Raw genomic sequence first — 133,780 nt, 5'->3', positions numbered from 1 at the left:
TATAAGTTATTAATCTAAAGGAGGAGCGCGCGAAGTAGCTTAATAAGCGGCTATAATAGTAAATTAATAATCCCTCCTAAGGACTTCGCTTTATATAACTTAATATAAGCACTTTTAAACTAATAATATTTACGGACTCGTCCTTTACTAATAACTATAACCTCTCTTCTTAGATTGGCTTTATTATTATACTTATAAATAAGGATAATAGGGCTAATATCCTCTATTAGTTATCTATTAAATATAAGTAAGTTATATAAAGTGTCTTAGTATCTAAATTATATAAAATAGCCTACGGATTTAATACCGGAGCTACAATTAAAGCAACTATTAAGATCCTATAACTTAAATAACTGCCGCTTATCCTTTATACTAATTTAAAATCTTTATATAACTGCTTAGTTAAACTTAAAATAATATAAGAGAAACGACTTATGGTTAACCTAATGTGTTTATAATAATTATATAAGAGAAGAAAGATAGTAGAGATTAAATAGATTAATAGGGGTAGTAACCCTATAGACGCTATAATAAAATTAAAGCCTTACTAGGCGTTAAAGGACCTAATTAATATAAATATAATTAAGCTATAAGTTACTAAGTAGGTAAAGAGAGAAAAAGACGTTAAAGTAGGAATAGAGAGCGTAAAGATATAAGGCTAGCCGCTAAGGCGCTAGTACTAAGCGAGCTAATAGTAATTTTCCATCCCGGGAATAGAAAATTATAATTAGTTACTTTAATCACCTAGTAAAATTTAGTAGAATCTAAGTAGAATGTAGCAGAATTTGGCAGAACTTAATAGAATTTAGTAAATATAGCGGAATTTAATAGAACTTAATGGAATTTAGTAAAATATAGCAGAATTTAGTAAAACTTAATAGGACCTAGCAGAACTTAGCAGAATTTGGTAGAAGGCGTGCTTAAGTACTATTAAAAACTAAATACTCCTAGTGTCTAAATAAGGTTATTTATAACTAATTAGGTTAGTTATATAAGCTAAGCAAGCTTAGGAAATCCACTAAACTCTACCTATAAAATAGGAGAATTAATAAGCATTAATTAAATCGGTTACTACCCCTATACTATTATAATAGCAATATGTATTACCGGAAGTAATACCAATACTTAATTTTAGTAACTTTATAATAAAGTCCTATAATATAACCTCCTATAGTCTCTTTAGTATTTTAATAGATTATATATTACGGAATAGGGGTAATGGCTATAAAGCGTATATACTCGGGGAGTCTATAAAACGTTGCGCGATCGATCGTAAGGGTCGAGGGCGTAAGGAGGTGATATACCCTCGCGTAGCTGACATAAGCTATACGTAAGGTGTATGTGAAAGCACGGGGTTCTCCTATAGAGGCCCCTGCGGTTGGGTTCTATAACACTACCCCCCCTCCTATTAAGGTGGAGCTTTGGTGACGCTATGGTTACTATATATATATAGGGGGAAATACTTAGGGTATTTAGAAGAAGAAATATTGTTATAGGTATAATAGGCTTATATAGGTGCTTCTAACTTAAAGCTTATAGGTTACTACTATATAAAGGTACTAGGCTATTAGGGACTTAGTAAGGTGCGAGGGTATTACTAAGGCGCTAGTAGTAAGTAAGCTAATAGCAATTTTCTATCCCGGGGATAGAAAATTCTAATTAGCTAGCTTCTCCTTAGCGTTTAGAATCTAACTAATTAAATAACTTTAACAGGCGGTTAAAGTTTCTTAATATCTTATCGGAGTAGTTATGTAACGGTAATGTATAACAATTTAGCTATAACGGCTCCTATAGGGGATTAGGTATGAAATCTCTGCTTAGGCCTAGTTTCTATAGGTTTATATAGTGGAAATTACTAATTAAATCTTTTACGTTTTTAAAATCTTTTTATAGTTGCTATTCCGGCTAATCTATATTAAATCCTATATAAGTAGCTTTATAGTAGAGCCGCCGTCCTCTACCTTTACCAAAGTATTTAGAGTTAATAATTCGTTTAATGGTCTACTCCTTATGGTTCTTATCTTTGTTCTTATTTTAGATTAATACTAGTAGGGGTTTAGGCTATATTTATCCTAGTAAAAGGTTAGGCTGGTAAAGGTATAGTAGCTATAGGTAAAACACGGGCTATATCCTACGGGTAGCTAATATAGGTAGGAGCTCTAGTTTGTATACAGCTCCTCTATTAATAACTTATTTAATTTAGTAGGGGCTAAGGTTCTTATAACTAAGTAACTTTATAGGTCTCTATATAGAGATATTACGTGCATCTAACTATACCTAGTTACTAACACGTATCTTAGGTAGCGGTGTTCTGTAATAGTTAGCGAAGTAAGCTTATTTTGCTTGGGCCCAGGCCATCTCTCTTTTATAGTAGTTAAGTAGGTCTTTTATATGGTCTATATATTAATTAGTAAGTAGCATCTTAAGGCGTTTTCTATATAGTAGTTTCTTATTAATAGGCTCTAGTAGCTCTATACTAGATTATAGGTAATATCCTTTATTTGTAAAGAATAGGGTAAGTCCTATAGTGGCTAAGATATAATTATTTGCTATAAATTTACCTAGCGGAAGGTAGTCTACCTAGTTATTCTAACTATAGGTAACTACCTATTATAAGTACGCCTTTATACTAGCGTTAGTGTTTTCTAGTTATCCTATAGTTTTATAGTAAAAGGATATAGATATCTTAACGGAGATACTAAGGCGTTAGTAGATCCGCCTCTATATATTAAAGTTAAATTACGTGCCTTAGTTAGACATAATAGAGTTAGGTAACCTATATAGTTAGTAAACTTTACGGAAAAAGGTGTTAGCAATGTCGCTTATAGCTACGCCTTTGGTTAGAACGTAGTGGCGTTCTTTTATAAGTCGGCATATTATTATAAGGATGTTCTTATAGGTTTAGCTATATCGTTTATAAGGCGGTAGATTAATAACGAAATCTATAGTAATATCTGCCTATCGTTATATAGGTACTGGTAGAGGGTATAGCAGTCCTTAGTACTTTATATAAAATACTTTAGCACGTTTACAGCTATAGTAGGCGCTTATAAAGCGTTTAACTAAGTCTATTATTTTAGGCTAAAAGTAGTATTAGCTAAGAAGCTTATAGGTTCCTTCTTTGCCTAGGTAGCCGCTTAATTAGAGGTTATAGGCCATTTAGATTAGTTGCCGTTATAGNTNTTNTAAGTNNGGGATAAATAGNCNGCCTNTATAATAGANCCTNTTCTCTTTTACTTTTAAGGCTGCTATATTAATCTAGCCTAAGCTTTAGAGGTTAGTAAGTAGTATACAGGTGCTAGCAATCTTTGCGGTAATTAGTTAATATAGTAATAGATTAATAGAGGTATTATATGCTGCGGTAATAAGTTTATTAATTTTAGGGGGTAACTCTAGTTCTATAGTATAAAGCTAAGGGGGGGTTGGTTCTATCTTAGGTAATATACCTAGGGCTAAGTTTCGTGCTTTTAGGATTGTTTATTACTAGAATTAATTATAAGGGTTATCTTCTAACTAAGGAAGGTCTTGCGAACGGCGTATTAGGCTATTAGGCTTAGTACCTTATACTCCTAGCCTATATATAATTTTAAAGTTAAAACTAGAGAGGAACTCATTCTAACGTACTTAGCGTTAGTTTAGTTATTTTATAGTTGTAAAGTACTTAAGGTTATAATAATCCGTAAGGACCTTAGTTGGCTAGTTAGGTTCTGCTAAGGAGAGTTCTAGTTAGAATTCCTTTAACGCTTATATAATTGCGAGGAGTTCCTTATTATAGATCTTATAGTTACATTCTTATAGTATAAGCTTAGACGAGTAGAATACGACTAGGTAGAGGAGACTATTATTACCTATCTAAGAAAAAACGCCCGCGTTAACGTGGTCTAAGAAGTTAGTCTTAAAATAGAGTTATTGTCCTAGTATAAAGTAAGCTAGGATAGGTGCTTTAGTAAACGCATCTTTTAAGTCTTAGAATGCCTTTTTGCATTTAGGTGTCTAGATAAAACGTAGATATATTTTTCTTTTTTTTACGAAAAGGCCCTTTGTTCGCATTATTGCTATAAGTAGTACTATAACACCTAAGAAGTTGTATATAAATTTCTAATAGAAGTTAGCAAAACTAAGAAAGGCTTATACGTCCTTAATGTAGGTAGGGGTTTGCTATTTAGTAATTATATATACTTTTTTAGGGTCTATACGGACACCCTTAGTAGTAATAATTAGTTTAAAGTATTTTACTTTTATAACTAAGAATTTGCACTTCTTTAAATTAATATAAAGTCCTACGTCTTTAAGGCGCTATAGGACCTTTTAAACGTGCTTAATATACTTAAAAGGGTTGTTGCTATAAATAAGTATATTATCTAGGTACGCGGAGCAGAAGTTGTTAAGGTAGTCCCGTAAGGCGTTATTAATATAGCTTTAGAAGCTGCCTAGGCCGTTATATACGCCAAAAGGTATAATAGTGTATTTAAATTGGCTAAAGCGTAATATAAATGCGGTTTTCTATTTATTATCTTTCCGTATTTAAAGGCGGTTAAAGGCGGCGATAATATTAAGCTTAGTATAGATTTTAGCTTGGCTAAGCCGTTTAAGGGTCTCGCGTATAAGCGGTATAGGGTATTAGTTTTTAATTATAATAGCATTAAGTTCTCTATAGTTAACGCAGAATTAAATACCTCCTCTTAGCTTTTTAGTAAGGAGGATAGGGGCGGCTACTAGGGATATGCTAGGGCGAATAAACCCTTTATTAATGTTGGTGTCACAGGGTAACTCACCAATGCTACTCGAGTAGACACAGTGAATGTTAGTTGCAAAGCTTATTGTTTAGAATCAGGGGGTGGGTGAGGAACCTAAGGTTCCTCACCACGCTAGTGCCGCGGCGACACATGACGACACGTGACGACCGCTTGCCTCATTCCCGACAATTAAGCTGCTTGTTAATATACTTTTTAATAACTAAGAGTTCGTCTTTTAATATTAAGTAGGGTTTCTTATAGGGCGGCGTTTTTCCTTATTTAATATTAATGGTATGGTTGTTAGGTTAATATAGGGGGAGTATATTTACGCTCTTTTATAAGTATACGTTAATAAAGTTATAGTATCTCTTAGGGAGGAGCTTACAGAGTTCCTTGTTAGTAAGTCCTTTTTTAAGCTTTATAAACTTTTTAAAGTCTAAAAGTAAAAGTCCGTAGAGTTTTATAGGGGCATTATTTTTTAAAAGGTTAACTATATCTATTCTATTACTATAGAGGACGTAGTCCTAATCTTTATTAAGCTTATATAGTTATAATTAAGAGGCTGCGGCAACGGTCTAGCCTTTCCTACGTGCTATACGGTAGAAGGCTGCGGCGCTTATATAGTGGTAGTTAGTTATAGGTAGAGTAATAAGGGTTTTCTTAGGTTAATATTCTAGGGAGTAGATAGAGGTAGCTAGGCTATACCTTAGGCAAGTCTCTCTACAGTATTTAAAGTTAAAGGTTACTTTTCTCTTTTACTAGTTAATGGCGGGGTTGTATTATTTAAGCTAGTTTATTCTAAGGATAATAAAGTAGTTTATAAGTAGTATAATATAGGCTTAAAGCTCCTCCTAGTATCCGTTTATATTTAGGTAGAGTTATGCTATATAGGTAATCTTTTATATAGTACAACTACTGTTAGCGAGTTATAGGGCGCGGGCTTTAGTAAGGGGTAAAGTAGGTAGGTTATAAATTTATTAGTAGCTCTGCAGTTAATTATAAAACGGGTTTTATATTATTTCTTAGCGGTAGTTCCTTCTATAGGTAAGACTATTTGCTTTTATTCTTCTATTCTTACTAAGCTATTTATTAAGTAAGCTAATATATAGATCTCTTTATTATTGGAGTATCCTAACCTACGACTTAGGGCTAGGACTTTGCGTTTTCCGCTTTCGCGTCTAATTCTATTACTATTACTATATCTTTGTCTTATACGGTAGCGGTATATAGTAACATATTTAGTGTCCAGGGTATAGGGTTAGGTATTTAATAGTAGCTGCTAAACTTAGCCATTGGGCAGTTTGGGCTATAGCTATAATAGCCTTTTTAACGGCATCTATAGCAACGCCTTAGCTTCTAAAGTAGCTCGCACTCTCCATCTAGTAACTTTTTTAGAAAGGCTAGTATAGAGAGGTCGATATTAAAACTAGTGGTGTTGTTTAGGGTAGTAGGCGTTAGTAGTTTAGTAAGTCCGGAGGGCTTCTATAGGGAGGTCTTTAGGCGGGGGTTTATAGTAGTAATCTAGTTTAGCCGTCGTTTAATCTTCTATAGGGCTGCTACTATATTATAAACGTTGTTATAGTTATAGCTAGCGGCTGCGTAACTAAGGTAATAAGTAACTTTTTTAAGGAGATCTTTCTAGTCTTTAACATTGTCTTAGGTAAGGACTTTAGTATATTTCTAGAATTTAATATAGAACTCGTTAAATAATTTAGTAGGACTTATCTTTAGGGCGCGTAGTTTAGCTTAACTAGTGGCCACTAGGTTATAGTTGCGGTATATTTAGTTAAGGTCGTTAAAGACTTCCTAATAGAACTACTACTTTTAGGGACTGCTAGTCTTCTATTAAGTAAAAAGCCTATTAAACGGGATACTTTTTATTTGTCTAATAATATAGCTAATATTAGTATCTTTTATAGGGAAAAGGCAGGCGCTCTAGGTTAGTTTCTTACAGATTTATATCTTTTAGTAGCTGTATTTCTTGCGGTTACCCTTAAAGATTAGGGGATTAAGGTAGCGTATATTGGACCCTATAGTAGTAGTTTAGGTTTAATTATTATAGCTTTCGTTATTGCCGCTACTATAGTAGGGGTTTCTATTAGGTAAAGTTGCTTAGCGCTAACCTTCTATTAAGTGTTAAGTAGGTAAGGATACCGGGGGTATAAAGACTTAGGTGGCGTTATATACCGTAAAGAGGTATCTAGTATCGTTATAAATATGCTTATTAAGCTAAGATTATAGGTATTTAATTATACCCTCTTTTTCAGTAACTATAGCAATAAGTATAATCTCGGCCTTTTTTAATTATTAGACGTTGCGTTTAGACGCACAGAGGTTATCTTTAATCTCTTAGCGTGTATTATTAGCGAGCGCCTTATAAGCTTATAGGTCTTAGATAATATTATAATCTTAGGTAGTACGTATCTTAGCTTATATAAGCTTTAGATAGTAGTTTTATAAAAGGCGGTAGTATTTATTAGGTTCTCGTGCTACCATTTTTATAAATATCTCGGCGTCTTATATCTCGATCTTAATAGGTAGTAGCCCTTTAGCTTATTTATCCGTGGTTATATAGTTAATAAAGGATAAGATATTGTTAATGTCCCCCTTATAGTCGTTATAGTCTTTTAAGCCACTAGGCTTCTCTTTAGGGGTTAAGGCTAAGGTAGATAAATTAAATCCTCCTAGGACTAATTAGTGTCGTGGTTTTAATATAGGTATTAGGCTATTCTTTAAGTTTAATATAATAGCTAGTAAGAAATTTTGTCTTACTATTATTAATTCTTTAAAGGTATAAAGTAAGGTAACTTATAGATATGCTACTTCTAGTAGCGTCTATAGTATTATAAAGACGTAAAATTTATAACGGAATCCCCCGAGAGGTATATATCCAATAAGACGGTAGGAGGTTTTATCTATATCCTATCTATGTTTTAGAAGACACAGTTAGATAGGAGGTTTCATCTATGTCCTATTTATATTCTAGAAGACACAGTTAAATAGGTTAGGGGCGAAAGGTTTTACTAGCGTCTTAAAAGAAATATATAGGAGGCTGGTTCCCCTTTAGAGAAGAACTAGCAATTAGTCTCTAAATAGAAGTAGTTAGAAGCATTTATCCTTCAATATATAAAACTTATTCTACCTTTAACTTACCTTTAACTTACCTTTAACTTACCTTCTACTTACCAGTAACACTATTAATTAGATAATTATACGTTCTAGTTAGGTTAGCCTCTTATAATTCTAATTACTTACAATCCGTTAGGAATATACGGCTATTAATTAATAATAACAAACCATACTCCTATACCCTACGAAGCAACGCCCTTACTGTAAGAGGCTCAAAGAGTCTCCCCAGAGGAGCGCATTCCCTCTTTCTATAAAGAAGCTATGGCTAGTCCGTCTAACCTTATAAAACCCTTAGGAACGATTACCGCTGGGGAGTTATTAGAGCGGTCGCTATATAAGACCCTATAAAAAACAAAGGAGTTAGAGATATAATTAAAATAAGTATATTAAGACTACCAAGAATAATTGTAAGGATAATTAGGGGAAGTATAGACACCCTAGACACGAAGCGGACTTAAAGGGGTAACGCCATACTATGCTATAATGTTAGAAAAACCTAAATTCCGTATAAAGGAACCTAATAAGTACTATAGTAATAGTCTTTGGAACTATAATCGTTTTATCCAATAATACGAAACTAAGTTTCGGCTAGATCTAAAACGTTACTCTAATAAGTATAATTAGACACTAATTGCTTCTACCTTCCTATATAGCACCGTTAAAAGTTTATGGACACGCTATAAGAAGAAACTTACTACACCCCTTAAATTTAGCAAACTTAGGACTTAGTTGGTTAATTAGGTCCAAGACCCTACTAATTAAAGGATAAACTATAACCAGTGATACCACAACGCCAAATAATGGGATGGTTAGACTGTAGTCCAGTTTATAAACTACTTAGAAGAACTAGAAGATAATATACCCTACTTAAATTAGTGGGATAACGCTATATAACTTCACCAGCTACTTACTAAGCTACGACCTAAGATTTAACAGGCTATATAAGAAAAGAGCGAAATTCCTACCTCTTAAGAAAAGCTTATCTCTAAAGCTACTTAGATTAAGAGTGCTAAAAGAGACCATTTAGGTAAGTAAAAGAAACGAGACGCTAATGATAAAGAGCGTAGGACTAGACCTAGCTTTAATAATAGGGGCAGATTCTAACCTAACTACTTTATAGAAGGACAATGTAAGCAGGCCTTACAGCCCTAGAGTAACGCTGGTTAACCCTAAAATAATAATAGGTAGAGACCTAATCTATAGAAGGGGAACTAGGAAACATGCACCTGTTATAACTATAGTAAGAAGGGCCACATAAGCCGCTTCTGCCGGCAAAAGAAGTAAGAGTTGGCCTAATTAGGAAAAGAGACAGCTTAATAGATCTTTACTCCCTTATACTAGGCTAGCAAGAGAAGGAGGGAGTAAACTACCGCATGGTTATTCCTGTCTCTATTTAAGTTAATAATAAATAGGTAATATAAGACTGCCTTATAAACAGCGGCGCGAGTATAGGGTTCATTTCTTAATTACTAGTAAAAGAATTAGATTTAGACCTTAGCGGCTTATAGGTGCGCACCGTTTAAAGCATTAAAGGCTACCAAATTCTATGCTATAGGGAATAGGCTTTTTTCGTAGCTAGCTAGGACCGCGATAATCTATAGGATACGTAGGAGATACGCTTCTATGCCGCAGAAATTAAGGGGTACAACCTTATTTTGGGATACCTATAGCTTCGCCAAGTTAATCCGGATATTAATTGGCCTTCGGCCTCGTATTAATATTGGAAGTCTTAACCGCGTATTATAGTTAAAGATTAAAAGACTTTCTTAAACTATATATAAGAAGAAGGGTAGGTATATGCTATATATACCACTCTTAACACCAAGAACGGGGATATAGGATATTTATTTTTGGATATCCGGCTATACGCAGTTAAGAAACTAGAGATTCTACAGGAATATATAGACTTAGAGAATATTTCTAGTAAAGAGGCTATATAAACCTTACCCAACCCTATATTAGTTAAGTACGAGATAGACATAGGGGACAAATAACCTCCTTTTGGACTACTATATAACCTATTAGAAAATAAGCTAGCGGTACTACGTTAATATATAGTAGACAATCTTTAGAGAGGATGGATTTAGCCCTCTATAAGCCTAGCAGGGGCACTAATTATGTTTATACCCAAGAAAAACGGGACCTTTTACCTCTGTGTTAACTATCGGGTGCTAAATAAGATTACTATAAAGAATTGCTACCTATTACCCTTAATAGGGGAGCTTATTAATAGGCTATTGGGCGCAAAGATGTTTATATAATTGGATTTAAAAGATGTATACCATTAAATCCGGATTAAAGCCGGCGATAAGTGGAAAACGGTGTTTTAAATACGGTACGGCCACTTTAAGTACCTAGTGATGCTATTTAGGCTTACTAACGCACCAGTGATATTTCAGGCCTATATTAATAAGGCATTATTAGGCCTATTAAATACAATATATATGGTCTACCTTAATAACATTATAGTCTACTTTAATAACTACGAAGTATATACGCACCACGTATAAATAGCACTAGAAAGACTGCGGAAATACAAGCTCTATATAAACTTAAAAAAGTGCACATTCCATACTACTAGCATTAATTTTTTAGGCTTTATTATTAGTGTTAACGGAGTATTAATAAAGAAAAGTTGGGTGGACGCTATTAGGGAATAGCCCTACCCTATAACATTTAGAGAAGTATAGGTTTTCTTAGGTACGGCGAACTTCTACTAAACGTTTATTATTTACTATTTATAAGTAATACTCCTAATTACTAATCTACTAAAAGGATCTAAGAATGGCAAGAAGTTAGGACCCTTTATATTTAGGGAAGCTGCTAAGCAGGCTATAGACCGGTTAAAGGATTTATTTATATTAGCGCCTATCCTAATACACTTCTACTAGGAGCTATATATATACCTTAAAACGGATATATCTGGCTTTGCCCTAAGGGTAATTATATCTTAATTAAAAGACGGAAAATAGCATCCTATAGCGTTTTAGTTAAGGAAAATAACCCCTATAGAGTAGCGTTATATAATATATAACTAAAAGCTACTCGCGATAATCGCAGTAATAAGGCACTGGCGACATTATTATATAGAAAGCAATTATCCTATTAAAGTCCTTATAGACTATAACAACCTAAAATACTTTATAACTATAAAGGTGTTAAGCGGTTAATAAGCAAGATAGGCAGAGGCATTATTATAGTATAACTTTAAAATTATATACCGCCCAGGGAAGACAAATCCTGCTAATAGGTTGTTAAGACATTTAGATTACGAAATAGGGAGGATCTAGGACAGTACAGGGGAAATAATCCCCATATTGCAAAATTTACTTAGAAAGAAAGAAGACTCTTTCCCTAGAACTATAGAATTTTGCAGTAAGGCAGAGATCCTGGCAATACAGCTGTAAAGCAATATAATTATAGAGCCGTAGGATATAGTTATAGACTAGGTTATAGACTAAGCAGATATTATAAAGTTAGCGTACCCTAGAATTAGCGAGAATTCTGCGGGATATACTAGAGGTATTACGGCACCTTTGACTTAACGGCGTATTAGCTACAAGTTTTTAGATCTAAGGGGGATAGGCGAGATACCTATCCGCAGTATGGTACACTATATAACGGTAGGAGAATCTACTAGCACTAATAGTTTAAAACGTCTCGTGCCACGCCTTAAGTCTATAATAGCGGTAGGCGAAATAGAAGTAAGCGATTTATATAAAACCTTTCTAGATCTTCTTCTTTAAGCTTAATAAAGGGACGCCTTTGCCTTTAGAAAGAGGTAGAAAGATATAGTAGAGACTAACTTAGCTGGAGTTACTAAGAAGCTATAACAGCAAGACTAAAAGGGTTTATTGCGCTTTAAGGGTGCTATATATATTCTAAAGGACCAAGCGATTTAAGATAAAATTCTAAAGGTCTTCTATAACGACCCTCTTAGGGGTTACTACGGTGCCAATAGAACCCTTAAGGCTGTTTAAAGGAAATACTTTTGGGATAGAATATTTAAAGAGGTTAAGGACTATATATTAAGGTATAATACGTGCTAAAGAATACAGATATTTAGGCATCGCCTATATAGCGAGTTATTAGTACTTCCTATTCCGTAGGGACCTATATTAGAATTAATAATAGATTTTGTTATAGGCTTACCCCCTACTAAGATAAGAACTGGAGAGGTTACTAACGCTATCCTAGTAATTGTTAACAGGTATATAAAGTTTTTAGGATACTTTGCTATTACAACAACGATTACGGCAGCAGAACTAGCAGACCTGTTTTTAGAATAGTGGCTCTTATTTGGCACGCTAAGGGGAATTATGTTTAATAGAGGTATTATATTTAACAGTGCATTCTAGTCTTTATTCTGTCTCTTATTAAAAATACGGTAAAGAATAAGCACTACCTTCTACCCGTAAATAAATGGGTAAATAAAGCGTCTAAATACGTTATTAGAACACTACCTCCGCTGCTATATTAATTATTAATAGGATGATTGGATATTGTGGTTAGCTCTAGCGCAGCACATATATAACACAAGTATCTATAGTAGCATAAAAATAACCCCTCATAAAGCATTGTTTAGGGTAAAAGTAAATAACCCCTAGAACGTTAAGGATATTGTTCCTAAAAGAGAGGCACCGGCGGCGTCTAAAAGAATTAAGCAAATAAGAATTCGCAGAGAGAAACTTAAAAAGCACTTGCTAGACACCTAGGCCGTGTAAAAAAGGTACTATAACGAAAAATATATACTAAAAGAATTTAAGATAGGAGACGAAGTCTTACTATTTATAAAAAATATCTAAACAAAACGCATTAAGAAGAAGCTGGATCACTAATAGCTCAAACCCTTTAAGATAGTTAAGAAAACTAAAGGAAACTAAGCCTATAAATTGGAATTACCGAAATCTTATCTAATACATCCTATATTTTATATTTCCTTACTAGAGCTATATTAGAGAAGAGATAGTATAGAACCGCCCCTACCTAGTAAAATTAATAGGGAACTAGAATAGAATGTAGAAGATATTCTAGACCAAAGATGGCGCTAGAAGAAGCGCGAATTTTTAGTTTATTAGGAAGAATACTCCTAGGCGTATAATAGTTGGGAACCTAAAGAGTACCTTCGGCTGGGATATAACACCATAATTAAAACCTTCCTAAGAACTAAAGGTAAAGACTTAAAAATGGTTCCGGATATACCACAGGTAAAGTAATAGGGAAGACCCCGTAAATTAAAACTATAGAATTAAGTACAGGCATTAAGAACGGAAACGTTTCGCTATTATAATAGAAATCCTAAAATCCTATAAAAGGAAGCCTATAGGGATCTATAGGAGAACTACTAGGGATACTATTTAAAGAAAACGCTATATAAGAAGGAGTAGTAGTACTATAAGAAGTGGCCTTAGGGATTTAGAAAAATCCCCTAGGGATAAAAGGAGAGTATCTAGCCTGGCACTGGAGATACGTAGTAGAGTTAATAGTACGAAGAGGAGCAAAAGGACAGCCTATAAAAAATTAGAAATTTTAAGGAATTATAAGGCACTTATAGGAATACCACCCGTTTATCACATATAGGGATTATAGTAGTACACTGCGTTTATATAGATTGTTACCAAAGCTTAGAATAAAGGCATCCCTAAAGTATAAAGTTAATTCCTAATAATAGGGCATCTTAGAGGCACCTAAGAGGTATTATATAAAGCTATTTTATAAGAAGAAGGAAAGAGCTAGATAATAACTTAAACACCAGCAGTAGTAACAGGAGCCTCCTCTTCCATCTTAACGTTATTATTAACAGTATTATCGGCTCCTCTATCCCTAGAAGCATTAGCACTTCCACTAATATTCTTCTTAGAATAACGGGTACTAGAAGGACCAGTATAGGCAGGAGACTGGCAAGGAGAACGTTTATCTTAACCTTTGTCGCTATCCTTAGTATCCCTAAGTTCTAAATTGGCGTCTAAGCAGGGATTAAAGAGATATTAGCTAAAGGAGTTAACACAGTTCCTAAGCAAGTTACTAGAGAAACTTACCTAGCTAAAGTAGCTCGCGTAAAAGTACGAATATTATTATTAATAAGGACGAGCTGTTTATATATACGCTCCTAAACACTATATATCTAAAAACATTGCGTCTCTATAGCAGTAAAAACCCTTATAGAATTAAAGAGTCTATAAGCGAGGGAAGACACCTTCTATCCCCGCCTATTACTATTAGGATATTAGCAGAAATCTTAGATAGCGCGTTAGAGCCTATAAGTCTTATACGTATGGATAGCGGGGATCTAGTACAATTAGCGAAATCTAGAATAGGATAGAATGGGAAATACTAGGACGCAGGTCTTTTTCCTGCTGCAATAATAGGAGTACTTAGATTTGTTTTTGCTGGAGCAAGGCATCTTATAGACGTAAGAAGGATCCTGCGTAAGAGCATAAATGTAGCAATAATAGTATTTTAGGGAAACTGCTATAAAAGTAATAGACGCTGTCTAGGGCGTTACTGGAAGATTAATAATACTACCGCCAGTCTAGGGACGCGCAGAAGGACTATAAGCCATTATAAGAGAATACTCTAAGAAGTTAGCATCGTTATAAGAGATAAGGTGGGGATCCTATTACTTATAAACGCGTTAAGAAAAGATAATAAGGTAGTAATAGAAGTACGGCTAGAGATATAGAAGCTAAAAGGCGAAATATAATAAAAACAGCCTATTTAAGAACGAGACGAATGGTGTTATTAATGGAAGGATAAGAAAGAGACAACGACTTATAAACAGAAAGAAATTAAAATAAAAGACGTTATTATTAAGGCCTATTTAGGTGAATGGGAATAGTAGTTAGTTAACGCGTCGCACTAGATAACCTCTAGATCTATTTACAATAAACTTCCAAAATCGGAGAGGTAAATCCCACCAAATTTTCATTACTATTATTAAAATCCTATTATAAAAACACTATAAGAAGCTAGGGTAGGAGAAGAGCAAAGGAATAAAAGATAAAGTAAAGTTCCGCGCTAGTAAAGAGCTAGCGATAAGTCGCATCATAAAGTACCTTTCCACTAAGGGTTTCCCTAGTAGTTTTAGCCGGAACTCTATAAAAGCTTAGTAGAGGTAAAGTCTTAGAGGACTAAGACCTTAAAAGGGGAGGCAATTGTAATAGAATCCCCTAAGAGGTATATATCTAATAAAACAGTAGGAGGTTTTATTTATGTCCTATCTATATTTTAGAAGACATAGTTAGACAAAAGGTTTCATCTATGTCCTATTTATATTCTAGAAGATATAGTCAGATAGGTTAGGGGTAAAAGGTTTTACTAGCGTCTTAGAAGAAATATATAGGAGGCTGGTTCCCCTCTAGAGAAGAACTAGCAATTAGTCTCTAAATAGAAGTGGTTAGAAGTATTTATCCTTTAATACATAAAACTTATTCTACCTTTAACTTACCTTTAACTTACCTTTAACTTACCTTCTACTTACTAGTAATACTGTTAATTAGATAATTATACGTTCCAATTAAGCTAGCCTTTTACAGAATTAGTTATAGGCCAAGCGTTAGTAAAGAAAAAGGCGTAACGTAATATTATAGAACGGGGGCAATGGCTATAAAGCGTATGTATTTAGGGAGTCTATAAGACGTTGCGCGATCAATCGTAAGGGTTAAGGGCGTAAGGAGGTAATATACCCTCGCGTAGCTAATATAAGCTATACGCGAGGTGTATATAAGGGCACGGGGTTCTCCTATAGAGGCCCCTACGGTTAGGTTCCGTGATATTATAGCTCTCTATATAGCTTATACCTTATTAGTTTATTTTTTTAGTAATCTAGATATTCCTTTATAACTTATCTTACTAGTCCCTAAATTCTATTAATAATATATTCCTTTTAAAGTCTTAATACTAAGCCCGTAGCTCTGTTATATCTTTAAGTTAGTCCCCTATAGAATAACTTAATAAATTCTCTTATAATGTTTCTTAGCACGTATGTTACTTTTTAGTTTTTATACTACTTTAAGTCTAAATCCTCTACCTATATGTCTTAGATCTTTTATAATTAATTACTCTCTAGTAATTTATAGGTCTAACTAATTTCTCTTATTGCTGCGATTTTCGGATAATTATATTTAATTAATCCGTCTGTGTCTTTTTGTAATAAAGCCCCTAATAGCTTTTTATTATTTTATAGTTTAGCCTTTTTACTTAAAGCATCTGCTTATGTATTATCTATACCCTTAGTATACTAAATCTTAAAATAGTATTCTATAAGTATCTCTACCTATTTAACCTACCTTTAATTAAGTTCTTTTATTATTAGGAACCCTATTAGGTTCTTATAATCTATTTTAACTATAAATAGCTTTTCTATGCCTTATAAGAATGCTCTTTATTTCTAAAGTACTGTAACTATACCTAATAACTCTTTATTATAGATATTATAGTTTAGTTCTAGTAGTGTTATTTTTTAATTATAGTATACTACTAGGTGCTATCTATTTTTATATTTCTATAGGAAGTACGCCCTTAGTGTAAAGTCTAATACATCTATTTCAACTACTGTCTCTAGCTTTAATTAGTAGATTTTAAGGATTGGGTCCTAAGTGAATAACTCCTTAACCTCCTTAAATAGTTTCCTTTACTCTTCTCCCTATACCTAAGGTTCTTCTTTCTTTATTAACCTTATAAATGGCTTAATATTCTTTAACTATTAAGCTATAAATCTTCTGCAGTAATTATAAAACCCTAAAAACGACCTTAACTATATAACGTTCTCTAGTTCTTACCAATTTATTATAGCCTTAATCTTCTTTAGATCTATACTAAGTTGGCCTAATTTAATAATAAATTTAATAAAATCTATCTTTCTGGTAAAGAACTCGCATTTCTTAATTACTACTAGCATCTACTCTTCCTATAGTCTCCTTAAGACCTATTTAATGTGTTCTCCGTGCTCTTTCTTACTTATTAAGTAGATAATAATATTATTAAGGTATACTATAACAAATTTATCTAAGTGTTCTCTTAATATATTGTTAATACGCTTTTAGAACGTTGCTAGTACGTTTATAAGCCCGAATTATATAACTAATAGTTTATATAGTCCTTCCTTTAACCTAAAGGCTGCCTTTTATTTATTACCTTCCTTAATTCTAATCTAATGGTATGCCCATCTTAGATCTATCTTTATAAAGATTTACGCATTACTAATCCTATTTTAGATTTCGCTAATTAAGGGTAAAGGATACCTATCCTTCCTAGTAATGCTGTTTAACTATTTATAGTTAATGCATAGCCTAAGTTTTCTGTTTTTCTTTAGTATAAATAGTACTAAATAACCTACTAATAACTATAATAGTCTAATATATCCCTTTTATAAGTTCTCCTAGATAAACTCTTTTAATACTCTCCCTTCTTCTTTAATAAGCTTATAGATTGGAAAAAACCTTAGACTTATTCCTAGTTCTAATTCCATTTTATAGTCCTATACTATATACTCTAATAGCTTCTTACTTTTTAGTAACTATAGTTTCTTGCTATACTTATAGTATCTCTTTAGTATATAACNTAGTCCTTTATCTATTTCCTTATAAGTCGCCCCTACTTAGTACTATACTATCTTAGCTTATTATTACATTTTATAGCGTTAAGTATCTCTAATATTAACCTAACCTATAACCTAATTAATCTTTAAATTATATTTCTATAACTAAGGCATTCCTAGTACTACCTTACCATTCCCTAATAGTAATATATTAAAAGATATCTTAATTTATTTCCCTTTAATAGTTATCTAAATAGGTTCTATTTTAAGATTAATAATGCTTTCTATATAGGCTATTAGATCTCCTAAAATTATAACTAATAAGTAAGAGTACTCCTTTTATCTATATAGTAGCCCTATCCTTTTAACTACTACTAGTAAGATATGGTTCCTTATTGCTTTACTATCTACTAATACTTTAAACTACTAATCTTGCCATTTAACTTATAGATTTAGGTGTTATCCTTAAATTCCTTTAAGGGTTTAAGGCTTTACTACTAGCTCCCTCTAGTTTTATAGGCCTTTACTTTTCCTAACTATTAGCTGCTAAATCTTTATATACTTAACTTACTTTTTAGCCAATACTTTATTTGCTTTTTTTCTTTAATATACTATAGATATATATTCTCTAGATATTCCCACTACTATTATCCGTTTAAGCATTCTTCCGTAAGGAATCTTTTTAGTTAAAGTATTAAGTTTTCTAACTCCTAAACTTCTACTAGATGCTAGCCGTGCATATACTTAACATTCCTATACTATTGCTTATTTAGCGCTTAATATATCCTTATAGAGTATTTCTAGTTTTTCTCTTTTAGATTTTTGTGTATGTTATATATATTATCTATATATATAATCTATGCTAATATATAATACGCTAGGTGCTTTAGGTTAACTCTTAACTTATCTTTATTCTTAAGTTTAAACCTCTATTATATTAATCTAAACGTTGCGACTTTATTTATAGGTATAAAGATATATCTTTTACTTCTCTAATCCTCTAATTGTTCCTTTAGATCCTTTAATATTATAATTAAGGCTCCCTTAATATAATTTATTGCTTTTTCTGTAATTAGGTAGTCCTAGATAACTCTCTCATTTAACTATATATAGAAATCTTCCTACTTATTATTATATCTTTACCTATACTACCTTTAGTATAGCTATTAGAGTATATATAGCCTATCCATAAGGAAGTATCTTCTTATTACTGCGTCGTAATAGCCTTTTATATGCCGTTCCTTAAACCTAGTTAGTGTTACGGCGCTGGTGGAAAACGGTGGATTATAGTAGACGTTATGGTAGACATAGGGTCACGTAAGCTCACGTGACTCGAGGATTGTATAAAACTTCTAGCGGCGTTACCCTTCTTCTCCTTTCCTTTCTCTAGCTTTGGATCTTTGTTTATAGACAATCCAATTGTATAGGCTTACGCGTCTCTCTTACCGTGTCCGTGCCTTAATTAACTAAGTCGCTAACATTATCTAAAGCTCCTCTACTCTTCTTCCTAAGAAGGAACTTAAATATATCTATCTACTAGACTATAGAATAGGACCCTAAGGACAGGATAGAACTAAAAGAACATAAATAGAACGCGAAACCTAAGAATAGGACATATATGGACTAGAACCCCTAGAAAATAAATAAATAACCAGAAATTACCTAATACCCCTACTACTATGCCAAGAAACACAGCAGCTGGCAAAGCCGCTGCAGGACCCGTAAATACCTCCAATAGTAAAATAGTTGCCGTCTTAACCCCCTAGAAAGAGCTTACAGTAGCTAATACCGAAATTAAACGGCTCTAAGAGTTGCTTAAAACTAAAGACACTAACACCTCTACGCCTAGTAATAAGTTATTAGATACCTAGAGACTTGCTATAGTCCTTAAGGCCCTAGCCTAGCGTACAGCATTTATATTATCGCGGTTAGTAAAGGTTGCGGACCCCCTATTGCTTATAGATGGAACTAACCCTATATTTAATAACTAGAAGCTTTAACTATAGGATAAGCTTAAAGTTAATGCGGACTACTTCCCTACTACTTAAGCTAAGATGGCCTACGTCTTTAGCCGTACTGGTAGAGATATATAGACGCACCTACGTCCGCGATATGCCCTAGACTTAGTAGATCCCTTTCTTTCTAGAGACGAGATAATTAACTACTTATTGTCTATTTATAAGGACCCCTTTAAGGTATAGAACGCCCGCCTTAATTATAAAGGTCTAAATATAAAAATAACCAAACCCTTTTTAACCTTTTAGACCCGCTTCCTATACCTAGCTAGCTAGGCCTAAATTCCCTAGGAAGATCTACTGCTAGACCTATTTAATAAGCTTACCCTAGACCTGTAATAAGCAGTACTGCTAGTCTTTATTACTATAAAGACGCTAAAGGAACTTGCGGACTAGTGCTTAGCTATTAACTAAGGTCTTTAGCGAATTAAGGTATATGCTAAAAGGTATAAAGCTAGAAACCCTTCTAACTAGACTATAAGCACTACAAGAACAACACGTAGTGCCCCAGTACAATTGGCCACCCCTATAGTACCGGTTATATAGCCCGCCGTTAACCTAGTAGCTAGCCGCGTATTTAGTCCCGCTATAGGTCTAAAGCATACCCGGCTAATATATAGTAACCCCTATAAACAGGCCCTTAGTAATTAAGGAGCTTGCTTCTTATATAGCTAGAAGGACTACTTTACTAAGAATTACCTAATAAACGTAAAAGCGGGCGAGGTCCTATTAATCTAGGAGAATAGTATAAAGTTGGAAAAAGAGGAACCCTAGAAAAAGACTTCTCTCTAGGGTTAAAAGGAATTAATATGTTATATGTTAATCCGGGTTAGCTAGTTAGTAAAAGAAGCTGCATTATCCCTTATACTTTATTCCGTAATAGATATTAAGTTTTAACCTCTACGTTAGCTAACTCTAGAGTAAATGCCTTTACCCTAATAGACACCCAGTGTACTATAAAGCTAGCTAACTTTTTAAATATACCCCTTAAAGAACTGCCCAAACTAATTCCTATTCGTGGGTATAACGGACGGATAGGGCTACCTATTAAGACTATCTTATGGGTTTACCTCCGCGTTAACGGACGAAGGTAGTATAACATCCCCTTTCTTATTACGGACTTAGGAAGCCACAATATAATCTTAGGGAGAAAATGGCTAGCCTATTTAGGCTTATAGCTTAATATACGGAATAAACGGCTTATCTGGCCTAAAACCCTACCCCTAACCCCTTCCTTTATAAAAGAAATTAGCATTATAATAGAAAACCTTATACGGCCCTAAATTAATACCATTTATTAGGCTAATGCTATGCGCAGAGACTAGGCCTTTAAGAAGAATATATAGCTTAACCCGCAACGGATCCGTATACTACGCCACCCCTAGACTACCTATATCACGCCACCCGTACTAAAGACCTAGGAAATTAGTAGTAACCTAGCTAAGCCCCCTATAGAGAATCCTATAAAGCTATAAAGGAAAGCTAGGGATATTAGACGCCATACTAAACTAATAAATAGGAAAAATAACTTATAGAAAATGGAACGTGAGCTAAGGAAGACTATAAACCCTATACCGCAAAATACGGTCTAACGAATGTTAGTAAAGAAACCTACAAACCTCCTACCAGTTAATATCTACTGCATTAGCGCTATAGGGTTTTATTAGAACTTGGTTTAGCCTAATACCGCTACCTTTATAACTAGCCTTTACGAAATTAATTAAATAATTAAGGAAAAGGAAAGCAAGCTTAGCGGACAAAAAAGTAAGCTTACGGATAAGGAACTAGTAGATTAAAAACTGCCCTATTAATACCGGAAATTTAAGGACGTATTGTCCAAGGCAGCGTCTAATATACTTCCGCCTTACTAATTATACGACTATAAGATCGAGATCGAGCCAGATAAGGAAAACACCCTCAGCTATAGCCCCCTTCGTCAGCAGTCTACTGCCGAATTGCAGGCTATAAAGTAGTACCTTATTAATAACCTAGGTAAGGGCTTTATCGAGCCTAGCTAAGCCCCTTTTAACTCGCCTATTCTCTTTATTAAAAAACTAAATAAAGGACTCCGCTTCTGCATCGACTACTATAAGCTAAATAATATAACCCGCAAGGACCGCTATCCGCTACCCCTACTTAATAAAACTCTAGCCCAAATAAGTAGAGCTAAGATCTTTATAAAGCTGGATATCCGCTAGGCCTTCTACTAGATTAGAATGGACCCTAGATTAAAAGATCTTACTATATTTTAGACCCGTTACGGAATATATAAATATAAAGTACTTCCTTTTAGACTGACTAACGGACTAGCTACGTACTAGCGATATATAAATAATATACTCTTTAACTACCTTAACGACTTCTATACGGCCTACCTGGATAATATTATAATCTACTCTAAGAATAAATTAGAATACGAGGAGTATATCTATAAAGTCCTATAACGGCTCCGCAAGGCCGGCCTCTAGGCTAATATTAGGAAATTAAAATTTAGTGTTAAGCGTATAAAGTACCTAGGTTTTATTATTAGTACGGACAGAATTAAGGCCGACTTAGAGAAAACGGCCGTAATTAACTAATAGACACCCCCACGGACTATAAAGGGGGTGTAATTATTTTTAGGTTTCTGTAACTTCTACTAACGCTTTATTAAGAACTATAGTAGGATTACCCAGCCTCTTAACCACCTTACTAGAAAAGACCAGCTATTTTACTTTAACGCTATATATATACAGGCCTTTAATAAACTTAAAAAATGGCTGGTATCGGCTCCCCTACTTACCTACTTTAACCTAGAACGGCCCTTAATGCTAGAAACGGATGCCTTAGATAGCGCGATAGCTAGTATTTTCTCCTAGAAGTAACCGGACGGAGAATAGTACCCTATTATATACTATTTAAAGACTATAATAGATGCTAAGCTAAACTACTACATCTATAATAAAGAAATGCTAGCTATTATCTCTAGCTTTTAGCACTAGCGTATACAGCTAGAGGGGACCCCTAAGCCTATTAAGGTAGTTTCGGATTATAAGGCCCTAGAATACTTTATAATAATTAAGGCCCTTACAGCCCGGTAAGTACGCTAGGCAGATATCCTATCTTAGTTTAACTTCTTAATTATATATAGACTAGGCGCTATAAACCGTGCGGATGCTCTTATAAGGCGTAAATAGGACTTAGGTAACTAGGCAACTATAAAGATCTTATTACAGACCCAGATACTACTATAACTAGAGCACCTTAACCCCTAGATATAGGCAGAACTAAGTATAGACTCCTTGGGTGCCGAGATATATCCTATTAACCCCTTAGGATTTAACTTTATTAATGAATTACTGCAGGCAAACCGTACAGCCTCTTCCCTATAGGAGTACCGTAAAAAGGCAAAGAATGTTACCAGCCTATAGTCCCTTAAAAATGGATTACTTAAGCATTAGGAACGGTTAGTAGTAGTAGAGAAATAGAACCTATGGACTTGGCTTATTGCCAAAGCATATACCTAGGTCTCTACGGCCTACCCTAAAAAAAATAAGACCTGCAGAATTATTAGCAACCGCTACTACTGGCCTGGAATAGTTATAGATATTAACCGCTATATACAGAACTGCGACAACTACTATAGGTCTATAATTCTACAAGATAAGACCCTAGGGCTATTAAAGCCACTCCCGATACTAGAACGCCCTTAGTAGTATAACTTTATAGACTTCTATAAGTTACCTACGGACCGCGACGGATATAATATAGTTATAATTCTAGTTAACCGCTTTAGTAAGCACCCGTTCTTAATTCCCTATTATAAGAATATTAATGCTAAAGAGGCGGCCTAACTATATATCTACTACGTCTACCAAATTTACGGACTACTAGATACTATTATATCTAACCATAGGCCGCAGTTTATATTAGCCTTCTGGAATAAGTTTACCCAAATTCTAGGTATTAGGCTAAAGCTCTCTATAGTATACTACCCCTAAATAAACGGTTAGACGGAGATTATAAATTAATACTTAGACTAGAGACTCCGGCCCTTTGTTAACTACTTTTAGGATAACTAGGGCAAACTACTACCTATAATAGACTACGCCCAGGCAACCCTACCCTATAACTCTACGGGGTTTGCACCTATTTAGCTAGAAATGGGATACTTACCCTATATAAGCTTTAACTAGGAGAGACCAGAAGGACCACAAACCGTACGCGAAAAACTATCTTATAAAGAATCACAGCAGTATACTAGACGCTTGGAAGAAGTATAGGCGGTAGCCTATAAGAACCTAGAAAAGGCTTAGAAATTAATAAAATAGCAGGCAAATAAGTATAGGCGCGAGCCTAACTTTACCGTAGGTGATAAGGTCTAGGTTATAACAAAGAACTAAAAGATAGAATAGCCTAGCCGTAAGCTAGACTATAAGATAGTAGGACCGTATAAGATCCTTAATAAAGAAGGTAACTTATACAAGGTTAAACTCCTAGACTTAATTAAAGTCCACCCTATTTTCTTACTAGATAAGCTACGGAAAGCTGTAAATAACCTACTACCTAGACAAAAGAATAAGCCTCTACTACCGATTTAAGTTAATAGCGACGATAAATAGGAAGTTAATAAAATACTAGCCTATAAACTAGTACGAGGAACGCTAAAATACCGTGTCTAATAAAAAGGTTATAATTTAGACCTAACCTAGTACCCTACCTAGAACTTTATAGATTACCCCTAGAAGCTTAAAAAGTTTTATAACTAATACCCTAATAAGCCAAGACCCCTAAAGTATTTAGATGAGTAGATAAAGTGCTAGTATAGTAAAGATAATAAACTACCTGCCGAGTATATAGATAAGAACACCCTATAAACATAATATGGATATACAAAGCCTAAGGGCAGGCTTTTTCGGAGGGGGGGTAATGTTACGGCGCTGGTGGAAAACGGTGGATTATAGTAGACGTTATGGTAGACGCAGGGTCACGTGAGCTCACGTGACTTAAGGATTGTATAAAACTTCTAGCGGCGTTGCCCTTCTTCTCCTTTCCTTTCTCTAGCTTTAGATCCTCGTTTATAGACAATCCAATCGTACAGGCTTACGCGTCTCTCTTACCGTATCCGTGCCTCAATTGACCAAGTCGCTAACAGTTAGAATTTCTAAATCCTCTTTATTTTCTAGTTTGGTAAGCTACTTAGCTCTTAGCGTGCCTACTTTTAGCCTATTAGTAATTCTTTATACTAGTGCTCTATTTTATATACAATATAATATACTAAAACTCTAGTCTAGTTTCTGTTCTTCCTATATAAGGATTCTTGCTCTAAATTTATCTATAGTTTCTTATTATTTACGTCTTATAATTAAATCCTTAAAGTTTTCTTACTTCTTAATTGTAATATTAACTTTTTAATCTTTAGGCTAAATACTATATTCCCCTAGTAAGTCTTCTAGGTTTATATACCTATCTCCCAATCTAACTACTATTTATACTATAGATTCTCTAATCTATAGCGAAGTCTCTTATTTCTTACTTATAGGTATCCTTATTTATACTCCAAATTCTTAGTCCCTTAGATTCTTTAATCCTAAACTTACTTCTTTCTTAAGCTATACTCTAGCCTTAGTCTAACTAGGCTTTACTAGTATTCTTATCTTATCTTAAAAGTCTTAAATCTTACTTATCTTACTTTAAGAATCTTATACCTTTAGGAAACTTCATCCTAAGCTTATTTATATATTACTAAACTAAGCCGTTACTCTACTTTATTAGTTATCGTCCGTTATAGGTCCCTAAGCATACCTTATCTCGTCTTAAAAATCTTAGTTATCTTTTATCTTATCTTAAGAATCTTAAGCCTTTAGCCTCTTGCCTTTATTAAGTAGTAAGCTAGTACTAGCAATTATCTACTTACTTAATTACCTTTAAATATTACTCCTTCCGTCTTATAAAGCGATGGATATTATATCTAATGGTGTTATAATACCTATTACTAAACCTTGCTCTATAGCGGTTTTAGTCTCTACTTTTATTACGTTATTAGGGTTTAGATACCTTTAGCTAGTTCCTTTTTCTACCCTATCGCTATTAATTAATAAGTACTTTAACTCTATTATTATTGTTACTAATCTTTATCTATATATTGCTATAATATCTTAATTTAGCTTATAGAGTTAATTTTATTCTTTATTTAACTCTCTAGTTCCTTTAAGTTTTTTTTAACTCTAGCTCTTATAGCTAATAGCTTATACTATACTTAGCGTCTTTATAAATTTAGTATATGTTATTATAATAAAACGCAAAACTTCTAATTAAATATTCTTTTATTTCTTGTAGTATACTATTAGTCTAGTTCCCTTTACTATATAGTAACTCTAACTACTTCTATAGTCTCTAGTGAAATAACCCTATTTTCCGTAATTTATATAAGCTCCGTCTTTAAACTATTACTTTTGCTATAGAGTCCGCTTAAACGTCTTCTACTAATAAGATCCTTAGTTTAGCCTATACTCCTTAGTCCTATAATTACTTAATCCTTAACTTCTAGGTTTTTATAGTTGTTTTCTCTATTTTTTATAGGTTTCTTTAGTACTACTTAGGTCTATTAGCTCTACGCTATACTATAATTTCTAATTTAGCTTTAGTTATTGCATACTTTACGCCTTATATAACTATAGAACTCTATCTTAGCCTCTCTTAGCCTATTCCCTTTAGAAGATCCTATTATTAATCTTAATTGCTTAATCTATTAATTCCCTAAGGGTATCCGCATCTTCTATTAGAATAATTACATCCTAGACTTTTACCTTAAGTCCCTATTTATACTGTGCTATAAGCGCCCTATTATTCTATTTAACCTATATAGCTAACGTCTAAAACTACGTTATATATTTAATTGCTAAGGTTCGCTATATTAGGTTCTAAAGCTTTCTTTTTACTATAGTTATTGCTTTTAGGTCCCTAAATATTTATATTAATTATTCTACAAATTTAGTCTAGCTTATAAATATATATTATACCTTTTAATTAGTGGTTATTATACCATTATCCTATATTTCCGTAAGGTAGGGTTTAAACTATTTAAGCGCCCTTCCCGTTAAGAATAATTCTATATACACTACTTAATCTATAGGTGTCGCTAACTTTACTCCTTCCTATATAACCTTAAAGTGCATTTATATAAGGAATCCTTTAAGCTTTAATCTCTCTCCTAAGAATTGTTTAATTAAAGGTAACTTAACCTTAGCTACTCCTATTCCGTTAACCCTATTTTTAAGTACCGTATTATTATCTATTAACTAATTAACTATTACCTATAACTATTTGACTATAACTAGTTACAAGTTAGTATCTACTATACTAGTGTTATTACCTAACCCTAAAGTCGTTGCTGCCGTTAATAGTGTTATTATAGCTGCTTTTAGTAGCATATTATTTAACTTCTAATACTATAACTAGGTAGTGATTATATAACGGAGCCTTATAGCAAGAACTACGGTGGACTTATTAATAGGCTAGGTGTATAGGTAATATAGAAAGTTAACAACGTAATAATAACTAGTAGAGTGGTTGCCTAACAGATTAATTCTAATTATATTCTAAGAATTACTATAAAGAAGGAACTATCTAGGTAGGGATTGTAGTCCTTTAAATAAATATCCGTACTCCTAAGAAAGTCGTTACTCTATCTGCTCCATCTACTCTGTTCGCTTTATAATAGATCTTTTAGATTATATAGATTACACAAATTATATTACATAACTCTACTTACTATTTCTCATTATATAGTTTTACCGGATCTATCCTAGACCGTGCCTATATTAACTAACTAGCTTCTTCTAACTCTTCTCTAAGTAGTTATAATATTGTACTTAAAGCGTCCGTAATAATTAATAAACTACTATAGGTAAACCGTACAGCCCCTTCTCTATAGGAGTACCGTAAAAAGATAAAGGACGCTATAAGCCTATAGTCCCTTAATAACGGACTTCTTAAGTACCGCGAACAGCTAGCGGTAGTAAAGGAATAGAACTTACGGACTCGGCTTATTACGGAAGCGCATACCTAGGTCTCTACGGCCTACTCTAGAAAAAATAAGACCTATAAAATTATCGGCAACTGTTACTACTAGCCTAGAATAGTTATAGATATTAATTGCTATATACAAAACTATAACAACTACCGTAGGTCTATAATTCCACAAGATAAGACCCTAGGACTATTAAAACCACTCCTAATACTAGAGCGCCCCTAATAGTATATCTTTATAAATTTTTACAAGCTACCTACGGACTGTAACGGATACAATATAGCTATAGTTATAGTCGACCGCTTTAGCAAGCGCCCGTTCTTAATCCCTTATTATAAGAATATTAATACTAAAGAGGTGGCCTAGCTATATATCTACTATGTCTACTAAATTTATAGACTACTAGATACCATCATATCTAATTATAAGCTATAGTTTATATCGGCTTTCTAGAACGAGTTTACCCGGATCCTAGGTATTAAGCTAAAGCTTTCTATAGTATACTACCCCTAAATAGACGGCTAGACGGAGATTATAAACTAGTACTTAGACCAGAAACTCTAACCCTTTATTAACTACTTTTAGGATAATTAGGCCGAACTGCTACCTCTAATAAACTACGCCCAGGCTACCCTACCCTATAACTCTATAGGATTTGCACCTATTTAGCTAGAAATAGGATACTTACCTTATATAAGCTTTAACTGGGAAAGACCAAAAGGGCCACAAACCGTACGCGAAAAATTATCTTATAAGAAAGCACGGCATTACGCTAAACGCTTAGAAGAAGCCTAGAAAGTAGCCTATATAAACCTAAAAAAGGCCTAAAAATTAATAAAATAGTAGGCAAATAAGTATAGGCGTAAGCCTAACTTTACCGTAGGCGATAAGGTTTAGGTTATAATAAAGAACTAAAAAATAGAACGGCCTAGCCGTAAGCTAGACTATTAAATAGCAGGACTATATAAGGTCCTTAAGAAGAAAGGCAACTTATACTAAGTAAAGCTCCTAAATTTAATTAAGGTCTACCCTATTTTCTCGCTAAATAAGCTATAGAGAGCTATAAATAACCTATTACCTAGATAAAAGAATAAACCGCCCCTACTAATTTAAGTTAATAGCGACAGTGAATAGAAAATTAAAGAAATACTAGCCTATAAACTTGTAAGGGGAACACTAAAGTACCGCGTAAGTTAAAAAGGATATAATCTGGACCCTACCTAGTACCCCATATAGAATTTTATAGGTAGTCCCTATAAGTTATAAAAGTTTTATAGCTATTACCCTAATAAACCCGGACCGCTAAAGTACTTAAATAAGTAGATAGAATGCTAGTATAGTAAGGATAATAGGTTACCTATAGAGCATAAAGACAAGAACGCCCTATAGGTATAATACGGATATATAAAGCCTAAGGGCAGGCTTTTTCGGAGGGGGGGGTAATATTACGGTACTGGCACATTACCCGTATATTGCCGCACATTACCGTCACGTGACGGCACTTTGCCATCACGTGACCGGAGAATTGTATATAACTTTAAGCGGTGCTCCCGTTCTTCCCCTTTCCTTTCTCTAGCTTTAGATCCTCGTTTATAGACAATCCAATCGTATAGGCTTACGCGACCCTCTTACCGTACTCGTGCCTCGATTAACTAAGTCGCTAATAAGCTACGCCTAGCTTTTACACGCGTATATAAGGGATAGACTTATTATAACTAGTATAAGTTTCTATAGTTTAACAAGACCTAGGTAGTCCATAGCAGGTATAAAAAGATATATATATTACATAGGGCTAGTAAGAAGTAGGATAATATATATATAGAAGAGAAGGCGCAATAAAAGAAGGTGTTATGGCACTGGCAAATTGCCGTTAGATTGCCGTAAATTGCTATCACGTAATGGCAACTTGCTATTACGTGACTAGAGGATTATATATAACTTTAAGCGGTACTTCTATTCTTCCCCTTTTCTTTCTTTAGCTTTAAATTCTTATTTATAGACTACTAATTACACAGGCTTACGCGCCCCTCTTGCTATGCTTATGCCTTAATTAACTAAGTCGCTAACATTATCTAAAGCTTATTTACTCTTCTTCCTAAGAAGGAACTTAAATATATTTATCTATAAGACTATAAATAGGACAAGGACACGGAATAGGACCCTAAGGATATTACTAGAACTATAAGGACAGGATAAACCCAAGAACTAAAAAAATATAAATAGAACGCGAAACCTAAGAATAGGACACGCACGGACTAGAACCCCTAGAAAATAAATAAATACTAGAAATTACCTAATACCCCTACTACTATGCTAAGAAATACAGCAGCTGGTAAAGCCGCTATAGGACCTACAAATACCTCTAATAGTAAAATAGTTGCCGTCTTAACTCCCTAGGAAGAGCTTATAGCAGCTAATACCAAAATTAAACGGCTTTAAGAGCTACTTAAAACTAGAAACACCCTTATACCTAGCAAAGAGTCATTAAATACCTAGAGACTTACTATAGTCCTTAAGGCCCTAGCCTAACGTATAGCATTAGCATTATTGCGGTCCGCAAAGGTTATAGACTCCCTATTACTTATAGACGGAGCTAACCCTATATTTAATAACTGGAAGCTTTAATTATAGGATAAGCTCGAAGTTAATACGGACTACTTCCCCACTACTTAATCTAAGATGGCTTACGTCTTCGGCCGTACCGGTGGAGACATACAAACGCACCTACGTCTGTAATACGCCTAGGACTTAACAGACCCCTTCCTCTCTAAAGAAGAGATAGTTAACTACCTATTTTCCATTTATAAGGACCCTTTTAAGATATAGAACACCTGCCTTAATTATAAAGCTCTTAACATAAAGATAACGGAGACCTTTTTAGCCTTTTAGACCCGCTTTCTATACCTAGCCGGCTAAGCCTAAATTCCCCATAAAGACCTAATGCTAGACCTCTTTAACAAGCTTACCCTAAACCTATAGCGCGCCGTACTGCTAGTTTTTACTACTATATAGACGCTAAAGGTACTTATAAACTACTGCCTAGCTATTAACTAAGGCCTTTATTAAATTAAGGCATAAGCTAAGCGGTATAAAGCTAGAAACTCTCTAAACTAGGCTATAAGCACTATATAAACGGCCCATAACACTCTAGTACGATTTATAACTCTTATAGAACCAGCCATATAGCCCGCCGTTAATTTAGCAGCTAGCCGTATAGCTAGTCCTACTACGGGTCTAGTGTATATTCGGCCTATATACAACGACCCCTATAAATAGGCCCTTAGTAATTAAGGAGCTTGCTTCTTATACGGCTAGAAAAACCACTTTATAAAGAATTGCTAGATAAAGGCAAAAATAGATAAGGTTTTGTTAATTTAGGAGGATAGTATAAAGTTAAAAAAAGAGAAACCCTAGAAAAAGACTCCTCTCTAGGATTAAAAGGGATTAATATATTATATATTAATCTAAGTTAGCTAGTTAGTAGAAGAAGCTACACTATCCCTTATACTTTATTCCGTAATAGATATTAAGTTTTAACCTCTGCTTTAGCTAACTCTAGAGCAAATACTTTTACCTTAATAGATACCCAGTATGCTATAAAGCTGGCTAACTTTTTAAATATACCCCTTAAAGAACTGCCTAAATTAATTCCTATTTATGGGTATAATAGATAAATAGGGCTACCTATTACAACTATCTTGCGGATTTACCTCCGCGTTAACGGACGAAGGTAGTATAATATCCCCTTTCTTATTACGGACCTTAGGAGCCATAATATAATTATAGGGAGAAAATAGCTAGCCTATTTAGGCTTATAGCTCGATGTATAGAATAGACGGCTTATCTAGCCTAAAACCCTACCCCTAACCCCTTCCTTTATAAAAGAAATTAGCATTATAATAGAAAACCTTATACAGCCCTAGATTAATACTATTTACTAGGCCGATGCTATGCGTAGGGACTAGGCCTTTAAGAAGGATATATATCTTAATCCTTAACGGATCCGTATACTACGCCGCCCCTAAACTATATATATTACACCACCTACACTAGAGACTTAGGAAGTTAGTAGTAACCTAGCTAAGCCCCCTATAGAGAACCTAGGCCCTATACAGCCCTAAAGGAAAACTAGGAATATCAGACGCTATACTAAGCTAATAAATAGGAAGGATAACTTACAGAAAATAGAACATAAGCTAAGGAAGACTATAAACCTTATACCGCAAGATACGGCCTAATAAGCGTCTATAAAGAAACTTGTAGACCTCCTACTAATTAATATCTGCTATATTAGCGCTATAGGATTCTATGAGGTGAGGATATAGATAGGGAGTCCAATGATAGAACAATAGGTATATTGTATAGACAGAGACGAATCCTTAAGGGAAAAGGAGGAGTCTATATACGAGGTAGGAAGGGTTTTCCCTAGGTATGTGCAGAGCACGTGCCTCACGGGCGAGTCACCCCTGGGTTGCCCAAGGGTCGCCCGTACCTTGCGGCTATATAACTATCTACTTAGGTTTTACCTAACAGATTCTACCAGAACTTAGTTTAACCTAATACTATTATATTTATAACTAGCCTATACAAAATTAATCAAATAATTAAGGAAAAGGAAAGTAAGCTTAGTGGATAAGAAAGCGAGCTTATGGATATGGAACTAGTAGAATAAAAACTGCCTAATTAACACTGGAAATTTAAGAATATATTCTCTAAGGCAGCATCGGATATACTTCCGCCTTACTAACCGTATAACTACAAGATTAAGATTAATTAAGGTAAGAGAAGCACTCTTAGCTTTAGCCCTCTCTACCTATAGTCTATTACCGAATTATAGGCTATAAAGTAGTATTTTATTAACAACCTAAATAAGGGCTTTATTAAGCCTAGCTAAGCCCCTTTTAACTCGCCTATTCTTTTTACTAAAAAGCTAAATAGAGGACTGCGCTTCTGTATTAACTACTATAAGCTAAATAATATAACCTATAAGGACCGCTACCCGCTACCCTTACTTAATAAGACTCTTACCTAAATAAGTAAAGCTAAGATCTTTATAAAGCTTAATATCCGCTAGGCCTTCTACTAAATTAAAATAAACCCCAGGTCTAAGGAGCTTACTATATTTTAAACCTATTACAGAATGTATAAATATAAGGTATTTCCTTTTAGACTAACTAACGGACTAGCTATATACTAGTGGTACATAAACGATATACTTTTTAACTACCTTAATGACTTCTATATAGCCTACCTAGATAATATTATAATTTACTCTAAGAATAAGCTAAAACACAAGGAGCATATCTATAAAGTTCTATAACAGCTCCATAAGGCTAGTCTTTAGGCCAATATTAAGAAGTTAGAATTTAGTGTTAAGCGTATAAAGTACCTAGGTTTTATTATTAGTATAGACGGAATTAAGGCCGACCTAAAGAAAACGGCCGTAATTAACTAGTAGATACCCCTACGGACCGTAAAGGGGGCGCAATTATTTTTAGGTTTCTGTAACTTCTACTAACGCTTTATTAGGAACTATAGCAGGATTACCTAGCCTCTTAACCACCTTACTAGGAAAGACCAGCTATTTTACTTTAATGCTATATATATGTAGGCCTTTAATAAGCTTAAAAAACGGCTGGTATTGGCTTTCCTACTTACCCACTTTAACCTAGAACGGCCCTTAATGCTAGAAACTAATGCCTTAAACGGTATAATAGCCAGTGTTTTTTCCCAGAAGTAACCGGACGGAGAATAGTACCCTATTATATACTATTTAAAGACTATAATAGATGCTAAGCTAAACTACCACATCTATAATAAAAAAATGCTGGCTATTATCTCTAGCTTTTAGCATTAGTGTATATAGCTAGAGGGGACCCCTAAGCCTATTAAGGTAGTTTTAGATTATAAAGCCCTAGAATACTTTATAATAACTAAGGCCCTTACGGCCCAGCAGGCACGCTAAGCGGATATCCTATTTTAGTTTAACTTCTTAATTATATATAGACTAGGCGCTACGAACTATGCGGATGCTTTTATAAGGTATAAATAGGACCTAGGTAATTAGGTAATAGTAAAGATCTTATTATAGACCTAGGTACTACTATAACTAAAGCACTTTAACCCCTAGATATAGGCAGAACTAAGTATAGACTCCTTAGGTGCCAAGATATATCCTATTAACCCTTTAGGATTTAACTTTATTAACGAATTACTATAGGTAAACTGTATAGTCTCTTCCCTACAAAAGTACCGTAAAAAGGCAAAGAACGTTACTAGCCTATAGTCCCTTAAAAATAGATTACTTAAGTATTAGGAACGGTTAGTAGTAGTAAAGGAATAGAATCTACGGACTTAGCTTATTGCTAAAGCATATACCTAGGTCTCTACGGCCTACCCTAAAAAAATAAGACTTATAAGATTATTAGTAACTATTACTACTAGCCCAGAATAGTTATAGATATTAACCATTATATACGGAACTATAATAGCTGCCGTAGATCTATAATCCCCTAAGACAAGACCCTAGGACTATTAAAACCACTCCCGATACTAAAACGCCCCTAGCAGTATATCTTTATAGATTTTTATGAGCTATCTATAGACCGTAACGGATACAATATAGTTATAATTCTAGTTAACCGCTTTAGTAAGCGCCCATTTTTAATTCCCTATTATAAGAATATTAATGCTAAAGAGGCGACCTAACTATATATCTACTACGTCTACCAAATTTATAGACTACTAGATACTATTATATCCGATCGCGGGCTATAATTTATATTAGCCTTTTGGAACGAATTCACCTAGATCCTAGGTATTAGGCTAAAGCTCTCTATAGTATATTACCCCTAGATAAACGGCTAAATAGAGATTATAAATTAATATTTAGACTAGAGACTCCGGCCTTTTATTAACTACTTTTAGGATAACTGGGCTAAACTACTACCCCTAATAAACTATACCCAAGCGACCTTACCCTATAACTCCACTAAATTTGCCCCTATTTAACTAGAAATAGGCTACTTACCCCGTACAAGCTTTAACTGGGAAAGACTAAAAGAACCCTAGACTGTACGCGAAAAACTGTTCTATAAGGAAGCCTAGCAGTACGCCAAGCACTTAGAAGAAGCCTAGAAGGTAGCCCGTATAAATCTAGGAAAAGCCTAAAAATTAATAGAATAGTAGATAAATAAGCATAGGCGCGAGCCTAACTTTACTATAGGCGATATAGTCTAGATTATAATAAAGAACTAGAAGATAGGACGGCCTAGCCATAAACTAGACTATTAGATGGCAGGACCATATAAGGTCCTTAAAAAGATAGGCAACTTATATAAAGTAAAGTTCCCGGACTTAATTAAGGTCCACCCTATTTTCTTACTAAATAAACTATAGAAAGCTATAAACAACCTATTACCTAGATAAAAGAATAAACCGCCCCTGCCAATTTAAGTTAATAGTAACAATAAATAGGAAATTAAGGAAATACTAGCCTATAAACTTATAAGGGGAACGCTAAAGTATCGCGTTAGTTGGAAGGGATATAGCCTAAACCCTACTTAGTACCCTATATAGAACTTTATAGGTAGTCCTTAGAAGCTTTAGGAGTTCTATAGCTGTTACCCTAACAAACCTAGACCACTAAAATACCTAGATAAATGGATAGAATGCTAGTATAATAAAGATAATAAGCAGCCAGAAGAGCACAAAGATAAGAACGCCCTACGTTAGCAATATAGGATTCTGCCGGCTCTATTTATTAAATTAATATCTTTATAGTAGAAATACAGACGTATAAAGCCTAAGGGCAGGCTTTTTTAGAGGGGGGGGTAATGTTACGGCACTGGCAAATTGCCGTCAGATTGCCGCAAATTGCCGTCACATGATGGCAACTTGCCATTACGTGACTAGAGGATTGTATATAACTTTAAGCGGTGCTTCCGTTCTTCCCCTTTCCTTTCTCTAGCTTTGGATTCTCGTTTATAGACTACCAATTGCACAGGCTTGCGCGCCCCTCTTGCTGTGCTCGTGCCTCGATTGACTGAGTCGCTAACAGAAGGGATAGATGTTCTGGGGTTACTTTTACGGGAATATAAAAGGGCCAGGATTCTTTTAGGAGAAAGATTGGGGGAGTATAAGTGGGCCTACATATAGGGAACGTACAGTCCCCATAATAGCTCAGTATCTCTGCGATATCGCCGGCTTAAAAGGAATGGAAAATAAGCTTATTTTTATGCAAGATAACGCGCCAGGCTATGCTGCGAAGGAGACTATACAGCTACTAGAATTACCAGCATTTGCAGTAATTAAATGGCCCCCTTGCTCTCCTAACCTCAACCCAATTAAGACGCTATAGAAGTATATAAAAGAGTGGCTGCAGTTCCACTACGGGGAGTGCAAGTTTAAGTTATATAAAGAGCAAAAGGAGAGGGTTTAGATAGCTTGGGATGTAGTAGTAACTCCAGGACTTTTACAGGGGTTAATTAAGAGTATGCCAGCTCGTATGCAAACTGTAATAGACGCAAATGGGAAGTTTACGAAGTATTAGATATAATAATTAAAGACAGAAGAACTGAGCATTCTGCCGGATTATTCTGCCGAAAGGCGGTGTGACATACTTTAGGGCATTCACCTCCGTAAACTTGGTCTTAACGGGTAGTGTAATAGCTGCTTGGCTTGTGTTGTATTATATGGATAAACCTTAGGAAGGCTAATTAAAGTATTGATGTGGGAGGTTGATGTTCTTTATAATCCACTGCAGGATGAGAAAGATGTTCGCAAGCTTATCCCTTCCAACGCTGGTTTGCGTCCAACTGTTATCGATAAGAGCTAGCCAATAGAATCAATTAGATCAAGGCTCCGTGACCATACGCGTACTTTTGATTCTGGTGTTCGCGCACAGACCACGTTCTCGTTGTTGGAAGGGATACTCCGTGTCAAGGGATAGTAACCGAAAATCCATAGAAAAGGTTAAAAGAAGGTGTAGGGAAATACTGTCATCCCAAAAGCTAAGCAAGGCGGAGTTTTCTCTCTAAAAAGGTCTGATAAAGACGGGGAAAGTGTTTTGGCGGCCTTGTAATAGTGACCCTAGGCGATATTTGATGCTTTGATTCTGCCTCGGTCCTTGCAACAAGCTCTACCCTGCTTGAAGTCGTGAGTCAAATTGTCAACAAAGGGTGGAAGTAGTGGTTGTGGCGCATCAGGTACTGGCGAAGCGCTTCCAATAGTGGGGCGGGAGAAATATGGCGGCTGCGAGGCTACGAGAGCAATCGCCGCTATTTTCCATCCTGCGTGCTGAAGCAGTTCATCTTTCGGCCACCTCCACGGCCGATGTGCTCGCCTGTCACATGAATTGACCGGGATGCGGAAGCGCCCCGTGTCTAGGGCGTGGCAGGGGATGCTCGGTAACGTTGGCACTACTCATGGGTGTGGTTTTATGCGTTGACGTGGAAACATGGCCGAATGAAAACAGAGAGCTTAATGCCCACTACTATGGCTTACAATCGCAACATGAGTGGAATGCCATTTCGTTGATCATCTCTTCCTTCATTTACTCATCGTGAAATTCATTTTTATGCATCGTAATTCTTACCGCACTTTTACTTCATCACTGACTAGCCGAGCACATAAACATATAAAGTAAACATTCAATCATGCACAGATCCAAGAGCAAAGACCGTGCCACGACACCAGGCCCGACCTACATGTCCCCCAAGCAAATGGGTTAGCAACCTTTCCTACACATTCCAAACATGCCACATTCCTCAACCCCACGAGTAATTCGTGCTGACGATTCTTGGAAAGCCGAATACCTGCACGATCTCCGGAGCAATCGCATACCTCGCCCAAATGGCTCCAGACCGCTTCCTCCACAGTTTGCAAGCATGTCAAGACCGACTTCCAAGGCCGTTGACACTCCGGCAATCTCTCCACTCTCTCATCCGACCTTCCAAGATGCTAGTAACGAGCCTGCCTTACTGCCTCCACGCTGTTCCAGCGCCCAGTCGCACCGCCGAACGAACTCTGCCATGTCAAACACCAGTTTCGGTGGCTCGATGGCTGGCCGTCCACTCGTAATGCAACCTCGGCCGCAGGAAGTTTCGGGCTCGACAACAGATAGTAGTAGGTCATCAAGCATAGTATATCGAGAGAATGGTCACCGCTTGTTGGAACGGGAGGAGGCAAAACTTTTAAGAAAAGCACTTGAGGATATAGACCTTGAGGAAGAACAAGGTTTATATGCTGATGCCCGGGATGAAGCAGCAGAATTGGTGTGGAGGCATCAAAATCCAACAGCACCGTATCCGAATCCGGATGCGCCATATAGATACCCTGGGTTGTCTCAAGATGGTGCTGCTCGAAGAAGTCGGAGCTTGAGTAGAGAGCCTCAAGATCCACAGCGGAGCAATTCCAAGCTTAGGAAGAGGCTCTCAAACTCCAGTGTGTCAGCGTCAGGAGGGAGCCGAAGCAGCAGTCTGCAGAGCAGAGTGCCCAGCGATTCATCAATGCAGAAACAGAGCAACAGTGAGGTCAATACAGACAGTGTCAGAGGTCGGCAGCCGCATGAACCTGTAGAAATGCAGCAGAAGACATCAAGCACGCCCTCATCTACGCTTGGGGATTCAAAGCACCGAAGGCGGAGTAGCGGGTCCAAGAGAAAACCTAGTGGAAGCCTCTTCAGAAATCCCGATGACCAAATCTATGAGGAGCCCGAGGAGGAGACGACGTCTCCACCGAAACCAGTTGTGTCAAAGGCTCCTACTACTTTACCACTGCAAGTCAGACGAAACCCATTCACAAGGGTGCAATTTGTGAAGGAAGGCCTCGCAAGATCAAATACCGACCCTATATCTGCAACAAAGAAATTCGACAGATACGAGATACAGAACAACCCGCCTACTCAATCTCGCAACGCTGCGTATACGTCTAATTCTTTACCTGCTACACCTCCACAAATCCTGGAAACAAGTAATGAAGGCAGTGAAGACGGGGCAGAAGTGAAAATAAAGGATGGGAAGGAGATCAGAAGCGATGACATTCGTGCTGCTACAAGTATGAAGTTGAAAGACAGAAGCCCGAAGCTTCCAACTCCCACTATCGTCAGTGACAGTCCAGGCCGACCTATTGTGTCGTTTCAGCAGGACTGGAAGCCTAAGGAAATTGAGCTTAAGCAAGAACCATCTCGGCCTCTTCCGCCAACCTCTTCCGGCACAGATGTACATGCAGACCCGACACCACGTCCACTAACGAAATCAGCAACAGCTCCTGTTATTCCGACCATCAACTTTCCGGATGCCCCAGCTCCTAGGATTCGGGAGCAACCATCTGCAGTTCCGAAAATTAATGTCTCCAAAGCGCCTCCTATTCCAACAATTAGCGTGAACGGTGCGTCGACACCTCCAAAAATCAATATCCAGGAGCCTCCATCAATCACTGTTAGTCCAACATCGGTTCCTACGATCAACGCTCCTTCGATTTCTGTCAGCCCGTCTTCCATAAATGCTCCTTCATCCAAGAAACAGCCTTCTACTCGGCCTCTACCAACTCCGAAGGTCAATTCCACTAGACCGCTACCCCGTTCAACAGCAAGCGCCCCGCCAGCTTCAACACCTCACTGGACACCCGCAACCCGCCGCACTACGGCTTTATGTGCGCAGTGCGCTCTTCCCATAGCAGGCCGCATCGTCAGCGCCGCCGGCTCCCGCTTCCATCCCGAGTGCTTCGTCTGCCACCATTGTGGCGAAGGCCTTGAATGTGTCGCTTTCTACCCAGAGCCAGAAAATAAGCGTGCCGAGCGCATCGATCGTATTCATCGACGGATGAACGGCGAGGACATCGAGATCGGTGAGGGCATTTCGGAAGCCGATGACGGCGACGAGGGAATGCGCTTCTATTGCCATCTCGACTACCACGAGTTCTTCAGCCCGCGATGCAAAAGCTGCAAGACGCCAATTGAGGGCGAGGTGATTGTGGCTTGCGGGGCTGAGTGNCATGCGGGGCATTTCTTCTGCGCACAGTGTGGCGATGTAAGTACTTGCCTCTCTGGTTGATCGTCTAGCAAGGTATAGGTAATAAATTGCTAACATTTGAACGATTGAATTCAGCCTTTCGACTCTACCACTCCTTTTGTCGAAAAAGACGGCTATGCTTGGTGTGTGGGCTGCCACACGAACCGCTACTCGACTAAGTGCAAGAAGTGCCGCAAGCCAGTAACTGACACCGTCGTCAAAGCACTTGGAGCAGAGTGGCATACTCAGTGTTTTTGCTGCATGGTAAGTCCCCTTTTCTTCCTACAATTGAATCCACTTAGAGCATTCCTGACACCCCTTTGCTCTGTAGGAATGTGGTGGTCAGTTTGACGACGGCAGGTACTTCTTGCGCGGTAACAGCCAAGACCCTGTGTGCGTGAGGTGTGAAGAGAGGAGATTGAAGGCTTAATGCAAGACGGAGACGCAGCGCAACTGTTTTGACTAACATATCTAACGTTATTGGACTTGACGATTGTGCGGCTTTTGGACACCACTCGTTTTGTATTCGCATAGCATTAGCGTAGCATACTTAGCATATCTCTCCTTTGTCATGGTATTGTTTGGTTTGGTTTGGTTTTGGCGTTTTTGGTGATTCCTTAGCGCGACCTCACAGTAGACACGATAGCATCAGGTACTCTGTATTTCATTTTCTGTATTCCGTGAAACTCTTCGTGAGACGTAAACATCACGAGTGGAGTGGATAATTCTCATTTCCGCTCTATCCTGTCTGCAAGATGAAAAAGGAGACTGAGCCTGGTGACCGGCCCCAGTGGTATAGTACACATAAGCGGCATATCTGCCATCTCAAGCTGCGCCCATGCCGTTTCGTTAAACCCTATAGCGAAAACATCTAGAAGCTGAGCGAGGCACCTGCGGCCGAGTTGGATTAACCAAACGCCAAGAAAGAGCAACAAATATACACGAGAGTGGGTTTGGTATGCACCAAATTGTAAGTTTCCAGGGTCTGTAGGTCGTGACAATATTTCCGAGTTTCCCGCCTTCATGTGATTCCAAGGTAAGTATGAAAATGTAACGACCGAGGAAGGGAATACGTTCCAGCGTCAGTTCTGCCTGAAGCAGACGAATGAAAAAAAAAGGGTTGGGTATATTAAATTTGTTAACCAAGCCTCCTCCCAGATAGATCTTCATTTCCGTGTGGCGGACCAATTGAGTCCCAGCCTAGATTTATATTATCCAGCATCTGGTTCCACCCCCCGTCCGATATTGGCGTCATGCCCGTGCCACCGCCATTAGATATCTCCCAGTCAGTAGGCATGATAAAACCGGAGCCGGAGACGTGGGGTGAATGGATAGGGTCGGTGTAGAAGTTGGGTACGAGAGGGAAGAGGTCGTCGCTTGTGGGGAAGAAATTGGTGTTGTGGGCGGCGCTCGAGCGTGGTGGCAGGTTGCTCGTTTCCGTTATATTGTTGTTAGGTACCTTGGGCGATGGCCGGGGAATGCGGAATTGGGGGTTTTGGGGATCGTCTTGCTGTTGTGGTGGGGTGAAAGAGGCGGACGAAGAACCATGTCGTGACTGTGTGTGAGTGGTTGATGGAGTCGGCAGGTCGGCGCTCGCGTCAGGGGATGTATCCATCTCCGATGATTCGTTCGCGCCCATATCGAAGGTTTTGGTAAGCCCGTGCGGTCTAGGCTTTGGAAGTTGGTTTCCTCGTGGGCCTGGCTTCTGCCTGTTTGGAAGCTCAATTCGCGGGTCCTTTTGTGATGGGACGAAAGAATATGGCTGAGGTTCTACGTCCATACTCAAGTTGGGTTGGGATACATGAAAGGGAGGGCCCGGAGAATTGCCTGTGTGTTGAGGAGCGCTGTGCGCTGTGAGTCCCCCGTTGGCAAATGTATTCATAGGAGCATTTGCGGATTGCGATTCGCGGATGTCAAATATAGGACTGCATTTTACGGCATCAGTATTGACTGGCAATTCGGCCTAAGAGAGTGGCACCGGTTAGCCTTCTGATTAAGAAATAGGGAGCTTACTCATTATGTTCTGTGAAGACTAGGTCTTTAGCTAATGGCGGTTGGCTTACCGGTCCTCTTGGGCTAGGATGAAAGTAAGATTTTGTCTGAACTCCAAACACTCCAGCACTCTCGAGATCGAGATCAAGCTGGACGAGGAAGGATTCGGTAAGAGGATTCTTTCGCCGAAGTGCCTGCATAGCTTGCAGAAGGAATTGTAATGAGGAATTCATTTGCTGATCCTTAGGTTGAGTCTTGAGATACTGAACAAAGACACGAGCTGCGACATAAACGCAGAATGATATAAAGGGATTCATCTGCAAGGCGGGTCTATTAGTACGAGCCGAAGCTTGGGAAGTAACTTTTATCGTGCTTACCGTGGCCAGATCTAAATGGCTTATCATCCGCATAACTGTCGCAATTTCAGCTGCAGCAGTCACGCATCTGATCTTGCTGTCATTGCTAATATTGATAGGCAACCGATACTTGTCTGCTTTGAATATTGCAGCCTGATGGAGACAAATTGCTGATGTGTGAATGCTCATATTCAGGAAGATAACGTTGGGATCTGGAAGGCCAGCAGGGAGCCTCAGACTATCTGGTAAACCTAGAGACAGACTGAGTAAGACATTCTCCAAATTTCGGTGACGGGTCCAGAATCCTCCATCGAGATCCCCATCACGATCCTCGGCGGTAGGTCGATGAAGATGTAGAAGATTGCGACCGAAAAGTGCCGCCGTTAGGACAATTCCTCCTAGGGGCGTGAGTGATCCAGCTCCTTGAGGGGTCATAGCCTGATCAAGAGACCCGGTTGGCATTGGTTTGCTCTTGTCAAAAGCCTCGTCGCTAGCAGGCAAATTGGTAAGGATCTATAGGCAAAGCATTAGTATGAATGGCGTGAATAATTGAAAAAGGGTCGTCGTACATCTCGTTCATCAATCGTCATTGGCCATCCCGTCCCGATACTGGCATAGCGATCGATACAGAAGGCCATCCAGAACGTTCTCCTCCTTTCCTCTCGCTCAGTCCAATCTTTTGGTGGAGGAAGGCATTGCTTCACATCCAGGCCATGACCATCTAAGCGATGCAGCTGCATCATCTGAGCAAGTCGTACAGCCCTTCCAGCACTAAGCCAAGCCCGTGGGAAATACATTTGCTTGAATTCATAGGTGCCCATAAGGATCCAGGTTTGACAGTGTCCAAGTGTGATGGTAGATTCGCCGTGGCCTTTCATCTCATCCATCTGCGCATATTTTCGAGCCCTATGATAGAAATGTTCCTGTAATGCATCGAATTTATCCGCGACGGAAGCGGCAAGACACCACATAATATAACGCAAGCAAACTGGAGGCCTCATGTGGGGGGCTAAATTCATAGCAGCAAGATATCTGGGTCTGTGGATAATGGGCAAAGAAGGATGGATTTTAGTGAAGTATATTTGATGCCTGTAATTGAAAACATTAGGTTGTATTACGGCAGTAGTACAAGAGAAGCTCGGCATTAAACTCACAGCTCGTTGATAACGTCTTGAGGGGGTAAGGGCTCATCTAAGCCCAAGCCTATCATTTCCCATGGGAACTCCTCGTCCCCAGAGTTTGCATTCGTAGAAGGGTTTGTTTGTAAGGCGGGAAATGCATCCGAAGGCGAAATCGATTCTGGGAAAGCCGTTGGGAGTGAGTCAGGGCCCCCCATGTGCAAGCCATCCGGAATAGACTGAAGTATTGTACTAGTTGCGAATGATGTATTGGCATGAGGGGCATCTCGGTGTGGCTCGGTTGTTTCTTGGTTTTTTAAGAGAGTTTCGACTTGCTCTGAAGGGTAGAATTGTCAACATGTCATACTTCTTCAGCTGCTTATTCAAGGGATTTTGGTAACCCACGTAGACGAGCTTCTAATAATTTGACGTATCCGCGTTTTGGACCGCTCTTTTTCCGCACCTCATCGTATGCACATTCATGTGCTAGTCTTTTACAAGTTCCACATGTTGGTCTTGCCCCGTCACATCGTAACTTTCTCTTTCGGCATAACACACAGGCTATTCGCTTGGGCTTATTTGCGCCATCCCCCTCCTTTGAACATTCATCGCTATTTATGCGCGGATTATGCGGCCGACCATTACTGTTTTGATCTTGGTACGGCTGTTGTGAGAGGTCGTTGAAGAAGCTGTCATTGGGCGATTCTGAAGAGTCCGGAGTCATATTTGGAAGGAATCGGGTCCCGTCCTGGACCCGTCGGTAGTGTCGAAACGTATATACCTCAGCTGGTAGCTATTCTGTGCGGTTATGACGTGACGACTGGATGGGATAAAAGTTTTTTTTTTTATGTTGTGTGGAAAATGCGACAGCGAGGGATTCGGGCGTTATGGTAAATGCGATGGAAAGGCAGCTGGGCATCATCTAACGTCCATGAACTAGGGTCTGCGTCGGGGTGTCGGCGCCAGCTGAAAGGGCGCACCCCTCGTACCCTTGTTTGTTATCTGATCCCAAAGGTCAGCCATAATCGACATTGGAATAAATAATTACGGAGCTGCCGAGAACCCTCTCCCAAGGGTATTAGGCAATAATACAGTCGTCAGCGCCAAACCTATTCTCGAAATTGATACGTCGACTCCAAATCTCCACGTTGGAGTCGTAAGATGAAAGGCCTAATGCCTGCCAAAAACGCTCGTCGTGATTCTGCCTTGCATGCCGCCAAGAACATCCTTCGATACTAAAAATGGATCGAGTTGCGAACGATGATCCTTGTTCCATCCTTAGTAATCCGCGTATTACTCATCTAATGGTGCGTTTACGCGTTTATTAGGGCATTGGAGGCAGACGACGAGCTGCCCTTCAGTGGTTCAATGCCTTAAGTAGATACCGACGAAAGGTTTCCTTTATGCAAAAACTCATATGCTTTCATATATAAAGTGATTATATCGCCAGCCAGTAAATCGATTTACGGGGTGTTACCACGAACCGATCGATTGCTTTAAACGAGAACGACACATTGCTAGTTCAACCGTCCTGGGGAGGTTGAAATTGGAAGTTGGACACCTCACTCAATTTGCAGTGATTACCTGGGTGACTGCTAATATGTCTGGTTCGACTTGCATCCTGGAAGTATATACGACTAATGCTACCCTTTTAACAAGAACTGAAATACTCCAACTATACATTTGGGCACGCGTGGCGTGGTGTGGCGATGCGTGTGGTTGATTGATATAATACAGGCCCCAAAGTACGGCGCACCTTGACACAGCACCGAGAAACGAATTAAACGTCCGACGTTGCTTAAACTACCTGGGTTTTCGCTTGCCTTGATTCCTCTCGCGCTCTTGGACGAGGTACTTGTTGGGATTCCTCTTGCGCCGAGTCTTGTAACCCCCTTTGGCCTATATACAGGTTAGAAATACGAATAAGAATAAGATCGGTGCTGTGATAAGATAATATACGTACCGGTACGCCCCAAGGACTGACTGGGTGCACATTACCCTTTGACTTGCCTCTACCACCACCATGGGGGTGATCCGCTGTAGTGCGGTTAGTATACAGAACCCAAGCACAGTTATATTGAAAAAAGTGTCAATCAAACATAATGGACGTACCTGCATTCATTGCAACACCCCTGACCGTAGGTCTTATGCCCAGCCATCGTGAGCGCCCAGCTTTTCCAAGCTGCTTAAAGTGGGATTGTGGATTGCTGGTTACACCAACTGTACAACAGGCGTCCGGGCTGATCTTCCTCATCTCACCACTCTGTAGCCGTACAACAACCTCTTTAATCTTCTTTCCTGCCTCCTCTTTACTAATGACTGTAGCATATGTGCCTGCGCTCCGACAGAAGACCCCTCCTCCACTAGACTTGGAGCCGACGTTGAATACCTGGGTACCAAGCGGAACCATATGTATTGGCAAACAATTGCCTCGAAAGGCTGTCTTCGCAGCAAGCATACCGGGATCTATGGCTCCTCCCATGCTAGCCAAGAGTTCTTTCGGAATGCCGGATCTGAAGCTTTCAATCTTGTCACCAGCCCTCATACCATCAGCGGCAATAATATAACTCTTTTCCTCAGTCTTGGAGTTGGTAACAAGAGCCAGATGGGCGCTTCGGTTGGGATCGTATTCAATCCTTTCCACCACATGCTGGCCAGGTGCGAACCGTTTATAATCCACAATTCTTATCCTCCGTTTATGTCCTCCTCCACGATGTCTCACGGTGACTTGGCCAGTATTGTTCCTGCCACCTTTACCTTGTCCGGTTTTTGGAATTGTGAGTATAATATGTGGTCGGCCTTTCCAAAGGTGATCATTGATGGGTCGCTTTAGATGGCGCAAACCTGGCGTTCGTGGCTTGTAGGTTCGGAGTTGAAGAACTTCGTCCTTTCGAGGACCCTGGGGCTGGGGATATGCACTGTCTGAAGTTGCAACGGTTGGAACAATTAGCGGCGGAGAACGAGTTTCAGCGGCAGTGGCATAGCTCCGGAAGGCGGAAAGGAGACATTTGCACGAGTGAGAGGATGGGCGAAAATGTATTCGAGGCTGCAGCATAATTAAAGCACCAGCGGCGATAATCAGAAAGCCATTAACGCCGAATGGTAGTTATAGCAGGGGCTGCAAAGCCGTGATGCTGAATGGGATGCGAAGGGCCGTAGTTAGTGAAGACGTCCAAAAATTCATCGTCGCGCCCAATACGGTTTAGCCTATCTTGAATGGCAGGTATGGAAACCGCGACCTGGCAACGAAGTCTCTGCGCATTTATCACACTCACCTTTGCTCAACCCGATAAAATCGCGACTCCATCTACAAAACAATCCTTTGCATACTTTCCACGAGCTTTTCGCGCCTCTTCTTTCGTGTTGGATATTGCTCTTCCTTGGCGCGCTGCTCATTGGCTGTCCGGGGCAACCCTGTGAAGTCACTCACGTTGCCCGCGCGTTGTTGGCGCCAGACGTGACTAAGCATCGAGAAACCCGACCCAAAACAAACCCGCTGTTGCTTTGAACCTGTACTATCCATACCACCTCGTTGCGACACCTCGACACTTCCCACGCCCTTCTCTGCTCATTGGAGCTGGACTAATTCCTCGTCCGTTCATTGATCAAGAGCTTCGCGTACTATTAGGGCTTGTCAATTCTCTCGCACGTCGAATATCACCATCGCTGTATCCATAGCGTGTCCTAGTACCTTGATACTCCAGAGTATCTTCAAGCAGTTTCCCGAGCAGGCTCTCGTATATTTCACAGAGCATCTGGTACTATCGCTGCGTTAGTTCACCGTGTCTTCTCTTCTAACTTGATCTTTTACGTTCTTGGAAATGCTAATATCATCTTCAATAGCGCATCATAACAACTCGCACAATACTCCTACACACCCTTCGGTAGTTGTATCATATTGCCGGGATCTCTTCCTTTTTACTCACAATGCCTCCTGCTGTAAGTTCTGCGTGCAATGCCTTCCCGTCCCGAGTTCATGTGTTTTGGACTGCTATTCAAAGCATCCAATATTGCGTTTACTAACATTTTATTAGGCGCGGTCTCTCCGACAGCGAGCCATGTGTTTTGGACTGCTATTCAAAGCATCCAATATTGCGTTTACTAACATTTTATTAGGCGCGGTCTCTCCGACAGCGAGCAGTCACGAACGAAAATGATGAGAATGCTGCTACGACACGTCTAACTCGCGCCAAAACAGCTGCCCTCACCAGCTCTCAAGACAGATCTAGCGCGGAAGTCTCAAAGAAAGCTTTACAATCAAAGAAGTCGGTAGCCGGTTTAACAGCAAATGTGGGACAGACAAGGAAGCGCGCTGCTCTTGGTGATGTTAGCAACGTCACCAAGAACGACGTTGGTGTTGTTGGCGCCAAGGATGGGAAGGAAGCAAAGAAACCATTGGCCAACAAGACTGGACTCGTCTCCAAAGCAGCTCACCCGACAAAAGTACAAAAAGTTTCAAGAACCAATTCGACGCGTTCGATTCTCGCACCGAAAGAGAAAAACATTCCGCCGTCGGACTTGAAGCGACCCGCGAGTGGGTCAGGCATCTCAGGCAATGTTACGAAGAAACGGAACACGTCTGCTTCTAGCACAAAAACCCTTAAGGAGGAAGATTCCGAGGCAACGGAGAACATAGCACCTACACAGAAGACAATGAAGACAAGCGTTACAGTAGAGGCCGATAGATCTATCGAAGTCGCAAAGACAGTACCGGCGAAACATGAACGATCCAAGTCCCAGGTTGTTGAAGTCTTTGAGCAGGTAGAGGAAGAAGATGCGAGGGAATTGGTTCCGGATCTGGACAAGGAGGACATTGATGATCCACTGATGGTTTCTGAATACGTTTGCGAGATTTTCGACTATTTGAGAGAACTGGAAATTGCGACAATGGCAAACCCGGACTACATGGAAAACCAAAGCGAACTTGAATGGAAGATGCGAGGTATCCTTGTGGACTGGCTGCTGGAAGTTCATACTCGATTCCGTCTTCTTCCAGAGACCTTATTCCTGGCTGTTAACATAATCGACCGTTTCCTCTCCTGCAAAATCGTTCAGCTGGATCGGTTACAACTTGTTGGTGTCACCGCCATGTTCATCGCGTCAAAGTATGAAGAAGTACTTTCTCCTCACGTCCAGAACTTTCGTCATGTCGCAGATGATGGCTTCACGGAGGAAGAGATTCTCAGTGCCGAGCGATTCGTCCTTGCCGCCCTTAATTACGACTTGAGTTATCCAAATCCCATGAACTTCCTGCGTAGGATATCGAAAGCCGACAACTACGACATTCAGACGCGTACGCTTGGAAAGTACCTTTTAGAGATCAGCTGTTTAGATCATCGCTTCATTGCTCATCCGCCAAGCCAGGTCGCTGCAGCAGCCATGTACCTGGCGCGTTTGGTTCTCGAGAGGGGCATTTGGGTAAGTAACATGCCATCCATCATCTACGATTGTATTAACTTGGTCTAGGATGCTACCCTCGCTCACTATGCAGGTTATACGGAAGAGGAGATTCAGCCAGTTCTTCAGCTTATGATCGACTACCTCTCTGGTCCAGTTATCCATGAAGCTTTCTTCAAAAAATACGCTAGCAAGAAATTTCTTAAAGGTAGAATCATGTCGACATTCTTTCACGTGTATTTCATTAACGATACCTCTAGCTTCTATTCTTCTCCGTCGGTGGGCCAAGGAATATATGGCTCAATACGGCAACGAGTTAGAGTCCAATACTTTGAAGTCGCGTGCTGTTGGAGAGAATGCGAAGATCGCAAGGTTACAATGATGTTGCTTCCGCAATCTATGCAGCTGATGTTTTCCACGCGCCATGCGCTCTAATGACCGCATCCGTCCCGCCCGCAACCATCACGATGCTCGATGACGACTAGCACCCGTATTAGCTTTCCTCACTGTCCACTGATCACTCTGCATTGTGCATTATTGCTCTATAACTGGCGTTATACACGGGACGGCTTTTGAATTTTGTTTCTCTTCGAACTTGCTAGACGGCGTCTAATACGGACGAGTGGCTAGTTCATCTCAGTCGGCCTTGGATAACCTTGAAATAGCAAAACAACAGTGAGTCTGTTGACTGGGTGATGCGCGCATAGGTTTTGTATCAGTAGTAGTGGCAGGCGAACCCTGGTAGATGGATTGACGGCCTCTTGCGACGTCTATTGTATTTGCTGGACTCAATTCCGCGTCCTGTCTTCTCTGCTCACTTGCCTCTCGCTACTTGGAGCTTTTGCTGTGTTTCCTATACGTGTGACTTTCGACGTTATTGATTTTGCTTTTGCTCTTACTGATTTTGTGCTTTTTGGACTGGGACATGAGCTTCCTATTGGGCGCAACTTTGATGTGGCGGGTCTTGATGATTTCTAGCGAGTGAGGTTCTCTGTTCCACCTGTGTTGGGATTGGATGGAATGTCAATATATGGGCAATTAAAAGGTATCTTCTATCGTAGTCAAGATCATGCATGGCTGGTAGAAAGAGATAGCATACGAGCGTCGCGAAGTTTACAATAATATCGGTAAAAATCGCCAAGCGACCACAAAACGCATCGCACTCCTCTAATCACCCACTAATATTGCAAATGTATATATATAATAGGCTCTAAAATTGTAGCTTTATATAAAGGCTTTTTAACTATAGTATCTAAGGGTATACGTTGACGTAAAAAGGTGGCAGAGTAGTAATATATTTACTTCAGCGAGCTCAGACGTGATTTTTTAGCTAGCGTCGGAATAACCTACGCCGTCTTCCGAATTGCAAAATCACGTCTGAGAGGGTTTGGCGAGATTTGTTAAAATCCTAAGCAAAATCCGTAAAACGGAGATTACGGATATCTAATTCATTTATTCACATAACGCGTTATTATTACTAAAAGTTTATACATTATTTTTAAGACTTAGGGCTTCTAAATGGTATGACTTTTATAATACGGCTATTGCTTAGTCCTAACATTAATTTCGTTAAAGTTAAAAAATGCGTTATTAAAAGCCTAAGCACGTATTATATCTTATTAAATAGTCTACTGATATTAATAAAACTATATAGATATGTAGATATCTACTACTTAAAGCTATTGCAACACCTAGTAGGTGCTATAGTTGGGTCCTTCCTTGAAAATATCCTCCCTTGGCCCGGAGTGCCTCCACGACTACTAGGGGTAAGCTTTGGGCAGAGCCTCGTGCAGAGCCTCGTGTAAAGCCTTAGTAGAGCTTCGTGCGGATCCTGGTAGAGCTTTGTGCAGAGCTTTATGCAGAGCTTCGTGCAGAGCTTCGTGCAGAGCTTCGTGCAGAGCCTTGTGTAGAGCTTTAGTAGAGCTTTAGTAGAGCTTCGTGCGGAACTTAATGCAGAGCTTCGTGCAGAGCTCCATGCAGAGCTTCGTGCAGAGCTTCGAGCTTCGAGCAGAGCTTCGAGCAGAGCTTCGAGCAGAGCTTCGTGCGGAGCTTCGTGCAAAGCTTTTGCAGAGCTTTGGTAGAGCTCCGTGCAGAGCTCCGTGCAGGTCTCCCCCTGAGCTTCGTTCTGCAGAGCTCTCGCAAAGCTCCACAGCTCTACGCAGAGGGCTGGCGGCGTGGGCGTGAGCGTAAGCGTTCAGCGTTGGTGTTTACCGAGCGGCTCGGCGGTGCAGAGGTAGAATTGGGGCCTCTACGACGACGAATTCCTCTTAACGTCGCGCGCGTATAAGGAGCTAAAGATCTCATAACTTATAGAGTAGGCTTTTCTCTATAATTTGGTGTAATTTTTATGTCGATAGGTATTGTGGGAGGGTAGATCAATTTCGTTAAAGTTAATGAGGTCTTCTCATATAAACGGTGTTTAGGTTTTCCTAAGAAAACGATTACCGTCCTAAATCAGCTTAGCGGACGGTGCGGATATTCCTATATCCGCAATCGATTTCTTGGTCTGAGCTTCTGAGGTAAGTAATATATCCTTCGGTTGCGCAGCGGCGTAAAAGCCGATAACAGCCGCATTTCTTGGCACTTCAACTTTTCTATAAATATTACGCATACACTTACCCTTAAGGCCTTAAATGCTATGATTAATAGCTAAAATGCTTGCTTATATATAGAAGTAGTATTCTAGAGCTTATTATTAAATATATCTACCGTGTACGTGGTACTGTGCGTAGTGGGGTGCAGTGCAATGCATTGGCACCCTTTTTGGGGTCGTGTTTTGAAACGCCTTTTAATACAAACGCGGAGTTTCTGTGTGTCGCTCTCAGATTTTTACCGATATTTCTGTAGGTTTGGCGCGGCGTTCCAACACCAGTAAAGCAGTCGGGCTGGATGAAAAATCATGGTTTCCTAGGATTAAACAACGTTGTATCAATTCAAAACCCGTACATTAGTTTTCACTTCTGCCTCTTATTAATGAAATGAATGAATTAGACCAAGACCACTATCCACAGTCCTGCCCTTTCTGTTCCATTGCGTCCGCGTATCCCCCGAACACGTCGCGTTCTCTGCTTGACTGTGTTCCAAAAGACGAGGACGCGGACCCCGAACGCATTCAGCCCAATGCTTTCGTAGTCCTCTCAACGCCTGATGTAGTGGCTTTCTTGGATATTTTGCCGATGACGAGCGGTCATTTACTCGTTGCTACGAGAGCGCATCGGAAGCTCATCGGAGATGTAGAGGGGGCAGAGGCAAGAGAGATTGGTTAGTAAAAAGTTCACAGTTAAATTTCTTCAAAATTTCTTTTTTCTATTTTTAATTATTAGATACTAGTGGTTGGATAATTTCGTAGTTCGCTGGTTTAAGACGCTTTTCCGTGGTATCCCTATAGCAATTGCGATAATGCATCTCCGACTGTTTTCTGACACGTATCTGATGGCAGGATTCTGGCTCCCTCTGCTCGCGAGAACTGTAGCGAAGGTGACAGGAGTGGTAGATTATAACATCGTGCAGAACAATGGTAAGTCTACATGCAAACTTTTGCTCTTCGATCAAGAACATTCTCGCTTTCCTCTCGTTGCACGCTTTATATATTGCATCATCGGCGACACATCTAGCACTCTCTCAGCTTAGGACTGTGTTTCCAGGTGTGCGAGCCGCACAAGTAGTGCCTCATGTTCATTTTCATATTATCCCGCGACCAGAGACGATGCCTGAGGTAAAGAACAAGAATTGGACGATGTTTGGACGAGGACAACGAGATGGCCTAGATGAAGAAGAAGCGGTAAAATTGGCAGAAGATATGAGGAGAGTGCTTAGAGATGAAGTGGGGAAACTAGTTGATGGAGATTCGAAGGGAAGGTTATAGGGTAAATAGAAGGCCGCATCACCGGAGCAGCGTCGTCTAAACGCCTCCCAAAGTTTCTATCTAATGCTCACTTACGAAATTAAATCCTACGCTAGACGTGGAATTGCGAGAAAGACCGGCTTGTGTTTCAAAACTAGTGAAACTCGAGCATTATTCCTAAATTGTAATTATGAGACATTACAAGGGAAGCGCTCGTAACTTTAGTTTTGTTAATGCGGTAGATATCTCCAACAGATATAATGAGTATCTGCACAAATAAATATACACATTCGTCTAATTTACATTTACTGTTGTCCCTTCTCTATCTTTTCCTCCTTTTGCTCATCCTCTAACATGCCTTTCCGCCCTTCCATTGTGAAGTATAAGCTTCTCCCAGCACTCTCTAGCGTGTTTGTAATACCAGCTCCCACATTTTGCAGCATCGCCACCAGTTGCGCCCTTAGTCCGTCAATACCACCTGGGATGCTTCCCACCCACCTCGTGCCTTCCTGATCGAAGACTTTTCCTTCTACTCGCGCTCCTAGCAGCATTAACTTCTGCAAACCAGCTTGAACAGAAGGCTCATGGTAGCTGGGTTGCGCCTTGCGCTTAGGGGCTGGGAAGTCGGAGCTGGGGGAAAGAATCGACAGTGCGACTTTTAGGTGCTGAGGGGAGACGGCCGGGAATGCCACTGCGGCCAAAGGCCCGGAGAGAAGAGGGTCAAGCTCAAGTTTCAATTTCTTATCTGCTGCTGCTTGATGTGCTCTTCTCGATAAACCGTGCATAAATCTAGTGCCGTCGGGTGTGGGTAGCGTATTCGGGATTCGCGCAGAAGAAGCAGTAGCTGGGTCTGAAGGGTGCTGAGTCGTGGGGTCCGGTTGTGACTCGGGATGATAAAACTCCACAACCCTAAGTGCGGACGCGAATATACCAGTCTGGATGATCTGGATCTTGATAGCATCGGCATAGAGATCTTGGCAACCAGCTGCGGTGCGCTCTGCATCGACACTACGAAGGGCGTATGCGAGCTCTCGCCGTATGCCCATCCATTCTAGCGCACGTAGGTTGTTATGCTGGAAGAGGAGTATGAGGGGTGAGGACTTTAACAGGGATTGGTACTGGCGGTGGAGTTGGGATTTGCGGATTTCTGGGGGTTTGTGTGACGGCGGCTGGTTGAGCGGGAAGCGAGCGATTGGTGGTATGGAGTGTATTGTTTGGTCAATTGGAGGCGCAGGTGTGGTCGCAGTTGTTAGAGATGCATAGGTGCATTGTTGGGAAGGGAGCTGGTGGTGATATATGCGGACTCGGAGGTTCCTGGGCTGGAGTCGTAATCGTGGAGGCATCGGGGGCGGGAAGGGACCGAAAACTGTTTGGGAGGGGAAGTTAGCGTATGCTAAATAATAACATCACAACGTCCTTACATTGATATCAATACTCGCCGCTCTCCGTCCTGGCGTAGGTCCAAAAAAACATTGAATTGTTCAAATGAGGCTAGTCTCGGGTAATTTTCGGTCAACCCCGGTCTTCCGAGGCATCATTCTTCAATGAATCGACGAGCTATGTCTGGGTATTACTATTTCTTGATTAGTGGGATACCATTTTTCTGTACAGTTCATTTATGCCTTTATAACCTTTAACCTTTCAAATGGCTGTTCAGCCTGTTTATGAACTATTACGCAAATCTTTTCTCCGTAACAAAAACCCCGTGAACAGATTAAGCTCCTTAAATTTACAGAGCTTCAGGGCCCTTCATGTAAGCACATTGGCTAAGATTTTTGTGTGCTTTTTGGTACCTCTTTCCTCAATTGACAGCTTTTATTCAGGTTGATGGCAGAAATCGCCTGTCAACATTTTGGGTCCCAACTGGAGGGATTGCGCCTCAAACAGCAGAAGATGGTCGGCTGATGCACATCTTCGTCTATTAGCATCATGGCTAAAGCATTTCAGATGGTTCCCATTCTTCATTGATACGTGGCGGTTTCCTTCGTCAGGTGCAGTTTCTCGCTGAACTAGGCTGAGAACTTTCCTGACGTGGTAAAGGCTTATTCTGGTGTTTTTCATCTGCTTCCGCTCGGCCTTCGTGTTCAAGAAAAGCTTGAACGTTTGATAGACAAGCATATGCGAAGTATTGGTAAGGTATTGGGAGCTCAGTAACCTGATCTCAACTAATATGGCATAGGAGCCTCAAAATTATCACTATCTTCGATTACGTCGGAAGAGCTATGGCGGCAAAGCGGCAGATTTGGAGCCAATTCAGAAGTATCACTCTCTAGCAACAACGCTGTTTCTATATGCTGATACTTCGTCCTAGCTTCTCCGGCTAAGGGATCGAAAAGAATCAGGCTTCCTCCTTTCTCCTACTCATGAGGAGGAGATCACTGCATTGGCATCGGGCATTGTTAAATCTTATAAAGATCTGCCACTGCGAGTATATCAGATATGTAGGTAACCTCTTTATTGCTCATGTTTACTCTAACCATTCTTCAGCTCGAAAATACCGGGATGAACGCCGCCCCAGACAAGGCCTTCTCCGAGCTAAAGAGTTCCTCATGAAAGACCTCTACACTTTTGATTATACGATAAATATGGCTCTGGAGACTTATCAAACCGTGAGAAATGCTTATGCTGCGTTCTTCGATGAGCTTAAAATACCATATCTTGTTGCAAATGCCGATTCGGGAACTATGGGAGGTAACCTTAGCCATGAGTACCATTTCGTCTCTCAAAGAGGCGAGGACCATGTGTGTTCATGCGCCAAGTGCAACTACGTTGCCAATGAGGAATTAGCGGAGAAGGCGGCTCATACCCCATCCAAACTCATGGATACACTTGAGGGTGTCCGGATGTGGACTGGTATTAGCAAGGACCGAAATACGTTAGTCCATGTCTATGTACCCCAAGTCAAAGTTGAAACACGAGACGAAACAATCGACGAATCAGCAATCGGCCATATTAACATCCACGCTTTGAAATCCGTTTATCCGGACCTTGATACTAGCATAGAGAAAAACCCACTGCATCTATTGAAGACAAATTCCAGTAATGGCACTTTTCAAATCGTCCGCATATTTGATTACCGCGTATCGCCTAATTTAGAGGAAACACACAGACGAGATGTCGCAAACCGCGGTGAAATAAACGATATTACAACGCACCCCACCACTGGCAAGCCCCTCGACCTCACACGCATACGAACTGGCGACCCATGCCCTATTTGCGAGAATGGCACACTCACTGTTCAGCGCGCTGTAGAAGTTGGACATACATTCCATCTCGGGGCACGATATAGCGAACCAATGAATGCCACTGTCGCTCTTCCTACTCAGAACGCTTCTGGTTCCATGGCTCTGTCTGGACAAGTCGCTATGCAAATGGGCTGCCACGGCATCGGTGTCTCGCGACTCATCGGTGCTATTGCCTCCCTTCTTTCTGATAATCGTGGCCTCAACTGGCCACGCGTGGTCTCCCCCTTCGAGTGCGTTATCATTCCTAGTCGTGGCACCGAAGAAGACGCAGTAGGGGTCTATGATACATTGCAGGGTGTTTCTCGGACCGACGTGGACATCGATGCTATTTTAGACGACCGCCCAATCAAGGATCTTGGATGGAAGCTACACGATGCGGATTTGATTGGATACCCGGTGATCCTTATACTAGGGAGGGCATGGAAGAAAGACAGGAGAGTGGAAGTGCAGTGTCGGAGGCTGCACGTGAAAGAGGATGTTAAGATCGATAAACTGAGGGAAGTTGTAATGAGTATTTTAGAGAAACTATGAGGTAGGAACTCTGATATAACCGTAAGATTATGGAATTGAAAGCGATCACTTCAAAATGTCTTTGGTTGTTTATGTATTGATAGAGAAGAGGATTTATTAGAAAAAAATTAAGAGTTTGCTGCGCGGTTGCTTTACATCAGGCAAGTCTATGCGATAGATGAAGTACCCCGGAAGAAAGATGCCTGCCCAATTCGGGTATCTTGAGAAAATAGCAGTTGTATACCAAAGCTAGCGTTAAAAAATCGCAGCTCTCTTTTAAAGGGCCGAATATCCAAAGAACACGGCGCCCGACCGTGCTCGTGAAACCCCACGCCCTTAACACCGTCTTATATCCGTGAACCGTCATATATGCATATTCCGTGCCATCCCATCCCAACGTCCGCATGTTTCAATTCACCGATCATCTTTCTCCCCTCTTCTCCCTCTTTGCCTTGTCGACTTCTTTCCTGGCGCAGCACCGTCATCCTCTTCTTCATCCCGCCCTTTCACTAAATCTTCGTCAAGCCCCCACTCGTCTCGATCGTACCAGTCCTCTCCATCACTCATCTCGCCCACGTGTGCCTCAGCCTTCGCCCACTTAAAGACATCCTGTCGCATACGCTCACCTTGCAGCATACCCATATAGAGGTCAACCGACGCGCGGGCAATCTCCTCTTGTTTTTGTACCCAAGCGAGGAGGAGCATGCGCGTATCTTCGGCTTCGGCAGGCGGAAGTCCGAAATCCCGGTCTGGTAGGAAATCGGTTGGAAATTTGAACATTGGGTGGACTGGGTTGTGAGTCTGCGAGGGCGAGGGCGAGGCAGGAGGAGAGGGTGTCTTGGAGATAGCTTGCGCGCGAGCGCGTGTTGTCATGCGGTGTGTGGTTTGCTGCGAGGCGGTCTCAGAATTGTCTTCGGCAGGTGGTGAAGGAAGATTGCTTTCGGTTTCATGTGGAAGGTCTGTCGTTGCGTCCACTAAGGGTCCTTCAGCGGAATTGTGGAAGTCGCCGTTTATTGTATTTTGTGATTGTTGCGCTTCTCTGCTGTCTTGGGGATTGCTATTGGTGGGCACTGCTTCTGTTTCCCGAATTGTTCCATTTCCCAGTGTTGGAGCCAAGTGGCTTTGCGCGAGTGCTTCGGCCATTTCTGCGTCCCTTCCCATTGTTATTTCTAGCCTTTGACGGGTTTCTATGTGAGAACTCTGCCCGTTGGCCACATCCGCCATCCGAATGTCGAGCACAGGAATTAGTCTTGGGGCAGAAGTTGGAGGTGGGGTACTAAGACCTGCCGGGTCCGTCAGGACCTGTGTATTCGAACCATTCCCCCACGCAATTTGTAGCTGATCGGCTGAATCAATTTGTGAGACGAAGGACGGCGCGGACGCTACTCCATTCGGCTGGCGACTCCCCAGAATAAACCTGTCTAGGCTGGTCTCCATCAAACCACATGGGACCCAAGTATCATCACCTTGAAGTTTCGTCAATAAATTTTTAGCCCTCCATAATGCTGCTTGTTCTTTTCGTGAAATGGCTCCAGCATCCGCAGTCAATTGCGTAAGGTGTTTCGATGTGTAAGGAATAGACATGGAAGGATGGTTAGGTAAATCGGCGGCTGAAGTTAGTGGTGCGAGAAGACCTGGTAAATTAATGAGTAAAAATAATTATTAGCACTAGAGGAATGAAGTGCACGCACTTTCCAATTGAATCTCCGAATAGGGATTCTCTTCGATGGTCGTGAGATCATCTTCGTCCTCATATTCGTCGCCATATTCGACTATGTCACCGTCCGGATCAAATCGTGGGGGATTACGCTGGATAATATATCTGTGATAACCCGCGTGCTCGATCCTCTGCCCGGAGTTAGCTGTGAGAAAGCATTACAAAGACATGGATGTGGGGTCGTCTTACTCTTTTATAGGCTGGTGGCTCCACCCCAAGATCCAATTTAGTCACTTGAGAGTACCTTGATTTCCGCTTTAAACTTTGTGTGCGATTGTTGAATGGCGTGTCGGATTCGCCCGAGTCGGATGCTGCTACACCATCAGCTAAGAGGTTCAGGACAAGGAAATGACGGAAGTCTAGACTTTCTTACAATCATCTTTGCGCAGTATCTTCCTTTTCATACTAAAGATGGTATCGATGATTTGCTGCTGCTGTCCGGCCATAGTGGAATGAGCTGCTCCACAGCTTCAGCGGTAGACTGTTGAGGTGATACTGTCCGGCCCGTACAATTCAGAACCTGACGTATTGGAGGAGAGGAAACAGTCCAAAGAGGTCGCAAGAGCAAATGACACCAGAATATGGGAGTCTAGTCAGTGGTATTGTGTGCGTACTGGAGGAGGAGTGAATTGTTCTAGTGTAAGGCATTCTGGCTGTGGAGTCGGGCTTGGCGCAAGGCTGAAAGGACTCTGACGCGCCGCAGTCTGCAGATGACCGACGGCCGACTCCAACACAGGCAGCTGTTCAGACCCCCGTCAACTTCTCGATCAGTACTAATACTGATGTACCGTGTTTGCCAGGGCATCCTCAAATTTCGCGGCTGACACTGAGCTTGATCGTTCCTATCGGCGAAAGGCGCATGTGATTTTAGCACCTTAATGGCTAGCGGTATCACAAGCAGGGCATAGAGATGGATGCTTATCCTCCCGAATATGTTGCCCACAACCTCCCTCTTGTCGTGGCCTCTGGTCTAGGATCTATCCCTGAGCTGGAATCAATACCGGCTGTTCATGACGTTCTTCCTGGGAGAGGTGCTACCACGATAAGCTCAGAGCTCCCCCAAATAACCGGGGAACGTGCAGATCAATTATTGGAAGAGTTCTTAAATGCTGATGGAAGAGATGCACCATGGAATGGAAGGCCAGGGAGCCGCAGAGGTGGCCTTATAGGGTTCAGGTTGAGGGCTGTCGGGAGGGTAGGTCAGGCACCTGCCCTGTTACGAGGTCTGCACCTGAGTACTCATAGATCGTTAGGACTTTATACTCCCCCCTCGAAAGGCCGATCCTCCTCAGGTGTCCGAGGGGATATCTCCTCCCAGCAGTCCCACAATTGCGCCCATACCTAACTGGATCCTACACTCCCCCATATCTCCCCTATCCCCTGGATCACCGATATTTCCGGACGGCGTCATGACGCCTTTGTGGGTTGCAAAGCACCAATACTATGTACCATCCGTCTTCATGTCCTTTTTTGGTTTCACATCAGATCCGAGCCGGAATAGTCTACATGACAATCAACTAAAGACTGAAATAAACAATATCAGAGGGCAGCTTCAGAAATCGGACTACAAGACGAGATATGTAGTTGTGTTGCTGAGTGATAAAACAATCCTTGAGGCTCCTGACATTGAGGAAAGGTTAGCTACCATTAGACGAGCAACAGGACTAGATCCAAAGAATTCACTCTTCTTTCTGCCGCCGAATACCTCACGGGTTGAGCTCTCTTCGTTTGTCCATTCCGTTATGTCTGCCTTGCAGCCTCTGTGTGTCGAGTACTACCGGGACCTAACAAAGCATGCGCGCCGGAAGAAAGGACGCGGACAAATACCTCCCCCTACAGCTCCGCCAACCAAGGGCACCTCTCAAACACTATCAAACCAAGGCTGGGGGGTTCGATATGACTTCAAGCTAGGAACGCTTGCAGAATTCCGCCAAGAAATGGATGCTGCGCAGAGGCACTATGGCTTTGCCCTAGATACTCTTTTCGGGCCTGATGGGGTTTTTGAAACCACTGCAAGCTGGTCTCCCAGATGGGATGAAACTCGACTACTGGCGGATACTATCGCTCTACGCTCCGTGCGTTGTCAACTTTGGAATAATCTACCGACCTCCGCAGTGCAGACATGGCTCCACTACAGAGCTAAGATGCGAGATCTTGTAGACCGACGAGGGAAAGGATCTGCAAATTATGGCTGGGAGGCCTGGGAGTCCAGATGGGCTAAGATTATGGCGCAACTTATCCAAAGGGCAGAATTGCCTATTTTTACCATCATAGACCCTATTAAGGGTGCCGATGCTCTGCTAGAGCGCGCGAACATGTTGTTCTCACCTGCAGAGAGAGCTTTCCCTGTTGGCGAGAGACTTTCGCCGTGGAATCTCTTGCATCACGCGGGATATTGGCTCAAGTTATCCGCTGGTCATGCAACGAGGCGACGAGTACTAGCAGAAGATATCCCAGAAGAAGATCGCACGCCTCCTGGATTTTCACCTGCAACACAAGTGGCTCATAGATATGGCACATACGATCATTATCTTGTTCCAGAACCACATGTTGAGCACCCTCTTTCGGGAAGTGAAGGCTTCGATCACTGCAGCGAGATTGTCGACACACTCAACCAGTCCGTAAGTGAATACTACGCTCGCGGACAACAGCGCATGGTAGATCAGCTGAGTCTGGATGCTGCGAAATCGCTTATTCATGCAAGAAGATATGGAGAGGCTTTGAGTTTCCTTAGACCCCTTTGGGAGGGAATGAGCTGGCGAAAAGAAAAATGGTGGGCGCTCGTCTCTGAGGTGACCTGGGCCCTTCATGAATGCGCCAACCGTGTGCAAGACCCTGAAACGGCTGTTGTGACCGAATGGGAACTCCTCTCAAAAGGCATGGAACCGCGCAACAAACATACCCGCTTATTCGACGAATCTGTATTACCACATGCTGACTGGCTGCAGTTCTAAAAACCAAACCTGGATATAGACATGATATTATGACATGTCTCGATTCTTTTCCTGTAGAGGGCTCCGGGAAACCGACCGTAGTAGTTAGTACCGAAGATGTCACCTCCTGCTGTAAGTTACTCCATCCTGAATCAAGATCTGTCTAATAGTACTGTAGTATTTGTCTCTTTTACCTTCTCAGACAGCGAAGGCCACGTCGGGGAGCCTCTTCCATCGCAAATCGCGGTGACATCGAGAGCACAACCCAAATCTGCCCCTGTTACATTGTCCAATATCCTCATTCAACTCAAAGGCTGTATCAGCGAGATTCAACTCTTCCATCATTTACCTGATATACAAACGGCCACAGCTTCAGGGGAAATGTCTGGAATTATCGAGCTGACTCTAGAAGAATCTACTCCAACCTCCCGCTCGGAGCAAAAGCCTCGCTGGGTTGGCTCCTCGGATTTAACGATATATCCTGGCCAGACCAAAGTCTTTTTATTCCCAGTATTTTTCCGTGAAGCAGGCGATGTAAATGCTGTTAGAAGCACGCTCGAGGTTGAGACTGAGCGCTTCGATCTAGTCTGTTCTTCCGCGATAACCGACAATGATGATATGCCTACGTGGTGGATAGGAGGACAGACGGGAACCAAAACTAAACGGTTAAATAGAGATTCTGGAACTACAATTAAGATTCTGCCCAAGCCTCCCAAGATGGAAATTCGTTTACCCAACCTGCTCGAACAATATTATACGGACGAGTCACTTGCTCTCGATATTGAGATCTACAACAAAGAAGAGGAAGATACGGAAGCCGTCCTTGAAGTTCGACTCCTCGGCCGATCGAAAGATACCCTAGATTTCTTATGGGCATCACATGGAGGTTCGCCTCAGGATGAGTCGGATACAACCCCTGAAGATAATGACGGGTTTCGGATTGGTCTCCCCGGACATATTGTTGGACAATTGGCACGAAATGCAAAACGGACGGAGACGATCAGGTTCAAAGCACCCTCCGAGCCTTCGGACTATGCGCTGGAGATAAAAGTTCTTTATCATGTTCTTAGCGATCGAGATATCCCTATCTCAAAAACGCTGATTGCCGACCTCATATTCGTTGGCCCGTTTGAAGCAAGCTACGACTTTACGGCTAGAGTCCACCCCGACCCGTGGCCGAGCTTTTTCGAGGTCCAAGATGGTGGATCGAATAATACTTCTTCAGTCACCGCCTATGGGATTGCACAAAAATGGCAGTTGAAGGCGAAGGTTGCCTCGTTCGCTGAAGAGGCTCTTATAATTCAAGATATGAGTCTTAATCTCCATGCCGTTCACGGTGGCGCCGTTTGTACGATATCCAAGGAATTTCCTTCAGCGGACACCGAGATTGCTCCTCAAGAACTTCAAGAACGTTCATTCTGTCTTGACATGCGCAAACCTAACCTCGAGGAACGCCGTTCATCCGCTCTCGACATAAGTCTAAGCATCACTTGGAGAAAACCTAGCCCCAACGACGAAGGCCGGGTTGCCACGTCCACGCTTGCAATACCTCGCCTCCATGTGCCTAGTAGCGAGCCTCGTGTCTTAGCCACGGCGTATCCATCAGCTTCAGTGACCTGCCTTATTCATCTCGATTACACGCTAGAGAATCCTACAATGCACTTCCTTACATTCGAGCTTAATATGGAAGCTAGTGAGGAGTTCGGCTTCAGCGGACCCAAACTTCGAGCTCTGCACTTGCTGCCGATGAGCAGACAGACTGTACGCTACAACATTCTACCTTTGGTAGGTGGAGCTTGGGTAACTCCACAGTTACGGGTAGTAGATCGATACTTCAATAAAACGCTGAAGGTGTTGGGAACGGAGGGGATGAGGGTGGATAAGAAGGGCGTAATGATTTGGGTTGGTATAGAAGAAAGGGATAGTGAGCGGTAAGAGGAGTACAGAAACGCAAGTCAATGCAAGTCTTTCCAGATGGTCTCTTTTTCACGGTTCCCCACGGAATGGCGTTTATCAGGGCCGGCGAGAATCGGGATCATGGAATGTCGTGGCGGAGTTTCACAGCCTGCAGCCTAACATTTTGGTATTTGCATAGAGACATGTGTTCACGAGACAGCTTTCGTAGAATGATTGTTGCATATGAGTGCAAATGTTGCATATTCGTCTGCTGCTGTTGGTCTAAAGGGGGCCAGCTCATACATAAAGTTTCCGTTGCTGTGCATATTGCTGGGGTTAAGGAACCTGCCGCAACTACCATTGATGACCTCACTCTCCAACATTTACGTTGGCTATCAGTAAACACCTCTGCTACATCCTTCTCAGACCGCACCATGCTAGGTCTCCAGAACGATCATTGCTCATAACAATTAATTTGCATGAAAGCAGTGCAATGTCAGATGGCGGCAAATCGCGCTCGTCGTCTTCATGTAAGCCTTGCTTCTCGGCTCTCCTCAGCTCTCTCACTCACAATGCCCCAAATCACTCTCTGGAACCTGTACTAACTGGACTAATAGTCCATTTCTTCGCCGGCCTAGGCTCCGGCATCCTATCCGCCGTCCTCCTCCAGCCCGCCGACCTCCTCAAAACCCGGGTGCAGCAATCCCACCACACAACCCTCCTCTCAACCATCCGCTCCATTGCCAGCGGACCACAACCGATCCGCCAGTTCTGGCGTGGCACCTTACCCTCCGCGCTCCGCACAGGCTGCGGTTCCGCAATCTACTTCTCGACCCTCAATGCGCTGCGACAGAAAGTTGCGCGAGCGAGCCTGCTCGCCGACTCGGCGGCCACCAGCAACAATGTAGACAGCCGTAGCGGCAAAAGCCGGGCGTCACACTCGTCGAACCTGCCCAAGCTCTCCAACACATCGAACCTACTAACGGGCGCCGCGGCGCGCACGTGGGCCGGCTTCCTCATGATGCCCATCACCGTCATCAAGGTGCGCTACGAGTCGTCGCTGTACGCTTACAAGTCGCTGTTCACGGCCTCACGCGCCATCTTCGCCACCGAGGGCCTGCGCGGCTTCGTCGCCGGCTTCGGCGCCACTGCCGTGCGCGACGCCCCCTATGCCGGCCTCTACGTCCTCTTCTACGAGCAGAGCAAGAAGCGCCTGTCTGCGCTCGCTGCCAAGGTGCATAAGACTGATTCTACGTCCTCCGGGGCAGCGGCTGGCGAGCTGAGCATGAAGGCGGCGGCGGGGATTAATTTTGCCAGTGGCGTTGCGGCTGCGGGGTTGGGCACCGCATTTACGAATCCGTTTGATGCCATAAAGACGCGTCTGCAACTTATGCCGCAAAAGTATGGGAATATGGTGCAGGCGGCGAAGCTGATGCTCAGGGAGGAGGGTGTGAGCTCATTGTTCGATGGGTTGGGGATTCGCATGGCAAGGAAAGCGATGAGTAGCGCGTTGGCGTGGACGGTGTACGAGGAGTTGATTCGGAGGGCAGAGGTTAGGTGGAAAGAGACTGCTGGCGAGGTGCTATGAGATAATAAAAGCAGCAACTTATGGTCTGGAAGTTTTGAAGTGAATAGCGCCAGTTGTTGGACTGGCTGTACTTTGGAAGATTGACGGCATGAAGATATCGCTGCTCAACAAACTAATGTAAATACATGAAATGGCTCATATGCACAAGACTTAATTGACGACTCGGCTCAGCATTACCTCTACAGATCTATCACATTAACTTCATGGGTGCAAGAAGGTAGTGATATGAGTATAATCGTGATTTAAGCAATACATAGCCACAATGAAACGTGCAGTCATCCGTCTCCAAACCCATTACCAAAGTGTCCAAAAGTCAAAACTGCGAACTATAATCAAAAACCCCCATGGGCACGGATTACCACCTCTCAGCGTCGCTGCAGAGAAGCTGTTTAATGTGCAGAAGAAATTTTCCCAAAAATTTGTTAGGTTGAGCTGGTATGATAACGATAGAACCCCAATGAATGACATACGCCCTAGTTCAGATGAATAATAACTGCCATCTTCTTCGCCTATCATAAGAGTCCCAAGTGTCATGAACATCGAAATTGTCATTGACATCGTAACCCAAAGTGTTATCACCGCCAGGAGCACGACATTGTAATTTTCGTAAGCCATAGACAATATATTTTCCACAAGACGCTCTCTTCAAAAGAACATTTCCTTAATTCCGACAACACGCTTAGGCGAGCTACGCCGGCGGCTTGGTGAAGCACTGGGCTTACGCTCACGTTTGCGTACCCAGGCGTACTCAGGCTTATTGTGAGTGTGACGTTCTTCAATAAGAAGGCGGTTCGTGCCACGAGAGCGGAGGCGACGAGTATGTTCAAAGAGGATATCGGTTTCTTTAGGATCCATCTCACGAAGGATGATGATATAATCTTGGTCATTCTGTTCACTCAAAGTTAGCCGAGGCTTTCAGAAAATAGCAGTTGCAAAGGGTCGCTGTGTAGGAGGTAAGGGAGGAAAGAATCAGTGACATACTCTATCATACTCCCATGGGATGTCATAGTACACCAGGGTGTCAATGGACAAGTGATCCTTATGGACTTTAACGTAGGTCGGCTGGTATCCTAATTGAAGAGGATTTACGGGCGTGAGACCTTGCTGGAGTTGGGGGGCCTTCTCTGGCTTGATCATGGCTTGGATTTGGTTCTCCTGGAAGCCGAATTGATGGAGGCGCTTTCGCATTTGCTCCTCAAGGTCTTCCTCTTGCTTCTTCTTCTTAGCCTTCTCTTCCTCTTCTTTGTCCTTCTGTTTGCGGAGAAACTCTTCCCATTCTCTCTTTTCCCTTTCCTTCTTCTTGTCCTCTTCCATCTTGAGCTGCATGATCAATATTTCCCTCTGCTCTTTGGCTTTATGCGCATCCTCAGACTTCTTTCTTTCATAATCGGCGATAGCTCTGTCTCGCGCCTCCTTCGCTTCCTTTTCTTCCTTTGCCTTCTTCGCGTTGTATTCGTCAACGGCCCTCTGGCGAGCTTCTTTCGCCTCTCTTTCCGCTTTCTCAAGCTTTAAGGTATTCTCGGCAATGATCCTCTTGCGCTCCTCCTCGGCTTCTTTTGCTTGCCGCTCCCTCTTCCTCTCTTCCTTCTCCTGCTTGAATTCCCACTCTTTCCTGAGACGTTCTTCCTCCGCCTTAAGACGTGCTGCTTCATCTTCGCGGTCTTTCTGGCCTTTTAGTAATTTCAGCTCCAATTTCCTCTCGTAATGTTCTTCCTCATGCTTNATACGTGCGGCTTCATCGTCCCGTTCTTTCTGGCTTTTCAGTAATTTCAACTCCATTTTCCTTTCATAAAGTTGTTCATCATGCTTAATACGTGCGGCTTCATCGTCCCGTTCTTTCTGGCTTTTCAGTAATCTCAACTCCATTTTCCTTTCATAAAGTTGTTCATCATGCTTAATACGTGCGGCTTCATCGTCCCGTTCTTTCTGGCTTTTTAGTAATTTCAACTCCAATTTCTTTTCATAAAGTTCTTCATCATGCTTAATACGCGCAGCTTCCTCCTCTCGTTCTCTTTGATCTTTCATGTACTTGAGCTCCAATTGTTTCGCGAATCGGTCTTCCTCGGCCTTAATGCGTGCCTCCTCGTCATCGCGTTCTCTTTGTGTCTTAAGGTATTTCAATTCCATCCTCTTCTTGAGAAGTTCTTCCTTCTTTTCCTGATTTAGGCGTTCCTCCGCCTCCCTGAGTCGCTCGTTAGCAACCTGAAGCTGCCACTGTTCATACCCTGGAGACGAGTCACGGTGGTGGTGTCCTCCTCGGGACTGCGAGCGAGATCGCCGTCCCCGTGCCACCTCCTGCTTGAGCTCTGACAATTGTTCTGCCACTGCCCATTGATCGTCAAACCGGCCGCGGGGGCTGGGCAGCGGGCTCGCTCCCCGGCTGCGTGCCTCTGAGCGCACGTGCGGGTCTGAACGCAAATGTGGGCTGGTATCATTATCGAGAGTATTATAGATGGTTACGTTGGGTGCAGGCGAGTGGCCCTGAGATCGCGTGCGGTGGAGAGAGGTCGTAAAGCCGCTTGTCTCGGGAGCGAGGAAGCGGTCACTTCGGCGTCCGTAATCGTCCATACGAGGGCGACGTGGTGGTAGAGGCGGGTTTGGTCGTACATGGCGGGCACCGCCCACAACCCTTTCGGTTGAAGAGTACCACTCGTCATCCTCGTCCCAATAGTCTGCCGGCGGCATAGTGGGCAATACGGCAGGGGAAAGAGGAGTGTAGCAGGCTACTCGGAGAGAGAGATCACAGAGAAGGAAGGATTTGGAGGAATAGGCTTGTCCGGTAGTTGACGGTTCAGTGCTAGCTGGATGGGAAGGTTCGCTGAAGGAGGAAAGTGGGGTGGAATCAGGACGGAAGGCTGAAGATCAGGATTCGCAAGAGAATAACGTAAGGTGAGCGTGATAAGCTGGGAAGAGAACAAGTGACTTGACCGAAAAGACAGCAGCTTTTTGGGGGCCAGGAGTGCGAGACTGACTTGACGGTCATCAGGCAACGCTGGGCCTCCGCCAGAACTTATGTGCGGCGTGCAGGTCACACTTACCTCTTCTGGCGTGAGGCAAGGCCCCATGCATGCATGTAGCCCTGATGCGCCCGCGTAGAATTCCATGACAAAGCTGATACACCACCACAAACCTGTCAGTTGCCGCTGCTTTTTAAGCCCAAGTTGCTTTCTGTTTCAAGGACGTTCGCGCGGTTTCTCTACAAGTGTTTCTACTCGCGAAAAGCTGACTCGCGGGAGGGGGTTGGTTATGGCATCTATTTCTGTGCGATGCGAGACCGCCCTGTCTGCTAACTGCCCCGGCCTCGGGCGGCAAAGCGCTCTTGGTCTCTCCAGCCACACCGATCGACAGCCGTGTTTGGGCATGCAGACAACGAATAATTTCATCGTCGGCAGGGCGGCCACGAGAGCTTCTTAAAACAAGCTGCGTGACCTTCAAAATCATCGTGACCACTCTCGCACGGCATCTTTTGGAGTCTCTGGGCAGGCGGCGACGTGGAGCGATTTGTGGACGCCATATTGCGGGAAGACTCCACATTTCATTCAGCTGTCAAACACGTCCCAGCAAACTCGGGAAGAGCGATCTCAGGCTTTTCAGCCGCTCAGAAATCAAATTTCTCAACAGAAAGGGGGTCTGCATCATAAGCCTTAAACGACCAGGTTCAGTCTTTGTGGTGCGCTGTCATTGCTGGTGGGGGCCACAAGTATGCATTGATGTGGAAATTCGTAGCTCGAGGAATTTGAGAGGCTAATCACTGCTTATATCCTGACCCCAGTTCCTTGCCGGTGGCTCATAATCGCAGTTCTGTATATAGTGAATATTCTCGAGACTGCCCGATATGCTAGTTCTGTACCTAGTAGAGACTTTCAGAGAACTATCCGAGACATTTAGTTGCGAGTCGAGCACAACTTTCTCCTCCATCAACCTCCGCCAGACCGGAATAATTGCTCAATGCTTTGCTGGCTGTTCTTGTATGTCGTCTCTAGGTAATGCAGCTTCTTCTCCAGGTTCGATGCATCAGACTTCAGCTCCTCACTCTCTGCTGCCAGCCTCTGCTTCACATCTGCTGAGGGATTCCATACAAACCTAGGTGGGGCCGGTCAGACAAATTGGGACATCTAGTAGTCTGGAGACTAGGCTCACATCTTTCCAACACCTTCGTAGACATTCGTTTCTTCTGGAAGCGACGCAACTTCACTCGACGTCAGCTGCAGGATCCGACCCTCCCGATTCTTTGCTGCAATCTGGGCCTTGACTATGCCAATCTGCTGCTGAGAGAAACTCGCTTTCTGCTCAATCTCCTGCAGCAGCTAAGTAGGAAAAGATGGTCAGATGCATATAAGGCGGAACGGTACGGGCCTTTCTGCTCACCTTCTGCAGTGCCTCATTCGGAATCGACATGTGGACGGGTTACAGGCTGACAGCGAACGAGCTTCGATGATAGATGCCGCAACAAACCAAATGAGGGCCTAAATGCACGGCTTTTCAATCCCAGAGAGGATGTGCTGCAATGTGATTGGATTTCGAAACCCGGTTGCGGGCAATAAAAGGCGCACTGGGCGCGCCAAGCTACCTCGGCAAGGATAGCATAAAGAAGTGGTTTCTCTTCGCATGAGCTACTTCAACTTCCTGTCAAGCTCCCAAGTTGCCTAACTATCACTTATTGCTACACTTTAGGAATAGAATGGCTTACTGAAGCGCGTCTGCCACTCCACCATACTTCCGCCCGTTCCCGGTCTTCGCAGCAGCTTACTCTCCAGAACGCGACGTTGACTCAATTCTGTTTCCCGAACTTACTTCTTGATACAGCATGGCAGAAAGTGTATTATCATGGCTTCCGTCCATACCCTATCCTCCATCAAGGGAAGGACGGTGGTCTCCGGTGACATCAACGTTAAATTGGTGTGAAGAGGTACACTTCCGTTCAATCAATCTCATTTATGTGCGCGCATTCCAACCGCAGTCAGGATTATTATGCGACTATCTACTCCGCCGAAATCGTAAATACCCTTACAAATCTCTTATTCATGTACCTTGCTGTCAAGGGCATCAACAATTGCTTGAAAAACGGGCATGATAGAATATTTCTCGTTACGTTCTTTGGATATTTGCTGGTGGGGACTGGGAGCTTTCTTTTCCATACCACTTTAAAATGTACGTTCTCAACTACAATCAACGAGCTGCCTCAGCTGGATACATTTCTGATGTGTTGCGAGACTATAGACCCGATGCAGCTTGTCGACGAATTATCCATGATATACACTACCTGCCTTATGTTTTATGCCACATTCTCCTACGGGAAATCAAAACAGTACTCTATATTTCTGGGCATGTTTCTGGTGTCATTGGCGCTATTTATTACCTTGTACTATCACTACTTACAAGATCCTGCCTTCCACCAAAACATGTACGCACTCTTAACAGCAATTGTGTTGTTCCGAAGCATGTGGGTTATGGAAGTAAACATAAGACCTTCTTTCCGCGCAAAGGAGAGGGCCCGCACAGAACCTCATCAAAACGGAGCTGTCAAAAGGGAGCATGACAGACAAGACCAGAGGGACAAGGACATTATAAGTAAAATGTGGAAGATGATCGCATGTGGCTTGAGCATTTTCTTGGGTGGGTTTGCTATCTGGACACTGGATAATGAGTTCTGTCCCACGCTAAGGCGTTGGAGACGGCAGGTGGGCCTGCCATGGGGAATTCTTCTTGAGGGCCATGGCTGGTGGTGAGTTCTTTCTTCTTGCCTTTAGTAGGTTCTCCTATTGACTGTAACACGAAGGCATCTCATGACGGGCATCGGCGCATACTTCTATATCATGTGGGGTATTTGGCTTCGTCATTGCTTGAACTACAGACAGGACGATTACGAAATGATATGGCCTCATCTGCTATCACTACCAGTAGTAGTAAAACGAGAAAATTCCTCTAGCAAAGTGCAAAATGGGTCAGTCAAAAAGAGTTTATAGGATTAATTTAAATGCTGCATATCACCCGGCGTGGTGGTTTCGGTATGCAGGGGAACCAGATTGTATTTGCTTGAATGAGTACGAAACGATGTGTAGCACCTCACAGTCCTTTTCTACGGGATTCCTGTCTTAGCCTAGAGACCTTTTCCAATAGAATAGAGCACCGCCAATGCTGGCATAGGCTTTGTTGTTTGAATAATAGAGGTTCCTTAACAACACCTCAGAAGCAGTTTGAGCACATAAGTATCTCTACTTGTACCCATTAATTCAGGTGCCTGTTGCTGTGTATTTCACGACCCCGACGTGACCAAATTGGGATTGGCGTGCACGGTGTCAATGTGTTTTGACTTGACCCTTGAAAAAGGCCGTGCGTCCTGCCCACAACATCCCTCTTCACACCGCCGCTCCACGACCCTCATCTTCTCCACCCCCATCCACTCAACAGCTTTCTTGACCAGCTTCCTCGCCATCCTCAGCTCCCGAATACACCATTAGAAAACACCTCCCTCAATCAAAATGCGCGAAATTGTACGTTTCCACGTCCATAACAATCCGTGTTTTCGCGTGTCCCCTGATTGCCCCGCGTTAGCTCAGGCACCACAACAACATGGAGAGAACAGTAGCTAACTTCGAATTTTTGTGCATATAGGTCCATCTTCAGACTGGCCAATGTGTAAGGATTCCCAGGCTTAATCTTGTACTCAGAGCACTGACTATTTGCAGGGCAACCAAATTGGCGCTGCCTTCTGGTGTGTACTCATTCAACACTCACAGCAAGATTTACCATTTATGCTAATCTTGCTTGAACAATTAGGCAAACGATCTCTGGCGAGCACGGTCTTGATGGCTCTGGCGTGTAAGTTAGATGAAATTTTTGCAGCCCAACAATCTTCTAAGCAATATTCTCGCTCATGATGTGCAGTTACAACGGTACCTCTGACCTTCAACTGGAGCGAATGAACGTCTACTTCAATGAGGTATGTTTGTCCTAAATCCCAGCTATAAATTTCACATCATTCTAACCTCAACAGGCGTCTGGCAACAAATTCGTTCCTCGTGCAGTCCTTGTTGACTTGGAGCCTGGCACCATGGACGCGGTTCGCGCCGGTCCTTTTGGTCAGCTTTTCCGCCCTGACAACTTCGTTTTCGGGCAATCCGGTGCCGGTAACAACTGGGCAAAGGGTCATTACACTGAGGGTGCAGAATTGGTGGACCAGGTCCTTGATGTAGTGCGTCGTGAGGCCGAAGGCTGCGACTGTCTGCAAGGTTTCCAGATCACTCACTCTCTTGGTGGTGGTACTGGTGCCGGTATGGGTACCCTGCTGATCTCCAAAATCCGTGAGGAGTTCCCAGACCGCATGATGGCTACTTTCTCCGTCGTGCCTTCTCCCAAGGTCTCGGATACCGTTGTTGAACCGTACAATGCTACCCTCTCCGTGCACCAGTTGGTCGAGAACTCTGACGAGACCTTCTGTATCGACAACGAGGTATGTATCTTCCGAGAAATCATTAGTTACATGCTAATCAGATTAGGCTCTTTATGACATTTGCATGAGGACCCTCAAGCTTAACAATCCATCGTACGGTGATCTCAACCACCTCGTGTCAGCAGTTATGTCTGGTGTCACCACCTGCCTGCGGTTCCCCGGTCAGCTTAACTCCGATCTCCGGAAATTGGCTGTCAACATGGTTCCATTCCCTCGTCTCCACTTCTTCATGGTCGGCTTTGCTCCTCTTACAAGCCGTGGCGCATACTCTTTCCGTGCTGTGACCGTGCCAGAGTTGACTCAGCAGATATTCGACCCCAAGAACATGATGGCTGCTTCTGACTTTAGGAACGGCCGCTACCTGACCTGCTCTGCCATCTTGTAAGTTTGCAGCCACTACAAGGCCTACCGCTTCCTAGAAAATACTAATACTATTTTCACAGCCGTGGCAAGGTCTCCATGAAGGAGGTCGAAGACCAGATGCGCAACGTCCAGAACAAGAACTCCTCTTACTTCGTCGAGTGGATCCCTAACAACGTTCAAACCGCTCTCTGCTCTATTCCCCCACGCGGCCTTAAGATGTCGTCTACCTTCGTTGGTAACTCGACCTCCATCCAAGAGCTCTTCAAGCGTGTTGGCGACCAGTTCACTGCTATGTTCCGTCGCAAGGCCTTCTTGCATTGGTACACTGGTGAGGGTATGGACGAGATGGAGTTTACCGAGGCTGAGAGCAACATGAATGATTTGGTCTCCGAGTACCAGCAATACCAGGAGGCTTCGGTCTCTGAGGGTGAGGAGGAGTATGATGAGGAGGCCCCTGAGGAGCAGGAGTAGGATGTTTATTGCCGATTATTGGAGGTTAGATTATGGTGAAGGCCATTGGCCTATAGTTGTTTTTTACTACTATTCGTCTCTATGCTGCAAGTAGTCGTCTGATTAGGCAGATTCTTATTATAGTTGGGAGAAAGACGTCGTTAATATCCTCTCCCACTATAGGATAGTTAGACTAACAGCCTGACTCACTCCAAGCAACTTTAGCGATGGTGTTTTGTTAATCAAGAGATTATTTCTTGACTAGCTTTTGTGAACAAAAGTAAAACATTCCCAACCCTTTGCTAAAGTAACACATGGACTTAAATGCGACTTTTACATCCCCAAAATGCGGAGGCAGTTGAATACCCGCAACGCCACCGCTACCATGATATGTTGAATGAAAACACATCTAAAACGTATGCCACCATGCTCCGTTATACTCCCAACAGACTCCTCAACCCCCTGTATCTCACATAGAACCTACCATGCCCTATATGATGCGAGCTCCATTAAGACTACGTCGTCTTTTTTCCAGCTTTCCTCTCCCGCTCTCTCTTCGCGTATATCTCCGTCGTGAAAGGACTGCACACGCACGTATGTCAGCAAGGCTCCTCGCCCAAAACCAGAAGAGAAAAAAAGGGAACAGCTCACTCCTCGTACGTCCTGGCGACCGCATACGCGACCGCGACCAGCCCCGTCAGCACCAGCCCCGCCGGCTTCCCGCTCCACAGCGCGGTGCCCAGGAAGCTGAGCGTGCTGCCGTGGTACATGGGCGCCGCCGTGACGTTGAACGGGAAGCTGGTCACCGGCGCGTCCATCAGGATCCCGAAGTAGTCGCCCAGGTACGTGCCAGTCAGCCCCAGCGCCCACATGGACGAGAGCACGAGGACGTTGCCGCTGAGGAAGAGGCCGTAGGACGCTAGGTGCACGGCTGGGTGCTGCAGGAGGGGGTGTGCGGGCTGGGCGCGCAGAGCGCGCTCGTAGCTAAGGAGGGGGGGTTGGTTAGCTTGAGGGTTTGCTGGAAAATCAGGCGGGAGCGGAGTGGCGGAGGGTATGGAAGGGGAAGGTTGTGCGATTCAGTGTTTTGGAGCTCCGTGTGGGATTTATTCTGGGTTGGTTGGAGAGGCTCAAGGCAGCTACACACAGCACATCTCTGAATATTCCCAGCGAGAAAATTACAGCACCGAGGGCGTAGCAGCCGTAGAGTGAGTTCCCTCGGAACAGCTTTGTGAGGGCTTTATTATAGTATTCTATGTTTGACGAGGTTTGCGTCAGAGATGGGATGGAAATTGCTTTTGCCTGCGCCGATCTCATGGTTGGTGTGTACCTTGACGGGCTGCGATACTGCACTCAAATATTAGCCCGGTGCTTCTAAGATAATTTGGGAGGTTATATATACTTCCAGAATGTCGGGTTGAACACAATTGAAGCCGCGGATACTATTGGCGGTCAGAAGCTTGCAGTAGCTGAAACTACGATGAGTTGAGGTACTTACGCCAGAAGCTCGGCCGGCCGAAGTCAATAAGGCTTGACATAGTGTGCATACACTCAAAAAGGGAGAGGAAGGGGTGGTTGTTCACGCAATGGCAGTGCTAAAGCTAGCAATGTTTGTTTATATGTGGGGACTCGGTTTTGGTGTTGCAAGAGAAGCGAGCAAAGACGTCAGTTGCATGACCCTGGCAATGTTTGTTTATATGTGGGGACTCGGTTTTGGTGTTGCAAGAGAAGCGAGCAAAGACGTCAGTTGCATGACCCTGGCAATGTTTGTTTATATGTGGGGACTCGGTTTTGGTGTTGCAAGAGAAGCGAGCAAAGACGTCAGTTGCATGTGGGATCAGAAGTTTAGCGGTTTCTAAGCACACAACATATCACATTTATGGAGACTTCATATATCGTTGAGCCCAATCAGATTTATGCTTTAATTTGTTGTCTCATTCATGGTATTCCAGTAGCCTTAGTAGGAATTGCTTGCCAGAGCCTAAGAAAAGAGACATTTCAAATACCGTTCGAAGCACATGAAAATGGTCCTCCAAAGCCAGCGGTGTGGTATCCGTCAATGATACTCTGTACAGAAGCCTGAGAGAAAGGGGTTAGAGATTTGTCAGTAATGGTAAATGAAGTAGAGCACTTACATATGTACCAGCACTCAAGAAGAAGAGGCCGATGATGCAGAGGATGATGTTAACAACAAATCCAACAAATCCTCTTATTCCCCGCACTTTCCAAAAGTTAGGTCCGTAGTCTGCCCGCCGCATCCTCAAATAGGCAACTCCCCAAAAGATAAACCCAAAGAATGAATCGAACAGCGAGCTCATCAACGAGAGGAGGTCAGAAAAGAACGGAATGACCTCAGCGATGATGAAGGCTAGGATCCAAGTGCAGGCCAGTATCCCTGCCCATGAGGCCCACCCAACAATGGTGTGGTTACCCATGTGATTGGATCCACTGAATAAGCGGAAGAAGACAAATCTGGCCGATACGGAGGCGTATAGTACACCCAAAAAGATTAGGGTCGGGATCATGAAGGAGAAAGAGACCTTCAAATAGACCTCGTTACCAAGAGAACCAAAAGCGGGAGCCGTGTTGTAGTTAGTTCCAGTGTAGGCATATACAATGGATCCAACCAGACTAAAAAGGATAACCTCAGCAATAGTAACAGCCCACAGAGCTTTCGGGAAATCCTTGGGATTCCTCATCTCCGCAATGAAGCTGGGAATCGTGATCTGCCCAATAAAGGTATAGCTGATATTCATGAATGCGTTCATACCCGCCACGAATGTTGTGCCTGCAGCAGGGATGGTTAGTACAACAGGTTCTCCGTACTTCGGGTAGCCTTTAGGGTGAGGTTCGATACCAGCAAAAATTGTTGCCAGTAAAACTGAAACAAAAGTGAAGAACGCGGAAAACGTAGCAATTCTGGCAAGTGCTGAAAAGGTTCGAGGCATGGAGCAAATGAACGAGACAACCGCTATAATTGCAGAGAATCCGATGGTGCACACGCTGTGGTTCGACATGGTGTTCAGATATTTGGCACCGACCAGGCAGTGGAAGCCCTACAACATCCTTAATCTGACTGATGCAGTGTAAGATATTTTCTGGATAGCCTACCTGGATGAAAGTGTTATTCAGGACGAACATAACAGCCGTGAACCACCACGCCCATTTGCTATTCCAGAACAGCATCTGTCCGATGTCACAGACATCTCTGACTTCTGGATGGCGAAGGCAAAATTCCCTTGCGGTGAATTAGTTTCTCGGCTATTTTCATTAGATCTTTTTCAATCTTACCAGACAACTAAGGAAGTATAGAGCACCAGAGCAGCAACCACAACGGTCAAAATCAGCCCAGGAACGAGACCCAAAACTGAGTAGGAATAAGGGAATGACATGATAGCCAAGCAGATGTATTCAGCAAAAAGTAAGGCGGCCGTCTATATGTTAAATATTAGTGAAATATCACCACAGTCATGTGGAGCAATGGCGAAATGCGATTCGGCGCACAGTTTGGAATAGCATGTAGTATATCAAGACACACCTTCGGCCAACTGCAACTTCTGTATTTGATGGCGTTTGATGCCTCCATCTCAATCTGCTTTCCCACACTGAGACTGCTGTCAGTATCAGAGTCCAAAGGCTTGTCGATGCGGCTCATGCGACGGCCAGTGGGATTTTCTGGATCATGACCAGGACCAGAGAATTGCTTTTCAGACGAATCGAACTTTTCGCCCTTTACTCCGACATCTAACGCCATTTTATCGAGCGGATGGACTGTTTCAGAGGTGTGTAATAGAAAGGTCTGCGACTATTGGCTTCTGGCAACATTAACCACCGAATTTGACTTGAGACGGTGAGGAAAATGAGCGCGCAACGAGGGTTTCCACTCGTGTACGGGCTGGTTTGGAATGAAGGGTTGGGACAGGAACGGCTTTGTCGAACAGTCGTAGTGGCGCAAGAATAGATGGGGGAGGCGTGGTGCTTTGTAGAAATTCACGGTCAAGTCTGGCTGAAGGATGGCGTAAACTAGCGTAAGGCAGGATTTGATCGGAGCAAATAAAAGCTAGGCTGAGGGACAGGCGAAAAAGAGCTTGAAGCTACCCTCAAACAAGGTTCCATGGTTGAGCAGCCCGCTTAATGCTCCAAATGGGCAATAAGCTTTCCAGATTAGCAAGAGAAGCATTGCGCCTCCCGGGCGAAGCTAAAGAAGCAGAGCAGATCCCCCTACGTACAAGAAGAGGCGCTTGTTCCAGAAGCCATGAAGCAACACGGATATCTATCCAAGTCGGCCTTGCCGGCAAAGCGCTTTCATAGCTCCAAGCTATGGAGTTGCACCGCATGTCCCCCGTGCCAAGCTGCAGGATCGCGCCGCATTAGTGCCGCTCGCGAGAGCCCTAAGAGAGGGCTTGAGCAGGGATCGGCCACCCTGTGGGCGTTCCAACGTGCCGTGCGGCAGCTGCAGCGGATTGAATGGGCGCTGAATGCTCTTCTTCCCCACGTGTTTGGGAAGGTCCTTGGGGCTTCCGACAGTGCATTGGCAGGGGTGGTAGGGTTGCGTATGGCAGCAACTATTGCTTGTGCGATGACTTGTAACTACATGGTCCACCCCAGGTTAGAATGCGGACCTGTTCTTGGGCGGGACGAGGGGAGGTTACAACCCAAGATGGTGGCGCTCGCAAGCACAAACCCGGGACGCTTGACACTAGCCAAGCTCCACATCGCGCCGCATTTGCGCCCCAAGGACGCACACTCCCGCCTTGCACCATCGCACTCGCAAAAGGCATCATCGTTTTCACGGAACTGTTTACGAAACTGCATCCGCTCAATTTGCTACTGTCACAACCGAAATTGGCTTCCTCCATTCTGCTTCAAGAAAGTTTCTCCGCACGGACCTTTTGGCTGGTCTTGGCGCTGACACCGCGCCATCTTATGTCCTCGACTTACTTGCTGCGTGCCATACACAACTGTACTCGACAGGCGCCAAATCTTGCTGTTTCACAGCATGAGCAGATTCGAGACATGATCCTCAGTAAGTCACTCCGTAATGCCCAAGTGGCTAGGATTGCTCGTTGCAGCATGCGCTCGATTCGCTCGATTCGAACGATTCGAACGAACCTTCGATGCTTTGGGACCACCAAGGCGCCCCCGAACAGGGCCGGAAGGCCCAGAAGTATCACACCTCCCATGTTGAGTGCATTGTGTGATCGAAAAACCCCACATGTGCCGAGACGAGACAGCCCTGTTCCTCTGGGACGAATTCGATGTCCAAGTAACTAGTTCCAGTATCGGCAGGGCGTCGGTATGCTGGTCCAAGAAAATCGCACGCCGCGTTGCACAGGAACGAAACGCAGACTTACGAGACTTTCACCTCTACAACTTATCGGAGTTCCGCTCATACCATCTGTTTACGTTGCTTATGCAGCTTAACCGGCTCCGCATTTGCACTAGTTTCACTCTATAAGAAAGCACATCTCTAGAGTCTTTATTTATCTTATATACTAAATATTCTCTTCCCAAAGGTCTTAGGGAGAGCTGCGTAACCCATAAAATAAGGTAGTCCGTAGTGGCCGCGCTAACTCCTAGCTCATCCTCAAAATGGCTCCAAAGACGCGGGCGATGACTGCAGAGAGGAAGGAAGGGAAGAGAAAGAAAAAGAAACAGACCTCTTTTACGGACGACCCGAATCCTTTCTCTCCGCTGTCACAGCCTCCTTTGCAGCCTTCTTTACACTCTCGTTCTCCAACTCCACACTACCCCCCTGAATCGCCGCTCCCGCCATGCCCCTCCACCAATACCTTCGCCTTCGCCTTGGCCATCAACCCTAGCCTCTAGTTTTAAGACGATATCCTCCCGTATACCTTAACCCGCTGCTTCGGGCGCAGTGTTATCGATAAGGCCTGGCCAATAGGAGGCTGTTGTTTCAATCTCCATGATGTTCCTGCACGGCCCTAAAACTGGCCCAAGCGTTGCACCTCAGTGGGTTAAGGGGTAAGCTCGTATACCAATAACTGGCCCCATCAAAATCTCTCCCCAATAAAACTTGCCGCCGCCGGCTTCCACCGTACCTTCGGTAAAGGGAAAGATAGGGTAGAATGCGCTTTCTGTAGTGTACAGATCTATGACTGGGACGGCATAGACTGCCCTATCGAAGAGCTAATGTTGGACCATGTGGACGACTGCTCGTGGCCAGAACTTAGAGCCGACTTCTGGTGAAAGGCTTGCTGGTAAGACTGGAAGGGACTTGTCAAGGCCAGGGATCATATCAAGGACTGAACGGTCTTGTTTTTCTCTCGACTTCTTGCGGCGTCGTGCCATGAGCGATTCATGACAGGCCATGCAGAAGATGCCCAGAAATGTACGAGCGTAACGCAGATTCTCGATTTTCCGGGTGCAGTTCCGGCATTTGAAGCAGTTTGCACAATATGTCTGGTCCCCAGCAAAATCGCCAGCTCTTCAATCTTATTATCACAGGCATCGCGGGCGTATGTGCAATTACTGCATATTGGTGAGCCGTCGGCGAAAAGCTGCAGATATGAGTCCGAGTCGAGAAGGGTGCCGCAGGCGTTGCAGCGGAAGCAGCCCAGATGCCACCGGCTCCCACCTGCAAATACTGTTAGAACAAGCCGTTAACCTTTCATTAGAAAGGTGACTCACCCATTTCGAAAGCCTTCCCTTCTCCTAAGATTTCCCCACAGCCCTTGCAGGGGTACACGACATCATTATCACTATGTCTGTCGTCGTCAAACGGGCTAGAAGCATCATCCTTATGGATGCGTATTGAACTAGCAGTTTCAGCGCCGTCAAAATCCAGGTAGGCAGGGCCGTTCGTCCACAGCTCCTTCTCAGGGGCCGCGTCCGTTTGCATGCCTGAGGGGCTGCTGGCAGGTTGGTCGGAAGAGTCTCCTTGCAATAGAGCCGAGTGTATTTTATCTTGGAACGAAGGGACTGCTCCTCCCATATCCAGGGAGATGCTAGGGACAAGAGCGCCAGCATCCTGCAGCTGTCGTGGTGTCGTTGGAGTATCTTCTTCCCTAGCATGTTCCGCTCGCTCTCTAAGTCTTGTGGGAGTGGCGGATAACGCGCCTTTGGGTTGTGGGGACTCGATTTCAACGACGGACTGACTGTTTGTCCATAGGGCGGCAGGCTCTGACAGCTGGGGAACTTTAGTATCGCCGAATAAGTAATGCTCTTCATTCATAATATCGCCCGGATAGAGTGGCAATGCCACGATTGAAATAACGGAGATATCCGCGAGGGAAATCCCGGAAAAGGTTGACCAAGCGTTCGTTCTAATAGCGGAGCTGACAAAGGAGCGGTCGCAGCAGTCATTCCTTGCCATTCTGTAAACACGGGAAGACTCTAGATCAGCATCGAATGCAAAGCGAACCCTAACCACCTCAATGATAGATGTGCGTTTGTTATTCGATGGCCGCGCTGCTGTAATTGTCTCATTGTCTTCTCGCGACACAAGGCTTAGATCGTTAAATTTCTTGGTTATTGTACTTCGTGCGTCAAAGGCGTCTTCCAGATTCTTTAATCGCTTGCACAGTTCCTGGTTGCTTTTTAGAAGCTGCTCCACCAGGGATTCTAGCGATTCTTGCGATCGACTAGCTTCTGCATCTGATGCGCTATGGATATTAGTGAGCTAACCATGCGAGATAATACGTGATCGACATACCATTGAAGAATATTAAGCATTAGTGAAATTGATGCTTTGTGCCTCTGCAACCTCTTAACCATCTTTAAGCAATTACCCTCAATACGCGTCCATTTTAATCGAGTTCTAAGAGGAAACTTCTGCCCTTTAGACACCGCTAACGGGGTAATAATCGCTTCCAGCTCAGAGAAAGTTAGCACAGATTCTGTTAGCGTGACTATAAGCTGATCAAGCTGTATTAGAGCGGCTCGACGCGGTGGTGCCGACGAAAGGTCCGTGAGAAGGGTCTGGAGAGACGAAAGTGCTGCCTGAACTTCATTAATCTCACAAACCAACGCAGCCACGACTCGGGGCGCGTCTTTGGCGGTAGAGATTATAGAACGAAGAAGCTCAGAAAGCTTGCCGGCTGAAGCAAGAATACCGACAATGGATGCCGTGACACTCAACGGATCCATGTTCTAATAGTAACAAAGAAGAAAATAAGATGGAACGCTGCCTTGACGGCTTACAGTACTTATCCTAAGCCGAAACCTCGCAACTAGTGCGAGAGCTCAGCCCCCACCACCGCGCGAAAATAACAGGGATATTCCCCATGCTAGGCGAACTTCAGCCTTGTGTAAACCCATCTTAGAGGAGAAAAGAACTATAACGAATCGAAGATGTTTTCAGGGGCGCCTACTACTACACCCTCTCATCAATTCCGGTAGTTAGCGCAGCCACGTCTGCACGGCCTTTTTGTAGGGGAAGTTTTGGTATTTTTGCTGTTTAAGGGAAAGTTAATAAAACACGCTAACCACCGGAATTGACGAGAGGTGTATATAATTCTAAGGAAAGTCGGACCATAAGTCCTGAGGTAGGTAGTAGAGAGCCACAAAGCGGGAACGTTAAAGTTTTGAGCGAAATTTGCACTAACCCTAACAGTCTCACCTGTCGTGCTCAGCCTCCCTTTATATACTGATGGGGCGTTTGCCCTTTCCCCAGGAAATTTTTTTTGCCCTTCCACCCACCTGCTGGGTTTATGCACTCAACGCCCTTTACGCAGAAAAACGGGAGTGGTGCAACGAAGATCATGGCTTCTATTGGTCAGAATTTCGCTTATTTTCCGGTAAACGAATACCATAGAATCAACTTTTTGACAAAAAAGGTTAGCGATATCCGCTAATTGAATCGATACGTCTGAGCTTGCTGAGGTAATTTTCCCAATGGCTCGTGCGCAGTTGCCGACTTGTAGCAGCCAATTGAATTTTACCTCGGTTCGACCGCCGCCTTGTCGGTTCAACAACCTCCTCGTCGTCACATAGACCACGGATAGCAGGATAGACCGGGTGGATGCTGAGATGGCTTCTTGCGCGCCGTTGAGGATCCTCTCTCTCGGTAAGGCTCTGTGGCCCAAGCCTCGTCGGTCGCGCTGACACGCTTTGAGATGGAGGCGGCATCCGCGGCATATCAAGCCTCCTCATTCTAGAGGACATTATGGAGAAGATCCGCGATGCCAGTGGTCTTGACCATGTCCCGCGACCATGCGAACACTTCGATTTGATCGGCGGCACAAGCACGGGAGGGTAAGGGTCAAATACCCCTCGGTCTAGATTCCTTACTGACGGACTCTATAGAATTATCGCGATCATGCTCGGGAGGTTAGGGATGACCGTCGATAAGTGTATACGAGCGTACAGAAAAGTCGCCCAGCAGGCCTTCACCCCGAAAAGGACCAATATTCTTCCCGCCTCGCCCACCGGCGCCTTCTCTGCCAAAGCGCTCGAGGCTGCTATCAAACAGACGGTCAGGGAGTTCTGCGTGGAATCAGAATGTGTCGCCCGACGGAGCCGAGGCCTCTCAACGGCCGGGACGTGCCCACATAGTGAGATGGAGTTCCGCGACAGGTCATGCACCAAGACGTATTCTCCCGGGTGAGGTGGATTAGGGTAACGGGGCAAAAGGCGGCTGACATCTCACAGCGTTATCCTAGCTATCACGAAGGGTAATATCGACGCGCGGCCGACTCTCTTCACAACATACGACACGTCTGCTAGCTTCCATGGCTGCGCCATTTGGCAGGTCGCGCGAGCGACCTCGGCGGCAACGACCTTCTTCAAGTCTATCACAGTCGGTCGGGACGGGATCGAGTTTGTCGACGCTGGTTTCGGGTACAACAACCCATGCGAAATCCTTATCGAGGAGGCCCGGCGACAGTTTCCCGGGCATGGACAGATGCGAGTCCTCAGCATCGGCACCGGGCTTGGAGACGTCGTCACTATTGATAACAGGCGACTTTCTATCATTAGTGGACTAAAGAAAATGGCCACGACCTCTAAGAAGGCAGCAGCAAGACTTGACGGCCAATACGGTGATAGCGGCCAGTACTACAGGTTCAACGTCGATCAGGGCCTGCAAGATATCACGTTATCCGATTGGGAGAAGGCCAGTAAGATCTCGTCGCATACCCATAACTATCTAAGCGAGAACCAGAGGACGATCAAAAAGTTTGTGGATGACTTTGCCAGTATCGCCCAGGCCGAGGAGAAATATGACGGCGAGACGTCACTGACCATGTACAGTGGGGCGGTTGATGAAGATGGAAGCAGGCCTCAGGATATGCCGTCGACAGCATCCCGTGTTGAAACACAGATGGTGGCGGCGGCGGGTGAACTCGGCAGAGCACCTAGTAGTTAGTGTAGGAGAACTGTACCGTGCTGCGCGATGGCTGCTGAGACTACCGCAGACCATGCCTGCCTACCCTGCCACTACATCCCGCTTCCGAAGAACAAGCGCTTCGTCGGACGAGACGAGACGTTAAGCGCGGTCGAACAGATGTTTTTCACACAGGGGTGTCAAAAAGTCGCCGTTACGGGGCTGGGAGGTGTTGGCAAGACGCAGGTCGCTCTCAGAATTGCATACTGGATGAAGGAGAATAAGCCAGAGTACTCGATCTTCTGGGTGCCGGCCTTGAGTGACGAGGGCTTCGAGCAGGCGTGCACGGAGATAGCGAAGAAGCTTGCCATCGCTAAGGAGGATGAGGAAGCCAAGGAGTCGGTCCGACGGTACCTAAGCTCGGCGGTAGCTGGCCCATGGCTTCTCGTTGTGGACAATGCGGACGACATGGATATGCTTTTCGGGAGTTCTGGCGTGAGAGGTGGTGACGCGAGAGGCGGGATAAACCATTCTCTGCCGGAGAGTGAGAAGGGCGTGATCCTGTTTACAACGCGTTCGAGAGAAGTGGCCGTGTCGGTGGCGGGAAGCGATGTGGTTGAGCTACACGAGATGGACGAGCAGGAGGCGATAAGATTTTTAGAGAAGTCCCTCATTCGGAAGGACCTGCTTCGTGATCACGCGACGGTGACGGAGCTGCTGGGCGAGCTCACGTGCCTTCCCTTGGCCATCACGCAGGCGGCGGCCTACTTGAACACAAAGCAAGTACCTATCACAGAATACCTGGAATTGCTACGAGGCACAGAGCAGGACATAACTGGTCTGATGAGCAAAGAATTCTACGATCAAACTCGATACAAAGGCTCGCAGAACGCCGTGGCGACCACGTGGCTCGTCTCGTTCGACCAAATCCGCAAGACTGATAGCGGTGTTGCCGAGCTGCTGTCATTCATGTCCCGCATCGAGCCGAAAGCTATACCGCAGTCGATCCTACCGTGCCTAAAGTCAAATCAGCAAACGGTAGATGCAATTGGCACACTCTGTGCGTACGCTTTTGTGACTAGACGAGGGGACAGCAAGATATTCGACATGCATAGCCTGGTGCACTTAGCGACGCGGATATGGATCCGGAGGCATGAGATTACGATGCAGACAACAGAGAAGGCAACTCGACATCTTGCGGAGGTGTTTCCGTCTGACGATTATGCAAATCGCGACTTATGGAGAGAGTACCTACCTCATACTCTCCGGCTGCTTCAAGGGAGGGAAGGTATTGAGATGGAGGAGAGGTATGATCTGTGTTTCTGGGTTGGACGATGTCTTAGCGTGGATGGACGGATCAAGGAAGCTGTGAGGTGTTTAGAGGAGGCTTACGGATGGAGGAAGGACCACTTTCCAGAAGACCATCCTCATCGACTGTTGTTGCAGCATACACTCGCTAGCGCTTACCGAGCGGACGGACAGGTCAACGAGGCGGTCGAGCTGCTGGAGCACGTCGTAGCGGTTGAAGAGAGGACGCTCGCCGAAGAGCACCCTAATCGACTGGCGTCGCAGCATGAACTCGCTAGCGCCTATCGAGCGGACGGACAGGTTAACAAGGCGGTCGAGCTACTAGAGCACGTCGTAGCAATACAAAAGAGGGCGCTCGTCGAAGAGCACCCTAATCGACTGGCGTCGCAGCATGAACTCGCCAGCGCCTACCGAGCGGACGGACAGGTCAACAAGGCGGTCGAGCTGCTAGAGCACGTCGTAGCGGTACAAGAGAGGACGCTCGCTAAAGACCACCCTCATCAACTGGCATCACAGCATGAACTCGCCATCACCCACCAAGCGGACGGACAGGTCAACAAGGCGGTCGAGCTACTAGAGCACGTCATAGCGGTTGGAGAGAGGACGCTCGCCGAAGAGCACCCTGATCGACTGGCATCGCAGCATGTACTCGCCAGCGCCTACCGAGCGGACGGGCAGGTTAATAAGGCGGTCGAGCTGCTAGAGCACGTCGTAGCGGTTGAGAGGACGCTCGCTAAAGACCACCCTCATCAACTGGCATCACAGCATGAACTCGCCATCGCCTACCGAATAGACGGACAGGTCAACAAGGCGGTCGAGCTGCTAGAGCACGTCGTAGCGGTACGAGAGAGAACGCTCGCCGAAGAGCACCCTAATCGACTGGCGTCGCAGCATGAACTCGCCATCGCCCACCAAGCGGACGGACAGGTCAACAAGGCGGTCGAGCTACTAGAGCACGTCGTAGCGGTACGAGAGAGGACGCTTACCGAAGAGCACCCTGACCGATTGGCGTCGCAGCATGAACTCGCCATCGCCTACCGAAAGGATGGACAGGTCAACAAGGCGGTCGAGCTGCTAAGCACGTCGTAGCGGTTGAGAGGACGCTCGCTAAAGACCATCCTCATCAACTGGCATCACAGCATGAACTCGCCATCGCCTACCGAATGGACGGACAGGTCAACAAGGCGGTCGAGCTGCTAGAGCACGTCGTAGCGGTTGAAGAGAGGACGCTCGCCGAAGAGCACCCATCTCGGCTTGTATCACCGGATATACTCTTGTATATGTACGAACTATAAGCAGCTAGTAGGGATGCTGTATTATATATATAACTGTCGGATATAGGAATTACTAGTTTGGGCCTTCTTGAACTAAAACACGAGCACTAACCGCTTTGTGGCGGCTCATCTGCCACCTGCAAGCTCACCAACTGCATCCTGCATTTTCCTGAAGTACACGATCCCGTTCATTATTTACGTAAGCACAGCAATATCCGTCTAGCATTGCGGCATCTCTACGGAGTGCGCTGAAGACTCTTCCGCTAGGAATATCTCATCAAACCTATGTCTCTTGCTTAGCACTACCTACCTTTTCCTTTTAGATTTGCTTGCTTATCTGTCTTTCTATACTCCTCTCCTTTACAACCCGTTTAGAGTATTCCATACGTCGCTAGCAGAGGCGAACATTCGAAGGACCATTCGCTAAGTTTCAACTACTGCATGTGCATTTTGGATGAGCATCTGCAGTACTTCAGAGCCAAGCAGAGATGGAAATTCGTATGGTTTTCTTGGTCATCTGAAGCCATTCACGAGGGCACAACCATGACGCCGAATCTTACGTGCACGCCTCATTACTTCCGCTCTTCCAAAGCCTGGAAGTGTTGGCTTCGCCGGTGGAGAGTGCCAGCACGTTTGTTGCCGCCATCAAATATCATACCCACTTAATATGAGAGATTCGCTGCTGCTTGAGAATAGTTACTAAGGCCTCCCATTTCTTACTGCTGACGTGAGCCGGCGTCCGATCCAGTAAACCCACCGCTCACCATCTACACCAGACCTTGATGCCTATAAATGGGGTTCTAAGCAATTTTCTTATCCCGTTTACTCGTGTAAAACCTAAATAACCAATCGAGTTCGTCTTATTGGTTCATTTCCATTCAGATATATTCCACTTGTTTTGAATTCCTGTTACCATGACTAATACGGATTCCATCCAATCTTTCTTCTCGCCTTCGTGCGAAGTCAAAATTCCGGAGCCCACAACAGAGCTTCATAGCGTTGTCTCTCGATGGTCCGATTCTGGCGTCGATTTACCAGCTGCTGTCGTAGTCCCCTCCACTGAGGATGATATCATTGCGGCAATCCGCCTCGCTGAAGCAAAAGGCTTCCGCGTTATCCCAGGCTGTGGCGGCCACGGTTCCTTCGTACCTATCGATGGCAAAACCGTCTACCTAGATTTGAAAAAGCTTAGGACTGTCTCGGTGGATAAATCAAACGACTCGGTCATCATTGCAGGTGGCGCATTGGCCGCGGATGTGCTAAAGGCATGCGTTGCCGAAGGCTATTATACACGTTAACATCACAAAATATCAATCCACCGCATATGCGTATACTAACACTAAAGCAGTCTTCCCTAATTCCAATGCCGTCGGCATGATCGGCGCCTTCCTCGGCGGCGCGTCAAGTGCATTCAACGGCATCCACGGGTTCGGGATTGACAACGTGCTTGCAATCAGGCTGATCACAGCCTCTGGGAGCATTTTGACGCTGACTCCCTCCTCTACCGGCGAGGAGGCCAGCCTCTTCAACACGCTGTGCGGTGCTGGACACGGTCTCGGCATCATCACCTCTCTAACCCTCACGGCATTTCCCATCTCCGGGCTGCGCCTGACCGACAACAAGATATGGATCCGCAGGACCATCTTCCCACCAACTGCCATCGCCACCGCCGCCGAGGTATATATGCAGCTACAACCCCCCGCAGGCCCACTAGTACCCATCCTAGGCTTCGCACGCGCCCCGCCGAACAGCCCAGCCAAGGGCGCGCCCATGATTATGGTCAGCCTAGCATACTTCGGGCCGCGGGAGGAAGCCGAGCAAGCCGCAGCCGCGGCGCTGGCGCCAGACGTCACGGGGCAAGCCATCTCAGCAGCGACGCTGGCGGTGCCGTTCGCCAACATGAACGACGGCGCCGACGCGTTCAACGGGCACGGCGGGCTCAAGGAGATGTACACGTGCATGCTGGAGTCGCTCTCCGTCGCCAGCATCACCAGGGCGTTTGAGCGCTGGAGGAGGCTCGGCGACGAGGTCGAGGATGCCTGCCCGAGGACGTACACGATTGTCGGGAGCTGGAACACGCAGGCGCTCGTGGCGAGTGCGGCTGCGGCTGCGGGCGCTGGGGGCGCGGACAGCAAGTTCTACCGTCACAGGAGTAGAGGGATTATCGTGCAGACGACGGCGTGGTATGGGAAGCCGGAGACCAAGGCTGCTGCGGACGAGTATGGAAGGGAGGCGTTGGAGATTTTTAGGGAGGAAGATGCAAAGAACAAGGTTGCGCCGGCGTCGTTTGCGAATAATCTTCGCTTTGGCCTGGATTTGGAGGAGGTGTACAGCAGAGATATGATCGGGGAGCTGAAGCGAGTGAGGCAGTTGTGGGACCCGAAGGGGATTTTCTGGAGCCCGGTTGGAGATGACAGGTTTCGATAGTTTAAGTCACAAAGAAGCGTATATAGTTCGCTGGCTATGCTATCACTGTCTGGACATCCACTAGGTTGACACTCATCTCCTGCAGTATGGGATAGGGCTAACTAATTACTATTGTTCTATACATGTTACCCACATAGGAGTCATACTGCTTGTTATAGTCTGCTAGTTTACTAAATGATACATAGAAGGAGTGAAATAGGGACATTGCCACTCGCACTCTCTACTCAGCCGCGTCATGGAACAAAACCGTGCCAATGATGCAATGCAGTATATATTCGGATTGGCATCTCGGACCTACAATGCCTTATCCACATATTTTCCTTGTGGGATTCCAGAACGTAAGTCCCATACAACATGGGACAGATGATGATATAAGACGTTGAGCGTCCCAAGAAGTCAATGTAATACCGACAGCGAACATCTTGAGTTCATTTGCCTTTATTTTATGGTTTGCTCCTGCGGGCCTTGGGTTATCAGAGAGTCAGCAGAACCTAGTTCAAAAATACAGGGAGAATAAGGTGAAAAAGAGCCGTTTAGCCCATTCCAGCTCTTGCCCCGATTTCTCTCCCGTGCTACAGTATTTCTTCAACGGTAGCAAAAGCCCTCTTTCCCCGCCAAATAAAGGTGCCCTGCTCTTGATCGTAGGGATTATAGATGCCTAGTATAGAAATGCCCACAATGATATCTGAGCTATCTGAAGTATCTAGGCTACATAGGCTACTGGAGCTACTTGACTATTTAAAGAACGAAAGGCGAGCCTTCTTCTGGATGCTACTAGTCTCCGCTGCAAATAAAAAAGTTACCGCCACTGGCGCATGTTAGAAAAACAAATCCCCCCTCCTATGCTGTTGTCTACAGAGTCTATCAATATATCGCTGGCAAAAAAGTAAAAACGATAAAGAGATGACCTGGACAAAACGCCGGATATGGAAAATGGCAAAAATATAAAGCTCTCATGCAACAACATGGAACCGCAGGTAGTCCTCCAAATGCAATTAACTCTAGAATTCAAATGCCCTCCCATAATACCCCCTGGTATCCTTGCTTGCCAAATCCCAGATGAAAAGGGTCAAAAGGCTCCGCAAGCGTCTGTGATGTTGTATCTCCTCCTATTTAACAAATCGTACATTCCGCCTCTTGGAAGAAAACTGTGCTGTGCTGACGAATAAAATCCGGGAAACCACGTTAATATGTGATGCTAGAAAGGGAAATACGTCTCAAGGAAGGACTCATGGTAGCGACTAGACTTTGAATCAGTTGTTGGCGTCGTGATGGCGCAGGCTCCAAATTTGACACCAATTATGGTGGTGATTCGTAGGGAAGAGGGCGTGGTAGAAAGCTTTCTCAGTGTGGAGGTTTTGTGATGGTAACTCTCAGCAGTGATAAAGATTGATGTCGAGAGAATCCCACAAGTTGAAAAGTGCAAGGCCCATCTCTTGTTGCAGCCAACCCCATAAATAGAAGCCGAGGGTTAGACGTGTGGTCTTATACTACCGGGCCACCCTGTCGAGCTCTCGCCTCGTAACATTATGTTGTCCGGGTAAGCCTCGGAAAGCGGTGATAGAGAGAGTCGGTGGAAAGTTGCACTTTTATGGAAGAGATGGTCGCAAAAGTTTGCCAGGGTTGTTTTAACATCGTCCGATCCTTCACCATGCGCGCCGCTGGGGTGTAGGAAACTCCAGGATCGCCAATCGGGATCGAGACTGGCGGTGCCCCATTCCACTTTGAGATCCGATAGGCCATCTCCGATTTCTGTTTGGAAGGTTTCTTGCGAAGTAAAGGCTAGGGATTCTGGTTTAAGATCGAGTCTAGAGTCCTGCCCTGCTGATTTTTGTCTGGTGGATTCGACGAGTGTCGAGACATCCGACCGAGATTGGGAGAGTTCACTGTGGTAAGAGGGGCAACGCGTGCATGAGAGTATCTCGTGGCCAACATTATTTGCAGCAGCTTGAAATTTTTTAGCCATGTTCATGTATACCAGTGACCAATGAAAGGCATTTACTTACGTTCCGGTCCAACCAAGCTGTGGAAATAACGATGGGCTTGCCATATGCTGATACAAGCAGAGACAGCCGCTATAATGCCAAAAATAACGTTGGTAATAGTATCATTCCACATGCTCGGTGAGCTCCTTTTACTGATAGCCGAAACGGCCGATGCAGTTGCGAGGGAGTTATTGAACTGGCGGGCCACTGCATGGAGAATGGGAGCCATAGCTCATAAAGTGAGAGGAACTAATTAGAGGAATTAATTGAGGGGGAGTAATTGAGAGGACTAATTGGGAGGAGCTGATTGACAGGAACTGATTGTGAGAAACGGATTGAGAAGAACTAAGAGGAAACGAGAGGTGATTGGGACAGACTGAAGAACTGTAGAGAAAGTAGATGCTTGGAGAGGTGATGAAGAATATCTAGCTACACGTATGATCGGGTCTTCCTGTAGGTGTGAGTTGTAACTTCAAATTGATCGCCAGGAATACGACGACATAGGGCTCTTCCTCAGCTCAAGCCTTAAGCTCTTTGGTTGGATACCCGGTCTCTCATCTGCGACCTCCCCGGCCCATGATCCGCCATGCAGTGATTGACAGCACATCTTTCGTCAAGCCAAGTGCGCTTCTGCCTAGCTGCAGTTTCCGCGTGTTCGGTGATGTAAACTGGTAAAGAAAGCTTTAGAGCCGAGGGACTGGAGCTGGCCTGCTTACAGCCAGTAAGAGTGATGAGTAGGTTTCCTCAAATCTGCGGCTGAATAGAAAACTTAAAATTTTCCGGCGGATAAAGATAGGCTCGCGGATAGTTCTGTTCTATTCATCAGCAATGGTTTGCGTATCCGCCTCATGTTTACTGCTGTTGAAGAAAAGCTAAGCGGCTCCAATTCGAGGCTTCAGTGTTCGGAGATGTCCACATCCGCGCTGAAGGTAGAGATAGGGAGAATGTGGAAGCGTTCGGCCGAGTGGGTGCGCACAGCTTAGGTTCATGCTCCAATGACAGTGGTTGATTCGGGCATCAGAGCCTCTGAAACATTCGCTTAAGACTCCAAAATTTGGGTATGTTTTTGCTGCGCCGGCCTGGTGGCCACGCTGGCTGGACTGGCAGACGGCCGGTAAGAACTGGCGAACTACATGCAACTCATAGTTGGGCCGCTTCCTGGGCCACGGGTCAGGCCACGTCCTCATTCGAGATCCCATCTTGGGGCCAAAATTATGCGAGTCCTCCTAGTGCCTAAGGAGTTTGACAGCGGGTGGGGCAGTGGCGAAGTTGCTCTCTTTTAGAAAAAGCAATCAGTTCGTGCAGACGGGCCTCACTTTCGCGACCGCTCTTCCAGGAGCTTCCAGCTCTTCCGGTGAATACTTCTGCTGATAACTCTTTGCTTGCCACTTTAATTCCGCTGTCGACTCATATAATCAATGTGAGAGCGTTTGCGGTGTTTCCGGATTGAATTGTATTAGAAATCAGTTGATCTGAGGATGGTTTACTGCTGCCACTAGGAGATCTTGATTCTGGCGGAGCCTTCTCGGCTCTGGCGGAATCAGCCTAGCTCATCATATTTCGTTCCTGTATCAGCCTTGTTTAAAACCCTCGTCTCGCAACGATAGGAATCTAAGGCGAGCACTCTTCTGAGCTGGACTTTGGGGAAGGTGTTCAGCGGCTATGCCGTTCTGCAAGCTTACGCGAATGTTTCATAAGGCGATAATGAGGCGTTTTATCATCTTCTCAATGGGGATTGAATTTCCATGGAGAACTACCAGCGGCTGAAACCCGTTCCTAATGCTATCCCTTCACATAATTTAGGGTTCAACTATTTTACTTTTTGCTCTAGTTGGCAAGATGCTGCGTACTTATCGAATTATCGAACGTTTAGAATATCTTACACAGATTAATCGTTCGGGGGGCTGGTATCTACTGTTATGTTTTAGCTAAATTCCAAACGCGATGGAAAGCAGTGCGTTCTTACGATGAATTGAAACTTGCACCCGACAAGTTCTCCATGATCTAGGACACTCCCTCCATATCAGAATTTGACTTTTATGGTTGATATCCTTACGGATTCCTTTATCCAGACGACACTGAGGAAAAAGCCCTTTGTAATATGAGGCCCATAAAATGCTACTAGTAAATCGTTACCCCACCAATCTAACGTTGACTGCTCCACCAAGAAACAGCGGCGCAGAAAGAATTGAGCAACTCATAAAACACCGTCAACTCAGCATCATCGTAAACGCAACCTATAATATGCTACAGGAAGGATTTCTGACCACCACAACCTCCAAGACAATCAATACTCCTCAAGACACTACGTCATCACTAAGCACCTTTCTTCCCCCTTACTTGTGCAACGAACAACCCCCAATGAAAGCTCTAATAGGGCGCCACAAAGCGGTAGCACGCAGCCGCAAAGACGATGACGCCACACCACAGCTCGCACCCAACCGCGTGTATATTTTCCGACGCCGCCGTAGCCGTAGCCGTTGCCGTCACTTTGCAGTCAGTGCATCAGCATGTTACCAAGGAAGGAATACCCGAGAGCAAAGCAAGGGGAGAGAAGAAACAGAAAACTGCATGGAGCAGGCCGTGGTGTGGCATATTAGCGAACGGCGAATAGCGTGCTGAGGACCAGGACGCGGTGATTGGGTAACCAGACCCTAGAAAAATCCAATCAAGAGTTTCTTTGTAGAGTTGCGGTGGAGGTGCAGAAGCGGTCTCCTGTTGAGATATGTAATTGGCGAAAAGGTCTGAAATCCACACCAACCAATGCCCGAGAGCAGGCAAGCCAAGCAGTGATAGCAGAGCATCTTTGAAAGCCCCTAGCCGCCTTACAAAGAATGGTAAAGCAGGCTCTCGAAGTTCATGGAAAGGTCAACCGAGTTTCAGCACAGCCATTTTCATCCCTAAAATCACATCAAGTCACCGTGAACCAACCAGATCTCGAAAACAGCTCGCAACAAACAAAAAACAAAATTTTTCACCAGTCTATCATTTAAGTTTTGCTCGATTTTTGGTTCGATCTGATGCCAGCTAGGGGTACAGCAACCAAACCAAAGGAGTTTCCCATCCCATTCCCCTCCACGCCCAATTACAACCGGCGGGGACGAAGAGGAAAAAAATACAATTACAATGCTAGTCTGTTTCCGTCCGCCAGCCGTGTGGTGTGCGTTGCACATCACCGTACGCGCTGGCTGCCCTATTGGAAAAGGAAGAAAAAAGTAGTCTTAACCCAGCTCACCGCTTCCCGCATGCAGAGACCCGAAAATGTCGAGCGGAAGATGGAAAGTTTGTAGAAGAAATGGGACTAGGAGGAACCGTGGATTTGAGTGAGAACGTGTAACAAAGGAGAGAATAATTTAGAATATTGCTCGAAATCATGTGATGGATGGATGGTGGATGATGGGTGAACATCGCCCGCTAATGGTACAGAAAACGCAATCTTTAACTTTCCTCGCAAAGCAACGCAGAATAAAACACGCAAAATCGTTTTTCCCACCCACCAACGCTTTCCAGACTAAAGCAAATATATCCCAGTAAAGAGGAAATAAGATGGTGCCACCGACGGCCACTTTTGCGCGTTTTATGCATATTGCAGCCACACAAGGGGAAAACAGAGCGCAAACGCTCCCATTATTATTGCCCCGCATTACCGGCCAACGATCCACGACGACAAAGCCATGTCGCAGATACGTGTGATGACCTGCTGGGTGCTGGCCTTGGCTTCGTCCTGGATGAATCTCATAGCTATGTTCAACTTGTTGATCTCGTCATTAGGGTTGTTATTCACGGGCGTCGGTATGCTGTTAGGAAACCCGGGGACGCGGCCGCCTGAAATTCGCGCAATAGCAATGGAGTATAGGACATCTCGGGCCTCGATTTGTTGAAGGAGTCCACGCATGGTTCCGAGGGCACGGTCGACTGCACCAGCAGGGGCAGACTCGTTGTCCGCAAACACGACAAAATTGCCCAAATGCTCCCAGAATTCGATTTCCGCCTTCTTCTGCTCGCTGATACCAACGGGATACGGAAGTTGGAGAAGAGAATTCGAGTCCAGGTTTTGGTTTGTGAGAAGGGCTTCTAGTATATCAAGTCGTGCTCGAACTTCTTTAAGGGATAGGCCATCATCTTCCTCTTTGGCTGGCGTGGTTCCGTTCGTGCCATTTGAGGTAGGGGGTGGTTGCCGACAAACGCTTAGCATGTGCCAAATAAGGCGTGCCTCTTGACTAGGTATCCGCGACATGCCGTCATACATTTGATTGTTGTAGAATTTGCAGGTTTCCACGAAATGGGCAACCTCCTCGTGTAGGGCCTTGTCACCTATCATCCTATTGAGGCCGTTATCGTTCGTCGCAAACCAGGTAGATTCCAGGATCGCGTCTAGTCCAGGACAGTAATCTTTTGTGTAAACATTGGTGATTTCAGCGTCTAGCTCAGAGGGAATGGGACTTGTCCTTGCGGGTACTTCGGGAGGGTTGTGTCCACCATAGGGAAAGAGGTCATCGATCTTGATCCGCTTTGCTGGATGAGCACGTGTTAGTGGGGGTCTAGTTATAATGATATATGGCTTTGCGTGCTAGAGAAAGGTATGGGTTCTTTATGCGCTCCTACCTTTAAGCGGCTGACCGTCCGATGCAGCAGATGAGTATGGACTCGCACTGCCTAAACCTGCTCTTAGTGCTGGTGGTAATGCTTGTGCGCTATTGTAAGGTGCTGGAGCCCCTTGCATGGCAGCCGGATCAGCAGCAGCCAGAGCTGGATCAATGGCAGAGTTGAACGAATCGTAAGATGGGTGGGGCCCCGGCCCAGACGCAGCAATAGGCGGTGCGTAGCCTGCACTCGCAGCTGGAGCGTAGCCTTGTGGGACGTGAGCGTATGGGACCTGTGCTGGTGGCGCGGAAGCGGGCGTTGAAGTCGCTAATGGAGCAGCGCTTGGTGCGGGTTGTATTTGAGCGGGGCCTGGTTGCTGTTTAAATATAGGGTCATAGCCCATGCACTCGCGCTTGCTCTTTTGGCAGTTTCGGCAGGTAGGATGAGCTTCGTCGCACTAAACGTGAAAGAATGAAGTCAGTGAATTGTATATAGAGAGACAAGATATGCAGTCGAAATTGAGATGTAGGGTAGGTTTGGTTCTCGCTTCTGGCGGTGGCTCGGTTACGGACGACAACCCGCAGTTCTCCTCGAAAGCTTCTACTTCCTCCATCGAGCATTGACAGCCATCGCGAAATCCAACCGGATGAAAGTAGCAAACTCCCAGGGGTATGCTCACCTTTATTCTCCGCTTGCGACACGTCAAACAGCCCGTCTTGGTCCGACGCTTGATCTCCTTCTTGTGTCTCCCTCCCGACATCATCCTCGGCTCTCCTTGCGGAGGTAGTTGGTACCGCATCGCGAGATTGTGTGGTGAGGATGTGATGTTCATTTGTTGGCCCGGTGGTGGCAGGGACTGGCCGGGATGGGGAGGATAATACGCGCTCATGGGAGCTACGGGAGGAGGAAGCGGTGAGCCCATCGGCTGTTGGCCGGGCTGCGACTGCGGTGGAGGCTGTCCCTGATTGTCCTGCAAACGTATGGGAGGTAAGTTCAACGAAGGCAGCGACATATTCGAACCCGTCGGCGATGCGCGGTATGGCTCTTGGCCCGACTGGCCCTGAGGCGGAGGATAGGTGTAGGTAGGCTGCATCGACGGTGAGGGATAGGAGTGCGGTGACGGGTAGGAAGTAGGCTGTTGCCTCGACTGTGAATTATTCTGCTCGGCCATGCTAGCTTGGGAGTAATGCGACAATGCAGGAGAGTACGGCGCGCTGCTGTTCGGTGGTTTGTGATAATCGTGTGACATTCACGCCTGGCGGTGAATGGGCCCAGATGGTCCCACCCGGCACGGCGTCGAGACTGCCCTGCCTCGTGTGTAGTCGCACGTAGGTGTAGGTGTCCCCAAAAGGAGCGCGTCTGCTCAGGCGAAGTCTAGGGGAGCGAAGCGAAAAGCTTGACGTGGTTTGGACGGGACGAGGCTCACAGGCGAGAGGGAAGGGAGAAAAGCAAGCGGAAGGCAGGCCGAGACGCAGATGGCGGGAAAACGTAATCGACCGATCGGGATCGGGGCGTCGAGCTAGACAGTCGGTGAAATGGCAGTCCAGGCAATCCAGGGGTTTTTCTTTCGGTCCTGGGCTGCTGGGGCTGTTTGGGGCTGCTGGGGCTGCCGCTTAATAGGGACCTCGGTTTGAGGCACGGCGGCCGCTGGCGAGGGCGACGACCTGAGCGACGGGTCCAGTAAAACTAAGGAGAGAGAGACGAGGTCAGCAATGCACTCTTTCGGGTGGAGCGCGCAAGCTGGAGGCTCGAGTGCCAGACGGGGCAGGGGGGATCGCCAGCGAGCAAAAGTGGCAGTCAAAAGTCGGGCGGGATCATGCGTCAAGAAATGCGAGAAATAAATGCGCTGAAAGGAAGGGTTTGCTTGGTTCCCCCCATTGGCTCTCCCGGCCAACCCCAACGTCAACGCGGAAGGTCAGTGCAGCGGTGCGTTAAAACTGACTGCCTGGTGGCTGTGCGAGGACGGGATGATAAGCGATGAGGGCCATGGAGGACAGGTCGCGTCCGTCCGCCGCGCAGTCACCCACGCCCGAGGGAGAGAGAGCGAGAGTGAGGGAGCATAAGGCAGAGGGCGTGGAGAGCAACGCGCGGAGAGTGCAGAGGGAGAGGGTGCTAGCCGCCTGTCTAGCCGGCAGCTCAAAGCGAGTTTGGCGCACAAAGGCAGCAAAGCAGCAAAGCAGCAGAGCAGCAGCTTGAGGAGGTGCAGTCTCGACATACCTTGAGGATGGGTGCGTTTGTGCCTGCAAATAATAATCCGGGGCTTTCTTCGCTTCGCTCGACACTCTTGCTCAAGCGAGCTGCCAGGGGACTCGGGCGGTTCGTCGTTCGCTTTTCGCTTCGCGCTCTGCTGGTCGCTGGACTGCAGGACTGGTACGGTCGCGGACTGGTCTAGTGCTGCCCACGCACGAAACGCGATGGAATATGGATCACCGTCTCGTTGCGCTGCTTGGAATGAGATGAGATGTGGCCCTTGAGGCAGATGAGAAAAATGTCTTCCTCTACTTGGCGCTAGGCCGCTTCCGTCTCTAGACCCCAGCTTAGTCAATATGGAGAACCCTCGATGCGCCTGCACCATGAATATGCCAATAACTAGGTAGGCATGCACCAGGGGAACAACCTTCTGCCCCCATCGCCAACACCAATGCACGGGATAGGCCTCCGCGTCGCTCTCGGCACCTGAAAGGTAGCTCGGCGCTCGCTGGTGGTTCGTTTAGTGCAAGAGGATGAGCAGCATAGCCGTGGATGGGTTAAGCGCAGCGGCATGTGGCCCAATCTGGAATGTCACTGAATCACCCATGACATGATCAGCCCTGGCCATATTACAAAGGTGCATTCGACCTGGCATCCGGCGGCGCGCTGCTCACCATTCGGGAATGCCTCTCAGGGTTACGAAAGGGGCCGCCTGGTAGTACCAACGGCCTAGCCTGTGTATAAACCCCGACGGAAGATTCGGATAGATTGCTCCCCACGAGCGCGAAAGCACCCCTGGAGCACCTGATCTCACGCGCTGTCTTCTATTCTATAGAGGCATCTCTCCCGCATCTCTATCATTCTGGAAGCCGGGTTCGCTCTGTACGCAGCCTCGCCGCGTGTCACCAGTTACAGCACAGAAGCCAAGGCGGAATAGAACAGGGGATGAGTTGTTTCGCGGCCCGGCTATCCATCGGCCTGCGCATCGGACTCGGTCCCCATCATCGATACTGCTTGTGAGGAGAACTACAGGTGCTGACGAGAGGATATAAATACCGCGGTGCGCTGTTATTTTCGTAATCGTAAACGCGTGTTTGCCCGTGCTCAGTTCCCGGCTAGGCAGGTCTTGCTGTTGGCATCCCACCCATGGTGTAGATCTAGACAGCCAGGTAGATAGCGAGCATGAGGCAAAAGCCCTTTGACGCCGGTGTTATTTCCGAGATACAGCTTGAGTAGATTGTGCCACATAGACCTGCCCACGGGTAATGGCAGAGGCAGCCGTGAAGTATTGCACAAGCACAAACTGACAGCGGCACGGGCTGCTAGGCCACATGAAACAAAGTGACATGAAGCAGTGTCGCAGGAAAGATTAACCAGGAGAGCAGATAGGACTTCAGCGGAGGCAGGGATGGCAGTGTGCGACTGCATGGAGAACAGCCGAAGCAGCCAGAATTCTCTGAGCGGATGATGCACGAGCTGTTCCTATCCACGCCGCGAATCTGCGATCGTCTTGGACCCCATCTCCAGCATCCTCAGGGTGTATCCCTGAAGTGCAGCCGTCATTCCTGCAAGACACCTTTCTAGAAAGCTTCCAACCGCCGCCAACCGAGCGCCCCAGGGCCGTTAGCTGTCATCAAAGCATGTGCACAGCGCATAACCCTCTAGGACCGGCGACACTCCTGGGTCCTGCATCATCTCATGAAAACGCCTCCATCTGCTGCAGCCAGCTAATCTGCTTCGTCTCAACCTTCGGATACTTGCTCGTCCCATGCTATGGTTGCGACCAAGTACTCTCTCCCTCGCCACAACCGGAAGCACGGGGTCGTAGGCCTGCACGTATCCAGAGTCATTTTGACAGGTAGCACGACCGATGCAGTGTATGGAGCACAAGGACGATCTCGGCATGACAAATAATCGCCATCTTCGGTGTTCTCCCACGCTGGTGATTTTCGTGGAATCCAAGAAAGGAATCGTGAAGCGATAGACTCCACACAGCCAACCAATTTCATTTCCCCGTCGGGGCAATAAGCAAAGGCTCAAATGCAGGAGCTCCCCATGGTGTCCTCGCCTCGGGTAAGGCAGCAAAAGATACTTGGCAATCTATTCGGTTTTCTCTATTCTATCTATGATCCCCATACCGTCCAAAGCATATAACCCTAGCGATGATTTTCTATAGTAAAAGCACCAAATTCAGCTTTTCCGGTTGTCGTGGACCGAAATGCTCTAGAGAGGTTTCACATGTCGGCTTGCTCAGGCACGACAGTGTTCAGTTTCCCTTTTTCCAGCGCGGCCCGCACGTTGCCAATATTCCATTCCTCTACAGCCGTTTGGGTCTGAAAAACATTCGGCAGTCAGCAGCGTTCAGTCATCACCTAAGCATCATCTTCCAGCAACCTTCTCGGCTCTGTTCCCGTACATCCGTGACGTAGATCAAGCGAACTTACCTCTACAGTCCAAGTCCCCATATGCGGCAAAAGCATGACATGAGGATTCGCAACCAGACCCGGATGCACCTTCGGCTCCTCCTCATACACGTCTAAACCGCAAGACCACACATGACCGCTATCTAAAGCCTTAACCAATGCTTCTTCGTCGATGACGGCCCCTCGAGCAGTATTCACGATTACAACTCCCCTTTTCATCATCTCAAACTCACGAGTGGATATTAAGTGGCGGGTATTTTTCTAGAACATCTGTCAGCTTGGGATGCCCTACTTTATGGTATAACTGTACGCGGTGAGGACAATACGGAAGCCCATTGGGTCGGAAGAATAGAAAGGCGTAGTAAGAGAACAACGCCGCGAACTTACATTCAAGGGGAGATTCAGACTAATAACGTCGCTGGTCGAAAGTAATTCCTCGAAGCTTAGATATTGAGCGCCACCTGCACGCTCATCGCTTAACTTATTACGGTTACAGTAAACTACCTTCATCCCAAACGCCTCTGCCTTCTTCTTAAGATTTCTACCAATCCCACCCATGCCCAATATGCCTAGCGTCTTGCCTTCCGGGTCATGGCCTAGAGGTGGTGGAGGGTGACCCCGCCATCCGCCTTCGCGCAGAGCAACCATAGATGTGTTGAAGCCGCGAAGCGCGCCAATTATGAGGAACATATTGACATCGGCTGTCGCGTCGTCGGCGGCTGTGGGCACATTCGAGACTTTGATGCCACGTTCTGTGCAAGCATAGACGTCCACTTGATCATAACCGGCTCCTGGAAGGATTGATGGTGAGCGCGCTACCCAATTGTTCTAACAAACTAAAATGTGAACACGTGCTTTGACGTCAGACAGGTTGCGGAGGCCCCGAGAGAAGGCAGACTGCAGCTTGAAATTTCCGCGGAGAATCCACTGGGGTTGCGGAACGGCCAGCCTTGACAGCTTCAGTTACGTCGCCGAAACTTGATTCGCTGAAACCTGCCTCAAATGTGCTCTTGCCAAGGCTAGATGCACGTTCCGAAACTCCAGTCTTCTGTGGTCAAGAAACTGGAGGCGGACGAGGTGAAGGAAAGCTTCGATCTAACATAATTGAACTTCGACTAACCATTGTGACATATAAACTTCAAGCTCTTTGGTAGGACCGCGACCAGCTCCGCATCGAATAGACCAGTTATATCTACGCTCCCAAACGTGCGATATACAGCGACGATACCCTCCAGCCTCCCACTCCTACACTCTTCTAAAAACTCGGCGCGGCTACGAGCTGCGGGTACAACGATGTCGGCGAGGGGGGAGAGCGAATTCCATGACTCGTGGGCGCTGTGAAAGGTGCAATCCTTGTAAGACCAGTACTCGTATAGAATCCGAACGACGGCCAGGCAAGGGGGAGGCTGGGATACAGTAGGTCGCAATACACAAAGGGCAGTAGCCGGTCACGGCACAGGTGCCTTGGGAAACGGAACAACGTACTGGTCAATTTCTCCAAGCTGGAGCACTTTGGGCTTTGTCATAGTGAGAGCGGCGGGAAATAGTTGGCCCATGCGGGCTATGATAACAGCGACGGGAGAGGTGAAGGAGGGGGAATGGAAGAAGGGGGAATGGAAGAAGAGGGAAGCAGCGAGCAGTGAGGCTGGTGGTCAAGTTTTTAGGGAATAATGGAATGGTGGTCGAGATAACGGCCTTCTTTTTTCTGAAGATCCTGGTCGGCTTCTGAGGACCCTGGTCGGCTTCTGATGCCCCGCGCCTTGGGCCCGCGAAATGGTCGATGGGCGGCCGACAAAAAGGCCCCCCTAGCTCTGGAGTACTTCTCAGATTCTCCGCACAGCCCTTGGACGCAGTTCTGAGCGGTGAGGCCGAATCTCAGCGCCTTGCAGTGGGTCAGATAGGAAGACAAGTTTTGAAAGAATCGTGGCACTTTTATACCACATAACGGCGCTCTCGTTATCGCAGCGGGCTTGGCAATGGCATGGAGACATGGACAAGGTGTGCAGTTCCTGGGCTTCGGCTTTGTGTTCGGGGGTCCGTTCCACTGCCGTGGGTCAGCATTAATCGCGGGCAGGCGCCAAAAGACCTCCATTGATCTTCACCATTTTCCTCTCACTGCCTCCCACCGCCCTCCACTGTCCTCCACTGCCTCCACTCTCTCCACTCTCTCCACTCTCTCCGCTCCCTCCACCCTACAAATCACTCCGCTACTGCACATTCCAAACACCCGTGGGGAAACAGCATGGTAATTTTCCGGAAGCGGTACATTCTTCCGATAACTTCCACCAGCAACAGCAAGGCTTTCGGCCCAATTCGCCCCGCACCTGGCCCCACTAGAATCATTTTCAGCTACTCATCAACCCACACGTTGACCACCTGTTGACGCTGCAGCTTAAGTCCAGCAATCCTTGAGGTCGAGAAAACGCGGCAGCTAAGCAGCCGAGAAGATTAACGGGTATCTCTATCCAGAAAGCACTCGGAACAAAAACGTGCAAGGATGAAGGGTATCCCTGGCCCCTTGATGACATGATTAGATTACCGCCAACATGATTGGAGGCCTTAAGCCTATTGGACAAGCCCTAAGCCCCTCCATTCTGTTGGGCTTGCTCCTGCTTCCATTTGTGTGCCATTTGAAGCAGCTTCGACATCTTGGCTGCACTTTCGTCGTCTGCTGGGAACACGTAATCCATATACTCTTCGAATGAGTCGTCGTCCAATTTCCTCCGCTTCTTGACCTTGCGCGGCATTTGTGCATCGACCTTTTCGATGTCCGCAGGAGACCCATGCGCCGTCTCAAACGACTTCCATGCATTGAGGAGGGCGACTCTCTGCAAACCATAGTTAGATATCGATATTGAATCTGCAAGTTGACAAGAACAAGACCTACCTCTTCCTTGAGATCTTTCTCTTTCATGCTCTTATAAGCTCTTTCAAAAATCTTCCTCGCCCGTGCCTTCGCCTCCTCGCTAACCGGCCTCTCTTCCTCTTCATCGCCTTCTTCGTCATCCTCAGGCACCCCGATTTCGAATTGGGCCCAGCTGATCCAGACCTTGACATGGTCAGTCTTTTGTAAGAGCCGTTCGTACAACTGCCTGGTGCGGTCATATTCTCCCTCCTCCTCTTCGAAGTCAATATATGACTTCCAGAGAAGCTCGGGCATATCCAATTGCGGTTGCTCGACAGACAGCTCAAATATTGCACGTGTTCTGTCTAGGTCGTCGAGCCCACGTTCCAGTTCTGCGAATTTAATCCAACCCTGACAGTTCGCCGGGTTCCACTCAATATACTTTTCGTAGAGCGTTCGTACCCTCACGAACTCAAAAAGCTTCAGTTCCAGTTCAATATAGCCTTTGAACAGCTTGTCTTTCGGGCACATCCCAAGCGCCCGACCTAGTGTTTTCCTGGCGGTTTGCAGTTGCCCTTGCCGAATCTCGAATTGTGCTGTCATCAACCAGACCTTTGCGAAGGTAAACTTTTTGTGTGGGAGAAGTTTAAGACATTCTTGGTAGATCTGTCTCGTCCTCTCAACGTCCTGGTTCGTCATTTCTTCGTATAAGGCATAGAAAATCCAGAGGTAAATGTACCGTCTCCAGTGGCGCTTTTCTTGTGTCGGCGGTATCTGCGCTATTGCTCGCTCGTATACATCACGTACTCGATCAACATCTCCTGCAGTCTCCTCCTAGTGGGTGTTAGCTACGGATTTAGATGGAAAATTCGGGAGATAGAAACATTAAGGCAACATACCAAGCGAGCGTGGTCAATCCAAGCATCATAATTCTTGGGATTTTCTTTGACTTGTTCCTCATATTGAACTCTCCGCTTAGACAAAATGACATCTTCCACACCATCGCGGTCTCCAAATTGTTTCTCAAAGGTTGTGTAAGCTTTGTGCAGATTTACCGATTTCGAACGTGGCATCCGATCAAGAGCAAACTTATATATCGCCCTTGCTCGTTCGTACTCCTTGAGCCTTGCTTCAAACTTCGCATAAGCCATGAACAGCTTCTCGTCCATAAAGTCGTCTCCTAGAGTTTCTACAGCCATTCCGTAAACTTCTCGGACAAGATCACTGGTGCCACTCTCTTCTTCGAACCGCGCCCACTTAATCCAATTCTTAGGTTCCGGATGTACTCTGTGGGACAATGTTAGTATACTTTACATAATATTCGTCTATAGGGGTACATACGCAGTAAATCGTTCGAATATTGCGCGTGCCCTTTGCATCTCTCCGTATCTCTTCTCCATCTTGATATAGGACGACCATGCTGCCTCGTCTGGCTCCCACGACATCCATCGTTCAAAAATCTGGCGTGCTCCAGCTACATTACCGAGAGTTTCCTCCATATAAACATATTTATACCATAGCTTGTCCACTAAACACATGTCAACAGATATAACAAGTTAGAAATGATAGTACTCACCCCGAGGTAAGATGGTAACAGCTCTATCAAATAAATTGCGAGCATGATTTCTAGGGCACTATTAGCACGCGCCATATAACTATTAAAGATGTGCATACATGTTACGCGTTCGCATTTCAGATTCCGTATATCTTATCCACAAGACAACGGATGTGGGATCTACATCGAGAGCTCGCTCAAAGATCTGAGGTGCAGTCAGCATGCCAATCTAGAGAGTTGCTGGATAGGGAGGTAATGCATACCGATCTAGCCCTGCGATATTCCTTCTGCTCAAGCTCCCACTGTGCGTACCTATAGATTTTGTCAGAATATCCCAATAACCTAGCATCCGCAGACTTACCGCATCCAATTGTTCATATTCACTCGATTGCGCCGTACATAGTCCTCGAACTCTTTACGCTTCCTGCCTGCTCTATGTCAGCTCATATTTGAGCTTTTCAAATATTGCCAAAGAGTATCCTACCTTGGTACTCATGAAGCTCCTCAAGATCCGCAAACCTTTGGGTCGGTGCTTGTAAGCCTGGCTCTTGACGATCCACAGCTTCACGCAGCAGCTGCTCCGCACTGATCTGAGTCGGCGCTGCGGCTTTGTTCTTGACCCGGGGAGGGCCTCGTGAAGTCTCCATATCGAAGGTATTATACGTCGAAGCCGAGAAAAGGTTACAAGGTGTGTTTTCGTTGGAGGTGCGACACGACGAGAATGAGGGCAAGCTTGCAGATAATAGGGAAACCTATCGAGAGGACCTAGGATCAAATTTGAATGGCCTTCCGAAAGTGAGCCGAAAGAGAGACCCAGAGGCGACTTTGAGCAGGTCTGTGGTGTGATGTTGACGCCGAGCTTGAAATGAAGTCTTGAGGATAAATCGCGAGCTTTGAAAATGGAGTTCAACCTCACCGCCCGGCAGAAACTTTATTGGTTCGGCGCGACATCACCAAGCCTCGATATTGCTCATTTCTTCCACTATGCGAGATCCTCGCCACTAGTTCTCCTTCCCTTAACCTTACTCATAGTCCTCCGTTCCTAGAGTCTGCGACGCTCGATCTAGCATCTCGGTACCTTTTCCTCGCGTCGAATTCCGCGACCTCTCCTTTTGACTGCCATCATGGCCACACTAGCAGATGAACTTTTGAACGACTTCGAGGCCTCAGGTTCAGAAGATGAGGCATCCCCACAAAGAGACCTGAATGGCGACCTAGACGAGCTTGCGAGGGACTTTGCAGATGGTTCAGAAAGCGCAGAAGAAGATGATGAAGACGAGGAACAAACGTTAGCGGATCAGGTTGGATCGTCAAAGCTGCACAAAGGTCCAGCCGATATACAAAGCGCGTCCAGTTTACTCTCGAAACTTCAGCCAGTACTACAGGAGATCGCGCACTTCCAGAACCTACCCCAAACGACAAATGAGGGTTCGGTCGAGGAAAATCCGGAATATCAGCTCTTGACCCAGGCCAACACTCTCTCAACCTCCATCGATGGCGAGATTGCAATCGTGCACAAGTTCATACGGGATCACTACTCTGTCCGGTTTCCATACCTCGAGGAGCTCATCAAGAATCCACTAGACTACGCTAAGACCGTTGCTATAATAGGAAATGGACCCATGGAAGATATCAAAGGCATATCCACATCAACCGACAACATCGTCGGCGCGCCTTTAAAATCGATTCTAGATGGGCCCTCCCTCATGGTTGTGACTGTCGAAGCTACGCGCTCCGGTGGCCGAGAACTTACCGAGCCTGAGCTAGCTATCATTCTGAAAGCTTGCAATATGACTCTTCAGCTTGACCGCGCCAAAATGATCCTTACTGACTACGTGCAATCCCGCATGAATATCTTCGCTCCCAACCTTACTATTCTCATCGGCTCTCTTACCGCTGCCCAGCTCCTCAACTACGCCGGAGGCCTCACAGGCCTCGCTAAAACCCCAGCTTGCAATGTTCCCCCTTTAGGCTCTAACAAGGCTTCTGGAACCGGATTTGCGACTAATGTTGGTGTCCGCCACCAAGGCTTCCTCTACCATTCACCCATCATCCAAGGCATCCGCACCGACCTCAAGAGACAAGCCATGCGCATCGTATCCGCGAAGGTCATCCTCGCCGCGCGCGTCGACCGCGTCCACGAATCCCCCAACGGCTCCACCGGCGAGCAGCTGAAAGAAGACTGCATCGCACGGCTAGACAAGCTGACGGAGCCACCGCCGAACAAAGGCGTCCGCGCCCTCCCCGCGCCCGACGACAAGCCCTCGCGCAAGCGCGGCGGCCGGCGCGCGCGGAAAGCCAAGGAGGCAACCGCCATGACGGACCTCCGCAAGGCGCAGAACCGCATGGCGTTCGGGAAAGAGGAGCAGGAGGTCGGGTACGGCACCGGCGATGGCACCAAGGGCCTCGGCATGATCGGCGCGCAGGACTCGGGCCGCATCCGCGCGCAGCAGATCGATCAGCGCACCAAGGCTAAGCTCAGCAAGAAGAACCCCGGCTGGGGCGGCACGGCGTCGAATCTGGGCGGCATGGCGTCCAGTCTGCGCGGGTTCGGGCAGGGGGCGGGGAATGCGAGTGTGCTGCGCGGTCATGGGTTGAGGGCTGCGGGCGTGGGCAGTGTGGCGACGGCGGGGACGAGCTCGATTGCGTTTACGCCGGTGCAGGGGCTCGAGCTTGTGGATCCGAAGGTTAGGGAGGAGATGAATCGGAAGAGGAAAGCGGAGGAGGATAGGTGGTTTAAAGGTGGTACGTTCACCCAGATTGGGGGTCCAGGAGGCCAAAGCAACGGCGCTCCGGCAGCTGTGGATTCTGCTGGGTTTAAGGTGCCGCAGTTGCCGGCACGCAAGAAGATGGATACTGGGGCTGGAAAGTCATAATGGTTAAACTAGGAGGTTTTATTAGCACTTGCATTGCGACAGCGGGACGATTGCATGGCGTTCAGGGGGTAAGGATGCATTTATAAAGGAGTTTGGCTTGGGTGTGGAGTAGTCCCTGTATGAACATAACAGGCCAGCCAAGAGCCTTGGTCGCATTATCACAAGACAAGTCTCCCAGACATTTTCGTTTTGAGTTGTCATGAAAATGGTCTCAATTTTGGTGACCAGAACTAAGGTACTCTCCCATGTAGGTAAATTCTCATGAAAATCAGCAGCTAACACAGAATATGACGTAAATTGATAATCAAGTGCTTCCAAAGCATTTCAAGCTAGGTATGGAACAACCACAGCTGTATTTACTATCTGAGGTACCATAATATTTCCTCTAAAAGTTTCGTATTGCAGAGGCAGTGACAGTCGACCTCCTCGTCCAAAGGCCATATGTTTACAGGCATAGGAATTTTACATTTGCTCACGTCCGTCCGGATGTTCGTCCACCGATACAAGCACGCGTACTAGGAATCTAGTCCCTCTTATCATGATTTTAGTCCAATGTCAGATGTAGTTCTCCATCANCATGTTCGTCCTTTATAGAGTCCCCTTAAAAGCGGCAGCTCACTAACGATGCCGTCACCACCTGTCAATCGGAAGTCCGTGCACCGATTGTGAGAAAAGAAGAACTCGTGTGTCGATTGATCTATGAAGAAAAAGAGGCTATATATACATAAGGTAGATGCAGGTACAGGGGGGGGGGTACGTAATAGGGAGTCGGTGACTGAGTCGGTGACCGAGTCAAGGAGTAGGTAACTGAGTCGGCGGCATGACACCCGACTCAGGTCGACACCACCACTCCTTTCGTTCTCTACCCAAGTATTGCTACAATGTGAAAGGATATTGCCTCCTTGCAGTTTCAAAACCAAGCCAGGGAGCTCCAGGAAAGCTCGCGGTGTTCCGCCCAGCTACTATGGTCTTCTCCATCCGGAGAAGATATACCAGAGTGTTTTTCCGTCTCGAGAAAGTACTTCCACGCCCACCCTGAACCCCGAAATTTACAGACGTGGTCTTTCATCAAAGATTATATGCTTAGGTATGCTTTAGCTATGTATACTTCTAGTAATCTTAAGGCATCCAAACGTACTCCATAGAACTTAACGTTGCTTCGTTGAGTCAGTCTCTTCTTACAGGCCCCTGGCCTCACCGTATATTCAAAAAGTAGTTACCCACGACTAGGGCAAACCATCAGCGCGTAAAACTACCACTAAACAACTATATATAGAGTTTCAGAATGACAGCGTGGCACTCGCATGAACCAGTATTTTTTTTTAGGGCACCTGCCGTAGCCTAATCCTTAAATTGGGCATCATTTATTATTGGCCGACGGTTTTCAACAGGGATGCACATAATCAATATAATCGCCCAAAATCAGTGATTATGATTATATAAGGACTCTGATTCCGAGCCATCCGGCCTCCGGGTACGCGATTATATATTTAGGTATATAAGTTTTCTTTAAACTAATGCTACTAGTAAAGGCAATATGTTATAAATAGTAACTTTTTATGATTATAAATGGTACTAAATTTTCAACCTGGTCCAAGTGTAATATTTATATGCATCCCTGGTTCTCAACCAGATATTCTGGTAGATGTAATCTACATCTGAATCCGCTATTAGATCTTGTGATCCTTAGATATAAATAGTAGTAGGGTGGCTAAGCACGTGGTATGGGTAGGATATTTATAATTCAAACAGACTTATTGGATAAAGTTGCTTTAACTATCGATTAATGAGGAATACCGGGATAGAGATTTGCGGACAAATTATCTCAGCGGATGAAGGGTACTACCTGTGAAGAACAGAAGCACAGTGCGTTCCCTTAGTTTGTTCAAGATGACAAAATCAGCATATAATACACCTAACATTTCAGTCTGGTCGTTCTTCCTTGAAGAAAAACAAATCAACCGAGGCTCTAATACCAACTTATAGACTCAGAGTTAGGGTACAGTGACATTATTGACTACCGTCTACTCTACCTACGTAGGGGCTCCGCAAACTTTGTTTAAGTAGGCTTAAATGTGCTCCGAAAGCTGCATTCAGTCTAAGCGCACGTCAAGTTAGTGTTCGAAAAGTACATGGAACCTTCTTCCATGGAAATTTAATAATGTTAAATAGAGCACCCCAGCCATATTTAACCCTTCTCATGGAAGCGATGTAGTTCCACGGGTACCTCCATGAAGATTGGCTCCAAAGCTTATATTTTACATACTTAGAGCTCTGGGAAGACTTCGGAGTCGAGCTAGACTAAAAGGAACAAATCCAGTGAAGTAAAGCTGGACGCATCCCTATAGGAATATATATCGATGTATACCCTCTTTCGTTGACCTTGAGATGATGCAAGCAAAGCTGAGTGAAATCGCTAAGAACCTTGGCATGACTGTCGTTAGGGCTACAATATCTACACATCGAGCCGCACTGCCAATCACTGTCCCCGAGCCATTTGCCCGTGAATCATGACTGTCGTTAGGGCTACAATATCTACACATCGAGCCGCACTGCCAATCACTGTCCCCGAGCCATTTGCCCGTGAATTAATCGCCCTGAAAATATAGAGCTTTTCTAGGCCCCGGATATATTACTGAGGATCTGTCGAACTGAGACGGATTGTCTCAGTTGCCTGTTACCTGTTCCTGTTACCTGCACCTACACTATGTATATATAGTCTCTTTTATTTCATAGATTAATTAAACACACGAGTCCGTTCGACGGGATCCTACGCCACTTCGATCTGATCGTGGTCACACGCTCAGGTGAATGGAGTGGCCTGTAAGAATACCCATAGACTCCTTCACTCGCTATGCCGGCATCATTGGTTTTGAGGTCAGGATCTTTAATTCTTCATGAGACGAGATGATTCTCTCCTTAGACAATCTACTTCTCACGACCCACAACTTTTCGTTACACATGCGCAAACGATTCCTGGAGGATATTCGGTAAGTGCCTTCTGATCGTGTGAATGTATGAGATAGAGTGGGTGGATAGATATAGGTAAAAAAAGACACTGAGAGTATCGTCCTTGAGAAAGATTAGGACGGAAAATGCCGCGCGCATAGTCCGCTGTATCTTTCTCATCGTGACGAATCAACCAACCTATCCTTTCGAACGGTGACGTCCATCTCTAAGTTGGTCCGATAATAGATGGACGCAAATCACCGTGCGAAGGGATAGGCTAGGGATATCCCAGGTCGGTGTAGCAAGTTAAGCTCAAATCCCTAGTGTTGAACTGCTTGTGATCTGCCTAACGTCGACAATCTGTCAGTAGACCGCGGCAATTCGCTTTCCCATGGCAACAGGGAGGAGATCTTCATGGGTTTGTGTCGGGTAAGGGTTCTTGAGTCATGCTAGGTAGCATACAATGTTGGAATATTCGGAACAACCTTTTGAGGCAAGTCACCATTCGGGAATCGGCTACTTCGAGTGTGTGACAGGATGCTGAATTAGGCCGGGTTGTAGATTTCTAAAGTGGGGTAAAGTTTTTCGTAAGGATTTGGAATGTGATTTTACCATGAGATTATTGTTGACTGGGAGTCCGAGGTCGGCGTACAGTTCAGTTGAGCTCAAGCATGGAAATGCTTGGTAGGAGCCATATTGTCTCAAGACCGGACACATGGTCAGATATCTCTACACACGCAGAAAGTCATTGGCTGGTCTTAAAGTTGAAAGATTTAATTTTTTAGTGATAAGTGTAATCGTCTTGGCAAGTCTTGGTTTTAAGAGTACGTTGGTTTCGATTTCGATCTTTAGAAACGGCGTATGATGCTTTGAGTGTAAGGCCATACTAACACTAAAATTCAACTGCTGTTGAACTCATCGCTTGTACGGATACTTATGGCGGTGGGCCTGAAATTGTTCGAAGCAAGCCTGTCGGGCTTCATCAATGTCGAGAGCTATCCTTCATGGAGAATGTGGATCTGACGACAGCTAAGAGTGGTACGGGACTAGCTAAAGGCGTGAGCGATGATAGAAACTTTGAAACAGAGAGCGAGTGTGAACATGGATAGACGTAGTAAGTGTGAAGTTACTATCATTGGGGGATGTCAGCATGTTACATATTGGACAGGGGAGACGATATACGCTGACGAATTTTATTCATCTGCGAATAGGGGTATCGTTCCTAAACTTATCGTAGATAGCTGGCAAAGTGCTTCACGTGCTTGGTACCAGTTGCAACCAATTTGCGTTGAGTCTACGAAGTACTTTAGCACTCTGTGGTGTTGCTCAACTTGAGCTTACTTTTACTCAAGAATGCTGCAGTCAACTTTCACAGCTAGTTACAGTTTCGGACTTAGAACTCGGAAAAACACGTCTCAAACGCATGAAACTGTTCGGCCATGAGATCTACGTAGGCGACGGCACGGAGTACCAAAAGCGTTGCTGCATCACATAACAAAACATATGCGCGGTTAAACAAAGACATCGAAGATGGGGTCGATGCGCATAGCGATGGCCACAACGCGTAAGAAAACGTGGATGCCACGATGAACAGTGCGAAAAATGTTCCGCAATGCATATGAAACTCTCCGAGCTCATGGTGCGCGGGATACGTCTACGGAGAATGCTGTGCGACTTTCTGACTTTGTGCCATTGGGTAAAAAATTTGGAAACCATTATGAAAAAGGTTTCAATCTGTAGGGGGTAGACAAAAGTGGGAGAGTTGATAGGGTAAGCGGCGTTGAGGAAGTGGTTTGACAACAGTTTGAAGATGGGATCATGGCCACAACGCTCCCGGTATTCCACACGGGTGGGTAGAGTTGCGTCAGAGGGCCCAGTTCAATAGATTAAAATTCGCACTGTTGTTTTTTACTGGATCAGCTCGAAGACCCTTTTTCTGGAAGGTCGCCCGGGTCTGGTGGAACCTCCCAGAATATCATAATATCCGCTGCAGTTAAAATAGCCTGAAAGTCCCAAAGACACGGCTCGGCTGCACCCTTAGGTACTCCCCGTATTGTGGTATATGAACATCCACCGGACTTTAAATTTGAAGGATCCGATCTCACCTTTGATGCCTTAAATCTCACGATCTCGCGATTTACCTGTGAGGTTTGCTTCTCTCGGCGTTGTGACGGACGAGCGAGGCAGTGGTGGTGACGTTGGAATTGTCGGTGGGGACGAGTGTCAATCTCTGTTTCGATTCGCCGCGCGGTTACGCAAATGAGGGCGGTTCAACGATCGCGAATAGATAGGGTGCTGATGTGATGAGATGCAACGGCCTGGCTTGGAGGTATTGATTCTGCGCAACAGTACAGCTCCTTCGCGCAGGCTGAGTGAGAGTAACGAGGGCTTGTAATTGTGCTGTATATTTACTTCTTACGATAGGCATGTGTGCGCATGCAAGATACAAGCCCTGCCGTCTGGATTTTCGTTGATCCTGCCGGCGGTGGGTAAGAAGCAGCATGCAGGTCCGGGGCTCGTGTGGGTCAAGAGGGGAAAAAAGTGCCGACTTTATGGCGTGGCTGGCGGATCAGCGCTCTGAATGCGTTTCAGTCCCTGGCCTAGCGGCGGGACACATATAAATGCCCCTGAATTAGCGATACAGCAGATTTTGCACAAAATGTTGCACCAAAAGCACGAGGGAAACACACCACCAACTCGCCCACATCTGAGCCCATCGTGGGACCAAGACAGGAATAGACAATTGGCCCTGCAGTCAGCAGTAGAAGGCCTTACTGCCCTCCAACGCAATATTAAGAGTGGCAGATGCACGTACAAATTGCAAACTGAAAGCTGCCGAGGCGCGTAAACATTCAAGGCTCCACGGAACGTCCGACGTCGATCAGGCACAGGCACGGGCACAGGCACAGGCACAGGCACACCCACCCAGCCATCCACCCACACACATCCACAAAACTGTTTGCTCGCCAGAGCTGGTGCCCGGTTGCGATCTTGAAACTTCGACTCGTCTTTGCAACAAGGAGCTTTTCTGTGCCGTCATACTCTCCAACGCCAAACGAATCAGTCGCGGCCGCATCTCAGACCGCCGCTCTCCGTCCCCAATTCCCCCGGCGACTCGCGCATCAATACCTGAAGCACGTCGTCATCGCTTCTGCCCCGGTCGTCTTCTCCACTTTGGGCCTGACCTTGTCGGTCACTGTGCCCCCCCAGGTCACCTCGTGGGCACAGCTCCCTTCACCAGTAATCGCTCAGCACTCCCTGAGCGCCGCCCACGATAATCAGAACAGCCTCAACGCGATCAGTTGCGGCATCACACGTTACGCACACCGCTGTGCTGCGCTGCGCTGCTTCGAACACCTTTACCCCGACACCCGCTACCTTGCTGGTCAATCCCCTCACCACCTTTCTCTTTGACAAAGTCTGTGTCTTAGTCACTCCCACCTGCGGGTTTTACTGTTTCAATCTCTGACAGCTTGCCTCTGCGAACGGCTCTGTTCGCCACAGCCACGCTTCCTTTCGGTCCTCCGCACCCCCCGAGCTCCCATTCCCTGTGCAGCTGGCTGAAGGCAAGTCCCTGCGCATTCTCTTCGGAGGCTCCGAATTTTAACAGCATCTTTCACGCGATTAGATTATATCGCTCTTTCGCAGTTGGACACATTTTTACTAGTTATCGCACCGAACGGGATCGTACGCGAAACAAACGCGCTAGTCAATACTCTTCTATATGCAATTAGAGAGGAATATTTCGGGAAGAAGGATAGTTGGTTAGAGGAGTATTGGCGAAAGAGCTTGGAATTTGTCGTGATTGTTGGGAAGGTCGTCGACTACTTCACCTCATTATCCACCACTATCGAACCGCCATGAAGTTGCAGCTGGCATGCTAGTCGTTCTTCTTTCAGTTCATGTCAAGTTTTTTGAGCTTCACCGCACGAATTTGACAATCGCTTCATTCTCGCGGTCGTCTGTTGCCCTCAGGGTTCCGTCCTACTATGAGTCTCCCAAAGCCTCTCGTTGAACTAAACGGCCATTGTTCAGTCATTAATAACCATACTCTTTATGTCTACTCCCCGGATGCATTCCAGGCTCTTGACTTGTCAGAAGGTGCGAAATGGAAGGAATTGCCAATGGGCGTGTCGGTGACGGGCGGTAAATGTGTCAAGGCGGTACCGGCTGGTGGAGGTGCTAGTCAAGCTATGCTGTACATTGTTGGAGGCGTTGTGAATGAGACTGCGAGTAGTTGGAATTACCCTGGACTTCAACGTTTCTCCTTTGCAAACCGGACCTGGGAATGGGTTACGCCAGTTACCCAAGTCACGCAGAACCGACAGAACCATGCCGCCACCTACCTTAACGCTTCATCCTCAATTCTAGTATATTCAGGATCTCAGACGACAGGAGATACTGGGCCATCTTCGCAGACTTTTCTCATTTCAACCACTCCGCCTTTTAGCGTACAAGCTTTCGGTTCTATTGCGCCTCCTACGGTCGACCCGATGCTCATGCCTTGGGATGAAAGTCATGCTGTAATGATTGGAGGAGATTCCCAGAACAAAGCCGTCTGGACCTTTAGCCCTGAACAAGGCTGGCAGAATGTTGGCGTTACACTTATACAAGGAATTGCGAATCAGTCCCGGGTTCGATGTACAGTTGTCTCTGGAGATGATGGGAGCAAAGTCCTTGAAACATACGACATGAGTGTCAATCCAAACGTGGTCACCCGAGTAGCGTTACTTAATGCAGGCGGCGCCGTAGCGTCTCCTGGTCAAACTGTGGGTGGGCCTTCAACGAAACAAAAACGAGACCTGACAATAAATGGTTGGCCTTCATACAATGGCACTCTCGCGCCAACATCAGCTCGTTCTGGTTTCTCTATTGCGCAAGATGCAAACGGCCTTGCTGTCATCAGTGGAGGAAACACCGAAGATCCGCTTTGCATCTTTGACCAAAGAGCAAATTCCTGGCTTAATGCTACTGAACTCTTGGGTGGCTCACAAGTCACCATTCAATCAGAACCTACCTCTTCAGTTTCATCATCGTCTGTTCCTTCTGCGACATCAACGTCGTATTCTTCAGCAGCGGCATCATCGACAGCAGCGACTGTGGCGCCAGTAGCAGCTACGGGACCAAGTAAAGCTCGAATGCTCACAGTTCTAGGTGCTACGCTTGGTGCAATATTTGGAATCGCTGCCCTATTAATAATCTTACTTCTACTCCTGCGATGGAAGCGAGAACGAAGGAAACGAGCAGGCAAAGGTGGCTATGTCGAGAAAGATCGTCTAAGTTTCGCGGATCGCGGTGCCGAGTTCATGAGCGAAGCAGGGGGAGCAGTTGGCCACAACTACTCAGCCTCTATGAACGCATCCCAAAGCTCACTTGCTATAATCGCCGGTCGAGCTGGTCTAGCTCACAAAAGAGGACTAGGCCCTCTTGGAAGTGATGCCAGTACTGCTGGCCTTGTTACCAAGAAGAGCCCCCTTGGCTATGCGGAGCCCGTCGAGATGTCCCAGATTGTAGAGAAAGCACCTCCAGCAACTGAGAAACAAGCGCGACTAGCAACACAACCCCTTACTTTTGTGGATGCGACGCCTACGGGTACTACAGCTGCTTTAAGCCGAAGCCGGAGTTCAGGATGGAGTCGGTACTTCGCAAATAATGAAGCTACGAACCTCGCACATATGCCTTCCGGGCGATCGACATATACGTCTGACCGAACCAGTGCTGGAAGCCAGTCACATTACACAGACTCTCGCATAATCAGCCAACCACAAACGGCACCACCTCTCGAGATATTCACCAAATTTGATGGTCAGCGTCTTAGTCGTGTAGCCACTGGAAGCCCGACATTAGGGCACTCACGAGAGAACCTACCGGGACAACCAATGCAAGCTGAGTTGGCACGTGCAAGCTCAGCAGCAAGCTCGGTATTAAGCCTCGATGCTAACAAAAGTACTGCGTACACAAGCACCCGAGATCCCGCTACAAGCTGGACACCGGTGTCAGGCCCTGAATGGAATCAGCGACCACCAAGTAGTGCATACACGAATAGTGTGCGCGCAAGCGAGGTTAGGGATGGCACGAGCTCATACTACGCAACGGATGGAGCTAGCTCCTACTTCCCTACGAGTGGGCCTAGCTCACTAAACCCAGGGCGCTTCGGTGCAGCAGAAGAGCGAGATAGTACCGTCACGGTCTTCCCCCGTGGAGTGCCGGACACAGGCGGTGGGCCAAAGAAAGGCGCTGGACATCAAGACATGTCCTGGATAAACTTGGGTGCCGGAGCACCCTGAACCCTCAAGCTGAGCTGTCAATAATTCGTTTCTTTACCCTGTCCCATCCGGCATCCTTCGAGGATGATTGGCTGGAGAGTATAATAGGGTGGCTCGCTGTATTTAAACGGCCGGGTGCGGTGTCACACAAAGCTGAAGAGATGTTTCCCATGACGAATTATTTTTCAGACTTTTCTTGTCTCTTCTCCAAATCGTCCCACATCCGTGCTTCATTGCATGCATAACTAGCGCCGGGCGTACGATTTGTTTTCTCTTCAGTTTTTACTTTCCGCTTTTGATTGATTCTTTGCTGTTGCCTGGCACGCGCTCTATATCTCTCCTGCTCTGCTTCCTTTATTCTGCGCCTTTTGTACCAGCACACCCTTACGGCGCAGCGCGCGGCTCGCGCATGTCTCTACGGATACCCGACGCCACCCTATTGCGTCAATCACCACACTTGTAGAAAAAATACCCTCTCATCGCGCTGTGCTGCTCGAGGAAACCAAACGGGAGGCTCATTTCAGGCCAACCCCCTTCGCCCTCGCTGCCTCATCTCTTTTGCTGTTTCATTCCACTTTCCTACTTTTTATTTCTGTACGGGCTGAGGCTCGGATGACGGCGCAGAAATCTCTTTCTATTCTTGTTCGGAAGGAAGTGTATGTATGCTAGTCTAGTCACCTCCCTACCCTGCCACCGTCGTGTGTGCAACACGCTCCCGTTTTCTGGGACGCGGCTAAATCACTAATGAGAGCTGTGTTACAAATAAAAATATCCGTTAAGAACCGTGTCTCAGATGTTCTGGGGGCCATTGTTGGCCTCTGTGTTTGTATAGCTTTTGAGGTAACCCTTTGCCCAAGTGCTTATATCAGACCTTTGCACAGATTTTCATTACAGTGCGGATTGGGTTCTCTTGTGACACTGCTAGCATCGAAGAAGTAGTTGCGTCTGAGTATCAACACACTTGATGTCTAGACTTGTTCCATGAGTGATTTGCGAGGCTAACAGACGTTCACGATCAAGTAAACCGGAGACTGAGGCGGATGTAGTCGACTCTGTCAAAGCGGAGTGTGGAGTTGTTCTGCTTCACAGCTAATCACCCATACGGGACAATGGCGGTGCCCTACACCATCTCTATTTACCATCTCCAGTCTCTGGATGCTTCGTTCCCGCCGCTCAATCCAATACCCAAATAGACTTCTAGCAGTAGCTATGTACCTAATGCTTTTCTTCTCCAAAATAGCTCTCTCCAACATTCCCACTTGCTCTCCTCTCCCTTATCATCCCAGTAATCTTCTGCGGTCCTTCCTCCCCACCTTCCGCTTCTCGATTGGCGAGACTCCCGAGCAGCCACATCAAATCAGCTGCTCATCACGGCGGAAGAAGCACCCATTAACATACGACGTGCCCTTATCCACAAGCGGAAGCGGCGGATGATACCGATCGAACTCTGTAACCACACCGTCAGCCACCAGTCCAAACCCCCCGCAATCTCCTTCATGCGAAATATTAAACATACCCATGTAAACCGCCCTAGCAGTCCCTGCCCCGAGTCCTGCTGCCTGCCGGAGAGAGAGAGAGGAGAGAGATAGGCGGGCTTCCGTCTACTGGAACGCGCGGAACTCACCGGAGTCGGGTTCGTGGCTGTGCATGGTCTCGATGGGGTCACGGCCTAGATCGGCGTCCTGCTCGTGCGGCGGGATGCGCGCGGCGTGCGGCGCCGTCTTCGCTGTGCTGCTGGTCTGGAAGACGGGGGAGAGAATATCAGCGGGAATGTTCTGAAGGGGGGGAGCTGAACACCTTGCAGGTGATGAAGTCTGCCTCGGCGGGCATGTGCAGGTGGCGGCTGGGGGTGGCGGGGCTGGTTTGAGGAGGTGGTGAGAGGGGAGCGGGGAGGGGTGGGGTGGGCTAGGAAGGAAATGTGAGGGACTGACTTCGACCATCTTGTCGCCCTCGACTCGGACTTCGCGGTCGCGCAGGCGGCGCATCAGCTCGAGGAATGTGCTCTGGCGGAACTTCTCGCTCGTGTTGTCGGCTACGCTATCGAGAAGGCGCGCTGCTGTCTCTGCCATCTCGTCATCGTCGTTGGGGCGCTGGTCTTGCTCCTTCTTTTCTTCCTGTGGCTCCTCCTGCACGGGCTCCTGGTGGGGTGTCTCTAGAGTGTAGCCGGCGTCCTTCAAGTCGTCCCAGATCGTACGATCATTTATGGGAACACTTGGTGCGTTCACAGGGTACATTGACATGAGTCGTGCGTTTATCTTTTCTATCAGGCTGCTTGAGCGTGATTTTGCGTCCGCGGCGACATCGGCGTCTAGCACATTCTTAAGAGCACCAAGACACCACCGGGCTTCGCTCAGGTCGTTAAATAGAGATCCGTTTGCTTCTAAATTCTCTAGTTCTGGGAGATACATTAAGGCGTCCTCAGACTTTAACTGTAGCAAGCTTTGCAGCTTGATGGAGAGGTATACAGCTGTAGCGTAGTGATGAGCTCTCCAGTACTCTCCAGTGTACGAACTTAAACTTACGGTATCGCTTCTCTGCTATCCGGAGTAAGATAGGATCAGTCTCTCGCGGTAGAGAAGCAGATTGGTCCTCCGCAACTGATTGTTCTAATGAGATTGGCTCTTGTTCCACAAGGATCTCTGCTTGCGCTTGTTCAAACGCTCGTTCGAATGCCGCCTCATCGAATTGAGATGTATCATCTTCTGCCCGCTGTTTTCCCTGTGCTACTGACATATCTTGGCTATGCATTGGCACCCCGAATTGTGGCTGGTTGAGGCTTTGTGCCGCATAGCCCCCCATACTATATCCATTCATTCCTCCAAACGTACTCTGAGAAGGGTTTTGGTATGTCTGCAGCCCTGCGACAGGCGCCTGTTGCTTCAGGAAATCCCGGTGCCATGACGACGCGGAGGCCTGCGGCCGAAAGTGCTGGTTCTGCTGCAACGTTGAGGGCTGCGGGGAAGAGATGTGTAAGCGTTGGAAATCTGAGGCCCAGCCAGCGACTTGAAGAGGAGGTGTTGCGGATTGTGGAGGAGGTGCGGCTTGGGATAGGTGTGATGGGAGGAAGTCTGGTTGTGGTGGGCCTGAGTGCCCCGCTTGAAAGGCCTCGAATTCGGGGTCCAATATGCCTGCATTTTGACCCAGTCCCGATCGAAAGCCCTGTATATACTGTCAGTGGTCCGCTAGATGTGAGGGTATATAGTCGGAGGCAATTCTTCACCTGTGACGGAGACTGGTGGGATATTAGCCGGTCCTGTTGTAGAGTTCTGTCTATAGTAGTGTGCTTCTGGAAATTCTGGAGGGCATTCGAGGGCCCGCAGAGAGCGTCCGCCATGGTGAAGTAGTTTTAAAGAGAGTACAGAGGGAAAGAAAGGCGGAAGTGTGATGAAGGAAAAGAAGAGATGCGTGAAGCAGACATGCCGCTTGTGAAGGTCATGGAGGATAATGCGGGCCGAGGCCGTTATCTGTACGTGACATGGGGCAAAGGATCTAATCTAATCGCATCGCGGCTTAGACTGAGGACACAGGGCAACTCCATATGCAACTGGGCTTCCAACAACAACAATGGCAAGTGTTCTGACCCTCGTCTTCCTTGCCCGAAGATTTTACTAATAGTTTACTAGGCGCAAGTAATATCAAATTCCGGTCACGATGATATGATTGTATGCTCCACCAATCCCCAAATCCTCAAAATTACACCTCCGAAATGCCGTCGCATCTCACAACTTGTTGACAATGGAGCTAAACGATACGCAGCATGACGCAGTACTTGACTACTACGGCCGCCGGTTAGCAACATGCTCGTCGGACAAGACGATCAAGATTTTCGAGGTAGAAGGAGAGTCGCATAGGTTAACAGAGACACTGAAGGGGTACGTGAGAGGCAATACTATATGATTCTAGCAAGGACTATAATTCTGATGGAATTTTGAACCGTAGCCATGAGGGCGCCGTATGGTGTGTGTCATGGGTAGGCCTCGCGCCCCGAAGCACCCCGGAAACAATGGCTAAAGCTCATCCACAGGCGCACCCAAAATATGGCAACATCCTCGCCTCCGCCAGCTACGACGGCAAAGTCTTCATATGGCGGGAACAAAACAACCAATGGTACCCCATCCTACTCGACTCTCGACCCTCTCACCCGTTCTGACTCCCCCTTAGGCAAAAAATCTACGAATTCGCCCTCCACACCGCAAGCGTAAACCTGGTCGCGTGGGCCCCGCATGACGCGGGCTGCCTGCTCGCCTGCGCCTCCAGCGATGGCAACATATCCGTCCTTGAGTTCAAGGATAACACATGGAGCCACCAGATCTTCCCGGCGCACGGCATCGGCGTTAACGCCGTGAGCTGGGCGCCGGCCATTGCACCTGGTGCGCTGACGAGCGCGAGCGGGCCTGCGACGCCGTCGATGAGGAGGTTTGTCACGGGCGGGAGCGACTGCCAGGTTAAGATTTGGGAGTTCAAGTGCGTTTACCGGCGATCCCCTGGTGGTGGCGGTTGTTGGTGACGGGAAATGCTGACATTGTGGAATGGCAGTCCCGAGACAGGCAGCTACGTTTGTACCAACACCCTTACGGGCCACAATGACTGGGTCCGCGACGTCGCGTGGTCGCCTACTGTACTCTCGAAAGCCTATATTGCCTCGGCGTCTCAGGATAAGACTGTGCGCATCTGGACGAGCTCGAATCCGGATCTACGTAAGATATCTTTTTTAAACTTGCTGTTTGCCTAGAAGGCAGGACTGGTGTTGTTAACATCATCTAGGCGAATGGAAATCAACCACCCTTAACGTCGACGCGGTCGCCTGGCGTGTTAGCTGGAGCCTTAGCGGTAACGTCTTAGCTGTCAGCACAGGCGATAACAGAGTTAGCCTATGGAAGGAGAGGTTGAGCGGTGGCTGGGAGTGTGTGAAAACGATCGAGGAGTAGATGTAACCGAGTTTGAACTGAAACCAAGTGTAGTGACGATAGTCGGCAAGAGAAAGCATCGCGTTATGGGCGGGATAGAAACGCCTTGAGAATGGTATTTTAATGCCAAGCGATAGCGTAAGTCATTTTGTTCATTAGACATGACAGCTCTTGGGGTGTGGAAAAGGTCAAATTCAATTGCCGGAGTTTCTGTTTTCAATTTTCCCCACAACCAACCCTGTACTTGCTTCACATATCTTCTTCATTCAGCCTTCATCGTGCAGGTCCACGTCCGCGCATGACGGTACAAGGCTTCTGTCAATTTTTACCTCCCTGTGAGCTGCTATAGGCTCAATGTGCCGTATCCTACCCTTCCTATCTCCATGTTAAGATCCCCGCCCGCTACAGTATTCTAAGGCGCAGAGTAGTCAAGCATCTCCGTCATGGTCACAATCAAAATTAGCAAACTCAATCATTAACTTCAAGTATTCGCTATATGAAATCCTCATCCAAAATTTCATTGAAATACCAATCCTCCCAGCTCAGCTCGTCCATTCCAGGGCGCTCCAAAAGGCAAACCCATCAGTCGTCCAATCATAACACTGTGCTGGTGCTCCGTATCTGCATCCAGTAGCATTTTTGAGGCGACTTGAGAAGGGTGATGTGTGTGTGTATGTGTTTTTTATGCCAGAATAATGGAAAGGGATCACCGAACGCCCAGCGCCATGTGTATCTAAGAGCAGACCAAGAGAAAGAAAGAAATGGTAGGAGTATATAAAAGGTATATAAGAGATAAGAGGGAAAGTCGTGTATGTGAGTGAAGGGATAAGTGGTTGTTATCGAGATAGAAAAAGGACTGCAGGAGGTAGGTATATATCTGCGAAGTAAATTGGAGGCCATTAAGAAAGGCAATGCAATCAATGCAAGTCTGGTAATCTCCAAACCCAACGCCGGGCTGTCCAATCGCAAATCCTGGGCTGCACAATCATTGTGGATTTTTCAAGCGCCACTTATCAAAACAGGGAGGTGAGATGGCTCCGAACGTCGAAAGAGAGGGATATTCTTGCGTTACTCGTATTCTTCACTGTCGGTTTCTTCGTACATCCCTTGGTTGTCATCAACACTCCAAAAGATGAAGGGGCCGGAGTAGATCTATGTGATATCAGCTTTCGCTAATAGCCAAATCTTCGAGAGGAGTGCCCCGTCTTCAGCTCAACCTACCTCGTGAGCTGCTGCATCCTCATCGACCCCCCACCAGCGCCCGAGAATCATTTGCCCCCCTGGTAGAACAACGCCTTCATATGCCCAAAGGTAGTCGCTATCCGTTGCTCCGTTTTCGTCGTGGAAGTGCTTCATCATGGTCATTCGTTGCCACCCAGGAATGCCTTGTTGAGGAGGCAGCGGATTCAGCCAGCCAGAGGCAAAGAACTTCCTACCATGATTTATTAGCTACATGTACTAAGGAGGCTCTGCCCAGCTAAGGGAGGTTGGACATGTGGTAAAGATAAGAAGAATATTGAATGGGCGACGTGTTCTATTGACATCAAAGTGGATGTCATACTCTTCGTCATAGCCTGTGCCTTCGAAGCGGAATGAGACGGGTTCACCTATAGCTGGACTGCCGGCCTTGTGCTGAGCGCGGGTTTTGGCGTGATGCGGTTTTGGCTTCGATTTAAGGTGGCGCTCGAATAAGGCTGGCCAGATGATTTCATTATCGACAAACTCCAGTCGGAGACACTGGTAAAATCCTGTTTTAGCAGTGAACCGTTGCGTGAACGGTGTATGAACAGGGTTTATACTTGTGCATAAGCATACCTGAATTGCGCGGTCCGAGTCCACATTCTTATCCATCAGAATCTCGAAGCCTGGTGGATTTGCTCTGATGTGCTGAATTTCTTGGCGGTCAAGATAAGCTGCTCCAAGTATTTATCGTTAGCTTCCTTTCTTGAAAATAAGACTCGTCTCTTAAAGGAATCATGTACCATATGTACCCATCCAATCCCCTCCGAGCTTATGGGAACCGTCTTGCAGCTTTGTCTTCCACGCCAACGGCTTTTGTAGACCACTCAGATCGTGGAAAGGCACGTAGAGCGTGTTCTCGCATTCTCGCATCATATGGTAGCGGAAGAAGTTCAGAGCATGGAGAACCCATTCCATGTTGACCTGGAGGTCATTGAAGCCGTGAAATATAGGCGCCACCTTGGCTGACTCGTAGACTGCTTTCTGAGACACCTCGAAACTATAAACATCCTCAGTTCCGATTTTCTCATCCAACATGAAATGTGCACACATGAGCTGGAGTGCGGCGAGTTGAGGACTGAGCGAAGCGCTCCTTGGCCCAAGGCGATTGACATCGGTGAAGTTTCTAGAGCTGAGCACGAATTGCTTGAGGGCATAGAGGTTACGGCAAGTAGGACGGCCAAACTCGTCATCGTAGATCTCTCCAGTAAAGGACTCTAAACAATGAATGTCAGTCACTGACCCACTGAAGTGGCAGGCATGACGAGGTAATGAATAAACAGTGCACTAACCATTGACCAAATCCCTTAGCACCTCCATTGTCTTAATTTCATGGTCAGTCTGGCCATTCTTGAATTCTACCCCAGCGCCTTTGCGCAGCCACCGGCGACGCTTTTGATACGCCTTCTTTAGCCGACTATTCGAAACGGAAGTGCTCCCGAGTGCGTAGTATTGGCGAAAACGATAACGCCAAAAGGACATTCCATCGCCATCGACAGCATAGTTAGCACTCTTACACACAAGACGAAAGGTGCAGATGTCTCGGTCAGGTTCAAGATAGCTGATGATCTCTTTGTTGAGCTGTGGTGGAATTAGTTGAGGCCATGGGCAAAAGCTCAATAGATATTTTGATCACTTACTTCAATTGGGAGGATATTGAAGGCCATTGCTCACACTGCCAAACTGTTATGAAGGCCAAGGAGAGGCTACTAACTTATAGCGGGGTAAGCAAATGCACACATGTACCACAAGGAGGGCCGTCGACGGGGGAGCAAGGCGAAAGAAGCGAGCTTGCACAGTGTCAAAGTTGATATGGACGGACGGCAAGAGTGCAGTAATGTAGAGCAGATGGGGCTGATGATAGAAGCGTGGTGGAAGAGGAAGTGAGTTGAAGGAAAAGGAGTTTGAAGTGAAGTTGAGTCAAGAATTTAGAGTGGATATGCCAGCTGAGTTAAACTTTGCATTTCAGATGACTTAAATTGCTCCTGCCTCTTTGCATGAACTGAGATGTTCGAGCCTACTGACTTCTCAATTGATGAATAACCGTGATGGTGAGAGTCGGAATAGGAGAGAAGCGTTTAGTGAATGTACCGGAGCAATCCAATCCAATGGATGTAGGTAAGCAGGCAGGTAGTAGAGACTAGGTGGGGATGTAGAAGGAGTAGGAAGTTCTTGAGGAGTAGATTCGAAGCTATGAAGAAGGCTCCTTCCGCGAGAAAAGGCTTCTTAGACCGACCTAATCTTCTAGGGTTCTTCAAACATCTTTGAAGCCTTCCACACGATTATACCACTTAGTCCTACTAATTATAGCTTCATTACTAGTCTCCTAATCCAACATCACATGAATATGCTAGCCACCAGGAAAGCAATAAGCAAGGTCCATGAGCTCCGCATGTGCCTTGGCGCCGCACTCCGCTTCGTACTCGACGTAGTTGCAGCACTCGCCGTGCCAGTGGGAGGCAGCCCACTAAAAGGTGAGGCAGAATTCGCTGAGCTGCCATCCGCCCTGACTACAACATAGATTTCGCCCGTAGTATCACTACTCATGAACAGCCTACCCTTACTGTCCCATGCCAAGCCAACCGGTCTGAAGCAGTTGTTTGGGCATTTTGAGAGGTCAAGGTTAGAGACAATATCAATGGCGGCGGTGCTACTGTTTGCTGATTCAATGGGCGAGCCATTGGAAAACCCCACAACGGAAAGCTTGTATCCTATGGGGTCGATTCGGTCCCTTAAAACTCCATCAGTAAAAGCAAGGATTAATGGGACTTCCAACACCAACCAGCTTCCATGGAAAGTGACCCATGCTGCACTGCCGTTATCATTAAATTTCATATCTAAAGGCGCCGTATGAGCTTGAAATGTGAGACGAGGAGCGACGCGGTCATTTTTGCAGAATGTATCATTGATAGTCGCGTTCTGATTCCCGATAGCGAACTGGGTTCCAACCTGGAGTCCAGTGTTGTTCGGGATGGTCCCAACATCCCATGCAGCAAAGCAGGAAGGATATCCATAGTTACCACCTTGCTGAGCGTACTTAGCACCATTCAAGTATCCGTGGAAGTTCATCTCCTCGCCTGGATTGTCCTGATGTATATTCTGGCCATCCCTAACCATTTCATCAACGCTATTCTCAACCGAATATATGCCGCCTGTGATCGGTTCTTCAGCAACTCCAACTGAATTACGCAGGCCCCAACCCAGAAGCAGCCCATCAGTATTATAGTCGTACAAAGAAGTAGCGCTAGTGATATTGAAAGCTTTTATTTGACTGTGACCAGATGTGATATCTTCGGCAAGCGCGTCGAGATTTGAAGTACTCCCTCTACTTACCATAAGCATGCCCTCCGCTTTCCGAGAAAGGAGTAAGGTCCGCGTTGTGTGATCTGATGTGCTCATGCCGCCAACCAATTGGCGAGGAGTGGACGTGTTTTTACTTGATGCGGGATCGTAGGACCAAGAATAGACGGCCTCAGCAGAAGAGGCATATAATGTTTTTCCATCGCTGGAAAGCTCAATGCCATGGTTAAGCTGAGGAATCGAAAGTTAGTGGTACCTTTGATGTGTGACTTGAGGCCATAAAGCTTGCTTACCGTGCCATCAAGGATCACATCGCTTGGCTGCCCGGCAATTACACAGGCGCCACCATTGTCAGTTAACGACAAACTTCCTATACCTTTGCCTTGCTGCACTACAAGAAGATGACCGCTTGAATCGAAAATGATACCGCGTGGGCTGGTTAACCCTGTAGCCACCACCATAGCCTCCCATCCCGAAGCAACAGAAGGGGCGGCGTTCTTTGGCGTAAGAGTGGTAGAGCAGGTTGGAGCGCTCGAGGTCTGCGCACGAGCAAACGCAAGGGAAAATACTATTGGAAGATAGAAGTGAAGCATTTCGACTAGGTGAGTGGGAAAATAGCGAAAGTAGTCACAAATATTTGATGTGCCGGCTGCGTAGACAAGCTTCAAGTATTCCGGAGTTACCGGTATGTTAGAAGTCTGTCCAAGCCACGAGCGAGAAACTGACAATTCATTCCATTCTTGGTGTTTGATGCGGTTTGCATGGGCAAGCGAAGTTTGAATACTGGAGCGAAAAGATGTTCGTGATCTTGGTCAACTGCGTCATCATGGAAACGACGGAATGTAAAACCCGGAAGGTGCTAACGCTGAGAGGTGGCTAGCATTGACGAAGCAGCGCCACAGTGTTTCATGTGAAAAATTGAATGGCCTTGACTGGCATCAAGACGCGTCGAACACGGGTCTCTGCTGGGAGTTGACCAACGAAGCGTGTAATCACGAGGGGGTTTACGCGGTTGCTCGTACTATATATCAAATACCTGCGCTCGCCAAGCGTGAATCTGGAACACACATCTTTTAGCGTGTTTTTTTAGCGATGAAAGGAACATCAAAATTTTTGTGGCTAAGTTCCGATTCGCAACTGAACGGCGCCTTTAGTCAGCATCGTCGCTTTTGTTCAAGCTAATCAAGGTCTGCTCAGGTTAACACGTACGTGGCCCTCTTCACTGTTCCTTGAAAGTTTTCCCAAACAGCACCTTCGCCTGAATAGCTTATTTAGGCTAAGCTTTGCAATAGGCTATGTTATGAATCTCAACACTAGTGTAGGCAGAGAGCTAGAGCTGTAAGAGCCGAAACGCCTCTTCTAACATGTCTGACGACTTAGGAACTCATCGTGGTTTTATATTGACTGCGTTACGTGACTGAACCTGTACAACGGACCAGTCCATTTGTCGCATCGCATCTCAATTTCTTTGTCATTCTCTTACCTAGCAATGGAGCTTTTTCTTTGCTCTCTTCCTATGTCTTCCCCTCCGTTTTAGCACTGCATGCCGCTCGCTGCGATGCGTATAGTTATCTCCGTGATTTCGAGGCTATTCGGCAGCAGAGTCATTCTACCATTCGTACCTATCCAACCATGAAACAAGCAATAATACTCCTGCACTTGCTAGTTGCGTATCCGGTGTTTTTAGCACATCGCATCTCGAGTGTATGCTCTTTCACAGCTTCTCCATCGCCCGTTCTTGGCCAGCTGACCTCAAATGCTAACGACGTACAATCGGGCAAAAATAAAGTGGATAGCAAGTTGTTGTATTGGCTATTAGCTGGTGGGCGGCTGTGTGTCACCTACTTTGTCTCTTCCTTCACTGATTGTTTTAAGGAGTGAGATAGCCTTGTGATACGATAGTTTTTGCATCTTTACCCTATCCCCTCGTAAAACCCAAACTAGTTTCTCGTGGGACATCTGGCATTCAATTCCCGATTCTTTCATCTTAATGACGTAGTACCAGCACGCTAAATCAAACAACAGATGATATAAGAAAACGCCCACGCGCACAAATTGTTCAATCCACATAAATTACGTCACAAATACGATAAAAAAGAAAAGTAACTTATACATACCAAACTTCCCACCCTTACCAGCACAAATGGACACCTCTCCTCCAAATGTGCTTATTTCTCGTTGTCAGACTGCTTCTTATTCACTTCCAAGCTTTTATCCCGCCATCTTGCTGCGTCTCCAACACCCGCATCTTCTTTTTGTGCCGAATATACCGCATATAGATCGTGACCCCCGCGACGATAACACTGCAGAGGGGTCCAACGACTATACCGACAATGGCGCCGGTGCTAAGGCCACCTTTACCGCTGGAAGGGGAGTTTGTGGCGGAAGTTGTTGCCGAGGATGAAGGGGAGCCTAAGTTCGACGGGCACGTTAGCGGGATATACGGAAGAGGGATGAAGGATGGAATTATGATGGGGAGGCGAGGCTTGACTCCTTTCGAACTTGCAGGTCGGTTTTGGATTCAATGGAATTGGGCAGTCGGGTTTGGCGAACGCTGAGAGAACTACACGCGGAATGGAACAAGAGGAACCCACCAGTAACTTTCACGCTCGACCCGGTATTCTTCGCCCCCGTGCTCGCCGCCGTAGGCGCCGTTGATCCTCCCCCGTTTGCAGGCGTCGTGGCAGCCTTGTTCATAGCGCCATCACAGTACGCCGTGTACGCGCTGATAGCACTCGCGATATCATCCGTGTTCCCCTGACAATACTTGCTCGCGCAGACCGTCAAGAAGCTGTTGGCTGTAGACGCCATATCACTTCTACACATGCATCCGTCGTAGGCCGGCGTGCCCAAGCACTGTAGCGCGCGCGGTAGAGCACCGCTGCCGTCGCTGGGCCCGCCGTAGAGGCAGTCCTGTGCACAACCACGGAGGGATGAGAAGGCTTCTTGGCTCGCGATACTGAGCGTTGGAATAGAAGCAACGAGTGGGAGGCTGCTGGCGCAGTAGGCGGAGTAGAGGGACTGTGCGGAGGTGACGTCGGGCGGCGAATCCGAGCAAGCGCTGCTGATGCAATCGGCGAGGAGGGAGGAGGCGCTAGATGCGAGGTCGGTGCGGCACATACATGAGTCTGAGTAGGGTAGCTTGCAGCTTAGGGACCGAGGGAGGGGCGGCGCGCCGTTCGTGCGACCGCTGTAGATACATTCTTGGACGCAGTATCGTTGGGTGGAGAAGGCAGGGAACTGGGTTATACTGACGGTGCCGCCGGAAGCTGTGCTGAAATGAGAGAAGAGTGGAATTAGAAAGAAAGAGATGCTATTGAGGAAGGAGAGTGAGAAATCCATATTTGAAATGGTCATGATGAAAAAAGCATAGAGGACGAGCAAGACTCCACCAACCTTGACCTTGTGGAATTGAAGAGCTCTACCCAAGAGACGACCCAACTTTCGGGGTCATGCGAAATTTATTAAGTCTACCAATGCCTTTAAGCGCTTTTTGGGGATAGGAGAGCTAAAGCTGAACCAGGTCTCGAAAGCCACAAAACCCTTAATCGGTTGTGCTGAGAAGCCCAGACCCAAGGTGCCCAAGTCCCATCCGTGTCAAGTCAAGCTATTCAGAAGCTTTGGCAAGGAGGTCGAAGTTTTCTGTTAGCCTGTTGGACGCCTCGGGGAGAGGACTGGAGAGTGGCTGTTTGAGGAGGTTTATTGCCAAGCGAATACCCCTTTGGCGTTCATCCTGGGCAAGCCACACGATGTTGGTTCGATTTCCTCCCCAAAATGTGAAAAGGCGCAGGAAATACGAGACCCGAGTAACCACACCAGCAGAAATATTCCTATAACAAGAAGGCAATGTCATTAATCAAATAATAAGTTATTTCCATAATACCTAAACCCTCCCCACACCAACATGAACACTACGCAAATATAAGCATCGCATAGATATTCCGTCCCTGCCCATTACTCTCTGCAGAACCCGAGCGAACCTACCAGCACTAAGGCCTCAAAGTAGTCGCTCCATTCAACGCCTGTAAGGTCGAGAAGTTGATAGTTACTATCTTTATAGAATCCCTGCCGTCAGCAGCCAAGGTGTTGCTGTCGATCCGATGCAGATCAGAAGAAGATAAGGAAGACTCTGTCTATTAAATGTGGCTCTAGGGCGTCTATATATATATGAGGAAAGTGCAAGGAATTGGGGGGGTACAGGCAACAGAAACAGTGTGAGTCATAGGGTGATAGGCAACTGGAAAAGGAACAGGGTAATCGGCAAAATCTGACCTTGATCGACAGTTGCTCTCTCGTGTCTACAAGCAGGTATCCACAGCCACAGCCACAGCCACAACAGCAAACGCGGACAGGGAGACCTAGCGCGATCAGGAAGATTTCGCCGTTCCAGCCCAGATATATACGAAATACGAGTTTCAGTGGTCGTGTACGTTGGCTGATAAGAGCCAGGGTTGTCGATGATATTTTTATCCATTGCTTCATATTCATTCATAAGGAGTGATAATGATTGAATATTTTGCCAGCCCTTATGAATGAATATATATAGAGGCTTGGGCTAGTAAACATTAAGTCGTCGGAGTGCTTAAAGTATTAGGTAAAAGGACGAGTTGTATAAGGCTGGAGGAGAGAGCTACTGGTGAATGTTTAGGGGGTAGAGGTGCACCCCTGGGACGTAAGACGACGCCGCGGCGTCTTCATGGTGGCCAGAAAATACCAGGTTAGGAACTCGTCTCGATTGATCTATGAAGAAACAGAGACTATATATACGTGAGGTAGGTGTAGCCAACAGGTCGTGTCGATCGGAAGACCAAAAGATAAAAGAATGATGACTCTGTCTCATTGCAAGAGGCTCTAGAGCCTCACTATATACACTAGATAGGTGGCAAAGACTGACGTCGACACTGACGTCGATTTGAAACTGTTACCTCATTGCCAATTGATCGACATTGCTAATAAGGTAATGGGGGGGTAATAGAAATAGTATGAAGTCATAAGGTGTAGTGTAACCGACTACCGACACTGCGTTGAGACACAAGATCACCGCTTGGAAGGCTCCGAGATGGCGTCAACGCCACCCAATATAGTGGTTGCAGATCAATATTGGTGGCAGATTACCGTTCCCATTTCAGCTATCTATTACCCCATTACTTCTACCTTCTTCGTGTATATATAGAGCCTCTAGAGCTACATTCACAATTAAGTCGTTCATTCAATTCTTCGCACTGCAAAGCTTACAGTTATGAGCCCGGATCGCACCACCTGCTAACCAATTAATCTACTACCTTATTTAAGAAGTTACTACTTCTACTACCTTTGCAGTGTCTCGAGCTTCTTTACCTATTAAACGAACGGACGATCGACCCCAGTTGACGTACGTACCCGACCAATGAACGAACTAACGAATCAAATCAAAAGTTCGAAACGTTAAAATAAGGTTTTTGCTAAGACGCCAATTGGACCCTACCTGACCTATTAAATCCTAAAAATGACAACCACAAGCGAATTGAAAGTTAACCTTATCCTTAACCAGCCATCTAATTGGTCATAGTGGTTCTTTATTATCTAAGATACTGCTAAAACTAACAAGGTATGGGAGCACATTGACCTATTTAAAAAAGGCGAGCGTCTAAAGCTAGTATAACTAAGTCGTCCCATACTAAGGGACATACTACCTATGGCTATATTAATAGTAAAGCTAGACCCAAGTCAGCTTACCGCCTATAATTAGCTCTATGCTAAATATAAAGATAATCTTTATACATACGAGAAGCAAAAACGGGCTATAAACGATATTAGTAACTATATCGTTCGCACTACATCGGTAGCCTACCTTCTACTTATTAACGACCTTAATACAGTACACGAACGGCTTTAAGCACTTAAGACTGCACTAGCCCTTACTACCTTAGGTTAAAAACGAGACGTCCTAAATTAGTACACGGCTTTAAAAGTCTATAATAAAAAGCAGAGCATCGATAAATGGTTAAATAACTGGCGGAATGTCTATAAGCTTACGGAGTAATTAAAGCTACTAGATGTATAAGGATTTAGGCCACACTATAACTTTATTTAAGCCATTAAATCCATCTCTTCTAGTTTTGTAGGAGCACTAGAAGTAGACCTTATTAGGAAAGAACGGAAGGATAAAGATGCCCCATCTATTATCGATCTAATTAAGGAATTTAAGGAGCACTACCGCATGCAGTAAGCAGTATCCACTGCTACCCCTGCTAATAACTCTACTTTTGTAACCCTAGGCAATTCTAATTTAGATTCTAATAGTAATTCTAATTTAGATTTAAAATGGAATAAGGAATACATATGCGGCTTTAAACATTGATTTAGTAGCTACTACTACATTGTTGAGTAGAAGCGCCCTTAAGGATGGAAACTAAACCTAGACATCTAAAAGAAAGTAGAAGAAGCAATCTCATCTACGCCTTAGATTAAACGCATTGTTAACCTTATCTTAAAAAGAGAATAGGAAGCAAAGAAGAATATAGAATCTATAATTAATTTTAATTCTAAAACCCTACCTTCTAAAACCCTAACTAGCTATACTACCGTGTTTAGTACTGGTTAAACTCCATTTAAACTCTAGAACACCTAGATACTTAACCCTAGTGTAAATACCCACGTCTGCAATAACTAAGAAGACTTTACCTTCTCCTACCTAGCTGCAGAAGACGACTACCTGATTGCTGGTGAAAATTGTAAAAAGATATAGGCTTATGGAACAGTAATAATTACTATTAATACACCTACTAGGAGCTCAAAAATGAAGCTATCCTATGTAGCATTAGTACCTACCATATTTACAAATATTGTAGCACTATCAAGGGCTATAGATAACGATATCCATTTCGACTTAGGACGAAACTTGCTATACCGTCTAGCTACTGGCGAAATAGTATGCTATGCGAAATAACTAGGGGGCTACTAGGCACTAATGCACCGAGAGCCTATAAATACCCTAGATTCGATAAATTAATTGACCTTCTTAATAAGAAGACATTAACTAAGTAGAATGGCCCGTAAACTAGTCGGAGCTATAGCTATAAAATGGTATAAAATACTTGGCTATGTAGGACCTAACGCTATTAAGCAGCTTCCTAAGTACGTTAATGGCGTAGAGCTCGAAGAGCTAATTGACGAATGAGCACCGCTTAAAATTAAATGCGAAGTCTGCTTAATATTAAAGCACATACAGCAGATCTCTTAAAGACGAGAATATAAATTTCCAGCCACTCGACCATTTAAGCGGGTAGCATTTAATATTATTACCCTTGGAGAACTAGGGTATAATAGCGATAGATACGTAATACACTTCTATTACACGTATTCTAAATTTAATTTTATATTTACTGCTAAAAATAAGGATAAAGCTACCGTCCTACCTACTATCCGCAAGACCCACCGTTTAATTAAAATACGATTCTACTAAGACGTTATCTTCTTCTAGAGTAATAATAAATGTGCTTTTAAATAAATAGAAGATATCTTATATACATAGTGTGCAGATAAAGGTATTACTTTTAAATGCCGAGCACCGTATATAGAAGAACAAAATGGCGGAGCTAAATGATCTGGACAAACCCTTATGGATCGATTAAGGGCTATGCAGCTAGAAGTATCCTTACCCCCATCCCTAGGACTAGAAGCTTTCCTTACCGCTAGCTATGCACTTAATTAAACCCTAAATAAGCAACTAGGATAGAAAACTCCGTACGAGATCGCCTACGGCAAGCCGCCATTACTTACCTATATGCATGTATACGGCTGCAAAACCTATATACTGGATAAACGAATTAAAAGGGGAGATAAACTAGCTCCTTGTGCATTAATTGGATACCTAGTCGGCTACGATTTAACCAATATTTATTGAATCTGGATTCTGAGTCTCCGCAAGGTTATTTAAACCAGAGACGTTATATTTGACGAGACCTCGTTTTATGACCCTAAGGGTTAAGACATCGACTACCTGCTAAGGGAAGCATTAGAAGATACCCTCTAGATAATTAGTCTACTAGAACCTCTACACGAGGACAAATCTGAGGATAAATCTGTCCTATATAGACCTACCTTAAATGTAGAACAAACGACTACACCTAAATCGAACGATGCGGCAGAGCCTTGTATAAAGGATATTAAATAGTTACCGACTCCTAGTAGAATGGTATCTCCAGATTTACTAGAATCGAATACCTCACTATAAGGACTTTAAGATGATATCCTAGATATAATTGAAACAACCCCTTCCTAGCTAAGTTTGCCAGAACTATCTAATATAGCTCTATAAGCTAATAAAGTCTCGGCCAAACCTTCTGCCGACCTTATCCTACTAAAAGGATTAAAACGAATTCGACGTTAAGCGTATGTAGCAGCACTAACCAATCTATTTACCCTATTTGGTTACTACGCTAAATTTGCCATAGGACTAGTAAAGGACATTAACCGAACTAGATCCTTATCTCTATATTAGGACAACCTTCCTCCTAAACTAAAGAATCTCAAAGATCTAAGAAAGCACCCTTTGACTACTGGCTTTTAAAAGGCTATGGAAAAAGAATATAACGACCTAAAACGCCGAGGGATATTTAAGACTATACTAAAAGCAGAAGCAGGCAACGAGCAGATCCTTTTGCTAAAATGGGTCTTTAAATATAAGCTTAACAGTGACGGTTATCTTTAAAAGCTTAAAGCTTGACTGTGTGTCCGCGGAGATCTGTAGATTACAGAGGAAGAGACCTATGCAGTAACCCTAGCTGCTCGAATATTCCGTGCTCTTATGGCTATAGCAGCCGTATTTAACCTAGAAATTCGATAGTATAACGCTGTAAACGCATTTATAAACGCCAAGCTTAGTAAACTAATCTACTACTACTGCCTAGAAGGATTTGATTAAAACAGACATGTCTTAAAGCTACTTATGGCGCTATATGGATTAAAAATCTTACTACTACTTTAGTATAAAGAGCTTACCAATACACTGGCTAAATTCGGATTAGAACTAGTACTAGGCACTAACTACCTATTTACTAATAGACGACTTATTGTCTTCTTCTATG

The 133,780-nt window shown here is 45.3% G+C and overlaps 34 protein-coding genes across 34 annotated transcripts; 15 read left to right on the top strand and 19 right to left on the bottom strand.

Annotated features, from left to right (window-relative positions):
• The first annotated feature begins 36,901 nt into the window (after positions 1-36,901).
• Positions 36,902-40,218, top strand: K441DRAFT_703768 (uncharacterized protein). Its single transcript, XM_067653494.1, has 4 exons — positions 36,902-37,155; positions 37,237-39,458; positions 39,537-39,704; positions 39,772-40,218. Exons 1-4 carry the CDS (start codon positions 37,086-37,088, stop codon positions 39,868-39,870), a joined length of 2,559 nt encoding a protein of 852 aa, XP_067507029.1. The 5' UTR covers positions 36,902-37,085; the 3' UTR covers positions 39,871-40,218.
• A 57-nt stretch (positions 40,219-40,275) lies between these two features.
• On the bottom strand, positions 40,276-43,807 carry K441DRAFT_364220 (uncharacterized protein). The gene is made up of 6 exons (XM_067641406.1): positions 43,312-43,807; positions 42,943-43,243; positions 42,358-42,877; positions 41,810-42,301; positions 41,504-41,749; positions 40,276-41,403 (listed from the first exon to the last, which is right to left on the bottom strand). The coding sequence occupies exons 1-6, from the start codon at positions 43,628-43,630 to the stop codon at positions 40,579-40,581; spliced, it is 2,703 nt and encodes a 900-aa protein (XP_067507028.1). The 5' UTR covers positions 43,631-43,807; the 3' UTR covers positions 40,276-40,578.
• A 664-nt stretch (positions 43,808-44,471) lies between these two features.
• K441DRAFT_655374 (mitochondrial 54S ribosomal protein uL2m) lies at positions 44,472-46,060 on the bottom strand. Its single transcript, XM_067647843.1, has 3 exons — positions 45,019-46,060; positions 44,870-44,943; positions 44,472-44,805 (listed from the first exon to the last, which is right to left on the bottom strand). The coding sequence occupies exons 1-3, from the start codon at positions 45,959-45,961 to the stop codon at positions 44,710-44,712; spliced, it is 1,113 nt and encodes a 370-aa protein (XP_067507027.1). The 5' UTR covers positions 45,962-46,060; the 3' UTR covers positions 44,472-44,709.
• A 773-nt stretch (positions 46,061-46,833) lies between these two features.
• Positions 46,834-48,685, top strand: K441DRAFT_685249 (G2/mitotic-specific cyclin-B; the record flags this gene model as incomplete). Its single annotated transcript, XM_067651859.1, has 4 exons — positions 46,834-46,845; positions 47,023-48,324; positions 48,373-48,511; positions 48,564-48,685. The coding sequence occupies 4 exons, from the start codon at positions 46,834-46,836 to the stop codon at positions 48,683-48,685; spliced, it is 1,575 nt and encodes a 524-aa protein (XP_067507026.1).
• Positions 48,686-51,184: 2,499 nt separating this feature from the next.
• Positions 51,185-52,288, top strand: K441DRAFT_655371 (HIT-like protein). Its single transcript, XM_067647842.1, has 3 exons — positions 51,185-51,564; positions 51,743-51,820; positions 51,948-52,288. The coding sequence occupies exons 1-3, from the start codon at positions 51,282-51,284 to the stop codon at positions 52,166-52,168; spliced, it is 582 nt and encodes a 193-aa protein (XP_067507025.1). The 5' UTR covers positions 51,185-51,281; the 3' UTR covers positions 52,169-52,288.
• Positions 52,289-52,359: 71 nt separating this feature from the next.
• K441DRAFT_655370 (mitochondrial 54S ribosomal protein uL10m) lies at positions 52,360-53,531 on the bottom strand. The gene has a single exon (XM_067647841.1). It carries the CDS (start codon positions 53,488-53,490, stop codon positions 52,453-52,455), a length of 1,038 nt encoding a protein of 345 aa, XP_067507024.1. The 5' UTR covers positions 53,491-53,531; the 3' UTR covers positions 52,360-52,452.
• A 195-nt stretch (positions 53,532-53,726) lies between these two features.
• On the top strand, positions 53,727-56,052 carry K441DRAFT_605379 (prolyl-tRNA synthetase). Its single transcript, XM_067645368.1, has 7 exons — positions 53,727-53,900; positions 53,971-54,043; positions 54,095-54,138; positions 54,188-54,278; positions 54,327-54,406; positions 54,459-54,588; positions 54,635-56,052. The coding sequence occupies exons 1-7, from the start codon at positions 53,793-53,795 to the stop codon at positions 55,921-55,923; spliced, it is 1,815 nt and encodes a 604-aa protein (XP_067507023.1). The 5' UTR covers positions 53,727-53,792; the 3' UTR covers positions 55,924-56,052.
• A 264-nt stretch (positions 56,053-56,316) lies between these two features.
• K441DRAFT_674947 (uncharacterized protein) lies at positions 56,317-58,065 on the bottom strand (the record flags this gene model as incomplete). Its single annotated transcript, XM_067650815.1, has 4 exons — positions 56,317-57,536; positions 57,594-57,750; positions 57,809-57,930; positions 57,993-58,065. 4 exons carry the CDS (start codon positions 58,063-58,065, stop codon positions 56,317-56,319), a joined length of 1,572 nt encoding a protein of 523 aa, XP_067507022.1.
• A 417-nt stretch (positions 58,066-58,482) lies between these two features.
• On the top strand, positions 58,483-62,741 carry K441DRAFT_655366 (uncharacterized protein). Its single transcript, XM_067647840.1, has 4 exons — positions 58,483-58,814; positions 58,873-60,496; positions 60,568-60,684; positions 60,731-62,741. Exons 1-4 carry the CDS (start codon positions 58,530-58,532, stop codon positions 62,485-62,487), a joined length of 3,783 nt encoding a protein of 1,260 aa, XP_067507021.1. The 5' UTR covers positions 58,483-58,529; the 3' UTR covers positions 62,488-62,741.
• Positions 62,742-62,941: 200 nt separating this feature from the next.
• K441DRAFT_605369 (mitochondrial carrier) lies at positions 62,942-64,036 on the top strand (the record flags this gene model as incomplete). The annotated part of the gene is made up of 2 exons (XM_067645367.1): positions 62,942-62,978; positions 63,066-64,036. The coding sequence occupies 2 exons, from the start codon at positions 62,942-62,944 to the stop codon at positions 64,034-64,036; spliced, it is 1,008 nt and encodes a 335-aa protein (XP_067507020.1).
• A 645-nt stretch (positions 64,037-64,681) lies between these two features.
• Positions 64,682-66,721, bottom strand: K441DRAFT_546912 (uncharacterized protein; the record flags this gene model as incomplete). Its single annotated transcript, XM_067642889.1, has 3 exons — positions 64,682-64,924; positions 65,018-65,658; positions 65,938-66,721. 3 exons carry the CDS (start codon positions 66,719-66,721, stop codon positions 64,682-64,684), a joined length of 1,668 nt encoding a protein of 555 aa, XP_067507019.1.
• A 429-nt stretch (positions 66,722-67,150) lies between these two features.
• K441DRAFT_363871 (uncharacterized protein) lies at positions 67,151-67,761 on the bottom strand. The gene has a single exon (XM_067641405.1). The coding sequence runs from the start codon at positions 67,568-67,570 to the stop codon at positions 67,187-67,189; it is 384 nt and encodes a 127-aa protein (XP_067507018.1). The 5' UTR covers positions 67,571-67,761; the 3' UTR covers positions 67,151-67,186.
• K441DRAFT_655365 (prefoldin subunit 1) lies at positions 67,697-68,544 on the bottom strand. Its single transcript, XM_067647839.1, has 3 exons — positions 68,405-68,544; positions 68,177-68,343; positions 67,697-68,119 (listed from the first exon to the last, which is right to left on the bottom strand). The coding sequence occupies exons 1-3, from the start codon at positions 68,432-68,434 to the stop codon at positions 67,954-67,956; spliced, it is 363 nt and encodes a 120-aa protein (XP_067507017.1). The 5' UTR covers positions 68,435-68,544; the 3' UTR covers positions 67,697-67,953.
• Positions 68,361-69,972, top strand: K441DRAFT_630521 (alkaline phytoceramidase; the record flags this gene model as incomplete). The annotated part of the gene is made up of 5 exons (XM_067646277.1): positions 68,361-68,384; positions 68,466-68,945; positions 69,001-69,187; positions 69,257-69,761; positions 69,816-69,972. Coding segments are annotated over exons 2-5 (951 nt in total), but the record flags the coding sequence as incomplete, so codon positions are not given.
• Positions 69,973-70,518: 546 nt separating this feature from the next.
• On the top strand, positions 70,519-72,323 carry K441DRAFT_685240 (beta-tubulin; the record flags this gene model as incomplete). Its single annotated transcript, XM_067651858.1, has 8 exons — positions 70,519-70,530; positions 70,652-70,675; positions 70,726-70,751; positions 70,817-70,858; positions 70,925-70,979; positions 71,034-71,489; positions 71,536-71,870; positions 71,933-72,323. 8 exons carry the CDS (start codon positions 70,519-70,521, stop codon positions 72,321-72,323), a joined length of 1,341 nt encoding a protein of 446 aa, XP_067507015.1.
• Positions 72,324-72,826: 503 nt separating this feature from the next.
• On the bottom strand, positions 72,827-73,837 carry K441DRAFT_630516 (phosphatidylethanolamine N-methyltransferase; the record flags this gene model as incomplete). Its single annotated transcript, XM_067646276.1, has 6 exons — positions 72,827-72,884; positions 72,954-73,286; positions 73,447-73,552; positions 73,630-73,646; positions 73,702-73,741; positions 73,798-73,837. Coding segments are annotated over 6 exons (594 nt in total), but the record flags the coding sequence as incomplete, so codon positions are not given.
• Positions 73,838-74,297: 460 nt separating this feature from the next.
• K441DRAFT_547627 (uncharacterized protein) lies at positions 74,298-75,954 on the bottom strand (the record flags this gene model as incomplete). Its single annotated transcript, XM_067642922.1, has 5 exons — positions 74,298-74,378; positions 74,435-75,355; positions 75,411-75,537; positions 75,591-75,733; positions 75,838-75,954. 5 exons carry the CDS (start codon positions 75,952-75,954, stop codon positions 74,298-74,300), a joined length of 1,389 nt encoding a protein of 462 aa, XP_067507013.1.
• A 2,109-nt stretch (positions 75,955-78,063) lies between these two features.
• K441DRAFT_363690 (uncharacterized protein) lies at positions 78,064-80,541 on the bottom strand. The gene is made up of 3 exons (XM_067641402.1): positions 79,975-80,541; positions 78,951-79,924; positions 78,064-78,897 (listed from the first exon to the last, which is right to left on the bottom strand). The coding sequence occupies exons 1-3, from the start codon at positions 80,406-80,408 to the stop codon at positions 78,554-78,556; spliced, it is 1,752 nt and encodes a 583-aa protein (XP_067507012.1). The 5' UTR covers positions 80,409-80,541; the 3' UTR covers positions 78,064-78,553.
• An 834-nt stretch (positions 80,542-81,375) lies between these two features.
• On the top strand, positions 81,376-82,626 carry K441DRAFT_546735 (FabD/lysophospholipase-like protein; the record flags this gene model as incomplete). Its single annotated transcript, XM_067642880.1, has 3 exons — positions 81,376-81,515; positions 81,567-81,851; positions 81,912-82,626. Coding segments are annotated over 3 exons (1,140 nt in total), but the record flags the coding sequence as incomplete, so codon positions are not given.
• A 27-nt stretch (positions 82,627-82,653) lies between these two features.
• Positions 82,654-84,981, top strand: K441DRAFT_547338 (TPR-like protein; the record flags this gene model as incomplete). Its single annotated transcript, XM_067642905.1, has 2 exons — positions 82,654-83,196; positions 83,266-84,981. The coding sequence occupies 2 exons, from the start codon at positions 82,654-82,656 to the stop codon at positions 84,979-84,981; spliced, it is 2,259 nt and encodes a 752-aa protein (XP_067507010.1).
• A 1,099-nt stretch (positions 84,982-86,080) lies between these two features.
• On the top strand, positions 86,081-87,593 carry K441DRAFT_674937 (FAD-binding domain-containing protein; the record flags this gene model as incomplete). The annotated part of the gene is made up of 2 exons (XM_067650814.1): positions 86,081-86,459; positions 86,515-87,593. 2 exons carry the CDS (start codon positions 86,081-86,083, stop codon positions 87,591-87,593), a joined length of 1,458 nt encoding a protein of 485 aa, XP_067507009.1.
• A 1,320-nt stretch (positions 87,594-88,913) lies between these two features.
• On the bottom strand, positions 88,914-90,201 carry K441DRAFT_363768 (uncharacterized protein). The gene is made up of 2 exons (XM_067641403.1): positions 89,600-90,201; positions 88,914-89,540 (listed from the first exon to the last, which is right to left on the bottom strand). The coding sequence occupies exons 1-2, from the start codon at positions 89,805-89,807 to the stop codon at positions 89,065-89,067; spliced, it is 684 nt and encodes a 227-aa protein (XP_067507008.1). The 5' UTR covers positions 89,808-90,201; the 3' UTR covers positions 88,914-89,064.
• A 1,346-nt stretch (positions 90,202-91,547) lies between these two features.
• On the top strand, positions 91,548-92,399 carry K441DRAFT_363438 (uncharacterized protein). Its single transcript, XM_067641400.1, has one exon. It carries the CDS (start codon positions 91,694-91,696, stop codon positions 92,198-92,200), a length of 507 nt encoding a protein of 168 aa, XP_067507007.1. The 5' UTR covers positions 91,548-91,693; the 3' UTR covers positions 92,201-92,399.
• A 645-nt stretch (positions 92,400-93,044) lies between these two features.
• Positions 93,045-95,546, bottom strand: K441DRAFT_363446 (uncharacterized protein). The gene is made up of 3 exons (XM_067641401.1): positions 94,842-95,546; positions 94,184-94,619; positions 93,045-94,093 (listed from the first exon to the last, which is right to left on the bottom strand). The coding sequence occupies exons 1-3, from the start codon at positions 95,409-95,411 to the stop codon at positions 93,222-93,224; spliced, it is 1,878 nt and encodes a 625-aa protein (XP_067507006.1). The 5' UTR covers positions 95,412-95,546; the 3' UTR covers positions 93,045-93,221.
• Positions 95,547-98,586: 3,040 nt separating this feature from the next.
• On the bottom strand, positions 98,587-100,301 carry K441DRAFT_546545 (uncharacterized protein; the record flags this gene model as incomplete). The annotated part of the gene is made up of 5 exons (XM_067642869.1): positions 98,587-98,685; positions 98,797-99,036; positions 99,163-99,566; positions 99,896-100,110; positions 100,261-100,301. The coding sequence occupies 5 exons, from the start codon at positions 100,299-100,301 to the stop codon at positions 98,587-98,589; spliced, it is 999 nt and encodes a 332-aa protein (XP_067507005.1).
• Positions 100,302-101,354: 1,053 nt separating this feature from the next.
• K441DRAFT_547504 (cell cycle control protein) lies at positions 101,355-103,822 on the bottom strand (the record flags this gene model as incomplete). The annotated part of the gene is made up of 9 exons (XM_067642916.1): positions 101,355-101,603; positions 101,663-102,454; positions 102,520-102,907; positions 102,962-103,148; positions 103,197-103,246; positions 103,295-103,380; positions 103,439-103,487; positions 103,537-103,606; positions 103,660-103,822. 9 exons carry the CDS (start codon positions 103,820-103,822, stop codon positions 101,355-101,357), a joined length of 2,034 nt encoding a protein of 677 aa, XP_067507004.1.
• Positions 103,823-104,161: 339 nt separating this feature from the next.
• K441DRAFT_655350 (pre-mRNA splicing factor) lies at positions 104,162-106,343 on the top strand. Its single transcript, XM_067647838.1, has one exon. The coding sequence runs from the start codon at positions 104,300-104,302 to the stop codon at positions 106,049-106,051; it is 1,752 nt and encodes a 583-aa protein (XP_067507003.1). The 5' UTR covers positions 104,162-104,299; the 3' UTR covers positions 106,052-106,343.
• Positions 106,344-112,989: 6,646 nt separating this feature from the next.
• K441DRAFT_674931 (uncharacterized protein) lies at positions 112,990-115,287 on the top strand (the record flags this gene model as incomplete). Its single annotated transcript, XM_067650813.1, has 1 exon — positions 112,990-115,287. The coding sequence occupies one exon, from the start codon at positions 112,990-112,992 to the stop codon at positions 115,285-115,287; it is 2,298 nt and encodes a 765-aa protein (XP_067507002.1).
• A 1,496-nt stretch (positions 115,288-116,783) lies between these two features.
• On the bottom strand, positions 116,784-118,692 carry K441DRAFT_363297 (uncharacterized protein). The gene is made up of 4 exons (XM_067641399.1): positions 118,487-118,692; positions 117,789-118,425; positions 117,198-117,733; positions 116,784-117,005 (listed from the first exon to the last, which is right to left on the bottom strand). Exons 1-4 carry the CDS (start codon positions 118,598-118,600, stop codon positions 116,868-116,870), a joined length of 1,425 nt encoding a protein of 474 aa, XP_067507001.1. The 5' UTR covers positions 118,601-118,692; the 3' UTR covers positions 116,784-116,867.
• Positions 118,668-120,651, top strand: K441DRAFT_742964 (Sec13 protein-like protein; the record flags this gene model as incomplete). The annotated part of the gene is made up of 8 exons (XM_067654397.1): positions 118,668-118,697; positions 118,890-118,928; positions 119,023-119,138; positions 119,206-119,236; positions 119,291-119,373; positions 119,428-119,730; positions 119,803-119,963; positions 120,031-120,651. 8 exons carry the CDS (start codon positions 118,668-118,670, stop codon positions 120,192-120,194), a joined length of 927 nt encoding a protein of 308 aa, XP_067507000.1. The 3' UTR covers positions 120,195-120,651.
• A 590-nt stretch (positions 120,652-121,241) lies between these two features.
• K441DRAFT_674928 (uncharacterized protein) lies at positions 121,242-123,079 on the bottom strand (the record flags this gene model as incomplete). Its single annotated transcript, XM_067650812.1, has 7 exons — positions 121,242-121,325; positions 121,395-121,605; positions 121,735-121,910; positions 121,989-122,086; positions 122,156-122,629; positions 122,705-122,993; positions 123,053-123,079. 7 exons carry the CDS (start codon positions 123,077-123,079, stop codon positions 121,242-121,244), a joined length of 1,359 nt encoding a protein of 452 aa, XP_067506999.1.
• Positions 123,080-123,749: 670 nt separating this feature from the next.
• K441DRAFT_546543 (Auxilliary activities family 12 protein) lies at positions 123,750-125,305 on the bottom strand (the record flags this gene model as incomplete). Its single annotated transcript, XM_067642868.1, has 3 exons — positions 123,750-124,143; positions 124,195-124,943; positions 125,006-125,305. 3 exons carry the CDS (start codon positions 125,303-125,305, stop codon positions 123,750-123,752), a joined length of 1,443 nt encoding a protein of 480 aa, XP_067506998.1.
• Positions 125,306-127,147: 1,842 nt separating this feature from the next.
• Positions 127,148-128,194, bottom strand: K441DRAFT_363167 (uncharacterized protein). The gene has a single exon (XM_067641398.1). It carries the CDS (start codon positions 128,067-128,069, stop codon positions 127,179-127,181), a length of 891 nt encoding a protein of 296 aa, XP_067506997.1. The 5' UTR covers positions 128,070-128,194; the 3' UTR covers positions 127,148-127,178.
• A 385-nt stretch (positions 128,195-128,579) lies between these two features.
• Positions 128,580-129,513, bottom strand: K441DRAFT_655345 (uncharacterized protein). Its single transcript, XM_067647837.1, has one exon. The coding sequence runs from the start codon at positions 129,184-129,186 to the stop codon at positions 128,932-128,934; it is 255 nt and encodes an 84-aa protein (XP_067506996.1). The 5' UTR covers positions 129,187-129,513; the 3' UTR covers positions 128,580-128,931.
• Positions 129,514-133,780: the final 4,267 nt, after the last annotated feature.

The sequence above is a fragment of the Cenococcum geophilum genome (assembly GCF_001692895.1).
Source record: "Cenococcum geophilum 1.58 unplaced genomic scaffold K441scaffold_9, whole genome shotgun sequence".
NCBI lineage: Eukaryota > Fungi > Ascomycota > Dothideomycetes > Gloniales > Gloniaceae > Cenococcum > Cenococcum geophilum.
The sequence above is the reverse complement of the archived record's forward strand: the minus strand, read 5'-3'. Positions and strand labels throughout refer to the sequence as shown.

What these genes read in the sequence shown, in the direction of transcription:
- K441DRAFT_605379 (XM_067645368.1), top strand. Translation starts at nt 53,793, where the DNA reads ATGGCTGTTCAGCCTGTTTATGAACTATTACGCAAATCTTTTCTCCGT. An exon ending in CAAGCATATGCGAAGTATTG is followed by an intron (nt 54,279 to 54,326) that starts GTAAGGTATTGG and finishes AATATGGCATAG; the next exon opens with GAGCCTCAAAATTATCACTA. An exon ending in GATTTGGAGCCAATTCAGAA is followed by an intron (nt 54,407 to 54,458) that starts GTATCACTCTCT and finishes ACTTCGTCCTAG; the next exon opens with CTTCTCCGGCTAAGGGATCG.
- K441DRAFT_655365 (XM_067647839.1), bottom strand. Translation starts at nt 68,434, where the DNA reads ATGTCGATTCCGAATGAGGCACTGCAGAAG. An exon ending in CGAATGAGGCACTGCAGAAG is followed by an intron (nt 68,344 to 68,404) that starts GTGAGCAGAAAG and finishes TTTCCTACTTAG; the next exon opens with CTGCTGCAGGAGATTGAGCA. An exon ending in TACGAAGGTGTTGGAAAGAT is followed by an intron (nt 68,120 to 68,176) that starts GTGAGCCTAGTC and finishes GGCCCCACCTAG; the next exon opens with GTTTGTATGGAATCCCTCAG.
- K441DRAFT_655370 (XM_067647841.1), bottom strand. Translation starts at nt 53,490, where the DNA reads ATGCCTCCACGATTACGACTCCAGCCCAGGAACCTCCGAGTCCGCATA.
- K441DRAFT_363446 (XM_067641401.1), bottom strand. Translation starts at nt 95,411, where the DNA reads ATGTCACACGATTATCACAAACCACCGAACAGCAGCGCGCCGTACTCT. An exon ending in GTCGCAAGCGGAGAATAAAG is followed by an intron (nt 94,620 to 94,841) that starts GTGAGCATACCC and finishes TTTCACGTTTAG; the next exon opens with TGCGACGAAGCTCATCCTAC. An exon ending in GGACGGTCAGCCGCTTAAAG is followed by an intron (nt 94,094 to 94,183) that starts GTAGGAGCGCAT and finishes GTGCTCATCCAG; the next exon opens with CAAAGCGGATCAAGATCGAT.
- K441DRAFT_364220 (XM_067641406.1), bottom strand. Translation starts at nt 43,630, where the DNA reads ATGACTCCGGACTCTTCAGAATCGCCCAATGACAGCTTCTTCAACGAC. An exon ending in CAAGACGTTATCAACGAGCT is followed by an intron (nt 42,878 to 42,942) that starts GTGAGTTTAATG and finishes TTTCAATTACAG; the next exon opens with GCATCAAATATACTTCACTA. An exon ending in ATCCTAGCCCAAGAGGACCG is followed by an intron (nt 41,404 to 41,503) that starts GTAAGCCAACCG and finishes CCACTCTCTTAG; the next exon opens with GCCGAATTGCCAGTCAATAC.
- K441DRAFT_655366 (XM_067647840.1), top strand. Translation starts at nt 58,530, where the DNA reads ATGGATGCTTATCCTCCCGAATATGTTGCCCACAACCTCCCTCTTGTC. An exon ending in GGTTGAGGGCTGTCGGGAGG is followed by an intron (nt 58,815 to 58,872) that starts GTAGGTCAGGCA and finishes ATAGATCGTTAG; the next exon opens with GACTTTATACTCCCCCCTCG. An exon ending in CGAAGATGTCACCTCCTGCT is followed by an intron (nt 60,685 to 60,730) that starts GTAAGTTACTCC and finishes ATAGTACTGTAG; the next exon opens with TATTTGTCTCTTTTACCTTC.
- K441DRAFT_655345 (XM_067647837.1), bottom strand. Translation starts at nt 129,186, where the DNA reads ATGGATAAAAATATCATCGACAACCCTGGCTCTTATCAGCCAACGTAC.
- K441DRAFT_363690 (XM_067641402.1), bottom strand. Translation starts at nt 80,408, where the DNA reads ATGGATCCGTTGAGTGTCACGGCATCCATTGTCGGTATTCTTGCTTCA. An exon ending in ATGCTTAATATTCTTCAATG is followed by an intron (nt 79,925 to 79,974) that starts GTATGTCGATCA and finishes TAATATCCATAG; the next exon opens with CGCATCAGATGCAGAAGCTA. An exon ending in AGGGAAGGCTTTCGAAATGG is followed by an intron (nt 78,898 to 78,950) that starts GTGAGTCACCTT and finishes CAGTATTTGCAG; the next exon opens with GTGGGAGCCGGTGGCATCTG.
- K441DRAFT_363438 (XM_067641400.1), top strand. Translation starts at nt 91,694, where the DNA reads ATGCTACTAGTAAATCGTTACCCCACCAATCTAACGTTGACTGCTCCA.
- K441DRAFT_655374 (XM_067647843.1), bottom strand. Translation starts at nt 45,961, where the DNA reads ATGCTGCAGCCTCGAATACATTTTCGCCCATCCTCTCACTCGTGCAAA. An exon ending in GGGTGTTGCAATGAATGCAG is followed by an intron (nt 44,944 to 45,018) that starts GTACGTCCATTA and finishes ACCGCACTACAG; the next exon opens with CGGATCACCCCCATGGTGGT. An exon ending in TCAGTCCTTGGGGCGTACCG is followed by an intron (nt 44,806 to 44,869) that starts GTACGTATATTA and finishes ACCTGTATATAG; the next exon opens with GCCAAAGGGGGTTACAAGAC.
- K441DRAFT_655371 (XM_067647842.1), top strand. Translation starts at nt 51,282, where the DNA reads ATGAATGAATTAGACCAAGACCACTATCCACAGTCCTGCCCTTTCTGT. An exon ending in GGCAGAGGCAAGAGAGATTG is followed by an intron (nt 51,565 to 51,742) that starts GTTAGTAAAAAG and finishes ATCTGATGGCAG; the next exon opens with GATTCTGGCTCCCTCTGCTC. An exon ending in TAACATCGTGCAGAACAATG is followed by an intron (nt 51,821 to 51,947) that starts GTAAGTCTACAT and finishes CTGTGTTTCCAG; the next exon opens with GTGTGCGAGCCGCACAAGTA.
- K441DRAFT_655350 (XM_067647838.1), top strand. Translation starts at nt 104,300, where the DNA reads ATGGCCACACTAGCAGATGAACTTTTGAACGACTTCGAGGCCTCAGGT.
- K441DRAFT_363297 (XM_067641399.1), bottom strand. Translation starts at nt 118,600, where the DNA reads ATGGCGGACGCTCTCTGCGGGCCCTCGAATGCCCTCCAGAATTTCCAG. An exon ending in GATAGCAGAGAAGCGATACC is followed by an intron (nt 117,734 to 117,788) that starts GTAAGTTTAAGT and finishes ACTACGCTACAG; the next exon opens with CTGTATACCTCTCCATCAAG. An exon ending in AGGGCGACAAGATGGTCGAA is followed by an intron (nt 117,006 to 117,197) that starts GTCAGTCCCTCA and finishes CCCGTCTTCCAG; the next exon opens with ACCAGCAGCACAGCGAAGAC.
- K441DRAFT_363167 (XM_067641398.1), bottom strand. Translation starts at nt 128,069, where the DNA reads ATGACCATTTCAAATATGGATTTCTCACTCTCCTTCCTCAATAGCATC.
- K441DRAFT_363768 (XM_067641403.1), bottom strand. Translation starts at nt 89,807, where the DNA reads ATGGCTCCCATTCTCCATGCAGTGGCCCGCCAGTTCAATAACTCCCTC. An exon ending in CAGCTTGGTTGGACCGGAAC is followed by an intron (nt 89,541 to 89,599) that starts GTAAGTAAATGC and finishes AAAAATTTCAAG; the next exon opens with CTGCTGCAAATAATGTTGGC.
- K441DRAFT_363871 (XM_067641405.1), bottom strand. Translation starts at nt 67,570, where the DNA reads ATGTGGAGTCTTCCCGCAATATGGCGTCCACAAATCGCTCCACGTCGC.